This window comes from Cupressus sempervirens, chromosome 10, assembly GCF_028749045.1.
Source record: "Cupressus sempervirens isolate cs-2001-9-10 chromosome 10, ASM2874904v1, whole genome shotgun sequence".
Classification (NCBI taxonomy): Eukaryota; Viridiplantae; Streptophyta; class Pinopsida; order Cupressales; family Cupressaceae; genus Cupressus; species Cupressus sempervirens.
The window spans coordinates 170248755-170392933 of record NC_143127.1 but is presented as its reverse complement, the minus strand read 5'-3'; the positions used below and the strand labels follow the sequence as shown (position 1 = coordinate 170392933).

General features: G+C 35.2%; 1 protein-coding gene and 1 long non-coding RNA gene across 3 annotated transcripts; one reads left to right on the top strand and one right to left on the bottom strand.

Moving 5' to 3' along the window:
* Positions 1-51130: 51130 nt before the first annotated feature.
* On the bottom strand, positions 51131-58177 carry LOC149533162 (uncharacterized). The gene is made up of 3 exons (XR_016356656.1): positions 57912-58177; positions 54549-54626; positions 51131-51787 (listed from the first exon to the last, which is right to left on the bottom strand). It is a non-coding gene; the product is annotated as an uncharacterized LOC149533162 (long non-coding RNA).
* Positions 58178-58714: 537 nt separating this feature from the next.
* On the top strand, positions 58715-111113 carry LOC149533161 (uncharacterized). 2 transcript variants are annotated; one of them, XM_089802987.1, is made up of 12 exons: positions 58715-58879; positions 60384-60603; positions 80665-80865; positions 81485-81555; positions 81668-81830; positions 82040-82633; positions 83177-83557; positions 83947-84022; positions 84206-84269; positions 84372-84507; positions 110144-110257; positions 110511-111113. In XM_089802987.1, the coding sequence occupies exons 1-12, from the start codon at positions 58773-58775 to the stop codon at positions 110574-110576; spliced, it is 2193 nt and encodes a 730-aa protein (XP_089659113.1). In that variant the 5' UTR covers positions 58715-58772; the 3' UTR covers positions 110577-111113. The 2 variants fall into 2 exon arrangements, with proteins under 2 accessions (XP_089659113.1, XP_089659112.1); XM_089802986.1 differs by having other exon boundaries at positions 81665-81830.
* Positions 111114-144179: the final 33066 nt, after the last annotated feature.

Here is a 144179-nt window from a genome sequence, read left to right as displayed (position 1 = left end):
GGAAACTATGAAATGGAAAAGTCCAAAATCACAATGGAACTTAAGATGGCTTATATAATAAAAAAGAAGGATAAATTGGTGAAGAGTTGAAAGAAAAATTTGGAGAGGGTGTTGAGCAAGAAGAAGAGGAGGAGGAGGAGGATGAAGAGGAAGAAGACATCCAAGCACAAGCACCTCTTGCACTAACTTAGGGTATGGAAAAAGACCAACAGGAAGAGGATACTAAAGTAGTTGAAGGTGTTGAGGGAGAAGAAGCCAAGGAAGCACCTACTCCCACAAAACAAAAAAAAAGGAAGGCTAAAGCCCAACCTGTGGCAAGAACAAAGAAGGTCTCCAAGCCAAGCCAGCCCAAACCAACTGCACCTACTACAAGGGCTATTGCATGTATGACTGCACAAAAGGCTAAAGAAAAGACAAAACCTATAGAGCAAGGAGGACAAGTGCAAAAAAGGCCAAGGAGGAAATATGTGGCACAAGATGAATCTAGTGAGGAGAAAACATAATTAGGTGAAAACAACCAATTTAAAGTGGTGTGTCACAATCCTCTATTAGATCTTGAAAATCTATGTGAAAAATATCAAGAATAGTGTAGACTTATCAGGATTTACTCATATAGAGTTTGATAATCTTGTTAAAGTGGACAAGAATCAAGTGGAGGAGGCTATATATGCCATGATGGCACTACCCCACTAAAAATTGCCAACTCAATGCCCAAAAGCTTATATGATAGAGTTGAGCAAAAATGGCACTATTGTTTGAACTTAGAAAAATAGATAAGAGAGACATCTCTTGCACAAGTGATGCCTGAAATCAATAAGGCAAAAATTGCTAAGGCTATGAAGAAATATGTTGTTAGGTTTACACCTAAATATAGATCCTTTAGCATATTACAAAATACTATTGAAGATGTTGTTAAGAAGTCCACACAGATGTGGGAACTCACTTATGGGTTGACTACAATCAAAGAAGGTGAGCAAGAACCCATTGAAGTGAAGGATGATGAAGAAGATGATAACAATGATGACACTAATGAGGGAGGAACATAAATGAATATAAAAGATAAGGCAATAGCTAAGCTAGAGCAGCAAGAAGAACAGAGTGTGCAAGACACAAAATTGCCTAGTGTTAGTGCCCAATATGTAACAAATGAGAATACTGAAATAGTAACTGTTAAGGATGTTTCTGATGTCATATCTTAGAACATCAATCCCCTTATAAAGGAAGATCTCAAGAAGATACTTGATCAATCCACATTGCAGGCAAAATTATTAGAATGGTTAGAAAAGAAATTTCAGAGCAAAGTAAATGAAAATATATCAAGTGACATAGCACTAACACAAGTTGCATTAGAAAAAAAAGTAGAAAGTGTGAAGAAGGTACTTGAGAATATCTTCTCATTGTACACAAAATTGTACAATCCAACACTTTTCACATAAGAGACTAGAAGTCACATTTTGAGCTTGGAAAGTTAGATTAGTTCATCAAGTGCAAAACTACCAATGACACTAGCTCATAGTGAAAAGCACTTTAGAATGTTGCTACAAACTCAAGATCAGTTAGTTGCATTGTCAGCAAATGAGGCCAATATAAGGGCCAAACTAATTAACGTCTAGATAACATTAACTCCCCATATGGAAATTTTGCACAAGGAACTAGGTTATGTTGAAACCCTATTGAAGAAAGACCCCAATCTTTCAACACTAGATGGCTTAGTCCACCTTACTATTGAGCTTGCCATCCAAATTAATTCTTTGGATGTTGCATGTGAAAACTAGGATGCAACTCTCAAGATAATCCTACATGTCCATAAATCCTTTCTGGACAAACACACTTTAAGTGTATAGCTCATTGACATGTGTGTTAAAAAGGGGGAGAGTAAGATAAAGGGGGGGAGCAAATAAAGGAGGAGAGCAAAAAGAGAGAATTTTGGGGGAGATATAAGGAGAGTGCAAACTGAGAGAATAAGCAAATAAAGAGGAATAAAGATAAGAGAAATAAGAAAGAGAGTAAGAAAAAGGGATAGAGACAAGACAGATTAAGCTAAGTCAGAGCAAGCACAAAACAACATGACGTCAAAGAGTATCAGTTGAAAAATATTTACTCAGCAAGAGTACAAAATTTTGGATATAGAATAGACCTATCAACTCAAGGGGAGTTATCAGATTTTGAGGTATCTATGTTGTTACAAAACTTTGAAACTTTGAAGTTTCGTATATAAGTTGAAAAAGAGATATGTTATGCTCATGAGATTAAGGATATTAATGCATACTCAAGTGATTTTGACACTCATGTCAAAGGGGGAGATTGTTGATCTCATATTGGTTTTGACAAGTTAGTGTCAACACGCCTAAAATATTTACTTAGTTCATATTGAACAAGTAGTACATGTTGAGCACGACATGTATATATAAGAGTATGCCAAATCCACAATGAGTGCTAAGCCACTCATGTGCAGAGTCACCCAAGTATCAAATAGACAATGTATGTCGAGTTACAAAGGAGCCAAGTAAAAAGTGGATGCCGAGTGATATAGATGCTAAGTCACAATATAGAAGATAGTATATGTCAAGCATCAGAGACTTCAAATGCCAACTGACACAGTTTTGACATATTTGTTTGTAATGGCACAAGAAACTATGTAAATTATTTTTGAGACAACTTAAAGATGAATTATGATATTTTTGAGATAAGGATGAACCTTAAGTTGGATTCCCAATTCAATTACATGTAGCTAATTAGAAAAAGGGAAGGATTAAGTGGCAAAATGGATGAATCACAGTCATTGATTCATACCTAACCTTAAGTCACCAAAGTCTTGTTAAGAAAAATAAACCCTAAACTCTCTAGCATGTGTAAGGTGTATGAAGGAGTGAAGAGAGTAATTTACATGCAAAAAATAGAGCATTCATAGTGGCTAAGGATCTATGAAGTGAGATTTCATTGAATAATTAGTTAGAGAAGAATAGAGGAAAGAAAAAGGATACAACAAAGAGACATTTGATCAACAAGGATAGAGAAGGCAATAGTTTAGAGGTGATCTATCATCAAGCAACCAAGTACTAATCATAGGATCATTACTGAATCATTCTAGCAGGTGAATAAGTATGACTTTGACATAGTCTATGTCAAAGGGAAGAAAAATATTGTTGCAGATGCTTTAATAGAGTAGTCCTAATAGGCTATATTGAAATCCTCTGACAAGGTGCTTACTTAATTGTGAGTTTAAGTCCTTTAGCAAGGCACACTTCTAACAGGGTGTTCAAATCCTTTAATAGGGTGAGACCTAATAGTCTTTGTAAGATTTTAATAGGGTAGACCTTTCACTGGGTAGATCATGCCTCATGGTCAAAACATTGTAACCTTCATGGATACACTTTATTATTGCAATAGTGAAGATTTGTGGGTGTCATCTCCACCCCAGGTTTACCTTCTCATTGGAGGGTTCCTAGGTAATCATATCTGGTGTTAAATATGTGAATGTTTACTTGTTTACATGCTTTAGATATACATGTTTTACATGGTATTTTAGTTTACTTGTTAAATGTATGAGATGGATATGTGGTGAATTTTTTTATGGGTCCAAGTTTGAACAACTAATTCACAACCCCTCCCCCCCACCACCACCAAAATTTTCCCTTTCCTATTGTAATTTCAACAAATTGCTCTTATTTCACGTGTTAGTAAGAATGATAAATGGATAATTGATAGTGGTTTCTCACATCATATGACTGGTGATGCAAGTAAGTTTGAAAAGCAAGAAAACTATAATAGAATTTGTGTTAGTTTGGAAATCATGCATTATGTTATGTGAAAGGTAAAAGATCTATTATATTGAATGACAATATCAAATGTGACAATGTATATTGGATTGATGGATTGAAATGTAATTTTTTGAGTGTGCCATAGCTGATTAGTTTAGGCTACCAAGTTGAATTTCAAAACAAGAAGGAAAAATATATTATTCTACTAGTGAACTAATTGGAAGTGGAGAGAAAACAAGAGGTAACTTGTTCTATCTAGACCTATCTAAAAATACATGTTTATTTGTACAATTTGAAGATGTTTGGTTATGGAATAAAAGGTTATGTCATGTGAACTTTGATAATTTCATAAGCATTAGTAAGATGGAAAGGTAAGAGGATTACCAAGATTGAGAAAAGTTGATAAAGTGATGTACAAACAATACCAAATGGGAAAAATGACAAAATCTAGTTCCAAGAGCAAGACCTATTCTTTTGATGATATTTTGGAGTTGGTTCATACTAATTTATGTGGTCCTATTAGAGTGAATTTATTTTTTATTTTGGCAAAAGTGGACAAGCCACTGAATATATATATTTAAAAGGGAAACTGGTTCAAAGCTCAATTGGGAAACAATCATAAAGAAAACTCAGAATCATTATTGAATACAAAAGATATGAAACATTGATATATACAAAATACCATATCGATGAGATATAATTTTCCTAATTAAAATTTAGATCCTATACTTCTCCAAAACCAAAATCAATCAACCAATCAAGAAAATATCAAAATTTCAAAAAATTGAAATTGGAAAGGAGCAATCTTTCACTCCTCAGTTGTAGCATATGCAGACATGTTAGATGGGGTTTAATCAATGACATCATGAGTTTCGCATCCCCAACTAACTTTGGGTAAGGGCTGAGGAGATGATTCCCAACCTAACTCATGAGTTATATCTCAAGGGGATGAAGATACTAGGGCATCTTGAGTGGAGAGAAGCTAGTTTGAGCAGGGAAGGTCACTGGAAGGACAACCCCTCAACACACTTGAAGCTTCTTGTAAGTCAAAAAATGAGTATCCTGCGAATCCTCAAACCAATGCTAAGAGGTAGGGGTCGGCTGAGATGAAATCCATGGATTGAGAGACAACAAGATAACAAAATTTGGAAACTCCAATAGGTCCAAGATAGCATGACCTATATGCTTAACCCACTCGGCTAGTTGAAAGCCCAGTGCCCTTGTCGTAACTTGCAGAGTATTCTTCATGAAATGTGAGCTCTATTTTTCAAACAATTTTTGGAAGGCCTTGTAAGTTGCCATAAATTCATAATAAGTACTTTATCTTATTTGTTGATAATTTCTCTAGAATGATGATTGTGATATTTCTCAAAGAAAAATCTAATGCTTTTCAAATGTTTAAGTTGTATAGGGCTAGATTTGAAAAGGAAATAGGTAAAAATCTTAAATTTTTGAGATCATATAGAGGACATGAATTTATATTTTAGGAATTCAATACATTCTACAATGATAAAGGAATAAAAAGAGAAATGTGAGCACTAAGGACTCAACCACAAAATGGGATAGCAAAAAGAAGAAACAAATCAATCATGGACTATGCAAGAACACTAATGATGGAAAATAATGTTTTACAAAAGTATTGGAGATAAGTTGTAAGTACTGTTGTTTATACACTAAACCGAGTTCAAGTCAAGAAAGGTACAAACAAAACCCCTTTTGAACTATGGTATGGATATGCACCTAATGTCAAATATTTCAAGGTATTTGGAAGCAAGTGTTATACATTAAAAGACTCAAGAATAGAAAACTTGATGCAAATAGTGATGAAGATATATTCTTAGGATATTCCACTAAAAGAAAGACTATAGAAACTTTGTATACATCTATGAAGGAGAACCAAGTACCTTACCTAAACAAGATAAAGGCACTAGCGAGCATCAACATACAAGAACTATCGAGTCTCAATAGAGAATCTTTACTAATTTCAAGCATCAAGCTATAGGAGTTGAGTAATAGAGAGAGGAGACCCAACACCACATAGAGGAAGTCAAGTTACACCAGAAAACATCTGTAGTTCAGATGAGAAAGTTGGGTCAACTAAACTATAATAAGGAGAAAGAATATGTGAACTTGTTTTAGAAAAATATGTGAGAAGACACCAGACACCAAATCAAATCGTTGCACACAAAAACTCAGGAGTCATGACAAGAAACAAGTTGAAGAATGATACATGTTTACTATGTGCCTTTGAGCTAAGAAAAATTAAAGATGCACTAGAGAATGAAGATTGGACTAAAGAAATGATTGAGGAGATTGATCAAATTGAGAAAAACAAAATGTGGACATTTGTACCAAGGCCAAAAGATAAGAATGTGATTGGAACCAAGTGGGTATTCAGAAACAAGATGAATGAGAAAGGTGAAGTTGCAAGGAACAAAGCAAGATTGGTTTGTAAGGGATATGCACAAGAGGAAGAAATTGACTATGGAGAGACATTTTCTCTAGTTGCAAGGTTGGATGGAGTGGAAACATTACTTGCATATGTTGCTTACAAATATTTCAAGATATATCAAATGGATTTCAAATATTTTTGAATGGAATCTCGAAAGAAGTCTACATTAAACAACCTAAAGGATTTGTTAAACCTAGCAAGAAGAATATAGTATGTAAGGTATACAAAGAATTGTATGCTTTGAAATAATCTCCTAGAGCATGGTATGAAAGGTTACATACATATTTGGTGAAAATTGGTTTCACAAGAACTAATGATAATACCAATTTGTATTTGAAGAGTAAATATGAGAATAATATATTGCTAGCTAAAATATTTGTTGGTGATACCATAATTGGAGGACATGATTCATTTTGTAAATAATTTTCTAATAAGATGAAGAAAAAAAAAATTGAGATGTCAATGTTTGGAGAGATAAAATTCTTTATTGGTTTGCAATTCTATTGAATGAAAGGAGGTGTATACATTACATAATCAAAGCATATCAAGGAGATACTGAAAACCTTTGGAATGAAAGATTCAAGACTAGTTGAAATATCTGTGGCTAATGGATATAAACTTTCAAAGAATGATAATTTTATTGAAGTAAATAAGACATTTTCTGGGTCAATGATTGAGGTTCAATGAGTGATAGTTTAATAAAGGACAAAAATACTAGTGGATTAGCAACATATTTTGGCATTAACAAGACCTCGAGTTTTCTTAAGGAGAAACATTTTTGGCCACAATGGTATAAGGATGTTAACAAAATTGTAAGGAGTTGCAAAGATTGTCAAGTTGAAAAAGGAGTAAGTCAAAATATTGGATTGTATATACCATTATCTATTCCTAATAGACCTTGGGAAGACATCACCATGGATTTTATTCTTGGCTTACCTAAGACATAAAGAGGTAGTGATTCTATAGTTGTTCTGATGGATATATTTTTAAATATGTCACATTTTATTCCTTGTAATAAGCCATTAGATGCATTTCATGTAGCAAATCTTATCCTTAAGGAAATTGTGAGATTGCATGGGTTACCGAAGAGTATTATCTTAGGTCAAGGTAGCAAGTCCGTTGGATACTTTTGGAGACCACTTTGGAAGAAGTTGGGTATAGATTTGAAATTCAATTCTTCCTTTCACCCACATATAGATGGACAAAAAAAGGTTGTGAATAGAAGTTGGGTTAATTTATTGAGATGCTTAGTTAAAGACAAACCTGATAATTGGGACTTGATATTGGCACAAATAGAGTTTGTATACAATAACTTAATGAATAGAAGCATAGGTAAGACACCAATTTATAATATTATAGGCATGTACCTTAATGTATATCAAATTTGAGGACACTTGGTTAAGAAGAGAAAAGATGTGCTCAAGGATAAGAACATGCAAATTTTATGAAGATGTTGCATGATGAAGTAAGACATAGTATGGAGAAGAGTAATGAGAAATAAAAGGAAAAAATAAACAAGTCTAGAAGACACTAAGTATTTGAATTTTGTGTGAAGTAATGGTTCATTTAAAGAAAGGAAGGTTTCTTGTTGGAATACACACAAAATTAAGGATGAAGAAGTTTGGACCTTACAAGATCTTAAAGAGGTTTGACAATGGTAACACATATGAAGTTGAGTTATCGATTGATACAAATATATCTCCAATCTTCAAACATTTTAGATTTGCATGAGTATCATGAGTCAAATGAGAGGTAGATGTGCAAAAAGAAAATCCTAAGAAGAAGACAGGAAATTGAGAAGGTTCTAGACAAAAGAATTGGTAGAAGTACCAAAGTGTACCATCTTAAATTGGAAGCACTCCAATTTAATGAAGGTTCAGCACCCATTTAGTGTCATTCTATCATTTGTTTGCATTATTCCTTTATTTTTTCTCCATTTAAATAATTCATTTCATCTCATTGGAACTTTTATTAATTTATAATTAATATAAATGGGTTAGACCTTTATAATTGATTTAAATTAATATTTAAAATTGTTCCTATCTTAGATAATATTGTATCTCCCTTATAAATTAATATTATGTGTCTCCCCTTATTTTATAAATTGGGGTAGACCTTTATTAATTCAAATTAATCATCCTTAATTTACTCCCATAGAAAATCTCATTTGTTGCTCCACTTTAAGATGGGTCTTACCTCATTTTAATTTTCAAGGCATTGGCCACTTTGAGATATCTATAAAAGGGAGCTTGCTCATTTCATTTTCACATCATATCATATCACACATTCAAAAGATCAAGCACTTGCACTCAAGCATTCAAGCCTTCAAGGATCATTCAAGTGATTAATCCATTAAAGATCGAGGATTCAAGCATTCAATTAATTGTGGGAGCCATCTTCAAGATCTTCTTCAATCCCTTCAAGATCCTTTGTTGTATATTCCACATCATTTTTATCTAATCCTTTATTGTATATTCTACATCATTTTTATCTTCATCTTCTTGATCCAAATCAATTGGTGAAGTGAGCACACTACATTCAATTTGAGAGATCCTATTATTGTAAGGTGATTCATACATTTACTTTACATTCATGCTATTTCAATTCAAGGTTAATTCCTAAACTAGGGTTTGACTAGCACACTCTCCCCCCTACCATCAACAAAAAAAACTCTTGCTTATTACAAGTTGTGAATCTCATATTGACAAGTAGGTTGTTGATCTGAGTACCCTTTTTGGATTTCTTTGAAACTGTGAAATCAAAATCAATGTTGAGCACTATTAGCTGGGGTACATTGCACCTCTAATGATCTAATTCATCCCTAAAGAACAAGTTGCCCTTGATAGTTTGTCCCTAAAGAAATAGTTCACCCCTAATGGGCTAATTAGGATTGCAATATGCCCCTAATTTGACTAGGTCTCTATTGATATCTCATCAAATGATTTTTAGGTTTTGTCTACAGTGCAATTTTCAATATAAATTAGGAGAATTGACCCTTTCAGAGGTCATTTGACAGTGCATTTCTTAGGCTTTTTACAAGGTTTATATTTTTCCCTGTTTTATTTCAATACATTTTATTATTGCTCAACTCTACATTACATGTCTACTTAGTTTCTTTTCATATCTCTTGCTAAATTAGGGGTTTAAGGACCTTTTATATCCTTTCTCCAATCCTATAACCATTATATCTTTGTTTTCATTAGTGTTCCTTTATCACTTGGTTGGAACTAATCTTCCTATGTCTATTTACCTTAGAGTTGGGATTGAGAGGATCAATCTCTTTAACTTCCTCTTTGAGTTGTGATAGTGGGTTATGTGATAAAATTAGGCTTTGTTATCCTTGATTCACATTCCCCCATACACATATTTGGTGAACTTGACATGTGCCCTCTTTCTTATTGGAGTTAGATCCTTGTGTGTTATTGTGTGTTCATCTTTCTTTCGTAAACTTGACTTGTGCCCTCTTTCTTATTAGAGTTAGATCCTTGTGTGTTATTGTGTATTCATCTTAATTTCTTTGGAAAACCTTACTTGTGCCTTATTTCTTATTGGAGTCAAATCCTCGTGTGTTATTTTGTGTTCATCTTTATTTGGTGAATCCACACAGTTTCTCTCCTTTGTTTGATTCTGGAGTTAGATTTGTGTATCTTTGATTGCTTTATCTCTTCTTTGTGCATCTAGATCTTCTCTTATTTGCATTAGAATCATTCAAATCATATTATATATCTCTCTTTTTCATGGATAGTGCAACCTTAAGTATGAATTTTCCATCCTTTATTGTCCACATGTTTATTGGATCTTCTATGCACTTCAATGTCAAAATGATTAGTTGAATTTACTCTATATGTGCTTCTCTTTTTCTTATGTTGCAAAAGTTCTTCAAAACATATTCCAGACATCATTCCCTTATCTTTGAACTTAAACACCATCCTTATATTAACTTAGCCTTACCATATGATCTTCCTTTTTTATGGAGATGAGTGGTGGATTGATATTGGCCCCTCACCTTCTTTAGGACTTAACTACGGGAACACATTGGTTGACAATGCTTTTGTATCTGCTTTCAATCCCCCCACCTTTGTGGACTTTATTTTAACTCATTATTCATCTTGTATGGTGTGGTTTGTTGATAGAAATTTTCTCTTTATTTATAATGTCACTATTTGGGATAAACCTCTAGACAAGAATGTTGAATGTTATTTTCCTCATAAAAAAGCTAGCGTGATGATTGGTGCCTTTTCTTTTCACCATGACAAGATTGATATTTCTTCTCCTCCTAGCACATACCTTAGCAATATTTTAGAGCAAGAAGAAGATATTATAAATACTTCTATGAATTTTACCTTTCCTTCATTTAACACTCCTAGTCAAGCGGAAACACTAATGGAAACCCAACATTCTTATTCTAAGGATTCCGTGGAACAAATAGATAATGGAATTCTCCTTAATGCTTTCCCTTCTGGCCACGAGTCTATGGAGAAGAAAGATATTAATCAATTTAATTTTGCTCAACCTATCCTTAGTATTAAAGGTTACCCTCTTCTCACTATTAAAGATTGTCCTCCTATAATTGTTAAGGGAAAATCTGAACAATCCTTTATATTGTTCAGTAGTGTCTCATGCCTATTGTACAAGGAATAATTCTCAACCTACTACTTCTCTTCCACCTTCTCAATCCATAATCCTCACCCACCTTATCTTCCTCAACATCTTGGGTTGGATTATGATTTGGTGTTGCAATTACATAATATCCCCGCCAAGAGTTCTATTTGGGAACTTCTTCAAACATCTCCTACATACCATGAAGACTTGAAAAAATATTTATCCAATCTCTCAGTTCCACTTCCTAATCAATATAAAATCAATTCCCTTTTACAATGCATGCACACTACACTTATCCCGCTTTCAATTATGTTTACTCTTGATGATTTGCCTTCTAAAGAGATTCAAGATCATCATGATCCTGTTGGAATTAACAATGGGAAAGTAAGTTCTAAGAGGGTGGGGGGAGGTGAATCAACACTTAAAAATTTTACCACTAAAATATTTCACCTTAATCCATCTCATAACTTAACATGTAAACTGAAATATGTAACCATTCATCACATCCAAAGTATGAAATAAATCAGCACATAACACATAAGATTTTGGTTACCCAGAAACCATCCAAGGAGAAGGTAAAATTGTTGGAAATGTAGTATAGACCAGGAACCAATAAAACTTATACTTTAATTCACCATGTAATTTGATCTAATTGCATGCATGAAGGACTAAAAGCAATAAAACATTCATAACACTTTGACACAATATTTGGTAACCCAGAAACCTTCCAAATGGAAAGTAAAATTGGGGTGGGGATGATACCCACAAGTTTTATTACTCTAGTATAAAGTTACCCTATTAAATCTTATAATTGACCACTTCTAGTGATCTACCCTATTAGGAGAAATAAGCAATGTTAGGTCCACCTTGTGAAATCATTTACAACATACAATGAAGTATGCACTCTGTTAGGAGATTTGGAATGAGAGTGTTAAGTCCACCTTGTTAAATTATTTGACTGATGTACTTGTTAGGATGAATTAGTGGTTGATCTTTGATCTAAAACTTAGTTTACTAAATTAGATTTCTTTAAATAACAATGATCACCTAAATGTGATAGATAAGTCTCTTCTTTTCCTTATATTGCTTGTAGCCTTCTTCAATTTACGCTCATGTACTTCTTACTTGTTCACATACATGTCTTCTTATGGATATGATATAATACATTACATATATAGCAATCCAGTTAATTACCTTCTAGAGTTGTCTATAATACCAAATTTATCATAATTCACTAAGTTGGCCCATTGTTGTAACTCAGGTTTTGAAGAGAACTTGATGATGTTCTAACACTTGACAAACACTATCAATACTCAACAAACTCTAGCACTTGGTTGACATTGAAGCTTGGTCCATACTAATCAATTCGAGTAGTAGGAACTCAGTCAACACTGTATGACTTGGTGAACATTGAGAAACTCGGTAGATACTAAATTACTCAATCGACATTGCATGGCTTGATCAACACTGACTTCACTTTGTTAACACTATAAGCTCGTTAGATGCTATAAAGCTTGGTTAACATTTTAATCTATCTTAGATGCTTGGTAAATACTATGAAGCTTGTCATGAACTATAGTCTAACTAATTAGCTTGGTAGCAACTGAAACACTTGGTTAACACTGCTAGAAGTATGGTAAGCTTGGTCACAACTATAGAGCTCGGTAGCAGTGAAACCAACTAATTAAGTGTTCAATCACTAAGAGACAAATGATTTGACCATAAGGCAACCAAAAACTAGGATGGGGATGACACCCAAAAATCTTCACTACTACAATTGTTAAGTGTAGCCAATTATGGATACAAAGTTTCAATCATAAACTATGATCTACCCTATTAAAGGTCTTCCATGTTAAAGGATTATAAATACTATTAGGTCTCACCTTGTTAAAGGGTTTAAACTCACAATGAAGTAAGCACTCAGTTAAGATATTTACAAAATCCTATCAAGACTACTCTGTTAAGAGATTTACTCTATATCACCTATTAGAATGATTCAACACCTTATCCTTCAATTAGCACCTTATGAATTGATGTCGAATCTCCTCTTTATTGTTTATCTCTTGATTCTCTTAATCATATCTATCTTCTCTAACCTTTCATTGGTTGCCTTTATTCTTCTTAGATTGATTCTTCATTGAAAAGCTTTGTCTTATCCGTCTTCTCCATGTTTCTTTCAGACCAGATACTCTCCTTAGTATCCTCCTTCACAATATATGTTACCCTTAGGGTTTACTTCTTTTATAAACATCATGGAGATAAAATTAGGTTAGAATCAACAACTATGGTTGATCTATATTACTACCTAATGCTTCCCTCAATCTGATTTGTTGTATGCATAGAATAGGGATGCGTAATCCGACTCCCTCCTTATTTCTTATAATCAAAAATTCATGTACATGTCAGCTAAAAATGGTTTACATATAAGTTTGTACCATTGCAAACATCTATGACATAGATTGTTCACTCAGCATCAATAGGCTCTGATTCTTGGCCTTCACTATGCTCTATATACTGATACTTGACTTCTAAATGGCTTAGCACTCACTCTTGCTTGGCACTTGAATCACTCAACACACTCTATTTACTCAGCTCCTATTGTTTTCTTGGCATCTAAGTGACTCGACATGCACTAACTTCTTAGCACATACTACTGCTCAACACTACCTCTCATATGACTCAACATGTATTGTCTAGAGACTTATGCTATGGATGTTGTGTTCGCTCAGCTTGCATTGATCAGTTGGCTCACTTTGTTCACTCAACGTGCACTATACATTTAGATCATACTATTATTTTATAGATAATGACTAAGTGTTTTGTCACTACAATGTCAAAACCACAATGAGATTAACAATCTCCCACTTTGACATGAGTGGCAAAAACAATTTGTCGTGGCATATAAATTCCTTTATACATAAATCATACAATGTATCTTCTCTACTCAGCTTGTATGAAAAATCTTCAAAATCTCAAAATTTGCAAAACAATGTTGAAGTTACCTTGTTAATTTTACTCTCCATGAGTAAATGTTTCACTTATGTTCTATAACTCACTCTGAGTAGATATTTGTCTTGACAAAATCTTCAAACTTTTCAAAATTTGATATAATCCCACTTTTTGACACTTATGTCATTTGGGTGGTACACTTAAAGTGTATTTGTCCAAAAATGGCTTATGTAGCTCCATAATGATTTGCAACATTGAATCCCAATTATCAGTGGTGGCATCTAGAGATTGAATATGAATTTATAGTTGTACTACCAGATCAACTAAGCCTTCATGAATAGAATGATGGGAATATTTCTTCATCAATGTCTCATCATAGGCTAGTTCCTTCTGCAAAACTTCCATGTGGGGGGTTAGCATGGACAGTATATTGATCAATGTTAATCTCATGTCTACATCCTTGGCTTGCAACTCAGCAAGTCCACTCTGTGTCATCATTAAGCTCTAAAAATGTACTTGACTAGTGTCATGAGATTGTTTCAATGTAGTACCTATCAATTGTAAATCTCCTTGCAGCTAGTCAATAGGTTGTTGAGTTTCTTTGGTAAATATATCAATGATGCATAGCTTAGTATATATAGAGAAAATTTTCTCTAATACCATTTTCACACTATCCATTTTGGTTGACATTTTCACACTATCCATTTTGGTTGACAAGCCAACCTATCTCAATGCAATGTATTGGATAACTTATCCAGGACCTTTGTGTGAAATTTTCACTTAGGCCATTCCATTAATTTAACATTGGTCTCAAGGTCCTCATCCTTTATCTTGTCAACTATGTGGACAAGTTGCTCTATAATAGGCTTATCAGATAATGAATCTAAGAGACTAAAAGAATCAATGAAAATGTCTTTGATTTCATAAAAAAAAAAAATTTGCTTGTGTTTTCTCCTTAGAATTTGTTGTCTTTTCTTCATTTGTAGAGCCTCTTGAAGAACATTCATTTCTTCAAGTGTGATTCTTATAAGATCAAATGTTGGTATTACAATCACCTCATCTAAACTTAAATCCTCAAATGATGTAGCTTTAGAACTCTTGGGCGTGCTAATATTTAGCACTGATATCTACAAGGGTGTGGCCTAAGTACTTAGTATATGAAGAGCCTAGCTACTGGGAGGAGGTGTAGTAACTGGTAAAGTAACTAGTGTCTGAATGAAAATTTTCTCCTTTAGCTCAATAGTCATCTTATCCTCTTCCTTCTATTCATTCCCCTAATGTTCTACACTAGGTTTCAGTGGGGCTACTGTTGGGTTTTCTTCCTTATCATTTCTCTTTTCATTTCCTTCTGCATCAACTTCCACAATAGCTAGTAATCTTGAACTTAGTAAACTTGGTAGTGATGTGACAAGTGATACTTCCTCCTCCTCTTTCATCTTAATGACAATTGTTTCCAGTAAATATGGTGCTTGATTGAGCTCTTCTTTCTATTCAAGAGTTACACTTTGATCTATGGTCTTTTCTTGCGGCTCATTTTCTTTCACCTCAGCAACACTTGATGGCACCGATGATGTGTCTTTTTGTTGCTCATTCTCATTGGATGTAACCTCAACTTGTTGAGACTCATCAGTCCTTACCGATACAAGATTTGTGCATGGGATTGTAGTATTGGTAGATTCTTGTTGCAATGTCCTTGTGTCTTCCTCACTCAATGGATTTACATTCTATGTGGAGTTATCAAGTATGTCTTCAATAGTTATAGACTCTTTCTTTTCATGTGGGGGACTAGTGCTCGACACTTGAGTATCTTTGCATTTTCCTTAGTTGTGTCATCTTTTTCTTCTTTTGTTGTTGTATTTTCCTTTTCTTGGTCTCCCTTCTCTTCCACAACATTGGTGGATAACTCATAGATAACTTTCCATAGTAACTTGCTCCGGGTTACCACCTCTTCTACTTTATTCCTCAAAATGTTAAATGCTTGGTACTTGGGAGAAAATCTTACTTTATATTTCTCTACAACCTTTATAATCATTCTTTTCTCAAGTTCAAGCATAATTTTTGCTAAAGTAGCATCTCTAATTTGTTTTTCAGTCTCCAAACTAAACTTCCACTTTTTCTCAACTCTCTCATATAGACTTTAGGAATAGAGTTAGCAATCTCTAATGGAGAGGTCTTAAATGTGGCCATTATATCATAAATAGTCTCTTCAAGATTATTCTTATCTTCACTCCCTAACTTATCAAAATCAATATGTGAAAAACCAAAAAAATCTACATTGGTATTTACATTTTCACATGTATTGTCAATGTCAAATGAGAGATTGTGGTTTACCACTTTGAATTGACTTAAGTCATTAGATTCTATCTTCTCATCATCTAAGTTACCTTGAGGTTTGTACTTTCTCCTTGGCTTCTTAGTATGCTAACTTAGCTCTACTGTGGCATTTTCTCTTTTACCTTTTGCCTTTGTCTCTTTGGCTTTTGTAGTGGCAGCCATTGTGCTTGACCTTGTCAAAGGTGCAACTAGCTTCTTTATAGTTTTCTTTGCTATTTTCTTTGCTTTTTGCACTGTCTTCTATTGTGCTTTCCTCTTCTTGCCAATTTCTTTAGTTTTCTTGCTTGACATCCTCTTCATCATCATCTTTGTCCTTACTTAATCCTTAAGTTAGTTCCAATGGTGCTTGGCCTTCTTCTTCTTCTTCTCCTCCACCAATTTTTTCTTTTAGTTTCTTCACCATCTTGTTCTTCTTCCTTATGACTATGGTAGTTTGTAAGTTAATGGCGATCCTTTATTTTTTTTTCACATAATTCCCAAAGGATGTAGCATCCTTATCAATCTCTTTTGCCAATAATTCAGTAATAGTTGTTGAAGTTTCATCAACATTAATTTCATATGGTAAAGGTCTTAACCATCTTACCCTTCGAATTATTTCTTGCACATATGTATAGTTGGCTTCAACTATAAAACAAACATCATTATAGTGTTGTTCAACTAGTGACACATGAATTCTTGACCTCTGCTTCATAGACTTCTTAAAGTCTTCAAAATAACTAGTCATTACTGATTCAAAATTATCACCTAATTGCTCAATGAGCTCTCCTATCTATTGAGTAATAGATCTATTTGTCTTCCATGCAACCTTGCCAAATGTAGGAAATGTATTTTTCACATAAAAGAATATGCAAATGATAAGTGATCCAAACTTACATGAGGCACTCTTTTCTTTCCTGATAACTTCTAGATTTTTATGATAGTTGCTGAACCTGTAGCTCAGCTAAGTCATAGTTGTGATCTCTCTTAGAATCTTATAGCTCAGGTCAACGGAAATGTATGACACACTATTATCTATTGGGCTAGTAGAATCTATGTGCAATCACTCTTACTACAAACTCTATAATATGGTCTTTGATGGTGTCAACTAATATTCCACATTTGTTCCACATGGCTCTATTTTTCTTCTCAATAATCTATTTTGCATCACTCCTCAATAGCTTTAGTCGGTCTAGGGTTGGATGCCCCATGACTTTGTGAATAATATGCTTAGATGTTTTGATTGGTCCATCTTCTAACCATATCCAATTTTCATGAATCCAACTCAATGCTATCTTTATCCATTTTGTTTTGAACATTTGTAGAAATCTAGGGCTTGTGTTAACCTTTTTTTCTCTATGATTTTGTTCTCTTCTTTCAAAATTTCATTCTCGCACAACTTCTGATAAGTTTCTCTAATTTTTAAATCTCCAACCTCACCTACCTTACAAGTATAACAACATTGTACATCTTGGATTATTAAAACCTTTGGTGATATCATTGATAGTGCACCAAATGGATCTCCTTTATACACAATCTCAAGAATGACATAGAATGGAGGTTGTATCATATCATTGCTAATCAATTGGACATTAAAAACTTCCTTCCCCTCTTTCCTAGGTGATGTTGAAGAACTTGCTACCATCTTGACTCTCTAGGGTTTGCAAAACACGAAACAGTGTAACTTGACACAAGTTAAATACCTTTCAAATCTATTGTATGATGTCAAGTTGCAGTAGAATTTGGTTTGCAAATGCATGAATCTCCTTTCACAAATTTCCTTCATGCTCTTCAAACTCTGGTAAGTGCAAATGACTCAAAAACTCAAGTATATAGACTTCAAAACCTTGTATTTAATGCTTAGTGCATATACAATTTGTTCACATAGTTTCTATAGGGTTTTCCAGTATGCTTAGTTATCACTACCATACCTTCACTACTTGGCATTAACTACAAAACTTTCAATGCTCAACAGTAATAAAGAAAGTAACAAAATGATAAATTTTCTCTTTGTTCTAATCACTTTATTACATCTTAATATATGCTGATAGATCCTTTACATTTCTTAAATGCTTGGAACTGATGCAAAATATATCATTTTAGATGTCAATTCCACACATACCTTTGATTGCCTAGTTGGGGATGATGTGATCACCTGATCCATTAGATAAAGTGACCTCATCTTGGCTTGATGTGTTGTAATCTTCTTTCTTTTCCATGTCATGTTCATCTGCATCTTTGTCTTTTTAGCATCTACCTTTGCTTTTGCTTTGTCGAATTCATTGCTTGGTGCAGGTGACCATAATAATGACAATTGTACCTTGTATTGTAATCCCAATCATAAGTATTCCCATGATGATGTACCTTGGTTTGATTGTTTGATGTCCACTTGGATTTAGATATGCATTCATATCCCTTGTGTCCATACTTCTGATAGTTGTAACAATATCCTTCAAATCTTTGAGTGTTGATGGTCTTTGTCCTACATTCATGTGCTTGATGTCCTTACTTTATGTAGTTATGGTGATGTCACTTGAATTTTTGCTTAGGGTTTTGATTTCAAATGTTTCTTTTGTAGACATTCGTTGTGTGACCCAATTTTCCACAGTGATGACAAGTGGGCTTGTTGATCCTTCCCTTATAGTTCCTTTGTTCACGACTCCTAAATGATTCTCCTTTCTTAGTAGTAGAATAACTTAATATATCAGTGTCATTGTTTTACCTTGGTGCTTCCATCAATTTTTCAAAGTTCTTTATGGCTTCACTCGGTTTGTTAATCTTTTCCTTTTCTATCTTCAATTCATTCTGTAGTAGGGTATTTTGTGTTTCCAAAGTTGTAATATTAACGTCTTTCCTATTTAGTTCTTGATTTGTAATCATCAGCTAATTCATCAGATCCAATTGAATACTTGATAACTTTTTCACATCTGACGATTTCTCCTCAAGTCTATTAGCTAGTAGTCTTTTTTCTTCTTCGATCATGACTCTATCTTCGTCAACTTTCTTCTTCAGTTTAGTTCACTCACATAACAATATTGATTGAGTTTTGTGTTCCCTCTTTAGATTATTGACTTGTTCATTTAGGGCATTATTCTTTTCCATCAAATTTGCAATAGTTGCATCAAATTCATTTGAGTTTCTATCCTCAAACAATCAAGTACTGTCTTCTTCTTGATACTGAGTGTCATTTTGTTGAATGGCCAATTCCTTTCTTCTTTTCAATGAATGTTGCAGTTCATCTCTTTCCTCCTTGAGTTGATGTAGGGCAAGTTGTATTCCAATTTTTTGGTTCTCAATAGTCCTTCCCAATTTTTTGGCTTCCATCTCCAAGATCTTACCTCCAAAGTTGTCAAACTTTCTTTTCTAGAGAACAAAGCTCTGATACCAATTATTGGAATTAACAATGAGAAAGTAAGTTCTAAGAGGGGCGAGTGTGAATCAACACTTAAAACTTTTACCACTAAAATATTTCACCTTAATCCATCTCATAACTTAACATGTAAACTAAAATATGTAACAATTTATCACATCCAAAGCATGAAATAAATCAACACATAACACATAAGAGTTTGGTTACCTAGAAACCATCCAAGGAGAAGGTAAAACTAGGGTGGGGATGACACCCACAAATCTCTAGTATTGCAGTTGTAAAGTGTGGCTAATTATGGCTACAAAGTTTTGATCATAAACTATGATCTGCCCTATTAAAGGTTTTCCTCGTTAAAGGCTTACAAAGATTGTTAGGTCTCACCTTACTAAAGGATTTAAACTCACAATGAAGTAAGCACTCAGTTAAGAGATTTATAAAATCCTGTTAAGACTACTCTATTAAGAGATTTACTCTATATCACCTGTTAGAATGATTCATCACTTGGTCCTTCAATTAGCACTTTACGGCTTGATGTCAGATCTCCTCTTTATTGGTTATCTCTTGATCCTCTTGATCAGATCTATCTTCTATAACCTTTCACTACTTGTCTGTGTTCTTCTTAGACTAATCCTTCATTGTAAAACTTTGTCTTAGCCATCTTCTCCATGTTTCTTTTAGAACAGATACTCTCCTTAGTATCCTCCTTCGCAATATATATTACCCTTAGGGTTTACTTCTTTTAAAAACACCATGGAGACGGAATTACGTTAGAATCAACAGTTGTGTTTGATCGATATTGCCACCTAATGCTTCCCTCAATCTGATTGGTTGCATACATAGCATAGGGATGTGTAATATGACTCCCTCCTTATTTATTATAATAAAAAATCCATGTACATGTCAACCAAATATGGTTTACATAGAAGTTTATGTCATTGCAAATATCTATGACATAGATTGTTCACCCAATATCAATAGGCTCTAATTCTCAGCCTTCACTATGTTATATATACTGATACTCAACTTCTAAATGGCTTGACACTTGAAGCACTTAGCACACCGTGTTTGCTCGACTCCTTTTTTTTCCTTGGCATCTAAGTGACTCAACATGCATTGACTACTTGACACATACTAGTGTAGACACCTAAATTTGATTACACCGCTTTAGTAATCCTATTTAGTTATCTCTAAGGGCATCATTAATTAAATTCCTATTTAATTAATCCTTTGCCATCCCTAGCTGATTAATTTAATTAATCATCTATAGTCCTAATTGATAAATCAAATAACTTATCATTTATCAATTAAATCATATTCTTCTATCTAATTCCAAAAATCCCCATTTATTAAATAAATCTATTTGATAAGTAAAATCCTCAAATCCAAAAACCCTTAACTTATCCCTAATCCTCCATTTAGCCTAATCCACCCCATCCACCCATACTAACCTAGCTTAGCCACTAACTCACCCAACCTCATTAATGCCATCCACTTGCACATCTCTAACATCCCTAATCTAATCCTAAACCCAAGCCTAATCCACCCCCTAATGTTGTCACATTCCCTAAACAAGTTTAAGACTTTCCTAAACCAAATCAAAGTCTCCCCTCAAAAATCCCAACCACCAAGTCATGAGTGCTCTTACAAACTATAAAAGACTCTTGCAAGCTCACTCATGACTCTTACATCTATCTTCCACACTCTTCCCTCTTCCACACTCATTCCTCTTACATCTCTCTTACATACTCAACCCCACTCATCATGCCTTTAACCAACCCCTTACCCTACCCTCTCACACTCATCCTCCTTGTGACAAGTGTCACCTTCCCATTGGTGCTAAACAAGCACAATCCATGTGCTCCCCTTTGAGTGCATCTTAACCCTCCTTAACCATCTCCCCATCCTTGCATCTAAGCCCTCCATCCCTCTACCCCTTGGCCTATAAATTGAATCCCATCCCAAGCCATTCAACAACAATCTTTGAGCTAAAGTTACCATGCTATTTTGAGAACCAAACCCATCAATCTTACCCTTATAATGCCAAATTGAGAGCTCACAAAGCTACCAATTTGCCATTACCCACCTCCATTGAAGCAGCTTTGAGCATCTTGAGCATATATCCACATCAAAGGACACATCTACAAAATCAAGAAAGTATGGAGTGTTTTCTCTTGTGAGGTTTGCACTTCTTGTTTGCTTTTTTTGGTCTAAACATATATGTGAATTCAGTTTTGGTTTGTGAATATTTACTTTATTTTTAATGTTCTTTGCATACTAAATCTTGTTCTACATTTTGGCACGCCCGGTGGGACCCCACTATGGGTCATTTAATCATCAATTTCTATCTATATGTTGTTTTAAACTAACCATCTAATGTTTGTTGTTCTTTGAGTGTGTTGTAAGGTGTTTTTCTTGTTTTTGCAGGTTAAAGAACACACTTGGGAAGAAGACATACCCTCAAAAAATTCAAAAATAATAAAAAATTAAAAAAATTCTGGAAAAAATTTACGTTTTTCAACTTTTTTTCGCACAGTGTCGTCTCCGCAATTTGGCGTCTGCGCCTGCAAACTGTCATCTCTGCCAGCTACTTTTTCGTCTCCGCAACCAAATTGTCATCTCTACAGTTTGGCATCTCCGATTGTCGTCTACACATCTTGCACTGTCGTCTCCGTAGATCAGCGCCTCCGTCAGCTACTCTATCATCTCCGCAACCTGAACTATCATCTCCGTTGTCGCCATCAGTCAAATTGTTGTCTACGCTACCACTAGCCATCAAACTATCGTCTCCACAACCTAGACTGTCGTCTCCGTCGCCGCCAACTTAATCTATCATCTCCGCCTCTTCCTTTGTCGTCTTCACAGATCAGCGTCTTTGCAGTTTGGCATCTGCACCTGATGAACTGTCATCTTCGCCTGTCTCTGTTGCACTTCTATTTTAAAATCTTTATTTCTACACTTTGTAGTTTTTTTTTTTTAAAAGAGTATAAATCAAAATTTGATTTTTAGTGGTTCCGTAGGATTTAGACCATTTTAAGCATTTTTACGCGTAGGAAAAACAACAAAAAAAGTTATAAATTTTTTTTCCATAGTTAAGCTCTCATTTTTTAAGATTTTGGGTAACTAACTAAATTGCTTTTTTTTGTCTCATTGCAGGTTGGAGCACATATGAAACCACTAACCATGTTTCTTTCAGGTTCTCATGTTGCTAAAAAAAATGAACTTGAATGTTTAACCATTTGTCTTTGAATGCATGTTGCTAAAATGAACTTGAATGGTTAAACACATTTTCCATTGAATGAATGTTGCTCAAAACACACTCTTGAATGCCATGGATTAAAATCAATTTTCTTTGGAATGCATGCTTAAAACAAAAAATTCAATCTTGAATGCCAAAGATCAATTAACCATTGCAATATCAAATACTTCATTTGAATCTTCTAAAATTGAACAAAACAAATCTCGTTTTCACATGCAACTTAGGTAAAGTTTGATTTTTGGACAATTAAGAAACTTTGTTAAGTTAAATACAAATTTTCAAAAATCAATTTGAGTAGTTCCTTGGACTCACCTCTTTTCTAATCACCCATCAATTCAACCATTGGTTGCAATCTCAGCGCCATTTATGGGGATGGGTCTACTTGAAAAAGGTGTTAAATGTTCCATAATCTAACTAACTCACTTGGTCTTTGAACGTTTGTTGTAACTTCATCAAAATTCTTAAATGACCAAAACTCTAGATTAAATCGATCACACTTCAAGTTTGGGCACTAAAATTGAACAACAACTAACGTGGAGAGCCTCCGGGCGTGCGCTTGAAATCGAATCTCACACACTTTTGTTTTGGGCTTAAAATAAACTCACACTCAATCTTGAATGCCTTAAAGAAAATTAATTGATACTTGGCGTGGAAGGCCTCTAGGCGCACGAGTTTGCTTTTGTTGATCCTAACTCTTCTTATTGTTTTCATTCTTCGATCGATTTACTTTTGTTCGTGCTTCAAGTTGGAATTGAACATTATCTCTTAAACATGAGTGCTTGCAAAGTCTAGATTAGCACACATAAGAGTCAGTTGGTAAAAGAACAAGTGTGTCTTTTAGCCCAAGGTCATCCAAGTCTTCTCTCCCCTTGTCATCTTTCGAGGCCATCTTGGGTGCATAAGATTAGGATCCAAAACCTTGTTTCTTTTTAGGAGGCCTACTTGGGGATTTCATCACCCCTTGGATGACCTCAACTCTAGCGTTCCGACAGAGTATAAGAATCGAGAGGTGAATCGAAAGACACCTCTCTTGGGATCAAGATTTTGTCACTCGAGCTAAGCCTCAAAGAACTTTATACCCTTGAGAAGTGAAAGAGAAGTGGGTTACCGCTCCTCTCGACTGTGTGACATCTTTTTGGTCTCATCTACAGATTTGGGCCTCACGTACCTTGCGTATATCAAGGACTCCCTAGCTAAACCAACTGTCATCCTTGCAGACAACCATCTAGGATGTTAATGTGTTTGAAGTGAGTGATCGAAACATTTGTAGAACATACACACTCCTCGGTGCAAGTATCACATTCTGAGAACCAAAAACTTCTATTTGGGTGTTCCTATCTATTGCTTGGTTTTATTTTACTTGTTGAATGAATGTTTTTCAAACTTGGTCAATCCTAGCTTAGGGCACACTTAGCGTAGTCACTACCTATTTTAGAAGTTGAACGAGTCGAAGCAAAACAACTAAGATCTCTCAAAGCCAAGAAAATTCAGGAATTTATGTCGGAACAACCCAAACCCAAATAGAAGTTTCACAAAGTCAAACTCAAACCATCTCTAGCATACCAAGAACTTTTAGCCAAGAGAAAATAAATAACAGCAAGCCCGGGAATTGCCAAACTCCACAAAGAAGAGGACAAAGCTACCGACGAAGCACTTTAAGATGCCTGGTTAGAGCGCACCATCAAATTTAGCCAACATCTAGGAGTTAATCCTGCTTATGCCTTACTAACTAGGCATGATTTCTATGATTAGACACCCTTGTTTCTCCACATCTTCTTAGATAAGTTTCACTTTAGAGTCATCTTTGTAGGAAAGCCAACCACCTTTAGTCTTCCCCTTAAGCATTTTAGCTCATCCATCTCATTTAGAATCAAACCATCTAGCGAGCACTCCAAAAACATTCACATCCAAGCCTTCAAAATTTGTTGTCACCTTGCCAAAAGTTTTCCATTCCTAAAATGTTCCAAATCCACCAATATCACCAAGGTTATCCCTTTGACAGAGCTTTGTCTAGGGTAATCTAGCTTTGTCACTTGTTATCCCTCATCACCTTGAGCTAAAGGTTGGGATCCACAAGTGGTCAATCTCGTGTTCTTCCTAAAGGATCATTAGTCTATCCTTAAGTTGACACAATCACCACCAAGCTTGCACATAGGAAAGCAGACCTTTCATGCTTTGGCAACATATCTTTGAAGTTAGAATCCCCAACCCAATCCTCCTTAGATTTTGTCATATAGCTTTGCCTCAACCTAGGAAATCATTTGCATAGAAAAGCCTTCCCCCCTTTTTGCATCCATCAGCATTATTGCATCCCATCCCTAGGAGCATCTTTCATGCCACCCGTCACTCGCTTAGCCAAGAAGAAAGAAACAATGGAGCCCTATCATTTGGATCGAACAGCATCACCCCCCTTGAGCACTCAGCCATCCTTCAGCCTAGAGAAAGCTATGCAATCACCTATTGACATTGAAGCTTTCATGAACCAACCAGGAAATGCAGTATTGGTAAATGCCATTATAGACAAGAACAAAGAGACAATCATGGCTAATTTTTGAAGGGACAATGTAGGAACCTTTAACTTTGGAAGACCCCCTCCACTATCAGATCCATCTCACCCATTGTTTGGGTAGTTGCCACCAACCATAGGCTCTTATGATCCAAATTATCCTCAATATATGCCAAAAGAAGAGCCTCTAGCCAATCCATATGATCCAACAGACCCAAACATACCATCATCCACCCAAGTTGAAATCTCCATGCCACAAGCCAACCCGGCCACCACCACTCCATCCTTGGTTCATACCTCTCCGCTCCAAACCCCCTCTACCCAAAACACCTCACCGTTCACCCCCTTCACTATTGTTGCTGCTGCTCCCCAACCCGGCCTTCCAAATCCACCCATCTCCCAAATCAGTGCTAGCATCTTTGGCCAACCTCAGCAATATACAACAGGGATGCCACCCATGGGGCCAAGTAATCAACCTTTCATCACGCCCAGCTTGTTCACCACAGCCCAAAGCACAATCCCATCATTTCCATTAGGTCTTGGGAGCTCAATACCATCAGCCACAAATCCACAAGCTACTACCCTCACTCCACAAAGCTATCAAATCCCACAAGCTACTGCCAATTTTCTGCCAAGCTCCCAAGTGACTCTAGCTCCTGCCACCACTCTACCAAGCTTCCAAATCCAGCCACAAAGCTATCAAACCCCATTAGTTCCATTCCCAAGCTTTCAATTCCCACCACCTCCACCACCAACTAATCCATTACCTCCTATTACCAACTACTTTTCAATGCCACTCCTAGGAGGTAATCCACCACCCCAGCCAACCACCAATTATTTGTAGATACCATCTCAAATGGGGGCACAACCCACATATATTGGTCAAACCCCACAAGCCCCCCGATCCTCTCCCCAAGCCTCACAACCATCTTATACCTTACCTCCACAAAACAATCCATTTATCCCACAGCCAGCTTATGTTCCTCAATCCCAACCTCAAATCCCATATACACAGCAAGCCTTGCAGCACATGCAGCAATATGTGCCACCTCCCCCTCAGCAACCCGTCATCCACCATGTAGCTACCTAAACAATGTACAATCCCTATCAACAAATCCCTCACAGCCATCCATATTCAGTAGCCCCATCTAGTGCATACCTACCTCAAGGCACTCCTAGATTAGGGGCACCCCAGCCATCACCTATCAATTCAGAATGGGAGCAAATGAAGAAAGCTCTTAAAGCCATCCAAGAAGGGAATGATCCGAAGACATTCAAGTTTGAGAATGTGTGTCCTTACCCATTTGACAGAGCCATTACCATGACACCATTTCCCAAACACTTTGAGGTACCCAAATTTGACAAATTCAGAGGAAAAGGAGACCCTGTCACACATATCAAAGAATTTTACATGCACTGCCAGGACGTGGCATACAATGATGTCTTCCACTTGCGTCTTTTTCGCAAAAGCTTGGTTGGACTAGCTCTTGAATGGTTTTACAGAATCCCCTATGGCACAATTAAAAACTTTGTTGAATTATCTGAGGCATTTGTAGCCCAATATGCCCATCTTGTTGAAACAGAGCTATCAATAGTTGACCTTGTCCACACTAAGCAAAAAGGTGGAGAAAGCCTTGCTGAATACCTGCAAAGATGGCAAACCCTTACCACCCACATATCCTACACCTTGCCAGAACGCCATGTAGTGAAAATGTTTATTGATAATGCACATCCCAGCTTGGCTCACCACATGACCATGAATTTTTTGCAGACCTATAAGGATATCAAAGAGAAAGGAATGATCCTTGAGAAAGGACTCATTAAAGATGGTGTGGTCAATATTTACAAAGAGGCCAACCAAAATCAATCACATTCCAATGACAAGTCTAGGTATTGGAACAAAAACAAGCATGTTGCAATAGATGGGGTTACTGGCACCAGACATGTGAATATTGTTGGTCCTTCCCAAAATCAGTCTAACCCACCATATCAAACAAACAACCAACAAGCTATCAATTACCAACAACGGAATAACCAAAGCTATCAAAACCATAATACAAGACCCAACTTTCAAGGGTCTAACAATCAAGCTAATGCCATCAATGTAGCTGCAGGGCAAAAACCTAGATTCCAACCTGCACCTAGAAACTATACGCCCCTTGGTGAGCCATTGGATGTCATTTTTGAGAAATTGGCTAAGGAAAACCTCATCAAATTTCCTCCTACCTAGCAAATTGATCCAAGCCAATCCAAAGCTGCATGGTACAAGGACAATGAGTATTGCAAGTTCCATAGGGTAAACGGTCACACCACCCTTAGATGCATGAAACTGAAAGGTTATGTGTAGGACCTCATTGATCAGAAAGAAATCACTATTGGTGCCCAAACCTCTCCCAATGCATGCTTACAGATTTATCAAAATGCTTTTCCTCCACACAACAACCAAAATCTTGGAAAAGCACCCATCCAAAACAACACCAACAACCACCAGCCAAACCAACAACATGGGAAGAACAATGATCACACTTCATCCTATATAGACTATGGTAGCCTTATAGGTTGTATATCTGAGAAAGAGCCTTCTGTCAATTTTATCAATATCCGAGGACCAGACAATGAGTGTGCAGTTACCACTCGAAGAGTGCGATTTAACATCGCAAGCCCACCAGTTTCATCAGCACCATCAGCTCCATCAAAAAGTCGGTACAATATCTTGGAACACCTTGGGAACATGCCAGCCCAAATCTCCATTTTAGACCTTCTCCGCACTAGTCCTATGTACAAAGACATCCTTGACAGTGCTCTCATAGAATCCCATGTCCCTTCAGATATCAACGCTACTAATGTTTGTAATCTCGTCGGACACCTATCCTCCTCATGTGCCCTATCATTCAAACCCACTGACATACCTGCGGTCAAGCCAGATCACACCCTTCCACTTCGCATAGCCATCATGGTATCCAATTTTGCCGTAAAAAGAGTAATGATAGATAATAGATCAGCCTTGAACATTTGCACCCTATAATTCATAAAACAAGCTAGGTATACTGAGGCAGATATGATCAGTGAAGTTATCACCATCAAAGACAACTTGGAAAGAACCACAGAAGGAACTATTTTTCTACCAATAAAGGTTGGGTTGGTCATCCAAGAGACAGTTTGCCATGTTGTTGATCTAAACCTACCATTTAACATCCTCCTCGGTCGCCCATGGATTCATGCTATGAAGGTCGTTCCTTCCACCTACCATCAGTGCATCAAATTTCTGCATCAGGGCACTGAGGTGACCATCCATGCCGATCCAGAACCCTTTGCTTATTGCAATGTAGTTGAAGCTTCATATACAAACCATTTCCCTAGATTAGACATTGGCACAGCCATCGCTAGCTCATCCCACACTTTTAATGACGCAGAAACCATCCTCGCCTCCACCCTATCTACCATAAAGATCAACAACAAAGGCTGTGGAGAATATAGTCTATCAAATGCATTTTCTATCGGAGCAATCCCACTTGATCCACATACCCATGGACGATCGACATATCACAAAGCTAAGGAGATTCCACCTCCTCGATACAAACAATTTGGCCCAACAACCTTTGTATCCTCAAAAACCCCTCTTCATGAGGAGCTCACTCCAGATATCAACAATTGGTTACATAAGGATGCACCTCCAAGAAATCAAGCACGCCTTGATCACTTTAGCCAAAAGTATCCCCAAGAACATAAGCTCATCACTGAAAAATGGAACAATCAAGGAGGTGGTCTAGGACCAGAAGAAAGGGGCATGCAATGTCCCATCGAAGCACATCAGTGGGAAATGAAGTTAGGTCTTGGCTTTGGCATACCCACAACTGGGGGCACCAACGAGAACGGTCACGCTTTTTCAAACATCCACTGTGACCTTGTCAAAATTGAAGACATTCCTGAGGAAGTTGAAAAGAGAGCCTACGACAATATCCCAGACCAAATCTTCCTAGGAGACTCTGTTCTCCAAGAACTATCCATCCATCTCATTGACCTACCACTTGCTCATCCACAACTCATAGATTGGGACCAACCAAGTGTCATACACATTGATGAGTTTGCATCAGAGGAAGCACTTCTAAGATTCATGGGAGCCGAAACTCCTCATAAGCAAACAAAGCTAGATTTTGCCTATATCTACAAGCTAGATCCCAAGGGGTATTTTGGAGAAAATCCTCAAGCTAGTTTTGATACACCCAAAACTGGAACTAAGGTGAATTTGGGACTAGCTAAGGCAGCAAAGAGAACCCCTTAGCAAGAAAATCTAGAGCCACAAGTAGAACATGAGGATTTAGAATTGCCTCCTCAAGATAATCAACCAGAGGTGTCTTCTATTCTAATTGAGGATACTAGGGAAGTCAACAATCGTTCTTTAGAGATCCCCAGACTTGTTCACATTGCTGCATCCCTATCACAAGACCAAGCTAACCTCCTCTTTGAGGTCTTAAGAGAGAATATTGGTCGATTTGCATGGTCATATCAAGATATGCCAGGACTTGATCCAAAGCTTGTAGTTCATCATCTTGCAGTCGATCCAAAGATCAAGCCCGTCAGACAAAAGCTTAGAAAAATGCACCCCAAGGTGGCATTACTGGTCAAAGTTGAATTAGAAAGAATGTTAACTGCTAAGGTTATCCAACCTATCGACTACTTAGAGTGGATCTCCAACATGGTCCCTGTCACTAAGCCTTCCGGTGACATCAGAATCTGCACTGATTTCAGAGATCTTAACAAAGCTTGTCCAAAGGATGATTTTCCCTTGCCCAACATAGATATGATTGTAGATCTTACAGTTGGACATGAAATTTTTTCCCTTATGGATGGATTGTCCGGGTATAATCAGATCAAGATTGCAGAAGAGGATCAGCATAAGACAGCATTCACTACCCCTTGGGGAACCTTTTGCTACACCATGATGCCTTTTGTCCTAAAGAATGCTAGGGCTACCTATCAAAGAGCTATGACAGCCATTTTCCATGATCTTATCCATAGCATTTTGGAGGATTATGTGGATGATATCCTAGTCAAATCTCACACCTTCATGGATCATCTCGCTGACCTGGAGAAAGTCTTTGATAGGTTAGCCCAATATCATCTCATGCTAAATCCCAAGAAGTGTGTCTTTGGGGTCACATCTGGCAAGCTTCTAAGCTTCATAGTTTCTAAACGAGGTATAGAGATCGACCCCAAGAAGGTCAAGGCTATCTTAGACATGCCTCCTCCCCAAACACTACGAAAACTTTGCTCTCTTCAGGGAAAGCTTCAATCTGTCCAGCGCTTCATCTCCCAGCTTGCAGATAAGTGTACACCATTTTCACATTTACTAAAGAAGGATGAGAACTTCAAGTGGGATCCTTTATGTCAGCACAGCTTCGATCAGCTCAAGCAGTATCTCACCAATCCCCCTATCTTGGTTCCACCAGGTCCTGGTCATCCCTTGATCTTGTATATATCAACAACACCTACTGCTCTAAGGGCACTTCTAGCACAAAATGATGATTATAGCAGAGAGAGAGCCATCTACTATATCAGTAGAACCCTAGTTGGTTATGAACTCAATTACACTCCTATGCAAAAATCTTGTTTGGCAGTTGTTTTCTCAACTCAAAAGCTTCGCCACTACATGCTAAGTCATACCATCCAACTAGTCTCCAAGATTGACCCTCTCAAGTATATGCTCTCCAAAATAGCACTTACAGGCCGTTTGGCCAAATGGGTTATGCTCCTTAGCGAATTTGACATCCAGTATGTGGACAGAAAGGCAATCAAAGGGCAAGCTATAGCAGATCACCTAGCTGATGCACCTCTAGTAGATGCATATCCTTTGCTCACAAAATTTCTAGATGAGCATATCTGTCTAATTGAAGAACAGCCCCCATGGAAACTTTATTTTGATGGCTCATACACCTCTCATGGATCAGGGGCAGGAATGTTGTTGGTTACACCTCAAGGAGATTACATTCCAAAAGCCTTCAAGCTACAATTCCCTAGCACCAACAATATAGCAGAATGTGAAGCTCTTGTAACAGGATTAAAGATAGCTACAGAATGGAATATCACTGAGTTTGAAATCTTTGGCGATTCTCAGCTCATCATCAAGAAAGTCCTAAATGAATATCAAACCAAAGACGACAAGCTATTACCCTACAAAGAGCTAGTTGATCAGTTGACCCAGCATTTTACAAAGCTTCAGTTTACACAAGTGTCACGAATGTAGAATAAGGTAGTAGATGCCATGGCCACTATTGGCTCGCTCTTGGAAATTCCCCAAGAAGCTATGCAGTATGAGTTTTTAGTCGAGCAGCTCCTCACACCCGCTTATGCGAATGAGGATTCAAATTGTGTTTGTATCTTGGTTGGTTCCCAATCCCCTTGGTACCATGAAATTCATGCTTACTTACAAGATGGTATCATATCCCCTCACCTCGCACGCACCCAACGCCATAACCTTATTTGAAAATCATCACGCTATGTCATCATAGCCAATACCCTATATTGTCGAGGTTATCACAATACCCTCTCTTGGTGTTTAGATGAAAACGAGGCCGTGATGGCATTAAAAGAAGTGCATTCCGGACTTTGTGGTGCCCACACGAGTGGTATTGTCCTAGCGCGACAAATCCTTAGAGCAGGTTACTATTGGCCTACCATTGAAGAAGACTCCTGTGACTTTGTCAGAAAGTGTCTCTCATGTTAGCAGCATGCAAATCTTGTGCACGCTCCAGCACAAGATCTATAGCCTATTGCACCACCTTGGCCTTTCGCTTGTTGGGGACTTGATCTAGTTGGAACTATCACACCTCTCTCATCTAATGGACATAAATGGATAATAACAGCTACAGACTATTTCACTAAGTGGGTAGAAGCAGTCCCCCTAGTCTCAGCTACAGGAGTTCAGGTCTCCAAGTTCATCTTGTACCACATTGTTTGCCGCTTCGACATCCCATCCACCATCTTCATTGACCACGGAGATAACTTTGAAAATCTCAACATGGAAGAATTATGCACTTCCCTCCGCATCCATCACCGCTTTCCTAGCCCATATTTCCCACAAGGTAACGGCTAGTCAGAGGCAACTAACAAAACCCTCCTCAAAATCCTAAAAAAAGTTGTCAATGATTTCGGCCGTAATTGGCACCTACAAATAAATCTAGCCCTATGGGCCTATCGAACTTCCTTCCATACATCCACAGGCACAACTCCATACTCCCTAGTCTATGGTGCCGAAGCAGTATTACCAATAGAAGTTGAACTTCCCTCACTACACATATCTTTGCAAGGGCAAATATCAGATGAAGAATACAGAGTAGCTCGGCTCACCCAACTAGATATCTTAGATGAGAAGAGACAACAAGCCTATGACCATCTCACAGTCTACCAAACTCATCTCAAAAGAAATTTCAACAAAAAGGTGCTCCCACAACACTTTCAGCCAGGTGACATGGTCCTTAAAGAAAACATGAAAGTCCAAGCAGATCAAGAAAAGAAAGGCAAGTTTGAACCTACATGGCTCGGTCCTTATGTTGTCACTGCATCCTTTGGCTCCGGAGCCTATCAGTTATCTACACCAAAAGGAGAACTCTTGAATGATCCAACTAACATCATTCATCTCAAGAAGTTCTATGCTTGAAGATCCTTGGTATACCCAGCTTTTGAAAAATACAAAAAAAAATAGTAAAGAGAAATAAGCGTCCAATGGTGAAAACTTGGCAATTCAAGCACCTTGGATAGGTACTTTGGTGAAAACCTGGTAATTCAGGCACCTTGTGTACTAAGACTAATCCATTATCTATCACTATCCTATCCCTCATCCATCCATTCACCGTCCCATAACATACCTTCTTGTTCCCTTGGTGTTCCAACCAAATATCCAAAATCTAATGGAGCTTGTAAATACCTCCTATACAGCTTGTAAATCTTGTACCAAAGCTTGTAAATCTTGTCCCCTAGCTTGTAAATCTTGTATCCATCCTTGTATCATAGCTTGTATATCCAAATCTTGTCCAAATCTTGTACCATATTCCAGCTTGTAAATAATCTTGTATCCTAGCTTGTATCCTATCACATGCACACACAAAACCCCATTTTCACTTAAGCTTTTCGCAAACCATCTAACTATCCACCTATCAACTATTATAGACATCCCATTCTTCACAAACATTTCCATCTCACAAAAACCAAAACATGACACAACCTTGTACATTTGTAACATATCTTTGTCTGTCAGCTTGTACATCCTCTTTAGCTTAGTACCATTGTATCTATCTAGCTTTCATGTCAGTTCCTCCTTGATCAACATCTTGCACACATCGCACAACCCTTGGTTAGCTACCCTAATGCATCCTTTATCTAGATCTCCTATCACCAAAGTGTTATCCTTCTTAGTTCAGCTTGCCAGACGCATCACTCATCCAGATCCACCAACTTAGGTGCTCTCCGATAGATCCTTGTAGGATATAGCTTTTCTCAGGTCTGATCTTGGTTTGTTAGTACCTCGTCCTACTCATCTCGTTGGCAAATAGTGCTCTTTTGGGTTTTCACTTTCTTTTGATTTGGGATCTTCCCTTTTGGGTCTTGAAATATCTTTTCCAAGCAATCTCCTTGTTCCCTCCTCAAGGTTGCCACGATCTTCCATATCATGGTATACTGCGAATGGGGCAATCAGAGTGTAAGGTCTTGATTAGGTCTTTTGCTTGTTTTCTTTTTCTGCTTGTGGGTTACCTAGTGTCGTTTCCACGCTGCTTCCTCTGGGATTCATGTGTGGTCATGTTTGTTTCTCGTCAGTCCTCTGGACAGTTGGTGAAAAGGCCTTGATGTTCTTCGTAACCTTGGCAATTAACCAACAGTCATATAGAAAATCTAGTGCTCAACTACATGGTGGTACTTCTCTTTGAAGTATCCCCCCGCTCAAAAAGCTTCAATGGATTCCCTTCATCTCCATTATCCCCCATCCATATCCAGCACCTATCCTAGCTTATGCATCAGTATCTCTTTGAATCACTCCTCATGCTTAGCTTTAGGGATCCACAATCCTAGTCTTAGGGATCCACCAATCAAATCAATCCACCAAGCCTCATCTTTTGAGATCCACAATCCTAGTCCTAGGGATCTCTGAAACCCATCTCCCGTCAATCTAACTCTTTGAAATCCTGTTGCATCAGCTTTATCATCCCATCATCCATCTCCCTATCCTAGATTCCTTTTGCAGCGCTTCGCTCCTCCATCCCCCCCCTATCCTGGAAAGTCTTAAGCTTGCTTTACTCTTGTGCATCTGATTCTCCTTTATCATTCTCCCATAGTGAGAGTTTGAGCTAATTCAGCCCCTTCTCTTTGCCAATCTGTGTCTTAGCTCATCTCAATTTCTTGTACTTTTCAAGAAGTCGTCGAGCCTCATTTCTCTCCCCGCTGCCTTCTTGAGGGGGCATCATCTAAGTCTAGTCTCTCCTCTTCTTATCCGGTACTAGGGCAACCTCATTGCTAAAACATCTTCCTCATGTCATCTTCATTCGAACTTCTTTGAAATAGTGTTGTCTCAACACTATGTCAAAGAGGGGCAAAATGTAGACACCTAAATTTGATTACACCGCTTTAGTAATCCTATTTAGTTATCTCTAAGGGCATCATTAATTAAATTCCTATTTAATTAATCCTTTGCCATCCCTAGCTGATTAATTTAATTAATCATCTATAGTCCTAATTGATAAATCAAATAACTTATCATTTATCAATTAAATCATATTCTTCTATCTAATTCCAAAAATCCCCATTTATTAAATAAATCTATTTGATAAATAAAATCTTCAAATCCAAAAACCCTTAACTTATCCCTAATCCTCCATTTAGCCTAATCCACCCCATCCACCCATACTAACCTAGCTTAGCCACTAACTCACCCAACCTCATTAATGCCATCCACTTGCACATCTCTAACATCCCTAATCTAATCCTAAACCCAAGCCTAATCCACCCCCTAATGTTGTCACATTCCCTAAACAAGTTTAAGACTTTCCTAAACCAAATCAAAGTCTCCCCTCAAAAATCCCAACCACCAAGTCATGAGTGCTCTTACAAACTATAAGAGACTCTTACAAGCCCACTCATGACTTTTACATCCATCTTCCACACTCTTCCCTCTTCCACACTCATTCCTCTTACATCTCTCTTACATACTCAACCCCACTCATCATGCCTTTAACCAACCCCTTAACCTACCCTCTCACACTCATCCTCCTTGTGACAAGTGTCACCTTCCCATTGGTTCTAAACAAGCACAATCCATGTGCTCCCCTATGAGTGCATCTTAACCCTCCTTAACCATCTCCCCATCCTTGCATCTAAGCCCTCCATCCCTCTACCCCTTGGCCTATAAATTGAATCCCATCCCAAGCCATTCAACAACAATCTTTGAGCTAAAGTTACCATGCTATTTTGAGAACCAAACCCATCAATCTTACCCTTATAATGCCAAATTGAGAGCTCACAAAGCTACCAATTTTCCATTACCCACCTCCATTGAAGCAACTTTGAGCATCTTGAGCATACATCCACATCAAAGGACACATCTACAAAATCAAGAAAGCATGGAGTGTTTTCTCTTGTGAGGTTTGCACTTCTTGTTTGCTTTTTTTTGTCTAAACACATATGTGAATTTAGTTTTGGTTTGTGAATATTTACTTTATTTTTAATGTTCTTTGCATACTAAATCTTGTTCTACAACTAGTACTTGATACTAATTATCATATTACTTAACATGTATTGTCTGGAGACTTATTCTCGACATGCTTTGTTCACTCAACCCGCACTGATCACTTGGCTCACTTTATTGACTTGGCATGCATTATACATTTAGCTCACACTATTCTTTTCTAGATAATGACTAAGTGCTTTGTCACTATAATATCAAAACCACAATGAGCCTAGGTTCATTTATAAAAATCTCATGTATACCATTCATGTTGATGATGTGCCTAATCCTTGTTTAAATCCATACTCTACTTGGGTTTCTCCTCCTATAAAGGAAGTGAAGAAGCCTACACCTAAAAAAGACCCTTCTTCTGCTCTATCTAAAGGGTACATTAGATTTTAATCCAACTTTTATTTGGAGAGTATATTGTCAATGATCTTTCATTCATGAGAAATCGAGCTTCTGCTCTCTTTAATAATGTTGTTTCTACTCCCACTCACGAGGAACCTATCAAACCTAGTGTGTCCTTAGGAGATGGGGAGCATAAGCATTCTTTCAACACCATTGCTGCTCATACATTAGGATGTGCACAAGAAAGAAATTCTTTCTCCATATCATCTCCTCTCATTTTCTACTAATCAAGAACTTGTGTTGCCTATGCTTCTTCATGCTAAGGTGATTACTAGACCTAAATGTCACAAGAAATATATTGACAAACTTATGAATCTTCCATTTTGCATATATCATCATTTTCATGATCACTTTAGTAATAATTGTCAATCTTTGCATTTTAAAATTCAAAAACTTGTTGATAATAAGGTTATTCATATATCTCCTTATAATGAGATCTATGTTAATCAGGATTTTTTAAATATAACATTTAGGTCCCTATTATGTTGATCTATACCACATAACATTATTGTCCTTTTGTCTTGTGGGATCATTATCCTTTTCTACTTCATCCCTTCTCTTTGTACATCTTTTCCCTTTATCGATTAATTAGGCATAATCTTAAAACATGGATTCTTTGCAGGAAGAGAGCATCCTTCTCTCTCTCTCTCTCTCTCTCTCTCACACACACACACACACACACACACACACACACACACACACACACACACACACACACACACACACACACACGCGCGCGCGCGCGCTAAATCTTGTTTATGGCTAACACGTAACAATTTGCTAAGTCCCATAAATGGGTAACACATCCTTACTAGACCTTGCCATGGTGATACGAAGAATGTTGATCTTTGGGTGGCCTTCTGATGGGTTGACTAGTGGATTACCACCTTGTTAGTCTATTTCAATTCCGTCTATTGCAGCAACTCTTTCAATAATTCACAATAGGGTGGAAACTCTATTGGGAAAGATAATCACTCCCCTTATCTCTCTGCCTCTTTTCAGTCAGTTATTTCTCTTTTATTACAATCTTTGAGTTATCAAGGGCTTAATCCCTTAGGCAGTTGGGTGATTATTGGCCTCCTTGATCGTAATAAGATTATCTCATGTCTTGTGCTCTACTTTACCAAGAGTTTGGATTGATTTCATACTCTTGCTAAAGGACTAAATGTACTATCTTAAATTAGAAACACTCCAATCTAATGAAGGTTTAACACCCATTTAATGATATTCTATCATTTATTTGCATTTTCTCTCTATTTATCCTCCATTTAAATAATTTATTTCATCTCATTGGAACTTTTATTAATTTAGAATTAATATAAATGGGTTAGACCTTTATCTTTCTTAAATATTGTGTTCTCATTTATTTATTAATTTAAATAATATTTAAAATTGGTCCTATCGTAGATACTATTTTATCTCCCCTGTAAATTATTATTATGTGTCTCCCCTTATTTTATAAATGGGGGTAGACCTTTATTAATTCAAGTTAATAATCCTTAATTTAATCCCCTAGGAAATTCCATTTATTACTCCATGTTAAGATGGGTCTTACCTCATTTTAAAGTTTGAGATGTAGCTTTGAGATCTCTATAAAAGGGATTCTTCTCATTTCATTTTCATAGCATATCATATCACACATTCATAAGATCAAGAACTTGCATGCAATCAATTATGGAAGCAATCTTCAAGATCTCCTTCAATCCATTGAAGATCCTTTGTTGCATCTTGTACATCAATTCATCTCCATCTTCTTGATCCAAATCAATTGGTGAAGTGAGCACACTACATTCGATTCGAGAGATCCTATTGTAAGGTGAATCCGTACATTTACTTTACATTCATGTTGTTTCAATTATTTTAATTTAGGGTTAATTCCTATAATACCATAAAATTGGATCATTGCCATGATCATCAATTTTGGTCTATTCTGATCAATTCTAAGACCTATTCTAATAGGCAATTCTCATTTTGCTACTCGCTACTTGGCTTAATTTTCAGATACAGAAAACCCTAATCTGCATTCATCATACTCATTATTTAATCCCTATAGTACACACTCATATTAGCCACGTTAAACCTATTTGATTTCAATTTAATTTAATCTAAAGTATTCATACTTTATTAAATTAAATTATCTCCTAAGGCTAATGTACTATGGAATTAAATTTATTTAATTTAATAAATATGCCTATTTTAATTAATTAAACAAAATTATTTAATTAAATAGAAAAGCTATTTCTAATTAATTAAGAAAAGTTATTTAATTAAATAGGAAGCTATTCCTAATTAATTAAATGAAGTTATTTACTTAAATAAGAAAAGTGTCTCTAATTAATTAAATAAAATTATTTAATTAAATAGAAAAGGTATTTATGAGAGCATATCTCATTTTATTAAATTAAATATTCTTTCTAATTCTTCTCTTCATTTCAAAAATGAAAATTCCCAGTTCACTGTTGATCAAATTAGAAGTGACCCAGATCACTTGCTTTCACACTAAAGTCTATCTGAGTTGACTAACTATTACACTAAGATTTGAGTTAGTTAACTCCCTTTAATTTGGGAATCTTCCACCTTAACTGAACCTCATCTTTAATCCTGACCATTGATTGAAATCGATCTCAATTATTGATGGATTCCAGGAAAATCTATTTAAGAGACCCTCATTTCTTCATTTTGAGAGGATGAATTGAATTGCTATCAAAGTGCTATTGCAATTCATACTCACATTTGCTCACATTTTCTCATATTTTGCATATATTTGCATCCTTAGTTAAATTTCATTTAGTATAATATGCATATGATTAATCTAGTTTCCTTCACTTGTTCTTAGATTAAATGCATCTCACATCATAGACTACATTGCATTCTCACATAGATTAGTTGCATATCAAATCCTTCATTCTTAGAGGGTCTGGTTGCTTGCACCTTGATTCTAAGGATATTAACAGGCAAAATCCCTTTAGATAGAAGGCAATAGGTCGCTTTGCAGGGCAAATCTTGGGTGAACAATCTCATGTTCATTCCAAGATGAATTCACATACAATGATCGTGTTGAAGTGTGTGTGTTAACAGAGGCCACATATTCACACATACAATTCCTAGGGTTTGACCAAGGGGACCCCCCCAATCAGCAACAAAAACCTTTCTCATTGTAGGTCATGGATCTTAGATTGATGAATGTGTTGAAGATTTGAGTACCCTTTTCAACTTTCTTCAAAACTAAAAAATTAGAATCAACATCAAACATTGTCATCAAGGGTGCACTGCACCCTTGATGATCTAGTTCACCCTTGAAGAACCAATTCGCCCTGACAGTTCACCCTAAAGAACTAGTTTTCCCTTAATGGGCTAATCAAGGTCGCAATGCGACCCTAATTTGACTAGGTCACTCTTGATTTGTTGCCAAACAATGTTTGGTTTTGTCCAAAATGTAGTTTACAAACTAGATCATGAGAATCAACCCTTTGGGAGGTCATTTTTCAAAATATATATCTTTTTCCTTCTTTTATTTCAATACACTTAATCATTGCTCAATTATACATTGCACATCTACTTAGTTTGTTTTCATAGCTCTTGATAAATTAGAGTGTTAAGGGCTTTTGTATCCTTTCTCCAACTCTATAACCATTATATCTTTGTTTGCATTAGTTCTCCTTTATCACTCAGTTGACACTAATCTTCCTCGATCTAGTTATCTTAGAGTTGAGATTGAGAGGATCAATCTCCTTAACTCCCTCTTTGAGTTATGATAGTGGGTATGTGATGAACTCAAGCCTTGTTATCCTCGATTCACATTTCCCCCTACACATAGAGGTAAATACTAAATAGGATATTTGGTGAAGTGGAAGGACGTATCAGTTGAGGATTCTTCATGGATTTCTCAATCCAAGTTGAATCATTTTACTTTACCTTGGGTTACATAACATTCTTGATTTAGGAGAATTAGTTCTTATTATCCCAAGTGTCTGATGCAAGAGTATCTTGGGTTCTTGGCAATATTGCATCAACCAAAAACATTTGTTTTCTTTTTGTTCCTCTCCAAATTGAGATATTGTTGCAAAAGTCATGCATCTTTGAGATATTTTGGTTCTTTTAATCTTGGTATCTAGTTAAAGACTCTCTATAGTTCTTATCTTCTTGACCACACCTCATTTTCGTTTATTGTGCTCACTGGTCTAGTTGGTTGTGATCTCACTAGTTCATCATGTTCATCAGTTCATTAAGTTATGTTGTCACTAGTCACACTTCTTATAACCCATTATGTTGTATTGTCACCCATTGTTCTTCATGTTACAGGTTAGTCGTGTTTATCGATTTGTTGATAGTGGATTGTAATGGAAGTTTTTTATCAATGAAGTGATTGACATGGATCTCGAGGTAGATTTTTGTGTGGCTGACTTGGTGGTTGGATCACTTCTAGAAATTTCTTTAATTATTGGTATTTATGAATTTTGGCCAGCTGGTCTAACATGTTTGTCTAGGGATATGTAAAATCTTAAATGTGGAGCTATGGTGGCTTCATGTTTAAATCTAGGATTTGTAATTGTTAGAAGGAAGCAAGGTGATAGATCTCAAGTTAGGGGCATTTTGAAGGGTGATAGCTTGAAGGAGAAGGATTGAATTGTGATACGATATTTTCTTGTTTGTATTGGTCATGACCAATTAAACCTTACAACCTAACATGTATAAAGAATCTATTTGAATAAAAGATTGATCCTACATTTTCTCTCTCATAATTTCATGTTATATATTACTTTTGTATGTGTTTAGCTACAAGGTTGGACATCTAATCTTGGGAATCTCCACCTTGGTATTGCATCAATATAGGCACTTGCACACTAATTTTGTGGGATCTCCAAGTTTGGAGCATCCTAGTCCCTTGGGTGCTCCCCTTGGATGATTCACTTGGGTACCTTTTCCTTCAGGTGCTTTCATGCTTTCTCTTGGCTCATGTTTCTCTTAGGTGTTCCCCTCAAGTGTTTCCCCTTAGGAAAATTTGGCTGTGTCCTTGGGAACAATACATCAAGAGATGATCAAACTTATTCCTAAGGGGAAAGATGAAGACACTATTAATGTATGGAGTCTCCTTAGTTCCTCTTATAAAATTATTGCTAAGTATGTATTCCAATAAATTTTTTGCCCAAAAAAAAATAAAATTTCTAGGAGGAATCTTTATTTTAGATAATCTCATCCTTGCTTGGGAGATGACTAAATGGGCCCAATAATGTAATGTTCCCATTATAAAATAAATCATTAATCAAACTATTGTTAATGGGCCAATTGATTTAATATATCTTGGACCCATTTTTATTTTGTTTCCATAGTTTGTGTCACCGTCGGCTATCTTTGTACACCCTCGAAAAGTTTTCTCCGATGGGTATTTAAGCACAACTTGTAGGTAGTCTTTAGGTATGCAATTTGGTTTATTTTTATGTACTGCGAATTCCTGCTAGAGTTCTTCGTTGTTCACCATTTCAGAAGTGAAAGACCTTCCCTATTTGGTTTGTCCAATTTTAGTGGGATTCAACCCTCATCTTATTCTGTTGCCTATAATACTTTGCTCGAATCTAGCAAGTCAGAGCACCATCTTTTGGCATATCTCATTGAAGGTTTTATGTTCTATTTTTCATTATTGTTTAGTACTATCTGATGAATTTGGATCTATAAAGTTAGCTTACATTATTAAGTTTCATTTTTTCCATCTGTACACCTCTTCATCCTTTTGCACTCTAGAAACCAAATAGATCAATACATCACTAACAACATACTTTGTTGCACCAGTTGCTCCTCCACTACCGTACGACCACATAACCCCTCCCATACAACCACATAACCCTTCTGTACGGCCACATAGTCTAGCTCATACGACCATCTAGGCCTACTGTATGACCCTCTCTTCCTACTGTATGGCCTCCTCTATAAGGCCATTGTGTCCTCTCCTTGTACAATCTGTCCCCCATATAGAATTTACTGTCCTTTTCCACCATACGACCTTCCCATCCTGGGTGTATGACCACCTTCCAGCTCCACTCCATCATTTTGTCCAGTCATATAGACCTCATACAACCTCTAGTTGGTATCCGTACATCAATGCCACCACTCGTACTACCTTCCAAAATTGAAGAAAGAAATTTTTAAGAGTAGTTGGGTGGGTCAAAACATTACAGTGGTATCAGAGTGCTTTGATTCTACCAGCCCGTGAACAGTGAATGAGAGTTTATAGCTAGAAGAGAAGGACACATTATGTTGAAAGAAAGGCTGTGAACTAGAACCAACAACTATTGAATTGGAACCCATGGCACTACTGAGAGAACTTGTTAGGAATCAAGCACAAATCACTGATACTTAGTGACTCATGGAAGAGACTCTTAAGAAATTGGCAGACAATAAAATATTCGAAGAACAAAATGGTCTCAGCATGGACTCAGTGTTAGGTAAATCAAACCCTCATCCAATATGCTCTCAACCTTCCATGTCGTCTTTTCCTCCATGGATGGAAGCACCACGTGGAGGGAAACAACCAACCTTCGAAGAGATGCAAGAACAATTGAGAGAAGACTGGAAGAATGCAAATTTTGAGGAAGATATATCCTACAAAGATTATGCAGATCTGAGAAGGAGATATTTAGGAGGCAAAAACCAAGGATATTTTAACGATGATCTTAGAAGAAAGTTGAGTAAAGTAAATGTGTCTCCATTTGATGAATCTAGATCCATATCTGCAAGTGTGGGTAATGAAGGCTGATACTTACTTCTAACTTAATCCCATGCCAAAAGAAGAAGCAATTAAATTTACACTGCTACACTTGGAGGGAGTTGCACATGAATGGTGGCATCACAACACCATCACATTGGGGCATCAAATAAATACTTATGCAAAATTCACTAAGAGATTGATAAATCAATTTGATGGTACATACCTGGAACTCAATTTCAAAAATTTGGCATAGTTGAGACAAACTAGATTGGTCAACTAGTTCATTGCAAAATTTTAGATTCTCTCTATTTTGTTCATGGACATTTCTAAAAGAAGATGGATAGTGCTCTTCATGGATGGATTGATAGAACCACTGAAAGGTTGGGTAAAGGGGTTCAATCCTACCACCCTATTAGAGGCCACTAAGAAGGCACAAAGTATGGCATCATCATCAACATCATCCTCGCAAAGTTACTCACATTCCAAACCATCGGTGTTTTTGAGGGACATAGATAATAAACCTTTGCCCAAGAAGCCATCATTGGACAAAGCTACCAGACAAGAGCTTTGAAGGAAGAAACTATGTTTCAATTGCAAGGGACCTTGGGAACCAGGCCACAGATGACTCAAAAAAGGGAAGATCCATTACATTGAGGTCATGTCCGACGATGAGGATGAACAGGAAGAAATACCTACCAAAGACAACAGACATCACGATAACACCAACATGGTTAGTATGAACCATACGAAAAGAATTACAATATTAGTATGCCATGAAAGAACTATTGCTCTAGCCAATAGCCCGAGGTGCATAGTTTTTCATGTACGAGGAACCCTTCAAGGACAAAGGGTTATGGTGATGTTCGGTAGTGGAGCAACTCTAAATTTCATAAACTCATCTCTAGTGAAGCAAAGAGGTCTACCTATGGAGACACACACAAGATTTAAAGTCAATGTTGTTAAAGGGACTCTTCTACCTTGCATGCACCTTGTTCCTCAGCTAGGTATCACAATGGTAAATCACACAATGACCAATGATTTCTTTATAGTGGATCTTGATGATATGGAGGTTATCCTAGGCATACAATGGATGAAGACACTTGATGAATACACTCTGAGTTTCAAATAGATGGACTTCACTTTTGTTGGCAATGGAAAGAAGGTTGTTCTCAGAGGAATGGCAAATGAAGGTTTGAAGGAAGTTTCTGCACATTGGATGGAGGCAATATTTCGGTATGATGATATTGCATGGGCTGCACATTGTTTTGTCTCGACAAAACCTATAAAAGGGAAATGGACACCTCCCTAAGATGATGATCTCTAGAAAATTTTGAGCGACCATGATAAAGTTTTCATTGACATTCCTCTTGGCATACTGCCTCATCGAGGGTTTGAACATACTATCAAGTTGGAAGCTGAAGCTAAGCCAGTCATAACTACACCCTACTGTCATCCCAATAAATTCAAAGATGAGATCGAAAAGACTATTCAGGAACTATTGGAGAAAGGATGGATCCCAGTTCTAGCCCCTTCGCATCATCAGTAGTATTAGTCAAGAAGAAGGATAGGATGATGCGCATGTGTGTGGACTACCATGCATTGAACAAAAAAAATAAAGAATAGATATTTCATTCCAAGGATAGATGAGTTGTTGGATGAATTACATGATGTGATCTATTTTTCAAAAATAGAACTTCATTCCAGATACTATTATATCTACATGAGGGAGGAAGACGTAGAAAAGATGGCCTTCCATTGTCACTATGGGCATTATGAATTTCTGGTCATGCCGTTCAGATTGACAAATGCACCTATTACATTACAATCATGCATGAATCACATCTTCAATAAATAAAAAAATTGTGCAAGTACTTCTTGATATTTTTTGATGATCTTCTTATTTATAGCAAGACATGGGAGGAGCACCTAAGCATCTAGATGAAGTCCTAAGGATCATGGAGGAGCAGTCTTTATTCGCCAAGCAATCCAAGTGTGAATTTGGTATGATAGAAATATTGTACCTGGGGCATGTTGTCAATAAATATGGAGTCCAAGTTCATCAGGAGAAGATTCAGGCTATCCTTGATTAGCCTCCACCAAAATCACTCACAAAATTGTGAAGATTTTTTAGACTATGTAGTTATTACCAGAGGTTTGTTAAAGGATTCTCTCAACTTGTGCACCCTTAATAGACCTGACAAGGAAAGGGTCCTTCCAGTGGAATGAAAAGGCACAACTCACTTTTGATAAGCTAAAAGAGGCAATGAGCACTTGTCCTGTACTTGATTTCACTTGACCATTCATTTTGGAGTGCGACACGTCTGGAGAAGGTATTGGCATGGTATTGATGCAAGGTAGACACCCCATAGTTTATGAGAGAAGGAAACTTACACAAACAAAATGTCTATATTCCATCTATGACAAAGAAATGTTGGCCATTGTACATGCTCTAATAAAGTTTTGACAGTATCTGGTAGGTGCCAAGTTTATCGTCCGCATAGATGACAATAGTTTGAGATTTTTTTGGAGGAAAGGGATTTAAACGAGAGGCAACTAAAATTGGTAAGCAAGGTTTAGGCCTTTTATTTTGACATTGAATATGTAAAAGAAAAAAGCAATGTGGTTGCAGATGCTTTGTCCTAGAGACCTACCGATTGCTTGCTAACCCAGATTTCAACTGACTGAAAAGCACATCTATTGGTAGAATATTCCAAAATCACATTTTCTTGTGAGCTATTGGATGAAAACACCAAGGATGATCAGTACAAAGTGGTGGATGATATCATTTACTATAAGAGTCAGATATTTTTAGTGTCGTAATCCAAATTGAAGTAGAAAATCCTGAAGGAGGTACACAACTCACCCTTGGTAGGACACTCGAGTTTCCTCAAAACTTATAGAAGTCTCCAAGAGAGGTTTTCATGGAAAGGACTTAAAGGAGGCATGTTGCAGTATGTAAGAGAGTGTGCGGTTTGCCAGTATAACAAATCTGAATACACTCTACCTGTTGGGTTACTACAACCTCTCCGGATTCTAGAAGATAAGTGGGGAAGTATCTTAATGGATTTCATAATGAGGTTTCCCAAGGTGAATAGAAAGGATTTTTTTTTCATGGTGGTTGATAGATTGACAAAGTAAGCACATTTCTTTGCCATCCCCTCAGATTTTCTGGCCACACAAGTTGTCAATCTATTTTTTAGAGTAGTCTTTCATTTGCATGGGTTACCCCGAAACATTGTCAGTGATTGGGATGGGTGATTCATCAGTATCTTTTGGACAAAACTATTTCGACTAGCAGGGACAAAATTGTCACCAAGTACTAGTTACCACCCTCAGACAGATGGACAAACAGAGATTGTGAACAAGGGGCTCAAAGGATATGTTCAAACTATGTTTCAACACAACAATGGGTGTGGGTCAAGTGGATACACCAGGGATATATTGTTACAATACCACGTATAACATGTCCATCAGGATGGCACCATTCAAAGCTCTATATGGGTACAGACCCCTCTCATTCATTGACACAGTGCTAGGAGACAACTAAGCACCAAGTGCGAGGGATTGGCTTCAAGAGGGATAGGATATCCTACGATACTTGAAGGAAAACTTGCAATGGGCACAAAATCAACAAAATATATATGCCGACAGACATCGAATGGAGAGGAGATTTGAAGTAGGGGACTTGATTTATCTCAAGCTCTAGTCATATCAACAATCTTCATTGAAGGAAAAGGGAAAATAAAAATTGAAGCCACGATTTTATGGCCCTTGTTGTATAGTTTGTCGCATTGGCAAAGTTGCTTACGAGCTAAAACTTCTAGAGGGAAGCTGTATTCACAACATTTTTTATGTTCATGCCTGAAGAAGGCCATGGGGCAAAACATCACGGTAGCCACAAACCTTTCGTTGCTCAATGAAGAAGGAAAACTCAAATTGGAACCAACTGAGATCATTGAAGTACATGAGAAGACCTTGCAGAACTACATAGGGAAGGAATATTTGGTGTGTTGGAAACACTTTCCATTGGATGATGTGACATGGGAGGGTGAGCACATTCTCTAGCATGCAACATTGCATTTGCTTGAGGACAAGAAAATTTTGGGATGGGAGGATTGTAATGTTCATGTTATAAAATAAATCATTAATCAAACTATTGTTAATGGGTTGATTGATTTAATATATCTTAGAACCATTTTTATTTTGTTTTCGTAGATTGTGTCATCATTGGCTATCTTTGTACACCCTCACAAAGTTTTCCCCAACAAGTATTTAAGCATGGCTTGTAGGCAGTCTTTAGGTATGCAATTTGGATTATTTTTATGTACTGCAAATTCCTGCTAGAGTTCTTTGTTGTTTGTCATTTTAGAAGTGAAAGACCTTCCCTATTTTGTTCGTCTAGTTTTGGTGGGATTCAACCCTCACTCAATTTTATTGCTTGTAATGCTTTGCTCAAATCTAGCAAGTTGGAGCACCATCTTTTGGCAAATCTCATTGAAGGTTTTGTGTTATATTTTTCATTATTGTTTGGTACTATCTGATGAATTTGGATCTTTAAAGTTAGATTGCATTATTAAGTTTCCTTTCTTCCATCTATACACCTCTTCATCCTTCTGCACTCTAGAAACCAAATAGATCGATACATCATTAATGACATACTCTGTTGCACTAGTTGCTCCTCTGCCATCGTACAACCACATAACCCCTCCCATATAGCCACATAGCCCTCCTGTACGTCCACACAGTCCTACCCGTATGACCATCTAGGCCTACAGTACGACCTCCTCCGTACGACCATTGTGTCCTCTCCTTGTACGACCTATCCCCTGTATGGACTCTATTGTCCTCTACCACTATACGACCTTCCCATCCTGGGTGTACAATCGCATACCATCTCCACTCCATCATTTAGTCTAGTCATATAGACCCCGTAAGGCCTCTAGTTGGCATCCATACATCAATGCCATCACCCGTACTACCTTACAGAATCAAAGAAAGAGAATGTTAAGAGTAGTTGTGTGGGTTAGAACATTACAAACAATCTACTCGAGACATCCTCATAATTAAATTGGACTTTGACAAAGCATATGATTGTATTTGTTGGCCCTTTATTCTTAAAAGGCTATCTTGGATTGGCTTTGGTCCTAAACTTTGTGCACAAATTAAAATGTTATTCATAGATGTGAATTCTAGAATGGTTGCTAATGGTGCTTTATCCCTTCCATCTATCTTGCATAAATTCACCCACCAAGATTGTCCCTTGGTTCCATTCCTATACGTTCTTATTGTCGATGTTGTTGGTTATCTTTTTCAACATGCAAATAACAACAAACTTATTCACGACATTTCACTTCCTAGAAACACAATTGAACTCAATTCCCATTTTGTTGATAATACCATGCCTTTCATCAGAAAATTGGTAGAAGTGGCTAATATGCTCAAAATCTCAGACTTTTTTCTACTTAGTTTTAGGCTCCAATCTATCCATGCATAAAATAAAACTCATTATGACATCCCTCCATCCATGACCACCTTGGATCCAATGTGATTGGAGCAAGATAAAACATGGTGTTATTATGAGACACCTTTCAATATTGGAGTTTCCCTTAAAGAAATGTGGAAATGGTTCCTAGCTAAATCAATAAGAAGCTTATGAATGAGACCAATAGGTTTCTTTATTAAATGGGTGGATTTAGGTTGCTAAAAATATCGTAATTTCCACTCATGCGTATATTTCTTCTTGTTGGTTGTCATTTAAAACTTGTCACAACCAATTAATTAAACTAATTAGGAATTTTTTATGGGCTAAAAGGGGGAATAAAAAAGGAATGCTAGTCACTTCATGGATCCATTTCTTTAAACCAAAGGATAAGGGCATCATTAACCCATACATCTATGGTATTTGTCTTAGTACGAAATAGATTGATAGAGCTTCAGACAATGATACCCCATTGAAACATCTAATTCACCATCATATCAAAACTACTACAATGAGACTTTAATGGGATTTGGTTAGTTGGAAGGATAATATTTTACTTGCCCCATACTTTAAATTGCATGGTTCAACCTCTCTTAACTTTGTTTGAAAGGATTGGCAAATGACTTCAAAAAACTTGTCTTAGTTTGACCAATCTTTGAGCCATGGATTAAGCTTTGTGTCCTCCTCCATTTGGTGGAATTTCCTCATTCAAGTTGCCCTCTTTAGACAAACCTCTTGTTATTCAATTCCAAGGATTGGTTATAGCTAGATTGTTCTCCCTATTGTCTACCCCTTCCCATGACAACTTGCTTACTATCTGGAAATGACCTAACAATCATAATTTTTGTGCTATCTCGCTTATAGTAGTTTACAAACAACTCATACCTAACTTTCCTCTATCTATCTGCCTTAATCACAAGTGAAGCTACAAGTTCAAGTGCTCAAAGTGGAATATGGTTAATGCTCAAATCTACAATCCAAAGCCGAGGCCCAAGCCCAACTTACCGCCTGCAAAATCCTTCATTGCCAAATTGCTTATCCTTGATTGCCCCAACTCCCCCCTATCCTTTTTGTGTTTAAAAATAGACTATAAAACATGTTTTTTGGTTTTATCCCCATACCTTGCATTTCCAAAGTTTTTTTCTTTACCAATCTTCTCGTCCTTTTCTCGCAAGCTTGTCCTTGGAAATCAATGCTTCTTGGCCTCTCCCTACACCTTAATACCACCTCTCAAACCTTTCAACACATTTTTCTAAGAAACCTTTGGAAATTTCATTGTCTTTTTTGCCCATCCCTTATATTCTATACAAATAAAAGTGATGTTAGTGAACCTCACCCCCCACCTCACCCTTTTGAGGAATTCACTCCAATCAAAATCTAATCTTCTTATCACTTTGGGAGAATTTCAAATTTAGTTCAATGTTTTTGAGGCACTAGTGTTAAAACACTGGTATTTTCAAAGATTGTGGTCTTTGATGTTGGTGTTGAGACCTACTAGTTACATGAGTTGGGAGGGTGGTTATGACTCAAGCTTCACTTTCTTCCCTTGAACATATATGTACAATTACTTTAGGCTTTGGCTGTTGTTGCATATTTCATTTGAGAGATGGAAGAATCTAAATTTTGTGAGTATGAAGAGTCTTTGATGCTAATTTCCCATATGCATTCCAATCTAAATGATCAACAATGTATTTAATGTAAGCTTTGGATAATTAATATTTGTAGACTTGTGACTATAGCAAACATCAAGTTTTTTTTGTTTATACAACCTCTTTGTAAGCTTTGGGCCTTATATTAGTTTGACTTCTTTTATTTTATTGCAATTTGGTTAATTTTTTTTTCAACAAAAAAAGCTTGAGTTGTTAAAATAATTTTTTAGACTATTCCCATAAATTTCATAATAAAACTTAATTTAAAAAGAACCATAAGTTTTCAATTTACTCTTTTTAGTTAAAAGGGAAAAATTTGGTAGGACAATTTTTAAGAAATTCATTGACTCAAAAACTCTAAAAAATAGAACCCCCTTTTTTTTAAAGTAGAGGGTATTTCTAAAAATAACTTACAAGAGTGATTTTCCTAGAGCTTAATCTTATTAGATTTCCACAATCCATTTGAGATATGAATATTTGTTTTTGGATTTGATTGTGTCTATTTTTTTAGCATCAACATTTTAGATGACACTATGGGAACACATAAAACTAGAAGGGGAGGAAAGTAAAGAACTTAATACCTTAAAATTAAAAATGAAATAAGGATATACAAAAAAAATACCCAATAGACTCTCCTGAATTAATGAAACACACGCGCGTGCATATTTTGATGGAGGTCATCCACAAACAAGTTTTAGGTACTGTCCACACATGCCTGAAACCTCTTCTGCTAAGAGCCAAGGACTGAGGATCATCCAAATACAACATTTTGTCTTTATATATTAGCCTTTTTTATAAGTATTGACATATAGTTTTTTTTGTTGTTGTTTATTTACATAGGCATATAGAAGACAATAAGAAGAAACTATATGCCAATACATATAAAAAAGCTAAAATATAAAGACAAAAAGAAGAAACTATATATATACGCACATAAAATAGTTAATATATGAAGACAAAAAGAAAGTATATATAAATAGCAAAAAAGAACTATGTGCTTAAATATATAAAAAGGTTATTATATAAAGACAACAAGGGCTCTGGAGGAGTAGGAGTCCCTGCCTTGTGCTTGAGAGATAACATTATAATAGTAAATTATACATGAAGTAGATTGTCGATATTTGAAGTCTGTAGATCAGCTATGAAGCACCCCAATGTGCTGATAAATTTGCTGCTTGCCATTGAAATTGCTATTTGCAATTTTCTTATGAAAATGCTGGACGAACAGTCCTCACTAAATCCACTTTTATTACTGCAAAGGGGCAGTAGAATAGCTGATCGATGAAAAATAACAAGCTCAACACTGAAGAATCTGTAGTACTCCCAACACCAAGTTTAATCTTCTCTATTTTAATATTTTAGGCCTTGCGAATATGCTTTTTCATTAATTTTTTTTGGTAAGCTGGCTGATTTGTAACGTCTCTTTTGCTATTTTATATATCTTTTACTCATTAATAGTAGATTACTGCAAGTATTGATCTAAAATATACATCTGAACAGGTTATCTGCAGTGCTCATATATACAGATGTAAGTTTATTATTTCCTAATAATTATTAAACCTCTTGAATATTTCTGATAGTTGTATTCTTATCAGTTGGATAGATATTGTAGAAATTTACGGTTGAATCTGCAAAACAAATCAAGAATCTCGTTAGAAGATAAAAAGAAGAAGAAAGTTACAGATTTAAAAGAACAGAGAAAAAATAGAACTGACAAAAGAGTGAAAGTCTATTGTTCATTAATTGCATTACAATCTGCATAATAATTAAATAATGTATGCTTTATAAAGTATAAAACCAACGTATAAGGTGAAATTACGATGAAGATCAGGAGCTGTCTTTTAGTTAGGCTAAAACGAATCTGGTCATTGATAAGAGACTAAAATATCATATTTAGTTTTCACACATGCATCCATAAATTAAGGATAAAACTCAACATGCTATCAATGAGAGTTAACAAATAGAGAAATGATTGGGAGTTTTTACAAAAATTTTGATTTTTTTTAGTTTTAAAAATTAAATTAAATGCCCAGCTAAATTGGAATCAGGCAATGAGAAAATTCCTATACTATATTTGCTTTCTGCATATATCACAAATACTTATATCAATTGAAGAGGTACTTAGATGTAACAGTAATAGAACTCCAAGAGACTACATAGATTAGTGCATGGCACTCAGTATGTGAATAGGAACAACAAGAAGACCAAATATATCTAATAGCGGAAGTATATAGAATCAAGCATGTTTAATTACAAAAAACTAACACTGTATAGAATCAAGCATGTTTAATTGCAAAAACTAAACTAACACTATATAGAATCAAGCATGTTTAATTGCAGAAAACTAACACTGGTGAACAAATTTGTAGCTAACCTATTTCTTATTTGTTTACTAGTACTTGCTTGCATTCAAAATCTATATTTAGAAGATCATGCAGAACATATTTTCCAACAAATGCATGCAATCAGTCCATTGGACCAGAATGAAAAGTATGGAGAAATAGCTAAGATCTCAGACAAGATAAATAGAAAAGGGTACGATAATCATTTTTTTGAGCAATATATACATTGTCTGTTTGGTAATAGTTCTGTATCTTTCGCTGATGCTTGCTATACTAGTTCAAAATTCAGTTTGTAGTTACATCTTGTGAGTACCAAAATCCTGTCTGTTTCGCTGATACTTGTTATATAAGTTCAAAATTCAGTTAGTAGTTACATTTTACAAGGACAAAATTTGAGACGAGTATGATAAACATGGCTGAAGCAATATGTTTTCGTAGCTGAGATGCCATATCTTTTGCTGATGTTCAATGTTTTTCACTGATCATTAGAACTGACTGTTATAGATTTGTCAGAGGTTATAACAGTGGCGTCGTTTGTTACAACAACTATTGAATTGTTCATAGCCAATGTAAATGTTGCAAGCAGCTCAAATGTTCGCATGATATATATTGCTGCAAACCGGTTGCTCTTGTAGTTTTCATATGGTATTTTTGCAAGTTGTGTGAAGTATTGCTGAAGGAGTATGCCATGAAGATTGCATTCTATTGTGTGATCATTAGTTTGGAGGCAACATTGAATGTAGGGCTCATAAGTGAATTTTGTGTTGGTGCCGCATTTGGTGCAGTGAGCATTGGTGTCTAATCCAGCATGTGTTTGATATATGCTCTTAGAAAATTGTTGCCTTCTATGTGTCTACATGTGTAAGACAACGTTGTTCTTAGGTTCTTGTTGCATTTTTCTATTGCGTATTCTTTTTTTGAGGCATCGTAGTGAAGATTGAGCTGTTATATTTGTAGAATTGGATGGTATTGTCTTAGTGTTCTTTTTCGTAGCTGATTTTAATGTCATTGACTTACATATAGACTATGTGTCTATATCAGTTACATGGTTGTTGCATATTCAACTCAGCTGCTACTGCCATATGTTCTTCTCTTTGACTAGCGGCATTGTACTTTGCTCCTTGCTTTTGCTTACTACGTATTGCATCCTTTAATCTTTTCATCGAGCATTTTCTTCTGATGTTTGTAGTGGTACAAGATGTTGCTCCCGATTTTAGTGTCATTGACTTACACACAGGGTCTGTATTTGTGTCAGCTACATGGTCTTGTTGCATATTCGACTCACTTGCTAGCGCCGTATGTTTTCCTCTTTCACCAGTGGCATTGTCGTTGGGCATTTGCTTTTGCCTATCACGTATTGTGTCCTTCAATCTTTTCATTGAGCATTTTCTTCTCATGTCTGTACTGGTAGAAGACCTTGTTTCAACTGTTCAGCTTCTACAAGGTACAATATCTATGCTCTGAATTGTTTCATCATATCCTAAGATCATATGTTGTTTGTTGTGAGTATTTTCTTTTGATGTAACTAGCTGAGAGTCAGTGTGACTACTTTGGTTGGCATTGTTGTTGAGCATTTTCTTTTGCCTATCACGTATTGTATCCTTTAATCTTTTCATCGAGCATTTTCTTTCTATGGTTCTAGTGGTAGAAGAGCTTGTTTCAGCTGTTGAGCTTGTGCAGGGTACAATATCTATGTTTTGAACTATTTCATCATGTCCTAAGATCATATGTTGTTTGTCGTGAGTATTTTCTTTTGATCTAACTAGCTGAAAGTCAGTATGACTACTTTGGTCAACTAAATGAGATTGATGCATGTTAATATCATTTGTTCTTGCCATTATGAATTTCTTGTTGTTTACTATAGTTGAAAGCAAAGAAAACTTAGCTCTTATTTAGGGCAACTAATACTAAGCATCTGAGCAAATTTCTAATTTCTAAACATGTAATAATAGCAATTGTAAACGAAATATAGACAATATCTGTACACAATTTACATAATTTCTATTTTCTTAAATGAATTCTGTAGGCATGAAAAAGCATTGCTCACCTGTTCAATTGAGCTATGACAATGTTTTAGTGCAAGAAATCTGATGCTGTCAAGACTGTTGGAGTGGACAAGGACACGCTGAAAAGATGAGCAAACAAAATTAGTAAAATTATGTCATTATATTCAAATGTAAGTTATCTGTATAGCATAAAACATGACGATGAGTAAATGTAACATTAATTGGATGATTTCAAATCATAAACTATGTTAATGCAAAGGTGTTTTACAGAAGAGGTAAGTATTGAAATATATAATATTGACAAATAGCTATTAAAAAAGTCTCTATCAAAAATAAAGTTTATAGATAATATTTTTATTTTAAAAAGAATTAGAAAGACCACGTTAAATATGAGAACTTAATTTTAAATTAGTAACTAAAATTTTAATAAGAAATACTCAAGAAAAATAAATCTAAGGTAATATAAAAACTAATCTTAATTTAAAAGTTAACCTAGAGCAATAAAGAACTTAAAAATAAATTAGATTGTCTTATGAGTCCTACTTCATGTTTGCTAATTTGTATTAAAAATAATGAATAACACTACCAGCATCATAAATTGACTCTATTTGTTGAGAAATAAAATATTGAAACAATTTAGTTAGAAAATGAGGGTTAGACATCTAAGATAAAATTAAAGAATGTAAGAGCATTCCGAAGAAGAAAATTAGAGATTGTTGCAAGTATTTGATAATTTAGAAATATTAGAATACATAAAATATAAATATCACAATTAAAACACATATTTTGACAAGAAATAATATGATTACATTTTACAATAATTGACTATAATAGTAACATAAATATCACATTCAATTAAAAAAATGTATAGACTATAAATTATATTTTACTTTTATATAATCAAATTCTGTTTTAATTTTATCTATGAAAGTGATGTTCATTATCTTAAACACCATCTCTTGTTCTATAATATATAAGGTCTTTATTAACATGGAACAATGTAAGATTTAGAAATAGGTTTTAAATTTGAGAAAAATATTTTTTAAAAATTAATGATATAGTTTCTAAATAAAATACAGTCAATGCAAATATGAATGTGTAAGTTTGATTCGATTAAAAAATAAAATAAAACAAATTATATAACTAATTAAATTAAATTTCTATTTTTTTTGGTTAATATCATAAAAGGAGTTCTTTTGAGGTAACTGTTAGAACATATATAGTATGAGTATTTTTGTTAAAAGTAATAATTTATAATACAATTGCAAAAATTAAGAAAAAAATATTTAAGCACACATAATTTAATTCATTAAAGCATTTTAAATGTAAACTTGAAATAAAAATTATCATTTAGAAAGTAAAATATTAAACTACTTAATAAATTGCTATATGCACCAATAAGATTAAATTTTAAGAGTTCATTTTAATGCATCACTTTCAAATTTATACACAATTTTTAGAATAAAATAAAAAGTTATATGCAATAATTTTGAAGAAAAATATAAACTTAAATTATAAATATAATATTCAAATATATATATTTCTTATTCTATATTTTCTTTTACTATTACTAAATTAGTCTCTGGTAACAAATATAGCCATCGTCTCCATGAAACAATCTTTGTCTCTGGGTATCAAATATTAGTACCAATGGATAAAAGCATTGATCATAGTATGATTTTGAGCATATATTGAAGCTTGCACAGCTGCAAATTTTTAATCAAAATCTTTTACTTTATAGGAAGTGAGATTAATCATAGTACATGTGCCTCAATCGTCGCCACGTGTTCGAGCCTCTGGAATCCAACAGAAACCCTGAGCTTAAAACTGCCTCGCTTGATAGTCATTAACATTTCAGCTCAAATTTGATCATAGAAAGCTTGATATATAACACAAACATGAAAAAAAGTTCAGACAACTGAAATATAAACTCAATCTAATCATGGGTATCGTGTAAATTGGGGAAGAGAAGAGGATTATGGCATAGGTGGAGGAAAGAAGCAGGTTCAAATTGAAGGATTAAGGTCCACGGTTAGGGTTTTTTAATGAGAGGCCCAAGCAAAATCGTCGAACTTTAAAAAGAATATTAGGCTATAAGAGTACCGCCATCATTTCTGTGAATTTTTTGACTTTTAGATACATTTTTAGTTTTAGTTGGAGTCAAGTCTTTGGATCAAATGGCTCTTTTCTTATCGGGCAAAATGGGGTTGAATTCAATGAGTTCTTTGAATGAATTCACGTTACAAGTAAGAGAGGTTCAGTCCATTTTGATATCGAGCTTCAGCAATGCCTGATAACGGAGTCAAATCTCCTTGGGCCAAAAGAAAGCTTGAAATGGAGATAAATGATCTCTTATTTTCAACAGGGAATTTCTCCCATGGCGAGATATTAAGGGTAAATGGCAATAAGCCGGAGAATTCACTGAAAAAAAAGGAGAGGAATTGGGAGAATTTTGAGGTCGTCGATCTAGAAGAAGTGTAGGGGCAAACCCGCCTCAAGGGTAAAACAATGTGGAGGTTGAAGAAAAAGTACTGGTCTATGGTTAAGGAAAGGAAACAGGGCAAGTTAGAGACACAAAGCACTCACAATCAGACTATGTTTCTCTTGTGCGATAAAATCTGGCGCACCATGCAAGAGGAAAATCCCTTGGAAGTTGAAAAGCCTGGTCCTAAGGAGAAGGAGATTGAGAGCTCTAGCCCTAATGTAACCAAGGCTGACAATTCTAACCTTCGAAAAGATGAGGTTTTGAATCGTAATTCTATCAAAAACTCTAGTTTTTTAGGAGAAGATACTTTAATTCTTGATTCTGTCGAAAACCTCAAAAATAGAGAAAATGTGGCTGTGAACGCTAGTATTGGTGAAGTCTTTGAATTTGGAGAAAATACTGCTATAAACCTCGAGTCAAGGTTCAATTCAACTGTAGCCCTTGATTGTGAGGTAAACCTTACCTCTACTGAAAACCCTAAGCATGTGCAAAATAAAGCTAAACAATCCTTGAGAGAAGAAACACATGGGAATAATATAGACCATAATTTTACTGTAAACCCTAAGGAGACGAAAGATATCAAAAAAGGATCTCAGCGAGAAGAAACGCAAGGAGCCGTGTGAACAGATTTTAGCAAGCTTTTCGGATAAATTCATTGGTACAAATAGAAAAGGACTGAGAGTTGTTTAAGACAAGGCAGTAAGAATTGAAACCCAAAAAAGCCGTATTAGTTACCCTCAAACCCAAAGGTGTGGATTGAGAAAAGCATCCTTGTTTGAGGGAGCTGTTTGAATCACCATAAACTAGCCTTTGAAAAGCAAAAACCTTCAACACTCCATAATAATTTTGCACAGATTAAGCACTGAACGAAATTCACATACAAGCAAGGAAATTTTTACGGCTTGGGTTTTGTTCTTACCTGCTTTAAATTTGCCTTCCTTATAGATACCACCTCTAAATCTAAATGAACCTAGGAAAATATCACTGAAAGGTCTCCAAACGCTCAAAAAGCACAGACAGATTCATCGCAAGTGCCACAAACTTTAGCATGCATTTATTATATCCATATCGCTTCTCATCCCACTGTCAAAAAATCCATAATCATTTATTACATCCACATCCTTGCTGCGTCCGACTGTCAGAGCATTGCTTTCTTCTGCCAACGCAACAACATTTGCTAATGCTCGAAATCTGATATTTTTTTTGCTTATAAAATAATTAAACCACTAGAAAAAATAGATAGGGCCAATCAGATTTTTTTCTGAATTATTCAAAATTGCTTTTAATAAATAATATTGCTGAACACTTTCGTTTATATATGAATTCACCTTTTTCAAGAGAAATATTAATAGCCATAATTTAGGTGAAAACAATAGTCTTTGCTTGACTAAAAAGAAGAAACTATATATACACACAAATAAAAATGTTAATATAAGAAGACCAAAAGAAATTATATATAAATAGCAAAAAAGGTTAATATATAAAGACAAAAAGAAAAAACACATATACATACATACATATATATACATAAATAATACATATGAGAATAAATAGAAATAAAAACTATATATATAAGTTAATATATGAAAACAAAAATAAACTATAATATCTTAATATTATAAATTAATAAAAAGGTCTATTCATAAAAATAAATAAAAAATAAATCATATACCTAAATATATAAAAAAGTTAATATATATCACTATGTATACCTATACACACAGCCTGGAACTTGGCGTGAAGGGGTTAAACCATCTGCACCAAAACTTACCAGGTGAATATGGGTTCTTTTGCAGCGGAAGACTTGCTGATATATCCAGATGTGAGAAGGGATGAATCGGTGGCAGATAATTATCATGGTGTAATTATACCTGATCCCTATAGATGGTAAGTTAGATTTGCTTTGAAGGGAATACTTTGCATGATTAGGAGCTCCTCTTGCGATAAGACTTCCATTAGCGATGGCACATTTGTCTCGCTTTAATATGTTCCTAATTTAATTACGAAACGAAAACAGTAAAACTCGATGTAGACGTGCTGTTAAACATGATTTTTGAAAACCCCGCTCTGGTTTTCTGACCGTCTAGTTACTCTTTAAAGTGACCCGGGGTGCAACCCGGGGTGCATGGAATGCTTTTTATAATCCTTCCATCACAACATTTTTGTTAACCATAAGAGGCTGAGGCTTCTGTTGGATTGTATTCTTTAGACCAAAATTGCTACTGTATTTGAAATTAAATATAACTGAGAGTACAAGGAAGAATCTTTTACTGCAAGTTTATTATTCCTGACTGTAAAGTATGATCCACTTTTCTTATTTTATGCTACACATAAAGCAAAATAGTCATACCACCTTAGGGTCAATTAAAGCCAAACATGGCAGCTCAGAGAAGCTTTCCAACTCAGAAAAACAGAAAAATTAAGTGACTAGATCTGCAGAAATGATCACTAATTATATAAGTATCCAGCCTTGGAAAATGATTAGTGGTTTTTTGTTTCTTTGTTCCTCAGTTACCAGTTTGCTGTTTAAAAACCCTGGCAGGTCCAGGTCTGGTTCATTTGCAGGCCAGGGCTCTTGACAGGGAACAGAATTTGTGCCCTGTATTCGGGCGCATGTTACCCAGGTGAGTCAGGGGTTCAATATCCATACATATAGACAAATTATGTTCACTGGATTGATTGATGAAAAAAGTCAACCATGGCGAAGCAATTTTCTTGGTTAAAACCTCCAGCATATACGACTTTCACATGTGAGAATAATTTAATGTTTGGCCAGGGGTTCTTTGATTGGATTTCGATACTATTGACTCACAATCATTCTCGGACATTTATACCTAATTTTGAGACCGTGTTTGAGAATACGGGGAAAAATCTAAGTTCTGGTTATTGTTTCTGCTGTAGCTCATTGAGCCACTATGCTCACAGTTTACAAAAATATTTGATTCACATTCTTTTATCTCCAATTGTGAAACATCCCAGAAAAGGATAATCATTAACATTATATCCTTGGATTTATTGAGTTAATGTCTGGACTACCTCCAGTGCAGAGAAAGAAGCTATTTTACTTTAAAGCCTAATGGCCCGAGGGTGGTGTAGCTGAATTTCGTTGCTAAAGTTGCACTGTTCTTGATAAAAATCTTGCGCAGAATTCCAGTTCAACACCATAATTTATGGAATGATATAATGATTGTCTTGTTTATTAATGGTAATAAGCATGTTTGTTGGTTATCTGAACTTAGTTTGGTTATTCCTGTTTTAGGGTAAAATATGTATAACACCATACCCGGTGCCTATTTTCTTTTTGTGCTGGCATTCTTAAACCTGAACCCAAACCTGAACTGGTAACTTGGCCTTGTTTTGGTTCTGATAAGGATATCTTAACCTGTGACAGGCTGGAAGATCCAGATGCAGAGGAAGTCAAGGATTTTGTTGAGAAGCAAGTGAAGTTAACTCAATCCTACCTACAGAATTGCGAGACAAGAGAAAAGTTCAAGGGATGTATTACAGCCCTTTTTGATCACCCAAGATATCATGTTCCATTCAAATATGGTGATAAATACTTCTACTTCTTCAATACTGGGCTACAAGATCAGGATGTTCTATATGTTCAGGTATGATGATCAAGTTTGAAGAATAGGTAGATATAAATGATTATAAGAGCACAAGTATTTGTGATGAAGTAAAACACCTTACTATTGCTAGTGGAAATGCTTGATACATTCTATGTTCAACATCTCTGGGCTCTGAGCCCACTCATGCCCCTCTTTCTCTTTTCCTGTTATCTACCACACTTCAGCTGTATACTCGTAAACATGCTGGAAGTTGTACTTTTACCAGTAAACATGCATCTCCTAGAGTAGGCTATGGCTTTCTCTATATGCACTTGATCCCAGAATTTCAGGGCAATTGTAGCAGACAAAATTAATCCAATTTTTGAGACGGCCTGGTCAAATTCTTGCACAATTTTTTTAATTACTTTTAGCTGATCTGCCCCAATAGAGCGTGGAAATGGTGGCTATTTTAGGAGGTCTCACACAAGCTGCAAGCTACATTTGAGGAAATGAAGACTGTAGTGTGGCTTCCTAAGGAAAAGATGCTGATTTATAAACTTATGGGGTGGGGTATTATTGGAAGCTCTTTGGTTTAGTATATCTCTTGATGACCATAAAGGTGTATTTTATGGCCATAACCTCCAATAGATAAGAGAGCAATCAGGGTTTCACTGGAGGACTATTGTTAACAAAGTAGTCAGGTTTATTCATGAGACCTTAGCTGTCATCTTTCAATACTACAGAGGATTGCCTGGTACTGTTCTAGTGTGTTAGGGAATAGCAGCAAGAACCCTTTCTTCAAAGGGCTAGCAATGCAAATGGAAAGTAAATCAACACATGTATGCTTAACTATGCTGGGTTTTTGGTTAAATATATATCATGAGCAATAATTTCCTGAGCTGACTGTGCTATAAATGGGAGGAATTGAATAGGAACAGCTTACTGATAATGAAATATACCCTTTAGATTCAAATTTTATCATGAGCATGAGAACTTAGCAACAATTGCCCCACAAAAATTCCATGATGACTATGGGGAGAGGAAAAAATTAAGAAGAAACACTAGAGAGATAAATCAGATCAAAGGCAGCTCAGTAAATCAGCACCACAAAGAGAATAAGGTGGAAGAAAAGCATGAAACTGCCAACACATAAGCTTCTAGAGGGTAGAGATGTTTGCAAGAGATTCGCAGAGCACATGACAGAGCATATCTATATGAAGAAGTCCCTCCAAATTCTTTAAGTACATGAACACACGGCCTAACAAATTCAAGGAAACTCCCCTAAACCAGCTTGCAACCAAGCAATGGAGAATCAGTTAACCACCACCGAACTGCAGAAGTTTCCCTACTCCCTTTTATCTCTTTTGCTTCTGCTCTATACCACAGGCCTTCTAACCAGAAATATTAAGAGGTAAGAATAAAAATCAGAACTATAGTGTTGTCCTTATTTTCCAGCCAAAAACCTCAGTCAAAAAAAGCACATGCACAATTATTTAGCGCATATATTCCAACAAGAAAGGTGATTGGTGGATCTCCAGGAGTGGATAAAATTTGACCATGCATGGAATGGGTAGACAACCTTCATCATGTTGTAGGGCCTTTCCCACACTCACTTTTTGGGGATGCAAATATTCTTATGAAATATAAGGGGCGTCAGTGTCCCCAGTAAATGATGTCTCCCTAGAATACAATTTTTAATGAAGATACATATCTGGTCCTCTTACATCAAGATCTCAGGTGGCTCCCAACTCCAAACTTCCAGACACGTGGGCCCACAATAACATAATCATATACCTACATGGGATAATGTCAATTTAATAGAAACCTCCTTGTAGTTCTGATCTTATACAATGATTTATTTAACTGGGGCAGTTATGCTGAATTCTGGTCTTATGGATATCAGAATATTTCTAATTCATTATGTTTTCATTTCCCTCTTAACAAAAATCAATAAATATGATAATTTGTTACCTAGAAGTGACACTGAATTAGCTCCAAAATCATGTCAATTGCTTTCACATTCTAGGGTAGACCTCAATACCAGTTGAAACCCTTTGAAGAGAGGGACAACTTTAAATTCAACCAGTTAACAGCCGCTTCTCTTAACCAACTGATCTTTGTTTGCAGATTGTTTGAGGTAAACTATCTTAAATGATTCTGTATTTGTTTCAGTTGCAAGGTATGGAAGATCTACATGGTGGTATTATTAGGCAAGTTTGATATCCTATCTTGAACGGTCCTTTTCTAGAAATGTTATAAAATCTACTGCATAACTCAACACTTCAAAATCATTGGACCATTGTGCTAGACACTGCAATATGATTGCATCAATCCACACTTTCCAAGTTGAAGACACATGGATTGCAACACTTTAATTTCTCATCTCAGCTTGCTCAGTATTGGAAAGATGTGCTGATTTTGTTTTTAGTAACCTTCTCACAACTTTTCCCAAATGCACAAGACTCGCTCATGATCGCAATTTCAACCCTGATTATATAATCACATGAAACCCTAAATGTATCTAAAAAAACGGCACTAAGAAAACACAAAACATCTCAGAAATCAAAGTGTTGCAATCCACGTGTCTTCAACTTGGAAAGTTTGGAAATCCTAGATACATTTAGGGTTTCATGTTTTTTTACAGATGCATTTAGGGCTTCATGTGATTATATATTCAGTGTTGGAAATCGCAATCATTGGAGCTAAAAACAATGCCTATACTTGCAGAATATCATGGCTTGAAAATGCAAGTCTTGTGGATGCGAACAGTTGTGAGAAGGTTGTGGATGCACAATAGGATCCTAAGCAGGTCTGGAATAGACTGCAAATGGTGAAAACAAAATCCTTCGAATTTCTCACCAAAAAAATACCCAAAAAAATTTCACAGTCCTGGGCCTTTTCATGAGGGGATCAACTGTTGAAAATGCAAGTCTTGTGGATGCAAACAGTTGTGAGAAGGTTGCGGATTCACAATAGAATCCTAAGCGGGTCTGGAATAGATTGCAAATGGTGAAAACAAAATCCTTCGAATTTCTCACCAAAAAAATACCCTCGAAAATTTCATAGTCCTGGGCCTTTTCATGAGGGGATTTACTGTCATATCCAGACTGGCTGTGTCTCTTGCTCTGATACCGTGGAACTCTAAAAAGGGTATGGTTTGTATAAACTTTCTGCACAAATATTTAGAGTTTAGAAATGCTGTAAAAATGTGAACTAAAAAGCAAAGTTATCCAAATAAAGGCATGTCTAAAAATAGAATAAATCAAGATAACTTAAATATACAGCCTAAATGACTATTAAGTAAGGTCCTAAATAGAACAAGCTAAATATAGAAAGAACCTAGGATACAAAAAATATTCTAATAAAGACACATTTTTGGCAATAATCCTTGAATATTATAAATACAGACCTCATTACGAGAGCTGCAAAGACAAATTGGAGGTAATGAATTGAATACCACAAAGCATGCAAAAGATAAACTGATAGAAGAACTAGCAGAGTTAAAAAGTTATTACAAAGAAACCTGCTGGATGCAATGCCTAAAAGAACAAACAAACTAATAAATATGGGGATTCTATCATAAATTTCTCACATTTCAGCTTTCAACTGACAACACAAATTTATAAAACAAATTTGAAACATACCAGTCCATAAAATTTCAAAGTCTTGAGAGTTCAGGAAATTACAACAATAGTCTTGAAATAGAAATCAAACCTTGCAACCTCAATTCAATTTCTCATAATAAATGTAAATGTTTCTATATATATATTAATGCATGGAAATAACGACCATCTTTGAATCATCCATTTCTTAAGAATACACAATTATGAGTATAGAGCCCTGTGTGACTGACAATCTGAGTCACAAGACAGCCTACAGGCTGATTCTTTCCAAATAACTAAAAGACATGTCATATTCAGATCACAAAATCACGCAACATTCAGATCGTAACAGAAGGCAAATTCATACTATGCATTCATTGCTCATTACCTGTCCAAGGTCGAATATTTTTGTGGTCTGTAGGTGCAACCTCCTTCAGCTGTATATCGGCAATATTGGTGCCAAACTCCCTGCTGCAGCCTCTCCAGTTGCGATGGGCTTTTATGATTCAAATTGGGCACCCTTATTCCTAGTCACTAGGTGGTTGCCAACTATAGCCATTTCTGCTGCTCTCTTCTCAGCTGATATGTGCTGATTCTCCTCTTTCATAGTGGTTTGTTCCTTGTGGAATTAATAATATACCTGATCAAAGCTTGGATAACTGCTGTGCAGTAGCAGAGGCAACATTCTACTTTGCAAGTTTCTGAGGTTTGCATCCTAGGAGACTACTGAGTGCTAAGCCATTCACAGCAAATCTGAAGCACAAAGACGTTCAAAATCCCGCTAGTCTTAAATGGCAATTTACCAATTTTCTCAAAGGATGTTGGCCTACATGAGCTAAACTGACCTAGTAGATGTCGGGGTGTGGGGAGGAGGAAAGGGTGATTCAACATAAAGTGCAAATTCTAATTAATCAACCATCAACCTTACGCACTGTACAACTTATCAAGCATATAACACATAAATACCAAGAGTTTATATGTGGAAAGCTTGATCCGGGAAAAACCATGGCAAGCATTTGCCCACAGAGATAAATGACTGAATATATAATTTGATTACAAAGATAATAGAAGCTCATTGCTCCAGACTTGTAAGCAAAGGCTCACAATCAATACAGTACTGAATGCAGGTAGGAGCTCACTGCGCTGGACTTGCAACAGAGGCTAAATAACACAAGAAAAAAACTTGTGCTCCCAAGGCTCACTGCTCTAGGGACAAGGTACATCAAACTCTCCTCATAGATACATAGAAATTCTCCTGATAACGCAACTGTTCTACGCAATTCTGTCAACCTTAGCAACACACTGTCCCAACCTTTACTTCTCTGTCATAGTCACAAACAACTACCACATAAATTGAACTTCTGCTCTTCTGAAATTTTGCCTGTACATCTTCACTTTGTCACTCACCACTCTTATTTTTTGCCAAAGCATACACTGTACTTATATACATGATAGGCAAATAGAATTTTCACAAGATTGGCCATGCCGAAGGAAAAATACAATAAGGTCCCATGCTGAGAGCATTCAAACCAAAACATAGGTCACACACAACACGAACCCATTCAGATAAAAGATCATTAAAAAAAATACCTAGACCAAAATTATTAGGCATGATCCACTCCAAGAGGGAGAGAGGACCACAAACACATTACACATAGCCCAACTCCAGATCCATATTTACCAGAACAACTTCCATAGCCAGCTCAACTGTGTAGCACCACATAGTCCAAAGAATCACATCATTTGCTCTCTGTTTTTGGACCTCCATACTATGGTTAGATCCAAACTCCAAGCTTGAAGATCCAATCTCCATGTTAGAAGCCATCACAACACATTTGCAGACCAGGATACAAACTGATCACAACTGCATCAATTGCAACACCGTTTTCAGATCACCAGTAACTGTTTTGGTTTCACCATGAAACACCACAACCAAGACCAGTATCTGAATGCAATACAAATCGCATCTGTACATCTTTAACCTTTATTTCCAGAGCAGAAACCTTCCAAAACACACAACTGAACAACTATCATCTTTAACTGTATATCTCTGTTACCGAATCACTAACTTCCAGACCTCAGCATAGAACACTAACGCACTGACAAACATCATTCTCACATGATCTCCAAAATAAGTACATGTCTTCCACTGTTCTATAGCACTTTCATGTCTTATATCTCCTGGACCGACTTCCATCTTCTGAACTTTCCTGTACCACCAGATGTACCAAAACATGTCTCCAGCAAATACCTCTGGACCACTATGTTAGGGTAAACACAACCAACACCGCTGGACTATAATGTTCAACATCAATGCCATCTGGATAATAACAACCAAACATATATTTCCAGCGATCTCCCCCTATGTCATTGATGGAAAACAACCACCAAAAATATTTCATCTGTCAACTCCCCCTAACTGAAATAACTAAAACATTCCTGTATACATAAACACTTTCCTTATCTTTCTCCCACTTTCCCATCAAGGACAAAGACAAAAACATATTTGCCACTGCACCACTCTGATAACAACCACAAGCATCAGCTCAGAAATGAATAAGACTGAAAGCTCCCCTGGACAGATGTACTACTCTGATAAACTTTAGTTAGAAGGAAGGGCAACGGACCTAAGCTTCTCTCAAAGAAACTCAAAAAGTATCATGATCATATGGTGGAATATTATGAAATATATTTCCAACTATCTTTAGTCCTCCAGATTGACTCAGTGTGGTAAGAATATTTTTAACTGACAGACCATCTTTATCCAATGAGATAGGGGAAGCAACATGCTGCTTACTAACAACCACCTGCACATCAATACTCACTGTTTTCTTCTGTTCACCTATACCTTTCAAATCTTCCTCTTCACTGTCATATGGGACAACCACTAAAGCAAAGCAGCTCTTCCGACACATTCTTTTGACCTTTTCTTGTTTACCAGAGAATGGAGCCTTAGTAGACACCTTTCTCATTCCCTTCTCCGTCTTTCCCTTCACAGGTAGCAACAAATAGTTCTGCTACAACTTCAATCCTTGTAGCATTAGTACTCTTTAAGCTTTTGATCAGCTTTTCAATAATACTCATATTCTTCCTCAGTAGCTTCATATTACAACTCAGTTGCCCTAACAATTATGTACTCAACAACTTCTATGTACCAGTCAGTAACCTTAGGAGGAATTTGATTCCTTAGGCACAAACTATCCTTTGGCTTATCAAAGAATTTTCTACAATTAGCAACACTGTTATCCAAGCTATCATAATGCATTTTAATTTGTGAACCAATAGACAAATCATTTTTCCAATCCACATTTGAACACAACTTAGTATCTACAATCTCTAACAAAACCAAACAACTAATACATTGTTAACTCAACAATACAGTCACTTTTTCAAACTAGAAAACACTATTGGAAAAATCTTCTTGCCATGCTGGGGATATACTTAACATCCAACCTAGAGGGGGGAAACTGATTTGCATAAAACCTCCCCCTCAAACCTTGCAGTCCAAGTTATTTATCAGAAGAGGAAGCAACGCCCACAATGGATGTCAGACCACCTTCAGAAGAATCTTCTATTTTCTTCATCAAATATGTTTTGTTCTTTCCTTCTGAGTCTTCTACAACCATCGGGCAATCATTCTTTTGATCCATACTTCTGCAAAACCTTGCAATATGCTTATCATGTTACACTTAAAGCATACCAGATCATTCTTCTTCATTCTCACTTCTTCATTATTCCTGACATTGATGTTTATTCTGCATTCAACCTTTCTATGTCCATATCCATTGTAATCATAGCAAGATCTATTAAATTTTTCAACATTTCTATTCACATTCATCCCGCTTCCATACTAAATTGCTTTATGTCCAAACTTATCACAATGATAACATCTTCCATTAAAATCATAACTCTTTTTTTGGTTTCTACAATGATTAGCCCTGTGCCCTACTTTATTGCAAGAAAAATAGACTCCATAAAAAGACGAATACCTGGAATGTATAGGAGAAAGTCTCCGTTTCATTAGCCCCCTTAAGTCTTCTTCCTGCATCTGATCTGTTAATGTTGTAGCTTCAGTCAGATTGAATTGATCTAAAGATAACCCTTCTATGGGTATTGGTTGAACATTATTGCAATTGGTTAATTATCAATTATACAAACTCTCTTCCACACACACATATACATACATACATATATATATATAAAATTATTATATATATATATATATATATAAAACTATTTATTATATATAATATATAGATGTGGTTATGTATATTGTTGTTAATATATTGTCTAATGATGATTAACTTATAATTTACCATAGAGACGTGTCTCTCTACTTATATTTATATATCATTCAAATCTGCATTTGGAACACACAGAAATAATGACTGTGTTATTACATTTGCAGAAAACGATCCTATAAAACTAACATGGTTTTAGAGCTAGACTGCAATAGTAAAAATAGAATCAAGGGAGGGATGGAAATAACAGATGCTGCCAATCATGGGGAAGCTAATCACAGAACAGTGGACATTTTGGCAACTATACTCGGAGTAAACAATAGAGTTAGAACGTAAAGCGACCACTAAAAAGGCTAGGAATCCACAAAGGATTATTGTGGAAAGTTAAAACAAAGGAAAAGTGCATATAAGAAACGAAAACACAGTGGAAAAACACACAGAAAGTTAAAGGGGCAATAAAGGATATTCCCATTCAACACACTGTGTGAAGACAATTGTATAAAGTTAGTGAACATATAATACAAGCGATAATACCGATGAAATCCCAGAGCAAGATGTATCTAAATAAAGGGGAGTAAAATCTGTTGAATATCCCATTCCATATGCACAAAGTGGATCATTATTATCACAAAGATCAGAGATAATAAAGAAATGATATTTTAAAATTGCAATACCTGATGCAATATGACCTACTGTAAATATCCATCGGGGTCCATTTACTTGGGAAAATAAAATAAAGGTGGAGGATGAAATATTCTATATGCGTGCATCATAATGTGGAGAAGAATCAAAATTTCATGAAAGACATATATATAAAGTAGATGTAGGACACAGAGTGAATGAGGAATGACATGGTAATAATATATATCATATTGACTGATGCCAATGATGAATGTCGATATCATAGTGAATGCTTTCATTGTATTGAGTGTGATAGTGAATATCATTGTCATTGTGGATCTTAGTTCTGTAGTGAAACACAGATTGCACTGGTGCGATCTCCAATAGGTGTGATGTTGTATGACATCGCTCAATTTGGGATTACAGCCGATCTGAGATGTCGAGTTTGCTAGCCTTCAATCCGAATTTTACATCATGTTCGCTGCCAGTTCAGTTGCTAGAATGCTATATCTCTGGTGGCAACAATAAGATGGTGGCAATATCTGAATCAAGCGGTAACTCTTTGACTAACAGCAGTCTTCATCAGCAACGAGGTGCAGTCCGCTAATAATCATTAGATTACAACATTCTTGTTTAACCAAACAGGTGACTTCTATATTCTGAAGATTATCGAGGCTTGGTAGAGGCATGTATTAGTGAATATTCTAAGATTAATATAGCACATGAGAAGATTGAAACTATGGTAATTATATTACTTGGCGACATTATTGATTTGGCATAGAGACCAAAGTTTCTAGATATATTAATGTGTGCTATAATAAAAGTGAGCAGTTTGAGTGCAACCAGCACAAGAATTAGGTATCTCATCGCTGAAAATTAGAAAGAAACAAGCACCATAAGAAGAGGGAGTATTGTTGACCTCTGCAAGTATGGGTGTTGTTGGCTGGCTTGGAGATACAGAGTAGTGAATATATTTATCGACTACTCAGATTAGAGCGTTGGATTTCCATACATGTATCAGTAATTCAACTTCTCTACAGATTGAGCTCTAACAAAATAACAATGACTGTAATAGTCACTCACAAGCTTCTACAAACTACAAAGGTTGAGACTTAAGAGACTTCTATTAATATGTGAGACTATGTTCAAGTGTGTGATCAGATATCAAGGTGAAAAGACCTTGGAGATGATCCTAGAGACATGTTGAGTGAGTGTAGCAAACTTGATTCCACATCTGCACTACTATATTTGAGATTCAATAAAGAATTCTTGGTTGTCTCTGGACCAAATGAGCTTGTTCTAGATATTTTTGATAAAACTCCCAGTGAACTAGTGTCTGCGTCACTGACTTCGGTTCTTCCATAAAAGACCTGAAGTCCATTGGTAGGTTCTAGAGATTGATTGTAAAATCATAAAAAAAGCTTCTAGTTCTGATTGTAAATGGAGAGAGGGAGATAGATTATCCAGTTTGCTTTCAGATGGTTGACATCTTTCAATACTTGGGGACTCAAAAATATGTTCACTACTCAATCAATAACTGTGTATGCGAGTATGGAAGCATTAGAAAAATATTTGAAACTTTCAAATCAGAGGCATGATCTATTTGACAGGCCTCAAACTGCAAGGAATGGATTTAATTCAATAAGGATGGATAAAGGGCCATTTTTGCCACTTGAGATATTTTGTATGAAATGAGTGTCAGATGTTGAAGAATTCTATCTAGGCGGCACAATCCTTCAACTAGCTTTTCCTGCCACCATATAGAGCAGATGGGCATTATGATTGTATTTTAATCCGGAACATTGTGGACTTATGAGTACATATTACAATTTGGCATTTGCTTCAACTTGAAGGTTATTGCAATAAAAAATGGTCTGCTAATATGGATCGATTAGAGTTGCAAACTTGGAATAAACAATATGTCAATATCAAACAAATTAGAAATCTCAATGATCAGCAAATAAGCAGTGTATTTGAATTTATCGTGGGGACATTAGATTGCTCATGCAGATAGCCAGGGGCGTCAAGTTGATGACAAATTCACAGTGGCAGTGATGATTATACTAGAACTACTATTGCTATTAACTCAGCCACAAAGAACTGCTGTTAACGCAGCCATAAAGATGAGTGAAAATTTGATTGTTGTCTCCCATTGGACTTGATATTGACTGAAAACTCTATAAAATGGAGGAAGTGAGAATTTTACATTGTGGGGGGAATAATAACAAATGTTCCAGTCCCCTTTTTTGGCAAATGCTTATATGGAGGTGTTTTCTAATTTGTTGCATATGGACCTTCATTAGAGCACTTGTATCAAGGATGTTGATGTGTAGATAAGTATTTATTATTATTCATGAGTATTACATTTATCTACTCACTGTATTCCCTCACATAATTGTATTTCCATATATAGGAGTTATCTGCCTTGATCTTTTCTTTTATGTTTGGGGATGTTTTTGTAGGAAAAGAAGGTTGGTACTTTATACATGCTACCAAATATTCTGTAGACTCAATCTTATGGCAATAGCTCCAAAGAAGCTCTGATTTGAAATTCATTAGTCATCTAATGATCAGGTTGGATAAAGTGAGGATCTTGAAGCAAATATCTTTGATGGTTGAGATTATGAGCATCCTTCTATATAAAGAGGGAGTCTGTCACTTTATCAGAGCCAACCTTGTATGAGGAGGTCAAAAAAGATATCAGATTTAGAGGGAGTCCAACATTCCATCATAAACAATCTTGGATGGAAAAAGTCAATAGATTAAGAGGGAGAAGTTCGAGGTGAAATTCTTTGTAATGCATTCCTCTCTATGAGAGAGAAGTTTTAGGTGAAAACCCTTGTTCCACCTTCTAGGAGCAGCAATGGTGGATCCACCGTCTGACTTAGTTCATGGTGGATATCATGTGAGTTACTACATGATTCTGTTTGAAAAAATCATGAGAGATGACAATCTTTCATTGATGTTTGTGTATGGTTGCTATCGTAAGGTAACGATCTTAACAATGGTTTGAAGTGTTATCGTGATGGACTGCATTAAGTTGCTGTCCTCGAGATCATGATAATGAATGTGTCATGATGGACTTCATTAAGTTGCTGTCTCAGAATGAGCTGGAGATCATGATTGTTATTTGATAGACTACATTCATTTGCTGTCCTAGAATGATCTGGGGATCAGATAACACATATTCTTCGAGGATATAACGTATTCTTTTGGTAGGCATTACGAACTTGATGCTAGTGCACATACCATAAGAATACGAGATTGGTAAATTATCATATGAGTATGATAAATAACGACCATATCACATGGTTGATATTCCTTGTTGAATCACACTTTTTATGAAATCGCAAGATAACATCTAATTTTGGTGGGTATGATTTGATATCCTTAAATGTGTCATTTCCAAGAATATCATACTGAGATGATATCTCTCTATATGCTTTTCTATAACAGTCCTCCCTAACTAAGAGGGAGTGTTAATGTTGTAACTTTAGCCGGATTGAATTGATCTAAAGATGACCCTTATATGGTTATTGGTTAAACATTATTGCAATTGGTTAATCATCAATTAGACAAACTCATTCACACACACACACACACACACACACACATATATAAAATTATATATTATATATAATATCTAAATTATATATTATATATAGATATGGTTATATGTATTGTTGTTAATATATTGTCTAATGACGATTAACTTATAATTTACCATAGAGACACGTCTCTTCATGAGACATGTCATCTCTACTCTTATTTATATGTAGAGATGTGTCTTCACTCATATATCATTTAAATCTGGATTTGGAACACAATGAAATAATGAGTGTTAGTACATTTGCAGAAAACGATCTTTGAAAACTAACATGATCTATCCAATCCTTTTTGTCTTCCAAATCCTTTTTGTCTTTTACCTACTTGTAGTCTACCAAATCCCTTAGTTTTTTTGATTTATTCTTTCTTTCTTCAGTGTTTTTCAGTAATGTAGAATCCACTTTGTCTTGTGTGAGTTCCATTTCAAGTTTTCAATTGAGTTAGAAAACACAAATTCTCACATGTGTCTTCAATATAATATAATATAAAACCTTTAGCAGGCTTTTTATCAACATTTTTCTTATAATGACACAACCATCATTTTTGAACATAAATTCATAACCTTTCGTACATGTTTGACTAACACTTAATAAAGTATGTTTCAAACCTTCAACATAGTAAACAACATCAGTTTTATGCTTAATAAAATATGTTTTAAACCTTCAATATAATAAACATCACCAGTTTATGCTTACCATCAATTGAAATGGTTTTAATGCCTTTGATTTGTGTACTGCTTTTTCCTGCAAATTTGATTACTCCATCACACTCTTCCAATTTAATAAATCTTTTTTTGTCCTTTGTCATATGATTTGAACATTCAGAATCTACAATCCATGCATTTGCAACAACCTTAGCATGTAATGTAGTCTCCTCTGTCTTTACCTTGTTTTTTTGTGAAATAGTTAGAAGAGAAGATTCTATTGATGTTTTGGTAGCTTTAGTAGGATAAACTATGAGATCAAAGAAAAATTAATTAAAATGATATATTTAAGTTTTCAATTATAATAATCATATTGTTGAATAGACATGTCCCATGAAGGGACATGTCTCTTCTCTTGGTTTATTCCTCATAAAAATACAAGGACGCTATCATTTGGAAAACACATACCAGACATTATGGCAGTGCCATTACAGATACAACAATCCTAGTGATTTCAACATGGATCAGAGCAGGCGGAACCCAAGACTGTTAATATTAAGACGTCTACAATAAAACTCTGAAATCAACATGGTAGATGAGCGACTATATGTGCAAATAAGGTTTTCTAATGACATAAGATAAAGATGTTAATACAAACATATCTTGGAGGTTTGTATCTTCAACGTTTTTTCAGGACCGTTGACAAAAATGCATAATAAAGTTGATAACGATGAAATACTTTTAGATATGCGGAAGACTGTGGATTGCTCTATCCACAAATTCAATGATTTGCAAACACAAATAAAATGTTGGATATGTTATATGCATATGTTGTGTTGAATGTTTACAGTCGTAAATCATAGAATTTTGCTGGTTCTCACAGAAAGAGAAAAGGAGAAAACTAGTCTATTCTTTAATCTCCCTGTGGAGAGGAAACAAATGATTGTTTGATAGGATCGATGTCAGTTTGGATTCCATTTCGTGTTTTGGTCAAATGTGATATGCTTTCGGTTTGTTTTTTCCAGGAGTAGAGCAAGGTGACAGAGAGGTGCTTGGTCCAGTCATCAATATTTTTTAATAAAATATTTGTAATCCTTGATATCGACAACAACTTACGTGGCAATAAGACCGCCATACAATGAATTAGTAATGCATGTCACCTACAGTTTGATATATGTCAAGGAAACAATTTGCATTGGAGATCAAAACTGTTGATTTGTGCCAAGCATAAGCGAAGCACTTGAAAATCTGCAATTTGGCTCGAAATATAAATTCAGTGGTGTCTCGATGAATGTGATGTGGCTCAGGAGACTATATATGTTGAATGAGTTTGACAAGAAAAAATCTTAGTTAGAACACCATGTTGATCATGGAGGGTGCAATGAAATCAGGGTGTATCGATTCAAAAGCATCACATGAGCTTTGATTTGCGGGTTACTACAGATATAGTTGTGTATGATGTTTTTTGTTCTGAAGTGTTAAACCCCATGTTATGGGTGTCAGGTAAAACTTTCCACCTTTGAACTCAACATGTGAGTTTAATAAAATTAAAATAAATAAAATCAACATGGTATTCATGCATGAACGTCTTAGGAGGACATCTTAGATGGGGACAGTAATGTGACTATTATAAGGAGAGCGGAGGGCATTGACAATTCCGATAGAGTGAGTTGTTTGTTTTATTTAAATTTTTGCAAAGACTCTATGGGTCAAGTCTATTCTCGGGTTGTTGATAGGAATGAGAACCCAAGATATTTACGTGGACATTGGTGGAGTTGTTGATCAATCTAATAAAGGTATGATATATTATTTCAATATTATCTAAATAATATTGTGACCACATTTATTCATGCTTATGATTATTTATTAATTCATATATATATATATATATATATATATATATGTACATTTATAGAAAATAGTTAAGAGGCTAATGTAAATGGTTATCAAAATCTGATATTATAGAATATTTCACAAGGGAAATAGTGTGTTAGTATGAGAGGAGATTGATAATCTTTGACTAACTCGACCATATAATGTCTTTTATTGAAATTATTAATGTAATAAATAATTGTTTTGGGCTACAATAGAGTTTAATGGATTGAAAGATTAAATATTGATGTGTAGACAAGTATTTATTTGTATTTCTATAAGAGCTATTTGCCTTGATCTTTTTCTTCAAGAATGTTATTGTAGGAAAAGGGCAATTAATATTACATTTAGAGGGCGTTTGACACTCCAACAGAAACATCATTGGATGAGGAGCTCAGAAGATTGATGTTTAGAGGGAGTGTGACACATCCATCTGAAAGAGAAGATAGAAGATGTGATCAGTCAAGCTTTGGTGATCTCGGTCTTATTGATTCAAAGGGAGTAAACCATGTTGAGATGGACTCTCTAGTGATCATAAATTATTGCAGTCAAGAGGACCATGATTCATACATTGTGACCATGTTACTTTAATGGGCCTACCCCCTATGTACATCGTCCAAATGATCATCATTTGTATTTGGAGAAGTTGTAAGGTGATGATCTTACAATAACTTGTATTATGAGATCAAACAAATTGAGTATATGGTGAATGTCTTGCATCTCAACATTCTGGGAGGTCAATACTCTTGATATTAGATGTGATATCAAACCCTATTTTGAGTACTTGGTGAATATCATCAATATTTTGGGAGGCCAATACTCTTGATATCAGATGTGATATCAAACCTTATTTTGAGTACTTGGTGAATATCATTGATATTTTGGGAGGCCAATACTCTTGATATATTAGATGCGATATTAAATATTGTTGAGTAATTAGTGAATATTGTGTATTCTAGGAGACCAATACTCTTGACATCAGATGTGATATCAAAACCTTTTGAGTACTTGGTGAATATCGAATGTCTATATTCTGGGAGACCAAGACTTGTGATATCAAATGTAATATCAAAATGGTGGATATCTTGTGATCAAAGATATCATAAAATTTGTCATACCTAATATTACCAATGGTGTAGTACATGTTGTGTCTATCCTCCCTAGCTAAGAGGGAGTGTTGATGTTTTGGTAGCTTTAGTAGGATAAACCTGTGAGATCAAAGAGAAATTAATTAAAATAATAATAATCATATATATATATAAGTTTTCAATTATAATAATCATATTGTTGAATAGATATGTCCTACGAAAGGACATGTCTCTTCTCTTGGTTTATTCCTCATATAAATACAAGGATGCTGTCATTTGGAAAACACATACTAGACATTATGGCAGTGCCATTACAAATACAACAATCCTAGTGATTTCAACAGATTCCTCAATAGATTCATCACGATCTTCAACTTCAAATGAGTGTGCTTCCATGAAACATAAACACTTGTTACGTCATGAAATCACCTTTCTTTTGATTTCGTTTTCTATCATCATCGTCCAACTCACTATATAATAGCAGTCATTAACAAAATTCCCTATTCTTCACAATTAAAGTATGTAAAAGGTAACTTACCTTTGTATTTATCAGTGCCTCATTTGAATCTTATTGAAAGAAATGCTTTAGCTTCCTCCAACATTTTGCATGTCTCTAGTTCAGCTTCTTCAACTGTTTTAAATGCATTCTCTCTCTTTTCCCTTTCAACTTCTGTAATCTCAAATGCAAACATAAATGATTATGATCTAATAAAAATACATCTAAAAAATTGTAAAAAACAAAGTTTTAATTCTGATCTAATAATACATTGTGTTTTCTGTTAAACTCCAAGAATGAAGAGGGATTGAACCCTCTCTAATCCTTATTGTTTCTCTAAGATAATTGGGGTCTATTTGTCGAGGCTGCTGGTTCTCCTTAATGAATCCTGATTATTCTTATGCTGGATGATTCTTATTCCTTGATGGTGCAACGACTAATGCTTGATGATGCTTGGTATTCTCCTCATGACTGTTATGTAAATAAGTACTAATTGTCTCAATTACTTTGCTCTATAGGAAGTGTTTTTAGATTATGCTTTTTTTGTCCTCCTTTATAACGTAAGGTTCACCCTTTATATCATTTATCTTGTATGCTCATCCCTTGGGATCGTAAGACATATCGTGTCTTTCAAGACCGTGGCGTTTCCATTTTTTGATGTTTACTAAGACCGATTACCATATCACTTGTAACTTATGTTTAATTAACATGAATTCTCACAATCGATGTTTATGGGCAATCTTGTCTTATATTTCGTCCGGATTGCTAGATGGTTGATACACCTAGTTGTCATGGATGATTATGTTCATCGACGTCATTGAAGATTTTCTGCATGTTTCATATTATTACTGGTTATATTCATCTATTGCACTGATAATTATATTCATTATTGCTGATTTGTGTAATGCTTTTGTCCCTTTACTTGTACTGATACACCTTCATCACTTGAGGACTATTCATTGATTTTGATCAAGGTTCACCATGCACTTCGAAATTTTCCCTCAAAACTTGACCGCCTTTGCGCTTTAACCTTAATGACTTCGAACCCCCAATGACTTGTCTATGCTTGCAATCTCAAAGACCTGGAGGCTTGACCACTAGTCAATCCTTTGTAGCTTAGAATTGACACTCAATGGCCAAAACGCTACAACTAACCAATGAAAAGAAGGGGTCCTGATTTGCAATGGGGCGATGGTGTGTAAAGGTCACGATAGGTTGATCGTCCATGGCCTATTTGGGATGCCTGGCAAACAGCAAATGCTTTTCTAGTCTACACGACATTACTGTAAGGAAAAATTAAGGAAGACTCCATGTGAACTAGTGGCTAATTCATTGGGGCAGAAAGAATTCAGCTCAGGTATTCCTATGGGCAGGAGTGACATACATACTTACTGTCATTCTTCTGCCCAAAACCAACTGAAGCTTGGATGGTCTAGCTATAACAGAAACTGTTGTTGCAAGGGCTAGAAGAAGCAAAAACAAAATCCCCTCTTAACTTAGTTAAAATCACTTTTCTTAGAAATGCTAGAGGATTTGTTGTTTAATCTAAATGATCTCTAAAAAATCCAACCATTCTTTTGCAAGGAAATGAGCAGGGTTATCATGTACCCTCATATGGTTCCATGGAATCAATTATAGATCATATTTTTTAACTCTTGGTCAACCAAGTCTAGAATGCCAATTGAACTTATTAGGGCTAACTATATATCAACAAATAAAAATGAATCCTTTCTTCTCATTGGTTCCATAACATGACAAGTCAATTGTGACAGTCTAGTCTGCTTCTAAGAGGATGAGTAGGAAACAACCCCTCCAAACTCACATACATCTTCCACCACTCAAAAAAATCATAACAAACTGCGGTACACATATCTTGCTGCTTATGCAAATGATAATAATAAGGACAAGGAGTGAAACTTCCATCTTAATTATGTTAGGGATAAACTGTCTAACAAGTTATTTTGCATGCTGATGGAATTGAATACTTGACATATACACATTGCATTGCAAGGGGTCAGATGGAATCAACATCCTTTAGGGTCCGTTTGGTTCTTGGAAGATGACAGGAATTGGCTTTTCCAAAATCCGGATTTGAAAATATTTGCGTTTGTTTCAGAATTGGCAAAATGGAATTAGCATACCGGCCTTCTAATATTGCCTCAAAACCAGGTTTTTCAACTTCCTACTAGCAAGCAGGAATTGAAAATCAAACCCTGGTTATGTTTTTTAAGGAGTGTAAAAACAATAGATTGGACTAGTTTTTGAAATTTGCCTTCAACTCCAAGCCTACGCATAAAAATGTGTCTTCACACGCATCTTCCGAGTGAAACAAACGATTCAAGTAAAATCCCAAAAATCGGAATGAAGATTTGCAAAACCTTGATTTGGCTAAACCAAGGTTTGTAGAAATCCCGATTTTGACCGATTTTTTAAATTCCACGAACCAAACAGACCCTCGGGAATTGCATGGGGAAATCCACACATGAAGCTTCTGCACACAGATCACTTGAACAACAGATTATGGTCTTTTTGGTCTCTTAATGCTAGGGCAAATATCCAAGCTTTTCTTTTTGTTGGCTACACAAGGGAAGATTATAATAGCTGATAATCTCCACAATCTGTTTCAATTATCAGCTACAGTAGATTAATTATTCAAAACTCTCTGTTTCCAAGGAGTTCTGACAAACAAAGTATTGCCTCATTTCAACAAAAAAAATCATAACCTATTTAGTGGCATATTGACAATCTAATGCTAATGCCTTTAACAGCCTGGCAAGACAATTTTGATCTTCTGAAGTATTGTCATAGTATGACACCAAGCTTTGTTACAGATACATTTGGATTGCACGATAACTTGAGATTTTTCAATTATCAGAGATGGACTGCAAGAGGTTTGCTAGCATATCCAAATGCAATTCAAGCTGACAATTTTGACCCACCGTGGAAATGCTGTTCTGATTGGTCAAGCCTTTAATCATGGAACACGTAGATGCTTGTAGGGCCTGAAGAATGCCTTCTCATTGTAGACCTCTGAAGATCAGTATTACAGTGATTGTCAGATGGGAACATTCTATTGCTTTGCACAAGCTGAATTCTGACAGGGCCATTCGCAATCACTAAGGATAGGTCATTATTCACTGCAGTAAGTTAATAGTATAAATATGCTGAGATGTGGTTTTCATACAAAGCTGTGCTTACGGGTGGCCTGTCAACACAAAATCACTTAAGTTCATATTGGAAAGAACTCTCAAACTAGTGATCATCATCATCATCCAGACTCCAGAGAGTGGCAGTAAAGATCAAAGTATGTAGTCATGAAGTTTTCAACATCATTGTTGTCTTAGATCCATCAATTCCAGCACTCTTTTTAGAAGAAAAACTTCACTTATTCAACTGTGATGAAAGGAGGAGAAAAAAACAGTTGTTGATCTGCTTGCCTCTCTGGCAGCAGGACCTGGGAAAAAAATGATTTATAACAAAATATGCCCTGATAGGTCTGGACCATATTCAAATGGAGCTACAACCTCATCATGCATCAAAGGCATTCAATGGCTTTCATGTGTGATTTTGCAGTACAGTTCAAGTTGTCAGGTGTGAGATGTTAGACTCTGACAGGTCTAACATCAGGTTGCTTAATCAAACTTTTTAGCCTAGCATTCACTTATTGGTGGCAGTGTTCCTTTGGGCTACTTATTTTTGGAAAAAAGGGAGTATGACTAACTTCTTTTGAATGTGTTTGGAAAAGCTTTAATTTCATTACATCTAGCGGACTTTTAAATTTATATAAATTTAGAAAATTCAAAGATGTGAAAAATTGTGTCTGTTTGGAAACTCTTTTATTTCATTACATTAATTTAGCAGCCATTGACATTTATCCTTTATATTAAATTGTCTTATCCTTTATATTAAATTGTCAATATTTTAAGATGTGTTCAAACTCAACTTATTTCAGGATAATCTGGAAGAAGAAGCAGAGGTCCTGCTTGATCCTAACACACTCAGTGAAGATGGAACGGTTGCATTAAATACATATTCTGTCAGTGAAAATGCTAAATTCTTGGCAGTTGGTTTAAGCTCTAGTGGTAGTGACTGGGTAAACATCAAGGTTATTCGGATAGCTGATAAGTCTACAGAACCTGATTCACTTTCATGGGTATGTTTAACATGTTTCTGTTGAGCATACTATAAGTTGTTCTCATGATCAGCAGAATGGTGAAAACCAGCAAGAAACGGATTTATAAAAGGATCGGAGTAGAAAGGAAATGTCAAGCTTATGCACATGATTTTTATGACAAGGATATCATTTTTAATATTAGATAGACTTATGCTCTTGTAATCTATTAATTTTTGATTGTCTGCTAAAGAAGAGTTTTTGTGTTGTCATGCTGTATCATTAATTGTTTTAGGCCCTTCACTTCCTGCCTTATGCTCTTATACGATTGAAGTTTTCTGCTACATATTATATGCACTTTGTTTCTTTGGAGATGTATGCATCATTAAAAACATTCCATATTTCAAAGTCCAAAGTCCAGATGTTATCATTCAAATTGACAAACAGCTTTGGATAATTTCTGAACAATCTTTTATATGAGAAACAGAATTATATGATGCCTGGGTTCTTCATTCTATTTTACCGGCTGGATTCTACAGGTCTCATACTCCTGATTGGATTAGAGTTTTTTAATGGTATTATAAAATTGTTCTAGACTGTATTTCTTGTTTTCTATTTGTTTTTCTACTGAAGTTTCATAATCATATTCATTGTTTACCAGGTGAAATTTTCATCAATAACTTGGAGCCATGACAGTAAAGGTTTTTTTTACAGCCGTTATCCAGCTCCTAAGTGTGTAATTTTTTTCTGGTTATGGCTCCAGGTTTTTTGTTAAACTTCTTTATTTCAATTTTGGTTAGTGCAGTTGGCTTTTTTATTTTTAAACAATCTCATGCTCCAGCAGAGAACGAGAAGAGCTAGATGCAGGAACAGAAACTAATATCAACCTTAATCATCAATTGTTTTACCATTTCCTGGGTACGGAACAATCTGAAGATATCTTATGTTGGAAAGATCCTGAAAATCCTGAGTGGACAGTTGGTGCTGATATAACTGAAGATGGAAAGGTTTTAAATGGCTCATTCTTAGCCTTTTGTTTTTAATGAAATAGTTGTAGGCTTGTAGCAAATGTTATTTTTAATGGAATAAATGTTATCTGCAAAAAATTTGTTTCATCAATAAGATTACAATTCAGCTTATTTTTGGCCATTCTACCTTCTGTTGCTCTACTATGGGGTGTTAACGATCTGATTCCTGTTGCCTATGTTTTTGACAGTATATCCTTTTATATATTACAGAAGGGTGTGATCCTGTGAATAGGCTCTATTATTGTAATCTTGAAACCCTTCCTCAAGGTATTGAGGGCTTCAAAGGCAAGGAGGAGATGCTTCCTTTCCAGAAACTCATTGATAATTTTGAAGCAGAATATATCCTTGTTGCGAATGATGATAGAGAGTTCACATTCCGGACAAATAAAAATGCTCCAAGATATAAATTAGTCCGAGTGGATTTGAGGTACCCAGAATCTTGGAGTGATGTAGTTCCAGAGTCAGACAAGGATGTACTTGAATCAGCTGTGTGTGTCAATGGCAATAAAATTCTAGTAAGTTACTTAAGTGATGTTAAGTATGTTCTCCAAGTACGAGACTTGCAATCTGGCAAGTTGCTTCATAATTTGCCAATTGATATTGGGTCAGTCAGTGGAGTTTTTGGAAGGCGTAAATATGATGAGATATTTATTGGTTTTACAAGCTTTCTCACACCTGGTATTATTTATCAATGCAACCTAAATGCTGAAAAACCAAATCTCGTAGTATTCAGAGAGACCATTATTCCAGGCTTTGATCGTAACAATTTTGAGACAAAACAGGTATGCTGATGTCTTTTAACAGCCTTTGCTATTATGATTCTTTGCTTGAATATTTTCTTTGGAAATTTAAAAAATTGTTCTTTACAATTTCAAATACAACATGAACACCATTATAAAACTTTAAAACTGATTAGAAATATATAAAATACCGCTAGTATCCAGGCATTTTGTAGGTCATGTGCAAGTAATGAAAAAATTACAAGCTTGTGGTTTTTATGTCAAAGTTAAGTGGCTCACTGCAGAGATAAATTATTAATGTGTATTTCTGCCAGTCCGTTAACGTATTTAGATTGTTTAGTTCAAAATAAAGTAAATTTTTGCAGAGACAAATAAGAAAGGTGTAGTTACTATTTTATCTTAAGCATTAGTTTATTTGGATTTTTCATATTTATTTTTGATTGAAATGATGCTAGTTTTTTGTACTTACGTGGAAACCCTAGTTAAGGGTTATACAATACATTGCATACTCTGTCCCTTGAATTAATTTTTTTATGCAAATATGATTTGTTCCTAATGAACTTTCAACTTTTATTTATATATTAGGTTTTCTTTCCTAGCAAGGATGGAACTCAAATACCAATGTTCATTGTATGCAAGAAAAACATCAGCCTTGACAGTTCACACCTGACAATGTTATATGGCTATGGAGGCTTTAACATTAATATCACACCATCCTTTAGTGTTCGTCGTATCATCAGTTTAAAGCACTTAGGAGCAGTATCTGCTGTTGCAAACATTCGTGGGGGTGGGGAATATGGAGAAGAATGGCATAAAGCAGGTTCACTTGCAAATAAACAAAACTGTTTTGATGACTTTATATGTGCTGCTGACTTCCTTATATCAGAGGGTTACACACAGCCTAAAAAGTTGTGTATTGAAGGGGGCAGTAATGGTGGGTTGCTTGTTGCAGCTTGCATAAATCAGGTATTTAATTGATGATATTGATAAGATAATGACCAATGGAAGTCATGTAAAGCGAATTTACTGTTGAATTCAAAAGCTTCTGGGTTAATATATTGCATTTCTAATTCTGATGATGGATCATGACGTGCCATCAAAATTTGATGCAAAAATTTAGAACTCCTGTACAGTTATAATCCTGAAGCTTTTGATATCACTATTATGGACTGAGGAAATATTACATCTTTAATCAGTTTAATTTTGCTTTTGCTAGTTCTGCTGCCCCTGCTAATTGTAACTCTAATTGTAACTCTAATTGAAAGTTTTGTTTCAAAGCAGATTATTTCTCATTCATATGTGTTGGAAACAAAGAATGAAATTGACTGTTCTTGACCTGTGTTGTCTGAAAACAGAGGCCTGACCTTTTTGGTTGTGCACTGGCTCATGTGGGGGTCATGGACATGCTTCGTTTCCATAAATTTACTATCGGTATATTGAATCAGTTTATTGAGAAACATTTCACAATTTAGCATAAATACATTTTACATCAAGATATAAGTTATAGCATTAATGCATTGCAATCTTATATTGTTCTTTTTAATTAACATGTGTACTTATTAAAATTGGCATTTACAAGATGATTTAAAATCAACTTTATTCTTAAATTTCCAGGGCATGCATGGACGACAGATTATGGATGTTCAGATAAGGAAGCGGAATTTCATTGGCTGATTAAGTAAGAGCACAGAGCAAGCATCCAGATTTTTGGGTACAATTTTAAAGATATTCTGACATAATAAACTAAAAACTGCAATCTGTAACTAACATTTTATTGTAGATATTCGCCCTTGCATAATGTGAAAAGGCCGTGGGAAGACCCTAGAGGGCAAGGTGTTCAGTATCCTGCTACAATGTTATTGACAGCTGATCATGACGATCGAGTTGTGCCTCACCATTCTCTAAAGCTTTTAGCGGTAAGATCTTTGTAGGAGCAATTTATCATGAAGTCCAATTCCTTGTCTCTTTAAAGATTTTATTCTAATTTAACATGCAGTTATTGTAGGGATTCTTCGTTTTCCTTGCACTCTAAAAGGTTATATCATAGATTATTATTGTGAAATATTTACAAGGATAGAATAGAAGGGAAAGGAGAGGAGGAAGACTGAGGGACATGGAGGGAAGAGCAGAGGGCGATAATGTGAGTGAGGGGACTAGAGGGGAGAGGTAGAATTGGAGTGTGGACGGAGAAGGGAAGACAAAGAAGAGGAGAGGAGGAAAGGGAGTAAGAAGATACCAGAGAAAACGGGGAGGATGGAGATTGGAAGACCAGCGATAATTGGCCTTACTTGGTTCATAGCTCTAATATAGCATTTGTCAATGATAATATAATTTTATTCAATTTAATATTGATGTCAAATATCACTAAATCAGATATGAAAATAAAAAAATCAATCATTGTTAAAACTTTAAAAAATTAATACTAATTTTGTAATCAAATATCAAAATTTGAAACCAATCATTATTAAAAGAAAAAATAAAACTAATTTTTTTAATTTTTTAATTTTGTATTTGATTGATCAGTAAATGGCCTTTGGCCTCAAACAATTTGTAAGAACAATGCGAATTTACAAGTAAAATCTTTTTGCATTCCACCTAGTGAATGTTACAGTTCTTTCTTGAAACTTGCATAAAACTTCCTTCTTGCAAACATGGAGTCAAAAGTAACGCTATATAATATCATTATTGAGAATAATTAAATGATATCGATCAAGAAGACATTTATAATAAAAATCAAAGCCAAATTTTTTGAATTAACCATACTAATAGTCTTAGATTGTTGGAAACTACAATTAGAGCAATTGTTATGTTTTCATTGACGTCAAACCTAGTGGTAAGACATAATGTAAAACCTATTGGAGAGACATTTACTAACAGTGTAAAATGCCATATCATTTGACTGATGAAGAGGATTTGAAAAGAAGAGATAGCAAGGTAAACTAGTGAGTGATGTTGAGTGTTGAGAAAGTTAAGTATCATGGAATTACAATGGGCACTGGATAAGTTAGTTCTTGACAAGATAATTTGTTGTTCAATCAATACATGAAGTAAACAAGACAATTCGATGAAGCTTAGAGTTGAAACAAGTGAAAAGGATAGGCTTGATCGAGTATCAGTATTGGTCGGTCAATGAAGGAGCTGAAGCAGAAGATTAAGGAACTTAAGTAGAAACCAAACAAAACAGTTCAAGCTAAATGCTAGTTATTGCCGAGCAAATGTATGAAGAAGTGTTGGTAGCAACCGAGCTTAGTAATGACTGAGTGAGCCTATTGATGACGAGCAAGATGATATAGTGTGCCAAGCTACATAGTGATGACCGAGCAGATTAACAGAATGATTGCCGAGTGACAACAAAAGTTACAATTTGAGAAAGATTTGAATTTGAGGCCGACATAGTTGGAATTTTGAATTAGTCAAAGCGCGTGGAAGATAAGTATTGATGAACTGAGGAGAGTTTGTTTAGTGATCGAAGGCAAGGATTTGATCATAAGTTGCTAGAAGGAGAACATAAAGATGGAGAGATTTGATGAATTTGACCTAACCCTAAGATCATTGGTGATGTGTAAGCAACAAAAGATCGAAATTACCTATTTAAGGAGGCATAAAAGATGTTTTCTAAGGTTGGTTCATTGTTGATTGGTGATCTTAAGGAGAAGCTGTGAAGTTGAGAACAATAGAGGTGAAGTGAGAAGAGTGATTGCTTGAGGAGATGCCAAACAGATGAGTGACGGAGATGTCAATGTAGGCCAGTTAATGAATTAGCAAATGAACATATGGAGATCTGAATTTGCAAAGTGAGTTGTACTTTATAGATCAAAGCTACTGTTACATTCTAACCATTGCATTAGTCAAAACCTTTTAATCAAGGTTGACCTAACAATCATTTTGTAAATCCTTTAATCAAGGTGCAATTCTAATAGAATGATCCAAAGTGCTCTAACAAGGCCACTCTTAATAGAGTGATTAAATCCTTTAACAGAGTCCCATTTAATAATGTGTTGTATAACCTTTAACAGGGTTGGCTCTTAACCGAGCTCACTTCAGAAGAGTGAAAAATTGGTAGCATGTTACTTGGTGTTTTTTTCCCAAATTGGGTTTCCACATTATATGCTTGTGTGAAAGTGTTATTTTTCATGTGTGGATGTTATTGATATGCATGCTATATTTTACAGTAGTTTATTTACTAGTAGTCGGGACATAGAGAAATAGAGAGTTAAGAAATTGCATGAAAAGTTGATTTGCTGATGATATGCTATATAGACCGAGTAGGTATTTAAGATTGATTAAGTTGTTTGAAGTTAGTAAAAGCTAAATTGGTACATCTGGACCTGAGGATACTGATTTACCCCCCGACCCCCTCAGTTATTCTAAATCATTATAACTAGACTACTCAATAGAATCAAGGGATCAAAACAAATTTAGATAAATTGAAAGCCATTGATATTAATGTAAGTACCCTCAGCTGGTTATAACTTCAATAAACACCAATTATTTTTTAACTGAACAGTAGTTTGACATTTTGTCAAAGAGTTTGCAAAAAAAACTTTGATATCACTGTTAAAGCCCAACTGACTCACATCAACAACCCACCTTGAAGTATTGTGAATCCATGTAATTGGCAGCTTCTTATGTTTCCCTTTTATGCTAAACTTAGTAATATTGAACTGTGGAAAGCATACATCTTATAACATGATAAGTTGCTACTGATATATGTTCACCTTAGCAATGCATTTGCAATAATGGAGCTTACACAAAACTGATAAGTTCAATGTCATGAATCTTATTGCATTAAATGATTGCAAACTGTTGCTCTAATGCAATTGAGAATTACAATATTTAAGGAAAGGAAACCTGGTAATTATGCAGCAGATTTGCTTGAAGGAGAAGGCTCCCAATTTGCATCACAACTCTCAGAAATCCACCACTTCCTTCAATTAATCTCAGGAATAATCCTCTCCTTAAATCAGACAATTGGTACAGAACAAATCCCTCCTTTAGACACAATTAAAACAATAAGGAGTGATGGCAGATTGCTATACAACAACAGCAATTCGCAATACAATCTTTAGAACCACTCTCAGCTTCAGACTCTTATACTTCAGCAAGGGCACGGAAATTAGAACTCAGAAAAAGCCATAAAGGCAACAAAAACATATATATATTCAAGCATGCTTTACTCAACAAATGGGCTTGTATTTATAACCTTCAAATTCCCTTTTGTTGCCAAAATGTAACTTCACTCAAGAAGTTTCACCACACAACATTAATTAGAAGCTTCCTTTAGATTCTCTCACTTGACTTGGCTTTAACTAATTAATAAATGACACTTTCCAATGATAATTCAACTCTCAACTTAAGTGAAATTATGAAGTTAAATTACAACTTTATAATAAGCCATTTAATAATGAATAATAATTTGGCCACTAAAAATATAGTAACTCCCAAAATACTTATCATTTAAATATGCTGTTTGAAATAGGAGTCATACCTATTATTTCTTCATGTGACCAAATATACTTTCCAAAAATAGAAAGGGTCCATCTCGATCAACACTAACTTCAGTAAGTGCACAAAACTAAGCCCAAACAAAGTTTGATCTGAGCCCAACGAAGACCAACCTATAGCTTACTGAAATGTGGAGAAGATAAGACCCTCTCAAGCCAAGCCATTGCCATAGAAGACCCTGCCTACGAGGATCACAATAATAGGCTAATCCTTGAGACTCCAATGCTGGGAAAAATGGGGACATTACAATCCTCTCTCCTCGAGATTGCTTGTCCTCAAGCAATTTGGCAATACAGTGAACTCTAACCTTCACCTGGATCCCAAATGAAGAAGTGCGTGACATCTCTGTAGATACTAAACCAACTGTAAACTAGCACATCAGGACCAACCACGTGTCTTATAGCCTCACACCCAAAACTTGTGCAAATGATGTAGAAGTCAAAATGTCACCATAAGACAACTCCATAGAAGATCTATGCATCCTCTTCTTCCCTGTATCCACCCACATAATATATATTGGATGGAAATCCTAATCATCACCAATAATTGCTGGAAAGATGTAGCTACAGGCAAACCATATGCACTCATGCCAACTATATCAACAATAGGTGTAGCCACATCAAAATACGTGGACACAGGAACAATACTAATTGCCGCAACATAAAACTAAATCGAATATGCTATTGATGAAGGCTCATAATCATCAACATTTGCACCATCATCGGAACACACATCAACAACTGCATGCATATCACTAAATTCCTCCATAGATGGCACAATCGACACAGAAGTAGTTGCCAATGCCGATATGACTGTATCATCGCATGCTCCTACTTCCACTATCATTGCATCACCATCAAATGCATAATCCTAGGTACTCATGCCAACAATTGCATCATCCAACTGTTTTACAATACCCTGTGTCTTAGATTCTCCATCCCTAGGCAGAGAAGTACGTCCTCTGTGAGCATAATATCTACCTGGAATGAATCTCATGTTAGCATCCATGACGCTAAAAACTGAATCACAAAATAAATCAGACAATTTTTGAAGTAAGCACTGATCAAAATAATAATTGAGCCCAATTCCTACAGGCTGGCAGGAAACCGCTCTGATACCACTGTAATAACCCCAACCGGTTATAACTTTGTCAAACACCAAATTCTTTATAATTCAGTTGTTTAACATTTTGTCAAACACTTTGTAAGCAAGCTCTAATACCACTGTAAAAACCTTCAGCTGGTTATAATGCCAATAAACACCAATTATTTTTTAACTGAACAGTTGTTTGACATTTTGTCAAAGAGTTTGCAAACAAACTTTGATAGCATTGTTAAAGCCCAACTGACTCACATCAACAACCCACCTTGAAGTATTGCGAATGCTTGTAATTTGTAGCTTCTTAAGTTTCCGTTTTATGCTAAACTTAGTAATATTGAACTGTGAAAAGCATACATCTTATAACATGATAACTTGCTGCTGATATATGTTCACCTTAGCAATGCATTTGCAATAATGGAGCTTACACAAAACTGATAAATTCAATGTCATGAATCTTATTGCATTAAATGATTGCAAACTTTTACTCTAATGCAATTGAGAATTACAATATTTAAGGAAAGGAAACCTGGTAATTATACAGCAGATTTTCTTGAAGGAGAAGGCTCCCAATTTGTATCACGGCTTTCAAAAATTCACCACTGCCTTCAATTAATTTCAGGAATAATCCTCTCAAATCAAACAATTACCACAGAACAAATCCCTCCTTTAGACACAGTTAAAACAGTAAGGAGTGATGGCAGATTGCTATATAGCAGCAGCAATTCACAATACAATATTTAGAACCACTTTCAGCTTTAGACCCTTATACTTCAACAAGGGCACAAAAATCAGAACTCAAAAAAAGCCACGAAGGCAACAAAAGCGTATAAATACCCAAGCATGCCTTTCTCAACAAATGGGCTTGTATTTATAACCTCCAAATTTCCTTTTGGTACCAAAATATAACTTCACTCAACAAGCTTCACCACACAACATTAATTAGAAGCTTCCTTTAGATTCTCTCACTTGACTTGGCTTAACTAATTAATAAATGACAGTTTCCAATGATAACTCAACTCTCAATTTAAGTGAAATTATAAAGTTAAATTATAACTTTATTATAAGCCATTTAATAATTAATAATAATTTGACCACTAAAAATATAATAACTCCCAAAATCCTCATCATTTAAATATTTCGTCTGAAATAAGAGTCATACCTATTATTTCTCTGTGTGACCAAATGCATTTTCCAAAAATAGAAAAGGTCCATCTCGGTCAACACCAACTTATCACAAATAGGAAGTACACAAATTGAAGCCCAAACAAAGTATGCTCTAAGCCAAATGAAGACCAACCTGTAGCTTATTGAAATTTGGAGAAGATAAGACCATCCCAAGCCAAGCCATTGCCACAAAAGACCCTCTATTCACAATAATTAGCCTACGAGTATCACAATAATAGGATAATCCTTGAAACTCCAATGCTGGAAAAATGGGGACATTACAATTAAGCCTATTCAAATGCTCATTATTTAATATCATTCAACATTAATCTACCAATTTTAACAAGTGTTTTAGGGGTTTATCATTACTAAACCATCTGGGGATTCGAAAATAGAATGATTTACTAAGCCATCTTTACTTATAACTTTATATGATAGTCTAATTAAAACAAGCTTGAGTTTTCTTATAGTTCCATTTTATTGCCCTAAGTTATGTCGCTAGTATTGCATTTATCAGCCCCCTTATTAGCCAATTCATCCTCTCTTTTATTACCTTCCCTATAAATGTGATTTGAAGTAATTTAATCAAAGGATTTGTATAAGCAAAGAGCTTTGGATAGTAAAGAGTTAAGCCTTTAGTTTGGTGTTGATTCAGTTCTTAATGCATTAATTATGATAGTGGAGTCTCCTTCAATTTCTAATTTGCTAATTCCCAATCCTTTGCATAGTTCTAGTCCCTCAACCAAGGCCATGAGTTCAGCCCAATTATTTTTGTCTATACCAATTGGCTTAGTAATTGCGCAATCTCCTCACCTCACTCATAATGAATACAACAACCAATACTACCATTACCAGAATTGCCTCTAGATGCACCATTAAAGTTTAACTGAAACCATCCATGCAAAGGAAGGAGGCTGCCATAAACACTTGTTCCTCTTATGCAAGGAAGACTTTGTCCTTGGGCCAATATTGGGTGGTAACGTGAGATCCAACCATTTTCCATGTTGCTTATCATCCCAATAAGTCATGACCTTATCCCCAATAGATTTATACATGATGTAGTTATTTGTTGTCTCTATGATTGAAGATTCTATTTTATTTAAGAGTTGTTTGACTTGCAACTTCTTTTTTTGGAAAATTCTTCTATTTTGTTCCTTCCATAATTCCCACAAAATAATTGAGGGAGCTCTTATCCATAATTTTGAATAGATGCTAGCCTTTTTTAGGAAGGGCCAGCTCTAGAGGAATTCTATAATGGAGTTGGGGAAGGTGGATGACCACCCCAATTAAGTGCTGAGCTGTTTCCAACACTAGTATGCGTACATACATTGGAGAAAAATATGATCCATACTTTCCTCTTCATTTTCATAGAGAAGCTTCTGCTTGGTCCTTGAAAGCCCATCCTTCTAAATTTTCCCATTGTTATAACTTTTTTTATTGAGGACAAGCCATGAGAAAATACCAACCTTGAGGGAGCTCTTATCCATAATCTCGAATAGATGCTAGTCTTTTTTAGGAAGGGCCAGCTCTTGAGGAATTCTATAATGGAGTTGGGGAAGGTGGATGACCACCCCAATTAAGTGCTGAGCTGTTTCCAACATTGGTATGCCAATGTACATTGGAGAAAAATATGATCCATACTTTCCCTCTTCATTTTCATAGAGAAGCTTCTACTTGGTCCTTGAAAGCCCATCCTTCTAAATCTTTCCACTATTATAACTTTTTTTTATTGAGGACAAGCCATGAGAAAATACCTTGTGTAAACAAAGTTTGTCTCAACGAATTTTGAGTGGAAGGAGAGACTTAGAGAATAAATGTTTGGAAGGCAATAGAGAGTACCCAACCTTACCAAAGTATTCCCTAGAGCTATTACCATCCCAGACTACTTTGTCACATTCTGAATTTAGAAGAATCTTCCTAGATCTTAGGGATTCCTCAAGAGAAACTTTTCCTAAAGGAGGAATGTCATATCTTCCAACTTCTTCCATCTCCACTTCTTACAAATAGTATGTATCCCATTCCATGTAGTCCTTAACCCCCATTTAATTGGCAAGATTTCTTTTGTGTTTTGCCACGTTTGCTCATTTTCGAAAATTCTATACCCTCCTCACAAATCTAACCAAAACAGAGCCTCCTCCCCATTCCCAATGTTCCAAGTCAACTTATCCATAAGAATGCTGCGACATTACATCATAAAGTTCCAAATTCTAGAGCCCTTAAGAGGAGATTTTTCTTTAAATATATTAATAGGGTCCGCATTGCTAAGGTAGTTCTGAATAAGGGTCCTAGCCCATTTAAGATGCGAATGGCGATACATTCTCCAAACCAATTTGGCTTGTAGAGCTTTCCCTTGGTTCTTATTATTTTTGATACCTTGCACCCCCATCGTCTTTAGGCCTATAGACTTTATCCCATGCCACGAGACATTTTTCTTCTCACCGACATCTTGCCAAAAGAAAGAATGTAAATTAAACTCTACCCTTTTATTGGCTAGAACGTCAAAATAGGATAACTTGAAGATGGGTTGTGCTGAAAGAGCATTCTCAACCATAGTGGCCCTACATGCAGCCGAGAGCTATTTCCCTTTCCAAGACTCAATCTTTTTCCTAATCTTATCTTTTGTAAGATCTCACAACTTTCTTGATCTACAACCCAAGTGTAAAGGTAGACCAAGATACTTACATGGTAGGCTGTCCTTTCTAAAATAAAGGATGTTGCAAATACGGTTCTCTAAATTTTGGGGGTGTTGAAAAATAAAATTTCAGACTTGGATGGATTAATCTCTTGACCTGAAGCTCTAGTATAAGTGCATAAAGTCTTCTTAAAAACATTTGCTTCCTCTACAATGCTTTGACCATAAAGCATGGTGTCATCTACAAATTGTTGATGAGTCGTAGGGTCCATGTTACTCATAATGCTAATACCTTGGAGGTTTCCTTCCTTTCTAGCCCTGGTTATTGATTGCCCCAGGGCCTTTGCCATGATGATAAACAAAAAGGGGAGAGATTAGGCCACCCTGTCTTAAACCCCTTGAAATCCCCTAAAAGTTGAATGGAGAACCATTAACAAGGACTGACATGGTAGGAGAGTAGCGAGACATTCATAAATTAAGGTTATCCATTGCTTAGAGAATACAAAAGCTTCCAACATCACAGAGATCTCCAGTCCACTCTTTCACAAGCCTTCTCAATGTCTAATTTTATGAGCATTGATGGGGAAAGGTTTTTCTTAACCGAGTGAATTGCTTCTTGTCCAGTAATTACTCCACCGTAAATTGATCTACTAAGGACACACCTGTTTGTTCTTCACTTATGAATGATGGTAAAAGATTTTGGAACCTACTAGCTAAGGTATTGGTAATGAGTTTATGCAAGGTGTTACACAAAGCTATGGGTCTAAAATCATCAAAACATTCCATTTCCACCATTTTTGGTATTAATGCAATAAACGTGTTGTAGACTTTCCTTAGGAGATTCTTAAAATTTCTTACACCTTCTAGGGCTTCAATAATTTCCTAACCCATGAAGTCCCAACACTTCTGGAAGAAGCAAGTAGAGAAACCATTTGGATCAGGGGCTTTATCTGGGTTCATTTTCATTACTACAAATTCTAGTTCATGTACGATTTGTTTTTTGAGTGACTTTCATTTTGCTCCATGATTAATTTTGGTATATGTTTTAATAATGCAAATTGTTCTTTTAAAAGGGAACCCTCCCAATTATTATTGAATATTTCTTTGAAGTATTTGATTGCACTATTCTCAATTTGCTCCTGATCCTCCTGGAAATTTCCTTTGTTATCCTTTATTTGAGTAAATTTTATTTATCATTCTTCTTTGTTTTGTGGTATTTCATTCGAGTTTTTGTTCCCCTCTGACAATCAGACCTCCTTGGATTTTTGCCTCAATAAGATTTCTTCCTTAGCTAGAACTTCCTCATAATAATGTTAGAGGTCCTTTTTTTTCAAGTACAAAGATTTGTCTGCACCTCTTAACATTGCTTCATTATTAACTGCCTCCAAGTTTGCTTCTAAGGATTCTTTAATCTCAAATATGTTACCAAACTATTCTTTTTCCATTCCTTTAATTTTTGTTACCACTACTGTTTGATAAGATTGAGACAATTTTTGTCCCTTAGCCACATTTGTTGAAACTGAATGGACATTTGTTTAAATGTGAGTTAGACACCAGCATAAGTTCCACAGAGAAATGATCTGAACTTAAGATTGGCCCCACTTCAGATACCACGAAGAAGGAATAGTCAGCCAAACTTCCCGTGATGAAGAACCTATCTAATTTCTCAGCTATATTACTATAACCTTTTCACCTATTATTCCATGTAAAAGAATTACTTGAGGTTTCTATTTCTAAAAGCTTATTTCTTTGGACCTAATTGCCAAAATCTTCCACCGCTTGTGAGAGCTTATTGATACCTCCCCACTTCTCAGAAAGCTTAATAATCACATTAAAGTCTTCCCCAATAATACAAAATTCATTTCTAAAAGTTTAGAAAAATGCTTCAATTTCATCCCAAACCAAGATTTTTTTGAGTTGGTCCATAAACATTGACGATTCTAAAAGAGGTTCTAAGCTTATGACATGAAACCTGGCCACCAATCCAGTTTTTATGAGACTCCAATAAAGATATAGTTAGATTCCTTGGATCCCAAATTGCCAATCAACACTAGATGTTCCTGCAGTGGGGGACTCATATTTCCTTAAATCCTAGTTTCTTTTTAAGACCTTGAATTTCTAGAGGACTAACTTTGGTTTCCGAGATCATAAGAATGTCACTTTTACTTTTAGAGATGCAGCATTTTAGTAGCTTCTATTTGTTAGGGGCGTTGAGGCCCCTAACATTCCAAGTTAGGATATTCATGGCTGCTTGGGAAGGAACTTCCCCATCTCTGTGTTCAGAATGTCAATAAGCTTAGATTGGCCAATTACCTCACCAATTACCTCACCATCTCTAGTTCTAAGTTCAAGATTTGATTTCCTCCCCCTTGTTTTTGAAGATTTTGCACAATTTGGAGCTAACTTGCTTTGAGTTACAGTAGCTAACTCAATGGTTTCACGGTCATCCTATTCCAAAATGTTTAAATCAGTCAATAATTCCCCTACATCATTAATCCTATCCACATTATCCACCCTTTTTGTATTTTCATTTAGGAGTTCCTTTTGTCTTTGAAGTTATTCCTCATCACATATTTTGTCCATGAAAGTGTCCATAAGTTCATTTACCCCCAGGTCACTAAGGTTATCAAAAATTATATTGACCTCCTCTTCAGCTTATTGCAAATCATCCTTCACCTCAATTGCATCAGAAATCCCTTGCAAACCATTTTCTTCTGCCAAAGGACCACCCTCCTTAGAAACCATATTAACTTTAGTAGGTTCTACAGATAGGATGAAGCCAAAAACTATAGTATTGGAAGGATTGTTTAAAATTCTGGACATATCCATTTCAGAATTTAAAAATGTTGTCATAGGTTTGTTGTAACAGCTAAAATTTCTAAAGACTTAAACCATAACAAATAACCAACTTACCAACCATTTCCGATTTGCATAAAATCATAACAAAAAACCAATTTAACCAACCATTTCCAATTCACATGAAATCTCAATGGCTATAAGTTATATTCAAAACGCTTTTAAATTAACATAAAATATAGGATGTAACATACCCTCTCCCTTGTGTTTCATTGTCCTTGATGAATAGTTACAAATAAATATAAGAATAACAATCATAACAATTATATAAGAGTTCGCCAACAAGTCTTAAAATTCTCAATTTAGATCACAATATTATTCTGTTATTCTAAAGTTCATATTTTCAGAGAAGATGGGGAAATTTTTAGAAGATTTCATCATAGTCTTCCCAAGTAGCATTTTCCTTAGCGTATTGGTCCCATTGGACCTTGCACTGGGTTATATCCCAATTTTGTAAGCGTAGCTTTCTCACCTCGAGTATTTTGATTGATTCTATTACCACCACCCTTGGATCTTGTACTTGCGAGAAATTTCAGTCAATGGTATGCTCAACATTGGCCATATTCTTCTTAAGATACATGAAACACGTTATGATCTGGGCAACGGATATAGGTATAGCAATTTTGTAGGCTACAAGGTTTACAACTTCCAACACTTGAAAGGTTCCCATATATCTTGGGACCAACTTGGCATTTCTACCAAATTGGATAGCACTTTTCTATGGTTTAACTTTAGGAGAACCTTTTGTCCCATCTCAAATTCTCTAGGAGTTGTTTTAGCATCTGCATAGCTTTTCTAGCGATCATTCACCTCCTTCAATCTTTGATAGATTTGAACTACCTACTTTTCTGTTTTTAAGAGCATTTTAGGATCCGCAATTATTTGATCCTCAATCTTGTTCTAACTTACATGAGTTCTACTCCGTACAGGGCCTCAAATGGTGCCATCTTAATAGCAGACTGATATGAATTATTATGAACAAACTCTACTAAGTGAAGATACATTTCCCAACGATATTGTTGATCCATACAATATACCCTTAAAAGATCTTCTAACACTTGGTTTACCTTTTTTGTCCGTCCGTTTGTTTTTCGATGATAGGTTGAACTGATATTCAATTTTGTTCCCAAAGCAGAAAATAAGGTTTGCCAAAATCTAAATATCATTCTAGCATCCTTATCTGAGATAATCTTCTCTACAACCCCATGTATTTTAAAAAATTTTCTCAAAAATTTATGAGCAATTTCTAGTGCTCCATCTGTTAATATTCTTGGAATAAAATGAGGCACTTTTGTAAGTCGGTCCACCACCATAAGAATATTGTTTTGCCTGATTCTAGTCACGGGTAACCTTGCATGAAATCCATGCTAATTATCTACCATTTTCATTGTGAAATTTCATTTGGATGTAGCAACCGTGTTGTATACCTATGTTCAGCTTTGGGCTCTAATAGTCAAGACAACTCGTAACAAATTCGTTTCCTTCCTACTTCATACCCTTCCAAAAGTACAATGGTTTTATATCGGCTAGTATTTTTGTTACCCTAGGATGTCCTGAATAAGGAGCGGCATCGATTTCCCTCAAAATCATTTTGCAGATTTCTGAATCCTTAAGTATATACATTCTCCTCTTATACCTTAAGATTCCATCTGCTTCTAGTTGGTAGCCTTCGTATCTGGCGTCATGTGGGTCATTTTAAAGGGGTAGACATACTTGTTTATAGAAATCATCCCTTGGTAATTTTTGAAGCACCTGTTCTTTAAGTGTAGTGCTTATTGTTATTATGGCAAAATTGTGTCTTCACCTACTTAAGGCATCATCTACCCGATTTTCCTTTCCCTTGATATAGTTGATTTCAAAATCATAATCTGCTAGAATTTATAACCATCTCCTTTGGTGAGCATTAAGATTGGGTTGAGTGAATATATTTTTTAGTCCACGATGATCTAATCTTAGCTCAAACAGTTTCCTTATCAATTAGTGTCTCCACATCTGTGGAGAGTGAATAATGGTTGCCAATTCTAAATCGTATGGTACATAATTTTGCTCATAGTTCTTCAATTTTTTGGACTCATAGGCAATAGCCTAAGCTTCTTCCATCAATATACTCTGAGTGCTGGTATGGTAGTTAACTTTTCCTTTAAATACTCAAGTACTGATTGATACTTTTCTAACCAAACAAATCTTTTCCCTTTTCACAGAAAGGTAGTTATGGGGTAGGCTATTTGAGAGAAGTCTTTAACATATTTCTTACAGAATCCAACTAGTCCCATAGAACTTCCAACTTCTATAACATTTTTAGGTGTAGGCCATTCCTTGGTTGCTTTATTCTTAGCAAGGTCTACAGCTATTCCTTTTGCGGAGATAATGTGCTCCCAAATACTGAAATTCCTTTTGATAGGAGCATTTAGACAATTTTCCAAACAACTTATGCTCACACAACCTTTGAAGAACTATTTCCAAATGCTCGTGGTGCTCCTCAATCCAAGAATAAATAAGGATATCATCACTGAAAACCAATACAAATTTGTCTAAACAATCTTGGAAAACACTATTCTTAAGATTCATATATGTTGTCGGGGCATTGGTTAATCCAAAGGGTAAGGATGTGAATTCATAATGCCCATAACGAGCTCTAAATCAGTATTCTGAGACTCTGTGAGTCCCAGGCAAAGGCGGCCTTTGCAAGGCAAATGGTCTTTGGACTCAGACTCGGCTGAGTCCTAGCAGAGTCCACGTGGACTCGTCGAGTCCCGGTGGACTCATTGAGTCCCGAGCCCAAGACTCCCGAAAAATTTATTAAAAAAAAAAGTTTCAAATTTGTGAGATAATAGATATAGAGATTTCTGGAAGGTGTTTTTTTTCAGTGTATATTAATTCTGAAAATGATGTTGTGGTATGTCAGGAATATTAAGGATTGAATCTTAAACAGTTCCTTGACCAATCTCAGATTATGGAGACAAGAAGTTATAATGTTCTTATTTCAGTCTTTTGGGTGTGTAGAAAATTATGTAGAAAGAATGCCAACTATCTAACAATATGCCTTATGCAGTTATGAATGCTTGAAATTGATTTCGACAAGCTTATTCTTAGGAAATTGTCCTTTCCCAGCTTGCCCTTGTGTATAGGACTTGACACCTATGGAGTGGGATTATCGTGGTACTAGTACACAATTTTTTAGTCAAGCAAGTAATGATGTTTTTCAAAACTAATCTGGAACTATATCCTTGCATTACAAAAGTCAATGTTCTCCTAAAAATTTTAGAAGAATAGTTATAAACCAATATAGTTAGCTCCCAGTCTGAAAATATGAACAATATCTGTCATATTATAGGAAATTTAATGTTTAAATCTTCAAATGTTGTTAACCAGGTTATAGCAAATTACATAGCTGAATACATAGACATACTTGAGAGCCCTGTTGTTGTCTACAGAGCACACATAAGCTGTAACAAACATATTTCTCAATATCCGAGTCTTCCATGACTTATCTTAGGCGTATTCATATGAGGGTATAGGCTACTATGAACCTTAGTCTTCTACACTCTAGCAAATATTTTGATATATGTTCTGAACTTTTGATTCCATGGATTTCATGTATTGTAGACATTTGATAGTGACACTATGTTTAACTTTATATTATGTTATTTAGTTTTTTTCCTTCAGAAATTCGCTTTTATACTTATGTGATTTATGCAAAATTGTGTATGAGTGTTAAGTAGCTTCTATTTATCTCAATTATTGTGTATTTGATGTTAATTGATAAATGATGCATGAACAAATCTTTAAATTCTTAAAATCTTTGAATTTCATGGGTTTTTCGATTTTCCAAGTACTTGCTGAGTCCTGGCTGAGTTCAAGTCCAAAGCCCAATCTTGACTTTCCGAGTTAGAGGCGAGTCTGAGTCTGGTAACACTGCTGTAAATGTTGTTTTATGAATATCTTCATCATTTATCCTAATTTGGTGATAATTCGATCTAAGGTCAATTGTAGAAATTACTGTTGCTCCTCTCATTTGATCAAATAGATCATCAATTTGAGGAAGCAAATATTTTCTCTTAATAGTGACCTTGTTAAGCATTCTATAATCTATACACAACCTCATGGTCATATCATTATTTCTAACAAACAATACTGGTGCTCCCCAAGGAGAGACACTAGGACGGATGAGTTTCTTATCCAATAGTTCCCATAATTGTTCTTGCAATTCCATCAATTCTATGGTAGTCATTTATAAGGTGCTTTAGATATGGTTCTGCTCTAGGCACCAAATCTATGGTAAAATCAAATATTCTAGAAGGTGGTAATCCGAGTAACTCCTTTGGGAACACATCTTGATAAGTCATAAGGTTAAGGATACCTTTTTGCAAAAGATTCCTTTTCTTCTCTCTTTGATTTCCCCATCCTCTAAAATGTAATCCTCTTGATATTTTCATTTATATCTTCTATTTTCATTTCATAAATCTCACACCCTTTTCTTCTACATCTCTTGAGTTTCATGGCCGACATTTGACGAGTTTTAACTTCATATGATATTTCATGAATAGCCACTGGGTTTTCATTATCATCTTGGCATTCCACTATTTTTGCAAGACAATCCACTTTTGCCTTATGTTCGCTACACCAATTGATTCCCATAAAATATCATAAGATCCTAGAGGTGCTACATACAGGCTAACCTCAGTTGAGAAGGTTGGAAAGTCTACCTGCATTGATCTACCCGAGCCTTTGACTGGCTTGCATACTCAATAGTCCTAGGGTTTGCCATATATCTAGTTGTTTTTGGAAACCTACTTAATAGTTTTGGAGATATAATAACACTCAGTGGCTCTAGTATCAATTGATATAGAAATAAGGTTCCCAGATATCTTCTCTGTAGTTTTTATAGGACCCATCTGACGCTTTGCAGGACGATTATCTACAATTGCATGGATCCTTTGCTGCAAAACAGTTTGTTGAGGTGGTAATGGAGGACGCGCTTGCTGATTAGATGTGCTCTTACTAGGACATTGATTGTCATAATGATCTTCCCCATAGATAAAGCAACCTCTTGCTGGTACTTTCTTTTCATTTTCCTTGCTGTTATTATTATTGATGAAATTGTCCTTAAAATCCTTACTATTGTTCTCCTTGGACTCGAGTTTGTTGACCTTGAAATTCTTAAAATTCCTTTTGTGAGTTCTTTGGTCAGAACTAGAGGAACTCCAGTTTTCCTTCCTTTTGTTGTCTTTGATGGAATCATCTTTTTAAATTTTTTGCTCTTGTTAGATAGCCTTTTCATGAGCCTCCTCCATGGTTCGGGGTGCTAGTACATCTATGACTCCCACAATTCTGTTATTCAGCCTCATGATGAACTTCTTGACCTTGAAGTTTCCATCTCACTGGCAAGCAGTGACATACTTCAGAAGTCAAGTGAACTTTTCCCAGTATGTATTCACTAACAAGTCCTCTTGTTTAAGGTTTTGAAAATCCAACACTTTCTGATTGTAGGTAGAAGGATTGGGGTAACCACCTATTTTTAAAGATTGTGACAAATTTGTCCCAAGTAATATCAGCGGTCTTAAGATTCAACTCCATTTTACTATTTTCCCACCAGATGGAAGCTTCACGAGCAAGCTGATAGATTCCACAAACAACTTATAAGGTTTAAAAAAACTCCTAATTTCATAATATTTTTCCATCTTGGTTAACAATGCCTCAGCGTCATCCCCATACTCAAATCTTGGAAAAGTTTGGAGGTTTGATTTTCTTTATGTTAGTGGATAATTCACTGGCTATCTATTTCTTCTTTTGAATTTCCAACTAAGTTGGAAGTGGTCTATTCTCTTTCTCACTATGAGCGGATGGTTTTGGTTCAGTTCTGGGAAGCAGTAAGGATTGGGTGTCTTTATGCCCTTGCCCAAGTTGATTTACTAAATCATTCATTCTTTGTTCCATTTTCACCATGCGAGTTTGGGTATCAAGTAGTACTCGAACAAGTTGGTCCACAGAAGCTCATGATAGCTTCCCTAGATATCTCATTTTGTACATGATTGTTGTTTTCATTGTTTGCCATTGCTTTTGAACAATTATTCCTGAAATAAAGTTGGTTTCATCCATCAATTTTTAAAAAAAAATTAGTTGCTAAAGAAGTAAAACAAAAAAATACAATATAATTTTGTCTCAACACTTTCTTTATTGATTTCTATTATAAAAAAAATGGATTTCTGTTGTGACTGCAACTACATTCATTACAAAATTTATCCAGTACCGCGAGTAAAAAATTTCAACATTGCTCTTTAAGGAAACCGGACACCCTATCCCTGGGTATTTAGTCCGTTCCTTTCCTTGGGCTCATTCTGCTCGATACAAGGTACGTAATACATCATAGGTGGATCAGTTTGCTTTGAATTCCAGACTTGGATGATTTTGTTTCTCATGACTACCTTCCTGGCAGAAGTCTGTTTGACTCTTTTCTTTCTGATTCTGATTAAGGCATGAGCTAATGTTTCATCATCTATAGGTATGTAACAAAATAAGTAATCATATATAGGCACATTCTTAATTATTAAAATATGAACCGGATGATAGGGTTTCATCCGAGGCATCATTTGAGTCCTCATCCTCCTCTCATTCAAACATTTCTTTTTCAGTTTTAAGCCAATGGTGAACCCAAGGTTTAGTGTCAAACCTAAAGCTCTAAGACCATATGTAACAACTAAAATTTCTAAAGACTAAAAACCATAACAAATAACGGTTAACCAACTTAACCAACCATTTCTAATTTGCATGAAATAATATGAACAACCAATTTATCCAACCATTTCCAATTGACATGAAATCTCAATGGCTACAAGTTATATTGAAAATGTTTTTAAATTAGCATAAAATTTGGGATGCAACATTTGTTGTTAGGATCAGAAATAGGACTCCTAATATTCGCTTCCAGGACATTACCTAGGCCTCTCCCCCACACTCCCCCATCCCCCACCTAGCAATATCCAAAACCACTTGAACGATTGGATTGCAAACAAGGAGTATATGATTATTCACATTTGCTCCTTTATCTGGAGCTATCCATTCCATTAGGTTACCTCTGTCAAATTGAGGTTCTATGATTACTGACTGGTGATTAAGCTCGATTTCAATTTTTGGCTGGGTTTTGCTATTAATGTCCATGTTTAAAACAATTACAGGGCAGGAGTAGGAGAACTGTTCCTCCTCACAGGTTGCATACTTTACCAATTTGTTACCTATTAATTTTAAGATTTCCTTGTTTAAAGTTTCTATTGGTATATTGGGTAATAATATTGGTATATCTACCTTGAAAGCCTCCAAATTATTTTGATAAAAAAAGGGTTGCCAATCCACTATTCTAAAAGGTTGATTTTTAAAAGTCAATTTGTTATTAGAAATCAAATGTTGTTTTAAATCTATACTACTGCAATCAATATAAAGAACATCCTGATCCAATATTGCTACCGTAGTTTCTGACCGTAAGTGGATTTTAATCTAAAAGTGACTTCCTCAATTCTTGACCCAACCCCTGTCCACATCACAAAATGTTGAAACGAGAGCCCAGAAATCCATGAAAATAATCAGACATAATAAAGAGACAAAACTGAAAAAGAGAACACTAGAAATATTCTGGGAAAACCCTTTGAGAATGAAGGGAAAAACCCAACCACACAACAAAATATATCTTTATTGATAATAAAAGTTCAAGTGTACAATGCTTATCACATGATGCGAATATATAAAAATAGAAGAGACTCTTCATATTCTAACCGAAGATCTCGAGTTTCTTATAACTCCTATAATTAAATATGACTTCGAATATTCATGCCTCAATGCATGTGAATGACACATGTCATTTACATTTATAATATTACAAATTAAATTTTAAGTGTTCTTTTTAGCTGAAGATGACAATAACGGTAATAACGATCATATTTCCAGAGATAAAGATCTCTATCGCAGCTACCATCTTCAACACTCCCTCTAAGCCAGAGAGAGATCTTTAGCTGAACAATCACACAAGACTGCAACCAAAATGTTAATGGTAAAATCTCATCTCATATATTCTATGAAAACATGAAACAATAATCATATTCATGGAATCACTCAACATGAAAACCTATAACAATTAATCACATTCATGGAATCATTCGACATGAAAAGATTTGTAAGACGCACAGCTAAGCCTTTGTTCACGGACTCTCTCAACGTGAACTGTCATGGAATCTCTCAACATGACATTCAACTCCCATCACGAAATCTCTCAATGTGATGACATCATGGACTCTCTCAACATGACGTTCACTATCGCATAGTGAAAGAGTTATCATAGCTGATCTTACAATTTCATTGTTGATTTCACATGAATGGAAATAGACATAACAAAACAAGACTTAGTTCCATTCAAGTCTCAAAATTTAATAAATATCACAAGCATCACAAGCATCTATGAGAGTAATAGGGATTCCATAAGTACTCCCTCTTAATTATGAAGCCTCCCTCTGAAGCTAAAATCTCCCAAAGCCACCTATTGCCTTTCTTGTTGCAGCTGCAACAATGAGATATAAAAGATTAATCAGTCAAAGATGCCAAACAATAGCATACTCTATTTCTAGCAATAATCATAAATACTCATCTCTTTGTGGTCTAATCTCAATAAACACATATAAACAAAGAGATTCAGAACAATGCTTGTAAATCTCATAGCATCAATATAATTATAATATTAACATCACAATAATATTAAAATCATTATAATGATAACAAAGAAAACCTCCCTCTAAAATTATAAGCTCCCTTTGAGTCTTATAATCATTATATTGTTGCATCATGCAATCAACTATCAATTGATCATAAATATCAATGCTAAAAGCATTCTATTTCCAGTTAAAAATTTATGATTTATGCAAATTAAATAAAATACTTATCTCTATGCTGGTGAGAAACCATAGTTCAGCCAACAATGGTTGTAGCCATTCATGATACAATAGTTGGCGTCTCAAGAGCCATTATATTTTCCATTAGAGTGCTTTCCTCCTTATAACTTTAAACCTAAAAATCTGATAATGATGACTCAAGCTATATAAGGAGACATAGCGAAATATACAAGAATAAATCCCGAAGATAAACATACACGGGTCAAGAAAGACAAAAGTCTACAAAAATGAATCCAGTTATAGACAATTGTTTTCTTTAATTTGATCAACACTTGCAATCAGAGATATGCTTCTACCGTTATGGCATGACCGACCTTCTTAAAATAACCTGATACGGTAATAATGATAGACAATGGTTAAAGTAATTTCCAATAGCTAGAAAATAATGCTTCTCAAATTTTCAAGAGCTTAATTAACACCTTCCTAGACAAAAAGAGACCACTTGAGCGCATACTATCTCATGCCAAGCTTTATTAGATAGACGAAGGTCCTATTGTCCGCTACAACGTGTCCTGACATTGAAGACTCATCATGACTATTCAGGAAAAAACTGACATAGACAATCATAAATATAAATCCCGTCACCCTCTACATACAAATGTTGTGAAAGAACGAAACTGCAACACTTAAAATATTAATTATGGCGGAAACTCATGCAGAAACTTGTCACAATGAATGCGTGAGGTGAATAAATCAGACGGGAAATGCAGAAAATTGTTGATCCAAATTTCTCTGTCAAATCAAGCAAAGACAAGGCTAATTCTTATTGGAACGAAGACTTACTTCCACCATTCGAATGATTCTTTCATCCCACCGCATCTTCTTTTGTCTTTGCAATTTGATGCTAATTCTATACTTCCGATTCCAGAAACACTTGTTGGCAGAGAGCGACATTTTTACCGAAAGCTCTGCAAATGACCGTAATCAATATTCTTTCGCATTTGGTGCCTTTTTAAAGCAGATTTCATGTCAGGGTGAGTTACAACATGAGAAAGCAATACTCCAACCATCTTCGACATTGGATCAGGGTTTGACAGATAATCTTTACCTGAGTAGGCTTCTGCCCCTGCCAATGCTGTGTCCACAGATGACATGTCAAAGAAATCAGAACTAAAATTGAAAGCCATAGAAGCGTGATGCACTTGGTCTCCATTTCGCCTGTGCTTTCTTGTCTTAACGGGCTTAAAACCATTGATGTCCTGTGGCATTTCTCCAACAAAGACACTGCAAGCTCTAGATCAGACACCTGGCGAGGGAAAAATCTTGTAACCGTTTTATAACTGTAGACTGTAACCAGAGTGTAGATGAGTATGCACAGAGGCTTAATGGCCTCCATAATGCTGTCAGATTCAAACCCTAATTCAATTGTTTATGCTCGAACAATGTTCATTAATGGCGAAATTATACTCTCAAGGTGTGGTTCGAGAAGCTGCCCCTGTTCTTGATACTTATCCATGATTGCTTGATTTGAAGGCAGATGACAGAAATTGAACCATTAATGGGCAAGAAATATTTCTTGCTTCTTGTTACAGAACTTCAAGAGAAACGCTTCAGATTCATTTCACATCTGCCATTAGGTTTAGGAATACTATTTTTATTATTTTGCTTTGAAAATAATCTACCCAACTGCTGGCATACTTATTTCTTCAGATATGGGAAATGAATCTGACATCAGACCAGACTTCAACTTATAAAATAAAGATGCAAAGATGCCCAAACAAAAATACTTATTATCACATGCATAATAAATATCAATCCTTCGACCATAGAATCACTCAATTGAGATTGCATGGATGTGGAAAGAAAACCAAGAAATCAACACTAGAATGAAAACAAAACTTAGAATATCCTTGCATGAGATAAGATGAAATCGGGGCATCGCTCCACAAGTTTACAGGAAGGATGTACTGAAACGAATACAAACTTCATCATGGGCTTGATGAAGCTTACGAAATGAGACATAAAAAAAATGCAGTATGCTTGATCCTGTTATAAATAAGCGTTGCAGGTTTCTTGAAGTAAAATAAGAATAATCAATGATAGCAAATATTAGTCAAAACAAACATCATTTGACAGATAAATTATGTCGCAAAAGTAGGCAAAAGAACTGAACATTTCTTCTTATTGCTGATATCGACTTGGCTCTGATACCATGTTGAAACTAGAGCCCAGAAATCCATGAAAATAATCAGACATAATAAAGAGACAAAACTGAAAAAGAGAACACCAGAAATAGCCTGGGAAAACCCTTTGAGAAAGAAAGAAAAACCCCAGCCACACAACAAAATATATCTTTATTGATAATAAAAGTTCAAGTGTACAATGCTTATTGCATGATGTGAATATATAACAGTAGAAGAGACTCTACATATTCTAACCGAAGATCTCTTGAGTTTCTCATGACTCCTATAATTAAATATGACTCTTCAAATATTCATGCCTCAATGCATGTGAATGACACATGTCATTTACATTTATAATATTACAAATTAAACTTTAAGTGTCCTTTTTAGCTGAAGATGACAATAACGGTAATAACGATCATATTTCCAGAGATAAAGATCTCTATCGCAGCTACCATCTTCAACACAAAAAATCCATACTTTTTGCACTGTTCTTGAAGGCAGACACCCGGAACTCTATCCAATTTGATTGTGGTGTTAAACATCTAGGAATTAGAATCACGGTGAAGCTTTCCATTTACCTTCAGAATTTCAGCTGACTTGCCATTATTTTTCTATAAATCCATCCTTCACAATATTGAATTGTTTCTGTAGATCCTGTTATTGGTATTCACCAAGGAAGAGTGCCATAGAGGAAGGGATTATTTTCCATCCCTTTCTTTTGAGACATCTTCGCAGATTGATAATTCCAATGCCCTAAATTTTTGTTCAAAGCTGTCTGTCTGTAATTTGATCTTAAATTTTCCAGCTTGGAGTAGGGTTTTCTCCAACATTTCCTGGATCTCACTCTGATCCAACCATCATTATCATTCGGCTGCTTAGAAGAGGTAGTGAAAGTTTCTGCCATTAATTGAGGCACCACATGTTTCGTTTTTCTGAAGAAATTTTTCTGTTTCGCATGTGTCGCCGGGTCAAAGGAATGAAAGTTCACAAAGCATAGCATTATGAATGTGGGATTTTTTCCTATTTCATTTGCCGCCTTTACAACGACCAGGACTGCTGCCTGAGTGAATTTTCTGCCTGTGATGTCATATTCACTGCCCTTCAGCAGCTTGAAGTTTCGCTGCCTTACTCCAAGGAGAATTCACTATCACAGGAGGAAGAAATATTGCTGCTCATTATGATGAAATTTTGCTGCTCACCTTTGCCAATTTTAATGCCTGGACCCGAGACTCTCACTGCTAAACTATAATCTCAAATCGATGCTTCAGAAGTGGAATTTGCTTCATGATAATGATGCTCAGTCCTTTTGTTGTTATTGGTTATTTGTACCGCTCTCTGAATATTAAATCAGTGCTGCTTGTGTATCATTCGCTACCATGGAATTCTGACTTTTAATGCTCAGGGTTTCTGATTTTGTATTTCTTTGTGCTAACCTGAGTAATTCACATTCTTCAGGGCAGAATTTGCCCTCAAACTTTAGTCCCATGATAAGAGAAGAACTTTTGTGTTGGGGGGGGGAATTGCCAATTTTTAAAAGGCAAGATGGATTTAGAAACGAAAAAAGATGAACTTTCTGCTGGTACGTAGGTTTTAGTGGGGAGGTCTCTATTCAAGAAAAGAGGCAAGATTGAATAAAAAAAAAAAAAAAAAACTAATTTTTATTTATTTATTTAAATTATTCAATAAAAATTCAGAATTTATCTTTACTAGTGTAAAAAAAAACATTTTACAATAAAATATAAACAGAAAATACCTTTTTTTTGCAAAGAAATATAATTATCAATATTTTTTAAATTACATCATATATTATAGAAATTCAAAATTTAAATGAAATATACTTATTTATTTTTGGTAAAAGTCAAATTTCAAACAAATCCATTTAATTTTTTAATTAAAATCAAATCTAAAATTACTAAATGATGGGAGCCAAATAATAAATTAATGTAACATATTTCCGTTATCAACATCTAATTTTATTTGATATACATTAATTGTTTTATTTTAAATATAATCATGTCTAAAGTTAAGATGTTCAGATGTAAAATAATGTGATTTGAGGTTCACACCAATAAAAGCAAATCATGAATCCCATACTCAACACGTAATCTGTATTTTATATGTAAACATGTAATGTAGAAGGAAAGTGATCCGTATTTCCTACAAATTTCTAAGATCCCATGATAAGATTCCATGTAGAAAGATCTGCATTTTTGAAGAGCGATTTACATGAACAAACCATTTTGCCTGTTCCTTTGACATGGCACCCTCTGTGATTGGACAATGCTTCCTTTGGGCACTGTTCATAGACCTGCAATGTCATGAAAAATTAACTTGACAGCTTCCCACTTATATTTCTAAGCATGTGCCTCAACTTTATTTTTTTATTCTGGAGCAAAACGTTGATCATATGAGCACTTTCTTTTGCCAATACGATGCTATCTCCTGGTATGATAAGCTGATTTATGCACTTCTATGGACCAGACGCCTAAGAATATGCACCTCACTGATCAATTCTAAAACTCCTAAATTTTCCTTTTATATTCAGGTGCAATTCCATTCTTGCAATGTCACCTCAAGTTCCAAGTGGGGTGGCAACCACTTGAATATCAATCAGAATAAGGCGTGCTTTGATTTGATAGAACATCATTTTGTTACCGTCTCTTTATTCGCCAATGTATTCTTTTTCAACTTCCAAGTCACTTTCACCATTGCTCAGGTGCTCATTCATCTTTGGTCTTGGAATAAATGCAACCCCAGCAATCTGCAGGAATTTGTTAGTAGAAATACTGGACTTTGACACAAAATTCTGCTATATGATGGCAAGCAACTATTAAAGAAACAGATCATTGATAAATCAATGACAACAACAGGTATGAAGTACTAACAACATCAGGTCTTATATGAATATTATACAACAGACTTGAAAATCATCACTGGATGTAAATGTAGTTTAGTCGTCTTTTTTCCTTTTAAAGTCATCAGAAAGAATGTCTAGGTTTCCTCTCAATTCCTTTTTTTTTCCCCTTACTTTGAAATCCATAATCTTTGAGATTTTTTTGCCTCATGCTGATTCCTGGATTTTCCTTGCATTGAAGGTAGTGGAATTTAAATACCACAGGGCCTAGTACAGTGAGATTTAAGCTTTTGTTCTTGTCACTGGTAATTGGAAAGAGTTATTATGTTATTAGTGATGATTATTTGATTCTGAGTTCTGTTGTCTGTTGGCTTGTTACAGACAATGCAATATGTTCTATGCAAAAGTATGGAGCCCACTCCACAAACTAATCCAATTATCGGCCGAATTGATGTGAAAGCGGGTCATGGTGCAGGAGTACCAACCCAAAAACTGGTAAGGGAATGGCATAGTGGCTTTGATTCTAAGTGAGTTTTACTAATTAACTGATTAAGTGGGTTAGTTTAGGGTGTGGCTAATTGAGTTGAACTGTACAGTTTGCATATATAAACAATTAAGTTTCAAATATGAAAATACCCTATGAAGTTCCATGCTTTAGACAATTGGCAAGACACCTGATTTGTGCGATAAAGATGGTTGTGAAGATGATTAGTACTGATGATTCTATTGAACTTTTGACTGTTTGCAGATTGATAGGGATGCTGATATATTGGCATTCTTAGCCAGGGTGGTGGGTGCCTCATGGATTGACTAGGTTGTCACATGCCTTAAATGATAACCAGTTTAACAATAAGGTCAGTTGCAGTTAAATGTGGGGTAACAAAGAATGATCTCACTTGCAGCCTGTGATTTGCTAGATCCTTTTTTTGATTGGCTCCCATTAGCAAAAATATTAAATATTTTGAACCATAGGAAACATCAGTAACTTGCTTGTTAGCAAGAATTTACAAGGGTCACACAAGTGTGGCTAGTTTCTTCTTTAGGTGGCTAGGAAAGCTTTGTAGGTTTTTTAGCTATTTGCAGTGGAAAAGCCTTGTAGGTTTGCGCTTAGTTTTAAATTGTGTTCATATGAGGGATTGGCTTTTATACGATGGTATTATAATACTTGAACCAAGGTGTTGTATATGCCAAAGCTTGGAGTGTATCCCAATGAGATGTACCTAGCAAAATTCATGTTTGATTTAAGATGGTGGTCACCTGATGCGAGGTAAACCTACAACTTAAGTTACTACTAATTTATATCTAAATCAGCACATAATTGGTTTAAATGATTATGGAGCTTTTCATAAAATCCAATGAAATATAGCTTAAACTGATCAACAGGTGAAATGTTATGTTGCATTTACACTTCACTGAATACAAAAATATGGTTAGTGTTTAGAGGATGCAAACATAATGCCTATATAGATCTCTTAAAGCAACTTTTTTCAGAGATACTATAGGCTTCTTCATTAAAGAATTACCTCTCTTGGCATGATGACTGATGCATTTTGTTGACTCACACACACAAATGGATAATGCATATCAAATCATGCTGTGGAGGATTTTTCAGATTTTTTATTGAAATTGTCATAGAACATTGTTGCTGTCATGCAATCTACATAAAAAAACATCAAAATGTATGTAAATGTCTCCACGATGTGGCAAAGTTTGTAATAGGAAAACTTTTCAATATAAAATGTGTCTAGTTGTTACAAAATATTAAAGAAACACATGTCAAGCGTGGATAATAAAATAAATATAAAGTTACCCTTGATTTCTATACATTCAAATGTTTTTTCATTATTTCAAGATTAAGTCCTTAATTTTTGTAGGTACTTCAATTGTACTATTAGAAGATAAATCTGATTGTTGTGTATATGGCGAATCTATATTCAACATAATTTTTAGTTATATTGTCCATGTTCCATCATATACAATAGTTAGTAATTTGCTTCTTATGTTTGTTTTATGTTTTTTTATCCCACCTCATTGTAATACAATTGAACCCCTTGTTGAAGTTTGCCTTTTGTCAAGAATAACATGTCTAAATATTTAGTAATTTCTAGCATGCTTATTTATTTACGTGTAATTATTTATGCACATCCAATTATGTTATTTTGTAGGCCTCCTTTCTTAAGTCATTGATAGAGTTGAAAATGGGAGGTCATTGTAACATTTGAATTTAGCATGTGCATGTGTCTTGCATGGTGCATACAAGGAGGCTTAATGCATTGCACATGTTGGGGGGGGGGTTGAGGAGGTGCTGGGCAGGTTGGCTAATGTTCATGCGGTTGTTAGTAAATTGCCTATTATGTTTGTGTTGTGCATCTTATGCCACCTCATTGTAATACAATTGATCGCTTTGTTAGGAGTAAGGTGTCTAAATGGGGGGGGGGGGGGCGGTGGGCGTAGGGAGAGAAGGTGTTGGGCAGGATTTCTAGCATGACTATTTTATATTTATTTTTGTGTGTTATTTATGCACATTTGCTTATCTTATTTTTATAGGCCCCATTTCGCAAGTCATTGGTAGAGTTGAAAACAAGTCACTATAACATATGAATTTTGCATGTGCAAGTGCTTTGTGCAATGCATGAAAAAAGGCTTTATGTATTGCACATGTTCCTACTAAGGCGGTTTAGTGGGGGGTTTGTTTGTGTTCCAGAAGATGTGTTTCTAAAGTGATGTTCACGTTGACCTATCCCAAGCTTTCCCTTTGAGATTACTCTAGAAACGGGACAAGCTTTCGTTGATGGAGGTTGGGTCTCACTCTCTACATTGTTTGGAGGCTCTAGTGATCTTATCTTTTATTTGCATGTTCTTTGTTTGGAGGCTCTAGCGATCTTATCTTTTATTTGCATGTTCTTAATCTTTATTGGTTTGTGTAGTTTGATCATGGCTCTATTGAGTGGTTTTAGCTAATGGCTTTGTTTGCTATATGAACTTCTTCCATTACCAACTTCCCTTGATTGGAATTTGGCTTTATCTTAGTTGTCTTAGGGCTCTTTGTTGTCCCATTCTCTTTTTATGAACAATTTTGTTTATAGAGATTCCTTTGGTAAAAAGTTTTGGGTGCCTATCAAAAACTGTCAATTATTTATGTTCTAGTCTTTTCTTTAGTTGAATCTTCCTTAGTTTAGAGTGTTCTTATTATGTTCCTTCCAAAATTTGTTGTGTTTTTCCTTTTCTTGGTTGTGCCTTCTATAGTTCGAAGTGTCTTTGGTTTTTAAAGGGTTAACAAAACCGTTGGTTGGCTTCTCTCTAGTCTAGGCAATTTTGGTGAATGGTATCAAAGTCATTTTGAAAATGTGGTCTATTCAGGTTGTCTTAACGACGTCTCAAGTATTTCTCTAGTTGATGCTCCAATTCATGCTAGTATTGGGTTTTGTGGTTTTTGGTTGTCTCACTACTTGTGAGATCTTTGTATGTTGCCTTGAAAGGTGATATGTACCAAGGGTTTAGGCCACATTTGATTTACTCAATTGAAATTATGCACGTAGTTTAATGAGGTGAATGCAAGATTGTGTATTCCCTTCAAGGACCACATGGAGAGTATCACTATAAAGAGCGAAATATGTGCAAGAAAATTTCATCAAGAGTGTGAGAACACAAATATTTTCACCAAATTCAATTTGGTGAAATGAATGCATGTTTCTTTCTTATCAAGATTTGAGTCACAACTTAGTCTTGTACATCTATATTTCTCAACCACATGAAAAGTGTATTTCAGCTATGAGAATTTGAATGGTATTAATCACTGTGTTAGTATTACATCTCCAAAAATAATGACAATGAAAACTTTGTCTTGTGTATTTAATATCACAGACTCACAATCTGACATGAGTGTTGATACCTTTTAGGAACATTTGGTGGAGGTTTTTTTTTTTTTTTTTTGGTTTCTCCTTTCTTTTTTAAATTCTTAAGAGGATATATTTTTCTTTGGATTATATGCTCTACATTAGTTTCTAAGATATTTTGGATTACCATCTTCGTAAATGTGACAAAACATCTAAATTGATGATGAAAACTTTCAACATTGATATGAAAATATTTGAGCAAGACTTAGAGACCCCACATCAAATAGATCAAATCCATAAACTCCTTTTGGACCTCCCTTAAGGGTGTTAGGTGTCTTTGTACCATCTCTCTCATTGGGTGTTATTATGTTCGCCTAGAGCAGATTATTCTAAAACATTCATTTTTCAACCTTTCTATTAAATATTCAACTTGTACCTCAACTAAACTAATTTTTTAACCATCCTTGCACAGATGAGAAAAATTTTTATCCTACACCTACATAATGATCTATTTTTAGAGGTTGCTAATTCTCATTGCTTGCTATTACAAACCTTTCTTAGACATTGAACAAAGATTGCAACTCATTCAAATTTAATCCCCTTTCATCTCCTCATACCTCTAATATGTCTATATTACTTTTCCTCTTCCAACGAATTACTACATGCGATTCCCTTATTTCAATGAAACTAGAGGCCCCCCATTGTTAAATTTATTGTTACTATAAGAAGAATAGTGTATAAAACTAGTATTATAAGGGCTTCACTTACAAGTCTACATGGTTTATCTTTCTTAGCATTTTTTTGTCTTGGGGTTTTAAACTCATATAACATAGAAACTAAGAAGGTCACTTTTAATGGCACACAACTAGATATGGTTGACAACACAAATTAGACATATATACAAACACACGCTTGCTATTACATCAAACCTAAGACATGAGACATGTGAAAATATTTTCTTGTTTTATTAATATTGAGTTTACAATATTTTATAATAATACATTACACTCTACGATGCATCAACGACTCATTTTGGCCTCTAATTTGATGATGAAAATTTCCAATATTGATATGGAGACACTTGAGCAAGATCCAAAGACATCTTGCATTAAATGGATCAAATCCATCATCTCCTTTCGGGACTCCCTTCTAGTATGTGTAGGTGTCTTTGTACCCTCTCTTTGAACTTGGGTAATATTATGTACTACAATAGATCTAAAATACATCCATTTTTTCAACCTTTCTATTATTTATTCACTTTGTACCTCAATTAAACTACTTTTTGACCATCTTAGCACAATGGAGAAAAATATACTCATATACCTACTTCATGATCTATTATTAGAAGTCACGAATTCTCGTTGCTTTCTATTAGAAACCTTTTTAGACCTTGAACCAAGATTGCACCTCATTCAACTTCAACTCCCTTCCATATCCTCATGCCTCTAGCATGTCTATATTTTTTTTTTCTTTTTCAATGAATTATCACTTGCAACTCCCTATGAGGTTTCCATCCAAGGGGAAATACAATAACAATGCATTCATGTTAGGGGGTTTAAAATGGGGCCATGGGTGGGTAGGTGGGCGTGGGGAGGGGGTATAGGTAAATGAGTGTAGTGGGTATTTGGGGGGTATGCTTACTTAAGCTTACTTAAAATAATGCATTGCATAGTAGTTTGTCATTGAGACACTTAGGTTTGTACCTCAATTATGCACAATTCCACTCTAGGGGGTCATAGTTGTTATCTCATTCCACCTTTAATGCACTTATCACATTATCATCCTCATCATCGCACATACTTCATTATATAATGGAGGATGATCCACCTTTGGTGGACATGTGATTCCACCTTGTGTAGGTGATAGCTTATCTTCTCCTTATCTATCTCTTATCACCTTTCCTATATAAGGAGGCCCCTTATATACATTTTAAAATTAATCTATTGGATTTCAATCAAGTCCATAATCAATAATATCATTCTTGCATCTTCATACAATTGTCTTGCCAATCTTTTCTGGAAGTTATTTTGGTCTTTCATTTGATCCTTGGGGTGTTAGAGATGCACCTAAAACTATAACATGGTATCATAACACTCATGGTGTCGAGACCTCTTCTCAAGAAGTGAAATCTTGGCTTGACACATTGTTGGTGCAATATTTGACAATTTGGACATCACAATTTGGAGAAGATTTTGACATTCGTATTTTGCGACATTCTATTGCACATGAAAATTGGAGCTTGTTAGTGTAAATTAGTGGTTAACATCATATAGAGGAGGTCCAAAAACCCTCGAATCGAATTTTGTTTCATCCAAATCGGACATCTGATTAAATCCTTTCACGAAGTCACACCTAACAGTGTGTATTGTAACCTTTAACAGGGTTAGCTCCTAACAGAGCTCACTTCAAAACAGTGAAAAATTGGTGACATGTTGCAGGTGTTTTTTTTCCAAATTGGGTTTCCACGTTAAATTTCGGTGCCATACTTGTGTGGATGTTATTTGAGATGTTTTCTATTAATGTTTTGCATTCTACAAAATTTGTTATTATTGGGACAGTGAACTACACATTTATATTTTTTATTATTAGCTATAGAGATCGAGCTACTTAATGATTGGATCTACAGTGCTTGAAGGGTTTAAAAGTTTAATTGGTACACTTGGACCTAAGGATAATTGATTCACCCCATTCTTAGTTATTCTAAATCATTCTAACAATCTTCTCACTTCTTCCACCAAATCCACAAGAATTTCTGACAAATTCACTCACTTTCAACAATGCTCAATAATAGCTCAAATTTGCACAAATTCACTATGTAGACTCATAAATGCAAAGTGCGAAATAAAAAGTTAGAGCCCTTATTTATAGGTAAAATTTCTTTTTGCGTTAGGTAGGGCATAATAAATGCTCTGCAATATGAATTTGGTCTACACATTGACTAACCATTTTCTAGTCGATCTCCATATAATAACTTAGTCAAGAAACACTTTAATAATCAACTTAGTTTACTCATAATTAATGCCATCTACTTCACATGCTTGGTTATCTCTTAGCTTTTACATATTGCCACACCCAGTAGAAATCACTAACTACACCAACTTCCAATGTCATATGAGTTGGCCTAATTTGTCTTGCAATATGCTGATACAAACTTCATTTTAAGATTACAAATAATTGATGTATGATGTAACAATTATAATGGAGTTCACATGCCTTGTATGATTTTGTTTGTGGTTGTGGGTTCACCTAATCCATTGGATGAGGTGTCATTAATTGTTACATTTGATGTTCCACTTTCTTCTATCTTCTTTTTCCACATCTTACCCTTCTGATTATGAATCTCATCAACATCAACTTTACTCTTTCTGTTTCAAACATCATCATTTGGAACTGATGCTTAGTATCTACAATCTCTACTTAAGTGACTAACCTTATAATCTAGTGAAAACACGTCATACCAGTATTCCTCTAGTTTTCAGATCTTCCTCCAAAGTGTAACCTCATACAGTTAGCTACAATTGATCATATCTTATACATGATGTGCATGTAATCCCCATTAAGAATGTTACCTTGCTCAATACCCGGTTGGAATTTTTCTATGATCTGCAATCTAGTCGTTTGTGTCCATACTTATTTCATGTGTAACAATAACCAATAAAATCATATTGCATGGGTGACTGATTAAACCCGAATCTACATTCATATGCTTGATGACTATACTTATTACAATTATAAAAATAACTAGTAAATTTAAGAGTAACATTAGTCTTACCAACCTTTCTCCTACAAACATTAGTCATGTAAAGAGGTCTTCCACAGTGACAACATGTAGGCTTCTTTTGCTTAGGATTTATATAGGCATTCCTTTGTTCAACTTGCTTTGATGACTCTCCTTACTTGGTTACAGAGTGGTCAATAAAGTCTAGTCTAGTAGCGTCTCTTGATCTTCTTTGTTCTCTCAACTATTCATCCAGTTTTTCATGCTTTCTTATGGTATATTAAGCCTTCCATTTCTTTCTTTCTTAGTATTTAGTTCATTCCTTAATTTTTAATTCTAAGATCTCAGCTCAATAATTTCTCCCATCTTTCTACCAATCTTATCGTTAGAACTAAGTAGTTGATTTACCAAATCATAATGGTTCTGGGTCAACCTCATGATTTCATCATCCTTTGCATCCAATATTGTAATGATTGATCTCTTATCATCTTTAACCATTCTTTTCTCATCCTCTACTTGTCACTTTTGTTGCAAGATCTCACACATCCTTGTCAATTGAGCTTCGTGTTCTCTCTTCAATGATTTCACTTACTCAGTTAGGATTTGGTTCTACTCCATCATATCTAATATAACAACTTTAGATTCATTAGACATGTTTCCATTAGATAGTTCCTCAATCACTTCTTCTTGATATGTTGTGCCATTTATTTGATGTGCTAATTCCTTCCTTTTATTCACTGACTACTTCAACTTTTTTCTCATTTCATTGATTTTACCAAGGGAAATCCTTAGTGCCATCTTCTAATTCTCAATTGTCTTGTCAAGCCTATACCTTTCCATCTCTCACATATTTCCTCTACAGTGGTAAGACTCCTTAACAAGAGAACTATTTCTAACACCAATTATTGAAGTATTTAGCAAAGGTGGGATGCTAAGATGAGGTGGGGGGGGGGGAAGGTGCGGGCAGGGCGCTGTGAATCAGTTCCTCAAAACTTAATACCCTTTTTCATAACTTCATAAACTAAAATGAAAATAATCACATCTAATCTACTTCATCATAAGTACATTATCATAAACCATAAACACATGCTTGCTCTTGCTTTGGTTGACCTATTTGATTTTTTTTTTTTTTGCTTTCCATATAAGTAAAAATTCATTTACTTCAATTTTAATCATAACAAATATTGGACAATTCACACTTCAATTGGGAGGAAATATATTTAGCTTGTCTTTTTTCAAATCCGCGATGAGAGATAAAAATAAAAAAGTAAGTTTGAACAAAAAAGAATGAAGGAACAAGAAGATGAAAATCGTCGAAAAAGTTTAGCAGGATATTGTAGGAGGCAAGGTACACATGTACAATCTTTTTTCCTATAATTTTTTAAATTTGTAATGTATGTAATCTTATTCTAGAATAAATTATATATAGTTAGGATTAGGGTTTATTAAATTAAGAATATGGTAAATATTAAATTAGGGTACTATTAACTTAGGTTTCACCATGTTTGGAGTTAGGGTATATCATTTTAAATATATATGTTTAATTTTATGTGAATTGAATGACATTTTTTCTAGAGTTATGGATGGGGGCCCATTTAGTTTATGTCAGGGTACAAATAATTTGGTTAAAAGTGTTAGTTTCCTAGGTTCAATTTAGATATAACTAAAGTTAAGATTCAAAATGGTTTAATGGTCTTAAAATACTTACAAATTCAAACATGTACATATGTAGAATGTATTAAAAAAAGGACAACTTTCTGAGGTTGGAGAAGATTCATCCCAAGTTTAAATAGGTACATGTGCATCTTGTTGGATACAATTGTTTAATTGTGTGTTGTCTTTGATGTTACACAAATGTCATATCAGTTGGCAGACAGTGCTTATCGAGCTCAGTTGGTCAGCAAAGCAAATTTTAGAGTCTACCGAGCATTCTTGAAAATTACTCTGTGGAAATAGTGTCTACCGAGCTCACTCGAGCGTCAAAGGATTTTTGTGGCAGAAGTAGTTTTAACCGAGCTCACATGGTTAACAAAAGAAAGTCAGTGTTTACCAAGTTCACTCAGTCTCCAAAGGATTTTGCAAGGTTTGCAGTGTTAACTGAGCTTCTGTTGGTTAACATAGGAAATCAGTTCTAGAATAGTGTTTACCGAGCAGGGTCAACCAATGAATGATTTTGTTGTTTTGGAAAATAAAGTTTAATTATTTCAAGTAATGATTGTAGCCGACTGAGGTAATGATTATTAATAATCGTAAATTGTAATTGGGCCAACTTGATAATTTGTAAGGTATAAATAAAAGGTCAAGTTGAGAATTCCAAAGTGTAATGAGCGAGCATGCAAGTGTATTGATTGTTTGAAGAAGAAAGTGTGAGTGAACTTTGAACGATGATCAAATATCCTTGAGAAGCAGTAAAGATTTATTTGATCAGGAAGGATCTAGTGGAGCAGAACAAAGATCTGTATCAACAATTCAGTTGCATCTCATTCAGATCAATTCATTGTTACTTTCTCACCATTGTAGCAGTGATTCCTAAATCTCTTAACAGAGTTGGTTTAACAGTTATTTGTAAATCCTCTAACAAGGTGATAGTTCTATTGAATTGTTCTAAAAGACCTCTAGGAAGGCCACTCCTAAAATGGTGATTAAATCCTCTAACAAGGTCACACCTAACAATGTGTTTTTGTAACCTTTAACGGGGTTGGCTCCTAATAGGGCTTACTTCAGAAGAGTGAAAATCAGTAGCTAGTTACTTGGTGGTTTTTTCCATAGTGAGTTTCCGCGTTAAATCTGGTGTCTCATGTGTTCATGTTATTTCTTTCACGCTTAAATGTTAATCATTGTGAATACTTAAGATCTATTAAAGATAACATACACTGCATCTATCGAGTTGCAACATTTTTCTATGTGGTTATCAAGTGACAATGGTAACTAGTTTTATAAGACATCTAAGGATTTGTGGATTTGTTTTTGTGGTAACTAATTCACCCCACCTCTCAGTTACTCCATCTATATTTCCAACAATTGGTATCAGAGCTTTTGGTGCTTGCGGGAAGGATTTTAAGGATCTAAGCTAAAGATCAGGATGTCTTACAAGAGGGAAATTCCAAGGCTTAATAGGGATAAATTTTCAGCCTGGCAAGGTCTCATGAGACTCCATCTAGCTTCCATTGGAGATACAAGATTGAAATATCTTGATGAAAAATATAAAAACTCATGCTGGTACATTGTCTATTAATGACATTGCTGAAAAGAAGACTCATAACACCATGATGATAGACATTGCATCAACTCTAAGCTATAAAGAATTTGATGATATCAAGGACTATACAACTACCTTTTCTATGTGGAACAAGCTAAAGGAAATCTATGGAGGTGATGACAATATGAGAAGAGCCAAAGTAGGAAGTCGAAGGGAAAAAATTGATCAGATGAGAATGAGAGAGGATGAAAACGTTGCCAATTATGTTGAGAGGATCAAAGCAAGTGTCAGTGCAATCAAAGCTTCTGGAGGAGATATCAAGGAGGAAATAGATGTAAGTAAAGTTCTAAGAACCATTTATGCAATTAGAGTATCTACAATTCAAGAAAGAAGATGTGAAGCAAATCATAAGATAAATTTGGATGCCATAGTAGGAAGGTTGATAGCCTTTGAGCTAGATAACTATGACAATTATGTTCTAGCTTCCAAGAACACTGAATCAACATTTGAAGCCAAGCTTTCACTCAAAGAAAAGGGCAAGAAGATAAAGGACTCTAAGTCAGAAAGTGAAGAAGAATAAGAAAAAAGTTTTGATAGTGATATTGAAGTAGTTGAAGCTCTACTTGCAAGTAAATATTCTAGAGGCAAAGGAAAATACAAAGGTAAAGTTCCTCTAATCTATTTTTCACGTGAAGAAATTGGTCATATTGCAGCTAGGTGCCCAAACAAGCAAAGCAAGGATGAGAAGAAAGGTCATGAGTGCAATGGCAAGAAAGACTTCAAATCATTCAAGGACAAAGGTAAGAAAACATGTTTTATGGCTAAGGACTCTAAAGAATCTGATAATAGTGAGGATGAAATTGTTTACATTGCTATGAAAGATGAATCTGATAATGATGAGGAAGATAAGATGGCACTCATCTCTCATGTGAGAAAAAATGATACATGGATCATAGACAGTGGTTTTTCTCATCATATGACTGGTGACAAAACAAAGTTTGAACATTTTGAAGACTATGATGGTGGTAGTGTGAGGTTTGGTAATAATGAACCTTGTTGCATAAAAGGAAGAGGAAGAATCTCACTGACCAAAGAGCTTGTAGGTGATAATGCCTATTGGGTTGAAGGACTAAAACATAATTTGTAGAGTGTGGCACAACTAATCAATATTGGATTCAAGGTGGAATTCATGCATGGAAAGGAAAGACTGCTGGATGACAAAGGAAAGCTGATTAGATCAGGCATACAAACAAAAGGTAACTTGTTTTATCTTGAACTTGGTGAATGCTCATATTTTATTGCTCAAGTTGAAGAAAGTTGGTTATGGCACAGAAGGTTATGCCATGTGAATTTTGATAACATAGTAAAGATACACAAATTTAGGAAAGTAAGAGGCATTCCTAGTATAAAGAAACCTAATGTTGGTCTATGCAAGAATTGTTAGATTGGTAAGATGGGAAAGACTAGCTTTAAAAGTAAAAACTATCAGTTTGAAGATATTTTGGAAATCGTGCATACTGATTTGTGTGGACTTATTGGAATTAAGAGCTATATTGGAGAAAAGTTCATTTTTTTTGTTGATGATTATTCTAGAATGATGATTGTTATGTATCTGAGAGAGAAGTCAGAAGCATTTGAAAAGTTCAAATGGTATTTGGTTAGAGTAGAAAAGGAAACAGGGAAAAGACTGAGATGTTTGAGATCAGATACAGGTGGTGAATTCATTTCCTATGAATTCAATAACTTTTGCATTGAAAGAGGAATCAAAAGACAGGTATCAGCCCCTGGAACTCTCGAGCAGAATGGAATAGCTGAAATGAGGAACATATCTATCATGGATTGTGCAAGGACTCTAATGATTGAAAAAAAAATTGCTATCAAATACTGGAAGGAAGCTATCATCATTGTAGTTCATACCTTGAACCAAGTTTAGTTGAAGGACTCATTCAAAACCCCCTATGAGTTATGGTATGACTATAAACCCAATGCAAGTTACCTAAAAGTATTTGAAAGTAAATGTTATATGTTGAAAGAATCTAGAAAGGGAAAATTTGATGTGAAAGGTGACGAAGACATATTTTTGGGATATTCTTGCAGAAGTAAGGCATATAGATGTTTGAATTTGTCTACTCACAAAATCATAGAAAGTGCACATATGAAAGTTGATGAGTTTGTAGAAATGACTAAAGAAGAAAGTAAAAAGGAACTAGAAGATTATAGGAGATTTGTTTTCATTGAACTTGATACAGTGCTAGATACATCTATCAATCAAGAGACTTCTACTCCCAAGTCTTCATCAGTCACCAAGTTACAAGAAGTTCAAACCGAGTTGCAGAAACTCGAGTCACATTTAGATCCTACCGAGTCAATGCCTACTGAGTCAGAGCAACTAGAACTTGAAATTGAAGTGCAAGAGGATGACAATGCAATTCATTCAAAAGGCAAGGAACCTGTATTAGCCAAGTATGTCAGGAGACATCATGCACCAGATCAGATTATTGGAGATAAATCTAAAGGTACTATGACAAGAAGTAAGCTAAAAGGTACTTATTTACTTGTTGATTTTGAACCTAGAAATGTCAAAGTTGCATTGAAAAATGAAAGTTGGAATGAGGCTATGAATGAAGAGATAGAACAAATAGAGAAGAACAAAACATGAACTCTTGTACCTAGGCCTAAAGATAAAAATGTGATTGGAACTAAGTGGGTATTCAAGAATAAGTTAAATGAAGATGGTAAGGTATTAAGAAATAAAGCTAGACTGGTATGTAAAGGTTACCCTCAAGAAGAAGGAATTTATTATGGAGAGACTTTTGCTCCTATTGCAAGATTGGAAGGTGTTAGGACCCTACTTGCATATACTACACACAAAGGATTTAAGGTATATTAGATGGATGTCAAATCTAAATTTCTCAATGGTATTCTGGATGAAAAGTCTACATTGAGCAATTTGAAAGTTTTGTTGATTCGGACAAAAACAACATGGTCTGCAAATTACAAAAAGCATTGTATGTTCTAAAACAAGCCCCTAGAGCATGGTATGAGAGATTGCATAACTATCTTATTCAGATTAGTTTTTAGAGAACTAATGATAATAGTAGCTTGTACATCAAGGAAGGACCAGATAACAAGAGTATTTTAGCAAAAATATTTGTGGATGATACTTTGTTTACAGGGAATGATGATCTATGCAAAGAATTTTTAGAACAAATGAACAAGGAATTTAAGATGTCTATGTTTGGTCAGATTAAATTCTTTGTTGGTCTTTAGATTCAGTAGAGCGAGAATGGTATCTACATCACTCAATCTAAATACATCAAGGAGATACTCAAGAAGTTTGGTATGGAAGATTCAAAACCAGTTGGAACTCCCATGTGTACTAGACTAAAGCTTACCAAAGATGATGATTCAAAAGAGTTAGATCAAACCTTATATAGATCTATGATTGTAAAATTGCAGTATGTGATTCATACAAGGCCTAATATTGCTCTTGCAGTTGGTATAGTGGCAAGATTTTCAGCAAAACTCTGAGTAAATACATGATGGCAAGCAAGAGGATCTTGAGATACTTGAAAGGCACTGAAGATTATGGATTGTGGTATAAATTTGGAGGAAATTTGGACTTGAAAGTGTTTACTAATGCTGATTGGGTAGGAAACATTGATGACAAAAAGAGTACGAGTAGTGGAGCATTCTTTCTTGGAAAGAGGTTGGTGTTTTGGACAAGTAGAAAGCAAAATTGCACATCCCAATCTACAACTGAAGTAGAATATGTTGCAGCAGTAGTGAACTGTTCTAATATTGTTTGGTTTAAACAATTGTTGGAAGGCATGAAGGTTGAGATCAAAGAACCAGTTGTTATGTTTTGTGATAATACAAGTGCAATCAACATATCAAAGAATCCAGTGATGCATTCCAAAACCAAGCACATTGCCATAAAGTACCACTTTGTCAAAGTATTGGTATAGGAGAAGGAAATTAGATTGGAATATGTCCATACAAAAGAACAAATTGCTGACATATTCAAGCCATTACCTAAGGATGCATTCTTGTATCTAAGAGGTAAGTTAGGGGTTATTCCCCTATCTGAAGCTCACTAAAATAAAGTTTTAGTGATGCATCAACAAGAACCAAGTTGAAGATCTATCAGTTGATGTAGCTTAGTCATGAAAATATTGCATATGAATCAGTACTTAAGGTACATTGCTACTCATTGTGGCATGTGTTGTCAAAGAGGGAGAGTTTACTATCATATATTTCTAAAATTTGAATTTGTTTGTAGGAGAGTTTTTTGTTTGGAAAAGAAGTTATGTAATTCCTTCATAGAGGGAGATTACTGCATTAGAGACGTTTGTGGCATAAAATCTAAGAGGGAGAAAATTTCTGTCAGAGAAAGACTTGTTTTCAAATTTCATTGTGCTATGACATGTTGTTTTTCCATCAATGCCAAAGAGGGAGATTGTTGGATACAATTGTTTAATTGTGTGCTTTTTTTTTTGATGTTACACAAATGTCATATCAGTTGGCAAATAGTGCTTACCGAGCTCAGTTGGTCAACAAAGAAAATTTTAGAGTCTACCGAGCATTCTTGGAAATTACTCTGTGGAAATAGTGTCTACCGAGCTCACTCAAGCGTCAAAGGATTTTTGTGGCAGAAGTAGTTTTAACTGAGCTCACATGGTTAACAAAGGAAAGTCAGTGTTTACCAAGTTCACTCAGTCTCCAAAGGATTTTGCAGGATTCGCAGTGTTAATTGAGCTTCTGTTGGTTAACATAGGAAATTGGTTCTGGAATAGTGTTTACCAAGCAGGGTCGACCAATTAATGATTTTGTTGTTTTGAAAAATAAAGTTTAATCATTTAAAGTAATGATTGTAGCTGAATGAGGTAATGATTATTGATAATTGTAAATTGTAATTGGGTTGACTTGACAATTTGTAAGGTATAAATAAAAGGTCAATTTGAGAATTCTAAAGTGTAATGAGCGAGCATGCAAGTGTATTGATTGTTTGAAGAAGAAAGTGTGAGTGAACTTTGAAGGATGATCATATATCCTTGAGGAGCAACAAAGATTTATTTGATTAGGATGGATCTAGTGGAGCACAACAAAGATCTGTATCAACAATTCAGTTGCATCTCATTCAGGTCAATTCATTGTTACTTTCTCACCATTGTAGTGGTGATTCCTAAATCTCTTAATAGAGTTGGGTTAATAGTCATTTGTATATCCTCTAACAAGGTGACAGTTCTATTGAATTTTTCTAAAAGACCTCTAGCAAGATCAATCCTAATAGGGTGATTAAATCCTCTAACAAGGTCACACCTAACAATGTGTTTTTCTAACCTTTAACTAGGTTGGCTCCTAACATGGCTTACTTCAAAAGAGTGAAAATTAGTAGCTAGTTACTTGGTGGTTTTTTCCTATATTGGGTTTCCATGTTAAATCTGGTGTCTCATGTGTTCATGTTATTTCTTTCATGCTTAAATGTTAATCATTGTGAATGCTTAGGATCTGTTAAAGATAACATAGACTACATCTACCGAGTTACAACATTTTTCTATATGGTTACCGAGTGACAACAATAACAAGTTTTATAAGACATCTAAGGGATCTGTGGATTTGTTTTGTGGTAATTGATTCACCCCCCCTCTTAGTTACTCCATCTATATTTCCAACACATCTCTTGCAAGTACGATTTCTCTCTAGATTTATAGGACAATCAAGCTTTATAACTTTAATTAAAAATTTAGAGACCTTTCCCCTTACAAGTGGTTGATTTTATTTGTTATCCCGTGTGTAGTAGTTGATGGAAATGTTGGACATGAGGAAGCTGAAATTAAAGCAATGGATGATAGTACATTAGAAGGCAATTGGGTGCTAATGCGTAGAGCTCCTCAATCCAATAGGGTTGGGGAAATGATAAAGAACTTGGTTATTCAATGTTGGATTGATAATACTAGTCCTTCACCAAATAGAAGAGATATCATCAAGATGATGATTGAGCCTAAGGAATGTTTGCAACATGCAAAACATTGGTTGGATGTCACATAACATGAATTGTATATCTCATTTTGTAATTTAAATCTTGACATAAAGATTGGACAAACAATATTTGAAAGATTGACCTATTTTGTGGAGATAAATATATCTTTTGAAACTTATTTTTTTTGATATCATGTTGAATTTGGTATGTACTATCAAGGGTTCTTGAAAGATGATAGAAGAAAGTTGTGGTTCTCAAAATTCTTTTCCTAAATGACCAAGCCAATTCATAATGTCAATCTTGTGTGACAAATCAGGTGATTGTGCAATAAGTGAAATAGATTGCATAAGAGGAATCTTCTAAACATGTGGTAACCTAATTAAATTTCCTTTGAGAGATGAAGATATTAATATGGCGAGGATGATAAAATGTAAGAGATATAAGTACATAAAGTTGAAAATAAAATTTGGAAAAAGAACCAACAAGGTTGGAATATGTAGATGATGAGATACCTGTTGGAGAATTTATGTCATTTTTTTAAAAATTCACTCAACTATATATATGTCATGCCTTTTTTGTTAAGTGGAAAGCATAACCATTTCAAAACTAGGAGAAAATTTCCCACTCAGAATAATTTTATCTATTGTTGACTTTGTAGAGAATTACTCTTTCATTTCTCAAAAACAACTTCAAGTAGAATACTACTTTATAGAGTAGGTTACTATTATGGTCCAGGTGTCTTATCGACATGCACAAATCAATTTGGATGGTGTAGAAAGTACATATCAAGCACGAGTCAGCAAAACAAAGTATCACTTTTACATTAGTGATGACAAAAAACACAACACACATTTTGTGGAACATTGTTTTAAGACATTTTTTGAACATTTGAAAAAAAAGGTGTAAAAATAGGAAAAATATTTTGTATGGTCAGATGGATGTGCAACATAATTTAAATCAGCTAAACCATTTTATTCATTATGTAGATATCAGGTATAGATTCTATCTAACACATGTTAATTTTAAATTGAATATTTAAATTGAATTAAATTTATATTTAATATGTTAGGTGATAACTAAAATGTACATGTTTAACTCATTTTTTATATGTATGTGTGGACCTTACATTCAAGTGTCGATAGAAGATCAATGCATGCATACAAGAGGGTAGAGAAGACACAATATTTGCATTCAATTATGAGTACATATAGTATTGTGTGGTCATTGTACACTAGAGAATACTCATGTTTTTGTCCTAATTGCATTGATCAAAACTATGGTGGTTATATTAATCAAGTACATGGATATGTGGGTGAATGAACTTTGGTGCCACTAGATGTTATTAATACGAATTAGTCTAAGGATGAAAACTATGATGACATTCCATTGATATCTAGTGATTATAACCATATTTCAGGTTTGACCAGAGTTGGTATGTATGCATGTACATATATTTTTCATAATTTTGGTTAATTTATAATTTATACTTATGTACATAGAATTTATACATATACTTTGTGTAGGCAATATTTTTGCAGTCATGGAAGAATCTAAAAACATAGGTGTTATCTATTATTTATCATTTTGGACCATAGAAAGAGAGAATCTAACAAAGATTGAAATAAGTGATGAAATTTTGTTTCCCATAGGTTAGTGTAGTTGAATGTATACATCCATATTTTTTATCAATTCAAATTTATTAACTTATTCGATTGATGAACTTGGATACGTGTACATATATTTAGTAAGTAATTAAAATATTATATTTTAAAAATGTGTATGCAAGTTCCATTATAGTACAAGGAACATATTTGAAGCAAAGAAGAGTACTTAAAAATTGGATTCATTCAACTTATTATCAATCTAACAAAAAGGTTTATTAGTATAGTAACCATGTAATTGCCATTGGTCTAACTCTTCATCCAGTAAAAGGACCTGGAATACTATGAGCTGACCCACTTGATACGAGATAGAAACAACTTCTACTATATAAGCAAGCATTTTTCTTGAACAATTTGAAATTTGGTTCAACAATTTGAAATTTGGTTGAATAAATTAAAAATTGGTTGAACTAATTAGAACATGTGTCTTCAGTGGATGAAATTAGGACTATCTTAAGGGGATGACGTACATTGTGCAATCAAACTTTTACTCTTTCATTTAACTTGTCAAGTTCAAATTGTCATTTTTAACTAGTTATTGAACTTTTACTCCTTTATTATAACTAATTTGAAATTTGGTTGAGCTAATTAGGACATGTGTCTTGAGGAGATGAAATCAGGACTTAAGGGGATGAAATTAGGACTTGTCTTAAAGGGATGACATCGATTGCAATCAAAATTTTACTCTTTTATTTAACTTGTCAAGTTCAAATTATGATTTGTAACTAATTATTGAACTTCTACTCCTTTCTTAGAACTAATGACTAATTAGGACATGTGTGTAGAGGGGATGGAATTAGGACTTGTCTTAAGGGGATGATGTACATTGCAATCAAACTTTTATACTTTCATTTAATTTATCAAGATCAAATTGTGGTTTGTAACTAATTATTGAAATTTTATTCCTTTATTAGAACTAATATGAAATTTGGTTGAAGTGTTAGAGGGGATGAAATTAAGGCTTGTCTTAAGGGGATGACATACATTGCAATCAAACTTTTACTCTTTCATTTAACTTGTCAGGTTCAAATTGTGTTTTGTATCTTTAAATTGTATTTTGTATCTTTAAATTATTGAAATTAGTGTGTAAGTAATTAGAATATGTGTTTTAAGGGAAAAAAATTAGAACATTGGGCTTAAGGGGATGAACTATATATTTACTATTTAGGATTTATGTAACTAATTAGGATACTTGTTCATATTAGGACATAAAATATGTAAATTAGGACATCAATACCTAAAGTACTTGTCCAACTTAGGACATAAATGAAAGAACTTAAATAAAATAAAATACATGTAATTAAAGTAAAGATAATCTTGAACATATTTTATTAAGAACAACATCATACATACACGTGCACGTAAATTATAAATTCTAGATCAAGTGCTATTTAATCATATCTAAATATCACTTGCATAGAACAAAATTAATCACATATTATCAATCATCAAATATATATATACACTAGAATATAATCTAACAAGTAAAAGAAATACATCTAGAATGTATATATGTAGATCAATTATCAAATTTATATGGTCTAGAACATGTACATGGACAACATGTAAAACAAATATCTAGAATGTATATATGTAGATCAATCATCAAATGTATATGAACTAGAACATGAACACATGTGTCAAACATCATTCTCAAGTCTACAATGTTGGGTGATGCGACGCGCTCCCCTGCCCACAGGTGGTTAATTATGTGGTGTTCCATGTTCACTAACAGTCATGGCTTTTGGTGCAACGGCAAATGGGCCCTACAAGTGGTATCAGAGCTATGGTTTTATTATTGTAACCCTAGATTGAATCTATAGGAATGCATGAGAGGATAAAAGAAAGGGCAAGATATATGAATAATTATTGCAGATCTGAGGGTTTTGGGTTTGCTGTTATGATGGGATGTTAAAAGATTTGGGCATGTGAAATTGTTGGACAAAAGAGTTTTTCGAATGTTTTATTTAAATGAGGGTTTTGGGGGGTAGCTTGCAAAAATGACCTCCTGGGTAAAAATAGACCTCACCATTGGATCCGGGTCGACACTTCCATAAATTTTGATATATAATATGCCCTAGTTTGGCCATGTTCAGAGGAAATGAAAGATTTTTTTGGTTTCAGCCCATGATGGCCGTCAAATTTAATCCCGTCGGAATTTTTGTCACTAAAAAAAATTAAAAATGAAAAATCGTACTGAAAGTGGTAAAAAGACTGTCTTAGTAAAACAGCCATAACTTTCTCTCAAAATATCGGATTTCAGAGTTCTTACAGGCGTTGGAAAGCTAATTAAGAGCACTACAAGATGGTGTAGGTTTGGTTCTATGATTTTGAAATTTTTTTCAGGTTTTAAGAGCCCTAAAGTCAAATCTTATTTATTTTGAGCACGGATTAGAGCATAACTTGGGTATACGGAGTCAGATTTTGGACTTCAAGTAGTCAACGGAAAGCTCTTGGAAAGCTCTACACATTGGTTCAGATTTGGTGCAGGTTTGGCATGATTTATTTGTTGATATATTGATCTGAACAGTTTATAAGTATATTTTAACTATGGTAACATTGTGAGTTTATGGCATTGAAAATTTAAGATTTGATGTCATTGTATACTCAGTTCATATTTCAGATTGGTCTCATGATGATATAGTTATCAGTGTTTGGTTTGGATATGCATGATGACTTGTTGGTTCTACAAGTTGTGCAGTGTTGTAAGCGGTCTATACTTACAGGTTGCATTTATAGCTTGGTTATGGGTTGTCTTTGCCCATTGATCTTTCATTATTGATGCATATTTAAATTGGTGGCTTGGATTTGGGTTGTCTATGCCCTAAGTCACATGATTTTATCTTCATGTAGAAGGGATGAGATATTGTTACCACGTACAGTCATGGCAGAGGATTGTGGTTGACTATGCTGGCAGGTTGGACACATTGAGAGCCGGATGCTCGGTTCATGGATGTGATCATGGTGTCATAGATTTTGGCATGATTGGATATACAGGTACATCCTTGATGATCATTAGCTTGGATTTTCTGATTCAGTTATGGTGGTATATCTTCTTGGTTGAGGATCATGGTTATTTGATTTCTTTTGAGGAGCTCATGATGTGTGCTTTGAGTTCTTTAATGGTTTGATGCCTTGGTTGATTCTCATGGTTAGAGGATGGTATTTTCATCATTATGTCATGGATAGCTTGGATACACAGTTTAGTGGGAGCTTGTGACAGTGATGGGGTGACAGTGCAGGATTAGTTCCTGGTTTGGTTTATATCTTCTTGGTTTGGAGAGGATGGATTTTATGATGCCATAGGTAACTTGGTAGCACGATTGAGTGGGAGTTGTTGGCATTGATATATTTATTGAGTGTTTGCAGATGTTGGAGGTTTGTCTTAGATCCTGTTGCTGCAGAAGTGTCTTTGACATTTGCATGGTGCACTTGTTATCTTCATGGTGTTTGAAGATGGTTAGATCTTGAGGACTCATGGAGTTCTTAGTTATCTTCATGGTGTGTGGAGATGGTTCTTCCTGGTATGTGGAGATGGTTTTCTTCATGGTGTGTGGAGATGGTTGCATCTTGAGGACTCACAGGGTTCTTGGCAAAGGTGTGGTTTATGCTTTTATTTGGCATGTTATCCTTGGTGTGAGGATTGTTTCATTATTATGTCATGGTATACTCTTGATACGCGTTTAGAGTTGTGACATGTTATGGTGTGTTCATATGGAGCATGTTATCTCTTTAGTTGAGATGGTAAGATCATGTTGTCATGTTTATGTTCCTGAGGCCATGGTTGGAACTTTGACATTGATCTTGGTTTAGTTTCTTGGTATTGAGTACACTGATCATAAGCTGGATACTTCATGATATTGCTATGTTGCATTTGGAGTTGGCATGGATTGATTGGTTACAGGTGCTCATGGATACTTAGAGATGGTGGTGACGCTGATTTCTCTTGGATTAGAGAAGTATTTGTTGGGATAGTTGATGGTTTCAGCAGGAAGTCCGAGGGGCAGTCACCTGATATAGACTTGAGAGGAGATTGTTCTTAGATGAGTCTTGGTTGGAGACTTGGGTATCTTGATGAGCATTCTCATTCCCCACTCTTGGTCTACTTGGCGGTTTGCTACTTGAGAGGTATAGCCCATTGTTTCTTTCAGTTGCATTATATTTATGCTTGTCTTTCATGGATATGGATCTTGAACTATGGTACATAAGTTAGTTCTGGTGGGTTCATTTGAGAGATGGTTTAGCATTGGTTATCTCCATGTGCATATGTTGTTATGCTGGTTAAGTTTGGGAGATGGTTTTATATTGGGCATTTTCCTTGGATTAGGAATGGTTATTCCTTGGTTTAGGAATGATTTTATTGAGTTTGATCTTCTTGTGAGAGGCTTACATCCATGATTAGTTATAAGATATGGCTGGGGTGTTGTTGAGGCTTCTTGTTGGGGTTTTATGGAGGAGATCATACTTACACAGTTTACATCTAGAGGTGTGTGTAGAAGGACATGATACATGTTATGATTTGCATGGTTTCTCTGGTCTTGGTTATCTTCTTGGACGTTTAGTTTTGCCTACATTGGATTTGAGATTGGTTGGAGATTGTGATCACTGGTTTGTGCTCATGTATGTCATGTGAGAGATGACATGGTTATTCCTTTATCTCTTTCCTCTGTTGGTTGTGGAGAATTTGGGAGACTATTGGAGACTTTTTATGAGAGTTGTTCTTGCAGGATATTAGTTTATGTATTATGGATGTCCTTGATACTACATGGATTCACTTCTTTGAGATGTGTTGAGTGGATTGGTTATAAATTTGACATTATCTTTTGCAGTGGGAGCTTCTTGGTATATATGTGGCAGGTATTGCTCTTGAGGCTTGTGATTGCAGGTTGCAGATTGGATATGTCGCTGATATAAGATTCACTTGTTATACCTTTGAGGTATGGAGAGTTGGATGGGTTTGGCACTTGCTGTGGGTGTTATTTCAGCTATGGATATTTTGACAACTACGGATACATGTGATTATCTTTGGATCAGGTTTTTTGTGCTTGGAATTTTCAGTTGGTACAGGATTTTATGATCTTCTAATGCGATAGGTTGGGTGGTTTTCTCTTTGGATGGCTTCTATGTGTGTCCAGTGGGAGTGGCATAATAGGAGGTGAGATCATTCATGTTCGAGATGTTGGATACTTTGATTTTGTTGCGGGTACCAGGATGGAGCACTTGGTGTATTTTGATCCATGATGGTGGATGTGCTGGGAGGGATTGTTCCCTTGTTCATTTATGTGGCTACGGATTGACCCTATGCAATGTATACAACAAGTGGGAGATTTTTGAGATAATGGGTGTTGCACACATTGCATAATATTGTTATTTTATTATTTTATTTTTATTATGTAATGTTGTGCCTAGATGGACGTGCAACATGTAAAGATTCCCATGGAATATTCTTGATGTGTTGTATTGTAACATTGTGATAATATTTCATGTAATTATTTAATATTGGGGAAAAGAATTAAATACCCAATATTAAATGTGGGGTCAGTGGGTTAGGTAGCACATGGTTTTAGCACATGGTTTATGTAATACCACTTGGTGGTTTTGTTGGACTTGCTACTATATAAGCAGCCACAAGGGTAGTTGTTGTTGAGAGAGGTGAGAGAGTGACAAGGAGAAGACAAAAGGCAAGAGTCAAGCGGGACAAGGCTTGACAGGTTAGCCAAGGGAGCATTTGTGAAGGTTGAAAGCATGGCATGGGATGTGTGGATTCATGCTTGTTCACATAGTTTGCTCAGTTGTGGCTATGGCTATGAAGGCTTCCATGGTTGTATGGCAATGGTATTTTTTGCTGAATAATACATGGTGATGGATGCTTTTGGAGGCTGGGTTTTTCCCTCAATGAGGGTTTCCCAGGGTATATCTTGTGTCACATTTTATGGGTATGTTGTCTATTCTCTTGCATGTGGATTTTAATTCTGTGTTTATTTTAGATCTATTATGGGTTATCAATTGGTATCAGAGCCTGGTTTTGGCCTGGTCATGGGTTCAAATCTCCCCGGTGCAATCCTGACCCGTGTAAGCACCTGGTATGCGCATCGAGGGGGAGATTGTTGGGTGATGTGACACGCTCCCCTGCCCACAGGTGGTTAATTATGTGGTGTTCCATGTTCACTAACAATCATGGCTTTTGGTGCAACGAAAAATGGGCCCTACATACAATATGTCGATCATCAAACAAATGACAAAAAATTATCTATCCAAATCTTAGAAGATAATAGAAAATATAAACATCGTGCATATACATCTATATCTATCAAATCAAATATAAATAACATGCATATAAAGTGTTTATCAGAATCTATGAATGTCTCTGTATCTATGAAAGTAGAATATATAATCTATATAAAATAAACTATGGAATTTTAGGTGCAAGAGTCTCATTGTGACCTCTCCTCACAACGTGTTCTGAAGAATGGCTATGAAGATGCTCTGAAGGATGTGTTGACCCCTATATATTAAAACCAAAGTGATATCAATGTGTAATCATAAATTAAATCTCTTATTTACAACTTGCACATTTTATATGTATGTAAACGTGTCTAATCAAACATTTATTAAAACTCACCTCTCCACTGTTGATATAATCCAATGAGCCTCGATGACATGCACTATTTGACACCAAAGATGAAGTAACAAGAGACATGTATCCATACAATACATATGTGCAACAAATCAAATTAAAAAATGTATAATTACAAACATGCAGTATGTGTAGACATAAATTATTAAATATAATTGAAATCTTTTTGAACTAAAAAAATAAGATTTATCTACGTAGATGTTGGCATCTAATAATACTTAGACTACCTAGCATCAATCATGTACACCAATATATCCAAATTTTTTTGGGAGTCATCTAACCCAACCTCTACATCTACATTGGCATGATTGGTGCTTGACACACATCCTAATAATGATGAGCCAAGTGGACTAACTAGACGATATGATATAGAAGTAGATCATTATGTGTCAACAAGTCCATCTATCTTATGGTCAACAAGTTGAAGTCAACATCATTAAGGCCCACATCTAAACTCTGAGCATGCCCTACACTAGCTAGAGGGTCTGTAGAGTGTGTATGTCCCTCTATGGCAAAAGAGTGATTAGTAGGTGCATTATGATGTGCACTACCACCATAACCACAACCTGAGCGATGAGAGGAATGTGGCTGAGGATACATCCTAATACTACCCACACAAGATCGAACATATAATATGGGTATGCCAAGATGTGCAACTATGAATCTGTATGAATCTAATAGATCCTCAACTAGACTAGTCATAGTATCTTGTGCCAACACTCTAGTGAGACTCTCCAAGCTAGCTAGTGAAGGGATGCCTCTTGCACTATACAAGTTTTTGAAGATGAAGCATTAGATGATGATCTAGAACACTAACGAGACATCAAATACTGGCCAACCTTGTCACTCGATACGGACTAGACAACTGCAACAATGTCTCCAACTCCCTGAATCACCCCTTATAACTGGGTGCTATGCAGAGCCTCATCGATTGAGGGAATTAATACATGGGAAATAGAAGGAACCATCTTTGAAAATCACCTTGTGTGTTTGTGGATGATGAGTCATCTACTTATCATCTAGTCTACCATGCCCTTATCCTAAATGCTTTGGTAAACCAGTGTAGTTCACCTCGCTGTGGAAGTGAACCTCAACATAATGATGTTGTGCAAAATAGAGTGGAATTTGGTCATTGTTCAGATAAGGACCATGAGTAGCAAGGAAGCATGGGTATATCAATGCAACCATCTATGGATTTCTACGATTAAGGGGGGAATACCCCTTCACAAACTTATGTGGAAGATAATGAGGGAAACACTCCCTCTTTAGGGTTAAGCCCTGTACATGTTATAAAGAAAGACCTAAAGAGACCTCTCATCTCTTACTCTCAAGCACTTCTTGAATGGTATGTGAAGAATATGGAGTAGGACCATGAACCTCATCTCAAATATAGGAAAGGCTACACAAAATACTCAGGCATGTACTACTGTACATGCTAGACCTCCCTGTGGAAGTGAACCTCAACATAAAGCTATTGTGCAAAATAGAGTGGAATCTGGTCATTATTTAGATAAGGACCATGAGCAGCAAGGAAGCATGGATATATCAATGCAACCATTTGTGGATTTGTACAATTAAGGGCGGAATACCCCTTCACAAACTTATGTGGAAGATAATGAGGGAAACACTCCCTCTTTAGGGTTTCTTTGGGCACTAAGCCCTATACATGCTACAAAGAAAGACCCAAAGAGACCACTCATCTCTTACTCTCAAGAACTTCCTATATGGTATGTGAAGAATATGGAGTAGCACCATGAATCTCATCTCAAATGTAGGAAAGGCTATGCAAAATACTCTGGCACATACTACTGTCCATGCTAGAGTATGTACAACTAGCCTAGGATTCTCAAAGTCTCTAAATCTCCTAATTAGTGTGATCATATAGCTCATTAGGTGGAATAGGATACTACTAGGGGGGCTAGGTCATTGTTGGGGGGGATAGGTTGCTGTTTCTTGGGGGAATAGAAGGTTGTTGATACACCATGTGTCAATCTCTATAGTATTTGTGTGTGTAAACCTAAAATTTATTATAATGGCATTTAAGAAACTAGAAATTGTAAACGTGAAATGATGCACATGCATGCTTTTAAGTCACATGTGAAATGAATGTACACATATATATATAAGTCAAGTAAACATGAACATTTGAACATATACACATGAATTAAATTTATTTTTAAACATGAAATGAGCATACACATGTATCAAATTTACTTTTAAATGCATCCTAAAACATAAATGAATGTATACATGTATCAAATTTATTTTCAAACATGAAATGAGCATCCACATATAACTCCTAAACATGAAATACACATATACACATGTGCATGTACATGTAATGTATATATAAACTTTCCAAACTTGACATGAACATGTTATTGTATATAAGTCATATACATACATGAAGTGAACATACATAGTATCTTAAGTCCTAAATATTAATTGAACATACTAATATCATGTATGTATGCATGCATAAAGGGGTCCTAATAGGATGTCTTAAAGGGATAATCTAAAATAATGACTTTCTTGGGGACAATATAAAATCAAACATATGAAATGTAGGATATCTTAAGAGGATTATCTTTAGGTCAATTTATATCTTATGATAGCTCGATGTATATTTTTACATATAAGGATCTACGTGTAGAAATTTTTGGTCCTAATTAGGATGACACATGTGCAAAATTGCAAAATCAATCATCAATCTGAATCATCTGAATTTCTAAACTACGAGTGTCATGGTTTCTTGTTCATAGACATATGCATGAGTACATTTAAAGGGGTCTTAGAGACCTAGGGAATCTATGAGGTCATAATTGTTGATTAAGTAGTATCACATGGGTGGACTAGGATACATAGCTAGGTCATAAGGAATGATATCTTAATAGGATGACTTAAAAAGAGAGAATCTAATAGGATATACTTGAAGGGGTCATAATAGGATATTTGAAGGGGTCCTAATAAGATGACTTAAAAAGAGAGAATTTGAAATCAAACATGAATGATCGAACTAGAGCAAAATACATTAAAGGGTCCTAATAGACGTATTAAAATGGGATAACCTAAAATCAAGCCTTTTCCATCATAATTTTCTAAACTTAGAGGTCATGTCTAGATACTTCATACATGTGTATAGAGGGGTTCTAGTTTAGGATGCTCAATAACCTAAATGAGAATCTATTATATCAAAAATTGAAATTTCTATATAAAAATATTGATTCAACTACAACTGTCATGATGCCAAATTCATCATCAATCCATCACATGAATTTCTAAACTACAAGTGTTATGATCTCTAGTTATACATTTAAAGGGGTCCTAGGGACCTAGGGACCTAGGGTCATGTTATTTGTTATAATTCAATACAATGTTTTTAAGGGGTAAATTAAGGTATGTGCAAGTTATTTATATTTCTAGGATTATAATTTTTTGTTCACTTTGTTAATTTAGGATTATCATTCAAAGTTTTTAGTTTAAGTTTTGTAATTTAGATCAAGTAATAAAAAATATTTTTTTAATGTATTTGTACAATGTGTTGTGACACACACACACACACACACACACACACACACACATGTAATTTAGGTCAAGTATTAATTTTTTTTTAAAATGTATTTGTACAATGTGTTGTCTCACACTCACACATACATACAAGTTTCTTTAGCTTTAATTTATAAGACTTAATATGCTTAATAAATATTAAATAATCTATATTTTTATTTATTTAATACTAAACATATTTAGGCTATAGTTTTGATAAATAAAATAAAGATCCATTTGAAAATTTATATATATTAAATGATTAAAAGAAATACAACTATTTAATGTACATAATATTTCAAAGGACTTGTTAAGTGTAACAATATTTTACATTTACAAGATGAGCAGACTTGATAGCCTTTATGTGCTAGATTCAAGGCTTTTGCAATACTTTACAAAATGTACACTCGGTTAAAATATTTACAATAAAAAATATTAGGTCTACCTTGTTAAAGGATTTTACTGCTATAATGGTAAGAAACTAACATATATTTGATTTATTGAGTGCAAATTACTTTTTTATCTAGATCTCTTTTATGCTCAACACTATATCATCTTCTGTGATTGATTTTTCCCCTTCTTTTCCTTTTTTTTTGCATGATAGTATATTCTCTATAAAAGATTCTTCACTTCATTCCATCAACATATCCCTCTCAACATAACATAACTACAACAAAAACCTTAAATTTTTCTACATAGGTCCTTATAAAAAAAAAAATTGCCTCTTTGATACATGACCTTATTATGGCTCAAGAAAATCATAGAGTACACATCTGATCAAGATCTATGATCTAAATTCATTCTTATCATCTCATTCATCTTCCTTTTATTATATTTATTTGCATTCTATCTTGTGATCATTACCAACCAAATCTTGCTTCCCAATAAATCTTACCAAATATTCTTCTTGATCTTTAAAACAAGTTTTCCCTCTTGGTAGAATTGAAATACATTGATTTATGTGAATTCACAAAATTTTAGGTCTACCCTATACAACTCGGTATACTCCATGTTATTGCTTGGTAACGATTTTTCCATTCTATATTCTCATATCTTGGAATGCATATCTTGCTCAATTAAACCTTCTCTTGGTTAATATGTATATGTCCCTTCTTAGTTAATAGATCACTTAGTAACCATACTGAACAATGTTTACACTTTACTATTCATATACTTGATAGCAATACTTTGGCTTAGTAACTATGTTCATTGACTAGTATATTTAATATTCACCAGCTATACTTTTTGCACTAATGACAACAATTAATGCATATAGGAGTAATAGGTTGGATTTACGCTAAGTATTGGGCTAAGGGTCAGCTGAGGTTTGAGCGATTTAATTAATTGAGCTATTTAATTAGATGGCGGAATTTGTAATTAGATTTATTTTTTTGTTTAATTTATTTAATTTAATAGAGGAATAGGGATTTAATTAATAAATTAAACTATTGGTTGTCGTGTATTATTAATTGGACTATAGTCAATTAATTAACTAGGAGATATCATAAATAAATTAAATATTAAATATTTAATCAACAACACCTTAGAAGATGACTAAATATTATTACTTAATTATGTGATCATATTTAGGTGTCTATAGCGAGTTCTCTTTAATTCTTTCTCGAGGCATGTTCTTCGATAGCACCTCATGTAGTATGTAGAAATTTTCTTAGAAAAAAATTTGTGTCTTCATGCAATCTTCCATGGATCTACATGTGGTTTATTGGATCATGTGTGTGACTATTCCTGAACTCACAGCGCTTCATATGCTTATTTTTTTGGTCGTTGATTTAATTTGGGGTAGGACCTATTCTTTGTAATATGTTTGCTATTTTTGTAATCACTCAACTAACCTATGTGTCTTGAGGGCTATTTATAGTAATATAGTTGATGTTTAGAGGTAGAAATTTGATAAGATAAGATCTATAGGTTAATCCCTTAAGCTTGTAAGCTCACATGTTCAATTTTATATTGTATTTAGAGGATGCACCTAGGTAGGCCTTATGTCCAACAAATTGTAGTAGTAAAATCCATTAGATCTTCATATAACCAATTGAGTTCTACTATTTTCCATCTCTGTTGTGTTGTGCTTCTGTGTGTTTACTATAACAACTTGTTTTGTAGTATTTCCCTAAAATTATTCCTACTAACCCTACATCATTATGTGTAGTCGCAACTTCTTGACATGTCTTGTCAATTGGTTCATCTAACACTTTTTCTATAGCTTTATCAATTTCATTTGTAATTTCCTCATATAATTCGAACAAATTTTTCACTATTCTAATTTTGGTTCTCATATTTGGACTTACTTTATTCAAAATACTTTTCATTTCATCCACATTCACTAGTATACATAGCTCACATAAAGTCTTTTATTTGATTCTTTGGTCCTCTTTCAATACAAGTTGCCTTGTTACATCAAGCTTGTCGTAAATTGAATATGGCATGCAACCATTGACTCCTAATAAGTTTCTTTTGAAATTAAAAATATATTTGATAATTGGATTTTTAGTTACTGATTGACCATTATCTTCATATCTAATATAATACTTTTCAAGTTGATCTAACGTACCTTCCTTCTCAATTCTAGTAGTTATTTTCTTTCAACCATGTTTCCTCTTGTTCCTTTCTTTCTCAATATTAACATCCACAAATTTTGTGACTTCTTTTTATGATACCTCTATTTTATCCTTTTCTTTTCTACTTTCTTACTTTTAGTTGTAATATTTTTCTTGCTGATCTTGGCCTTCTTAGGACTAGGTCCTTGTTCCTTTGATGTAGGAGCATCGAGCTTGGATTTTGGTGGAGTTATGTTTTCCATGGTAAGGGATGTGTTGGAGACACATTGGGGAACCTTGTCCTATGTGTGCATAGAGATTGAAGTTATCATGTTAAAGTTTGAGTCATTTTTACCTTGATACTGGAGTTGTGTTTTCTAGTTTATGGGTCCCTGTTGTAGGCCATGTAACTAATTTTGCACAATGAGTTAGAGGATGAAAATTTCAGGTATTGAAGAGGGCCTAGAGTGCTTAATTTTATCAAAGGTGAAAGTTCTAATTAATTATTGGTTGGGTGATGTTGTAATTCTCCTAGAGTATTGATTTCTAGCAGTTTGCACGATGGGTTTCTGTGCATGACTTTCAAGATGGATATGCAGATATCCTTAATGAATCAGCCTTTGAACCCTTAAGGGGTTGTAGAGGACCTAAATTAATACCTTTTTTTTTGAAGCACAAGTTATAATTCAATTAGAGCTAGGAGATATCATTATTTTTCTCAGGTATCAATTTTTGGACATTTAATTTCTGTTGGAGGCCAACTTGTGGCTCTTCAAGTATTTAATGTTAGGTTTATTTAGTTTTTAGCATTCTAGGCCAACTTGTGGCTTGGTTTGGTATAAGTATAGGGATTTTTCTTGTCATAATTCATTAATTTAGAGGAGGAGTGAGTGTGGAGAGTAGCTAAAGAGTGAGTTTTCTTGAGTCTATAAGTAAATCGCTAAATGTGAGGCAGTTTATAATAGGATTGTGATTAATCATCTAGATTGGAGAAGAGCATGGAAGATGGAGTAGCTGAGTGAGAGAATATTTTTAAAGTGTGTGAATAGAGCACTGAATGTGAGGTAGTTTACACTTGGATCTTGGATAAAGTTTGAGAAGAGCTAGTAGCTACGGCTTGGAAAACAAGGAGATTTCTTGGTGGGCTTGCAAGCACAAGTTGAGATCTTCCTTGGAGGTTTCTACCAGAGTGTGGATTTGGACTAGCTAGTTTTTGGGTTGGATCTTGAGGGATCTTGCATAGCTATTATTTTAATTTCTTTGTATCTGGCCATAACCAAGAAGGCCTTACAGCCTAACACATTGCATGTAACAGTTATTTCATGAATAAATTATTAATTTGGTATCAGATCTTCCATTGTTATTCTATTTTTGTTGTGTGGTTATTTCTTGAGGGATAGGACATCTCCTTTGGGGATTCTCCTACCTTGCACTATGTCATCCTTTGTCTTTTTCCTTGTAGACCTTGTTGGAGCTAGTTGTATTAGTTCCTCAATGTTAATAGTATGGATCTCCTTGTAGATCTCCTAGTGGTCCTACGATGTTGAGGTGTGACCTCTACCTCTGAGATCTCAATAGTAGATGTATCATGTACCTATATTTTTTTTATTACCTTTCTTTATAGGCTTTGCACTTGTACTGCCAATTTGTGCCTTAACACCTTTCTTTAATGTTGTCCACTACCACTTAGTTATACCTTTTTTCTTTACAATCTTATCAAAAAATTCCTCACCATTTTTCTTCCTAGACCCCTTGTATAACTCTTCCCTCACTTAACTGAAGTTCTCCTTATAAGTGGCCTATCTTTTTGTTAGGATTAACCACAAATAGAAATAAAAATTACACACAAATATAACCAATATCATAAAATAATAGATCACACAAAAGAGAACACAAGACACAAAGATTTAAAATAGTTTACCCAATCCCTGGGCTACATCCACTAACAACAATTCCATTATCATAATTATCTAGTGATTACAATCTGTAATCCCTTACAACTCAATACCACTGCAAGAAGATAAAATATCATCATACATTATGAAATCCCCAACCCTAAGCCATTTTATACAAGCTTTTTACTCTGAAAAAATTAGGGCTAGAATAAGTTGTCCAATAGAAAAATAGTAGCAAATTCCTTTTAAAATCATAAAGTCATTTGAGGCTTTAGGGGCACTGCCCCTAAAAACCTTGCAGGGATGTTTCCCCTCAACCCCACCTTATATTGTGACCATGCCGAATAAAATAGAAAAAATAAAACTCTGAGTCTAATTAGGCTCCACATCACAATAATTTCCCTCTTGGATATTGGTCAGACTCTACACCAATAACCTACCACTTGGAGACTGATCATAGCACTGTTAAACCTATAGCTCCCACTAGAATATCAACCACCTTGGACTTCGATGTTCTTTGATCTGTTAATTATAGAAGACCAACCAAAGCTAAAGCTTCTCCTTTGTCACTACCTTGGTAAACATATCTATTGGATTATCATTTGTGTGTTACTTCTCCAACTTTAACTATCCATCATCCAAAACTAACCAAATGAAATGGTATTACAATTGTATGTTCTTTATCTTTGAATGCAGAGTAGAATTATTTGTAAGATGAATGAAACTCTAACTATCTACAAACAAATAATTATTCCTTTGTGGGTGTCCCAATTTTTTCATGAAGAACTAAAGCCATATAATCTCCTTGGCTTCCTTGGTAGCAACAACATGCTTTGCCTCTATAGTGGATAAAGCATTAACCTTCTGCAATCAAGAAATCCAACTCATTGTTGTCCCACCAATAGTAAATAAATAAATGATAGCACTCCACTTGGTATCAATATCCCCTTCCAAATTCAAGTCAACATATCCCTATAAATTAGTAGTAGAGCCCCTACCACTTACTGGATGTTCCTCTCAAATATCTAAAAATCTATTTAACTGCATTCCACTAGTCAAATCTAGGATGAATCATATGCTTGCTAACAACTCATAGTGCATGTACAATATCTGGCCTAGTACATACCATGACACACATTAATCTCCCTACATTTGAAGCTTAAGGTACCTTGGCCATCTTAGCCTCCTCTTGTGATGTCTTTGGACATATCTCCTTAGTCAATTTTCAATGACCAGGTAAAGATGTGCTGACAACTTTAGCATTCTCCATAGAAAAATATTGCAACACCTTCTCAATATAATCAACCTAAGATAATGTCAAATTTTTGTGCTTCCTATCTTTTCAAATTTTTATACCATAGATTTTCTTTGCTGCCCCTAAATC

Excerpts from the sequence above, each read along its gene's own strand:
- LOC149533161 (XM_089802986.1), top strand. The coding sequence starts at position 58,773 with ATGGGTTCTTTTGCAGCGGAAGACTTGCTGATATATCCAGATGTGAGA. Across the intron at positions 80,866-81,484 it reads AACCTGATTCACTTTCATGG|GTGAAATTTTCATCAATAAC; the intron begins GTATGTTTAACA and ends ATTGTTTACCAG. Across the intron at positions 84,270-84,371 it reads GAATTTCATTGGCTGATTAA|ATATTCGCCCTTGCATAATG; the intron begins GTAAGAGCACAG and ends ATTTTATTGTAG.